The following is a 144,179-nucleotide window of genomic DNA, read 5'->3' on the forward strand; positions in this document are numbered from 1 at the left end:
TCTACACCCAGGTTCTCCTGCCAAACTCCTGGATCAACTTAGTCAGATCTGACAAACAAACAGCAAATCTCGTGAATGTCAGCACTGTGAGATTTATAACCTCTTAGCTTGAATAGGTGCAAAGATATGGAAAAACACATGTATGTTGACAAGTACAGCATTGACTGTCACGCAGGAAAGGTGTGTGTTTCGTCCTGCCTAATTGACTTACATAGCAGTCAGAGTAAAATTCACATCATCATGACAGGCACCTTGTGTTGTTGTAGTATTAACATGTTTTTTCTGTGTTCTTTTTAGGGGCAATTCTTACAGATGGACATGGCTGTGGGATGTTTATTATAGATATATGAATGGATGGAAACACAGAGGTGGGAGGAAAGTATGGATGGGGAGAGAGGCGGCAGAACAGGTTGGATTAAGTGTGACAGAAAGGGATGGACAGAGTGAAGGAGAGGAAAGGATGAACAGAGAGGGTGGGTAGATGTTGATATGGACAGAGATATAGCGGAGAACAAGGTGGACTGGATGAGAGGCGGAGATGATCTCGGGCACATAGAGAGGGGAGTAGAGGTTGGACAGATAGAGTGGAGGAAAGAGGAAATGAGCTTAGAGGGGAGGGGGAGGAGATGGAAAGTGAGACAGGGGGATGCAGAGATTGGCAAAGAGGAGAGTAAGGGGGAAAGTGGTTAGAGAGAGGGGATAAGGGATTAAGATGGACTAGGTGAGGAGGTGCCTGCAATATGTGTATTGTATATGTGTGCATGTGAAGAAATGGGGAAACATCTAGTATATATATCCTTGGTGTCAGGATATTCATCAGAATCATTGACACAGGCAACGTCCTTGATCTCTGAGACTTAAGAGACACATACCATAAATATGATGGATGGAACTTAGATTACTTCAAGTGTGAAGTTGACAGCACTGAGCTATGCCAGAATGTGCAATTTTTACATGTCTGTGTGTATGTTAAATTCTTAGAGTGACCATACTATTAGGAAAAGAATGAACCACTGTCAGTGGTTAAAGACAGTTTACAAACTTCAGTTTTAAACACTGTGTACAGAAACAAAATTTGTTGGAAAATCAGTTTTACTCTATATACTTATGGAAAGTAAGCCAAAAAAGAACATTTACAACAGTACACAGAAATAATGTGAAGTTTCATCGAATAATGTGTGCCACATCAAGCGCTGCAAGAGATAGACTGATCTGAAATTGCATCTTGATGATCAATGACAGAGTGGTAAGGCGGCTGATGGGGTTAGCTACAGTCGAGCTATAAAAATCATGCTATTAGGAGGCTACTAGTTTGTATGCACTGAAGCACTGTAGTCTGTGTTTTAGATGGAAGAGGTCAATGCTTCCAGAAATAAATCACGCCTGAGATAGGTGCAGTTTTGTGCAATTGTTCCATGATAGGTGATGAGTGCTGCTGTGCTACGAACAATGATGCCTACATACACCATTGCGACGAAAATAATTTGTCTGAGATCTACTACTCTCCACAGATGTACACCACCTATAATCTCCTGGCACTTCCCTATTGTTTAGAGCATAGGCAGTGTTCCAATACTGTCCTTGTCGGCTGCAGGCACATTGTCACAGAAAATACGTACTATTCTTTGAACGGTGGAACAGCTGTGCGCTCTCAAAAATCGTGTCAGCACCGAACCGCTACGAACTGTGACAGTATTTTCTTAGATCACTATTGAAAATGGAGTAATATAGTGTAGCCTAGAACCGAGAAACTGAGAAAAAACCGTTCTTGTTTCCTACTCAATCAGTTCCAGCAAATAATCCGCTTGAAACCAGTTTTCGCCTGTAAATAAGGGGCGTTTCAGCGTGGAGGTCAGTTCAGTTTGAGACATGTTAGCTGCAGCATGAGCAGCGCCGATAGCAGCAGTCGATATGCAGAGCCACACTTATGAATCTGCTGCGACAGCCAAAGATATTCGAACTGGAAGTACTGCAGATTCCCAGGTAAAACATTTTTTAAGTTTTTGTATAAGGCTACAAACTGATGATTCATTTATCACTGTAGAGGCACTGTACACTTATCAGTCTTGTTTTTCTTCGTTTCAAGGAGTGAGGGACGCAAACAGAGGCGGATCTGGGCCAAAATCATCAGGTTAGTGGTACATATACCGTACCCATTTGCGTGACATGCTCAGTAGTTTGCAGCTGTGTTAACAGCACCAACTCTTGGGTAATGTTTCCATCCCCCAACTGATGTAAGCACACACGCATATATATATATATATATATATATATATATATATATATATATATATATATATATATATATATATATATACGACTGACGTTTCAGATAAATATTATTTTCTCGTAATTGACACAGCAATTTTTGTTTTAATTTTACAATAAAAACATGTTTATCGCCTGTTTGAGGCTATGGTTGAGAACAAGTCTTAGAGCTAAAGAACAATGTTTCATATACGGTGATTTTTTTCCATATGTACAAACTCTTGGGATTGATCGATCAGAGAATACGAATCAAAAAAGGTCTAATCAAATTATGTCGGGAAATGCACGGTTTCCATATATAGTGTATATATATTGTATATATAGTGTATATATATATATATATATATAGTGTATTATTCAATTATACATTTTTATAGAGATTACGGTCAAATATCCGCTGTGCCACGCAGCCCCAGCTGCAGTGCGTGTTGAAGATGGTTTTATTGTGCCTCAGTGCATGTGTATATGCCCTGTTGTACATTCTGTCTCACATTTTCACATCAGCAAGGCTGTACCCAAACAGTGTTAAAGGCAGCATAAATAAGCTGGTTTAGTGTGTCCACATCTGGAATGGGCTCTGCATACATGATACTCGTGAGATGACCGCAGAACTAGAAACTGCACAGTTTGAGATTTGATGAACGAGCAGGCCCTGCAACTGCATCCCCTTGTCTGATCCATCGACCAGGGAAGACGGAATTGAAATGAGTCGTGACGTTAATGGAGAAGTGGACTGGAACACCATCCTGTAGTAGCCACATAATGCTTCAAATCATCAATGGCACTTCTACCAGCAGGGGAGCTAAAGACACCCGCAAGAAACGCTGATAGTTTCGGCCTGTGAGGCGACGTGGAAGGAAGACTGGTCCCAAAATATGGCTGCAAATATCCCGGCCCAAAGATTCTGCCTGCACCAATGCTGGTAATTCGCTGCCACTGTACCATGGAGGTTCTGCATACTATCCCATAGGTAACTGTAATTCGACAGAAGTTACCACTCTGCACAAAGGTGACCTCATCTGTGAATAGGATGGATGACAGAAATCCCAGAATAGTGTTGGCCTGGTGAAGAAACCAGTGACCAAACTGCTCCTGATGTGGAAAGTCTGTCGCTAGTAAGCCCTGCACACGCTGTAAGTGATAAGTGTAGTAACAATTGTCATGGAGAATGTTCCTCACGGTCGTTCGGCTTACCCTGTACTGGCAGGTACTGACACAGTAGTCGCCTTCCACAGTGTTATTCCAATGTTCCTCCAAGTCTGGTGTCCGAAGATTTAGGGTACGTCCTTCATGATTTCTTTCTTCCTTAAACTACCATGTCTCGGACAAACGGTGACACACTGTTGCAAACATTAATGCAATGATCGTTGTCGTCGAAGACTGGTCTCCTGATACAATCATACTGTCCACAGCCAGCTACCATTTGCGTTTCCGTTAATAAAAGCCATGTCAGCAAGATCCCGACTCGAATACGGAACCGTTTTGTACAACGCTGTGTCACATCCAAGAGAAGCGAATCGGGCACAACATTACGAATTACCACGGCAGGAAAGGGCGATATGGCATGGCGTATGAGGAACAGTACCATACTTAACGAGGAAACCATGCACACTGTAATTGTGGCAGCATGATACAGCGCGTATTAGGCCACAGTCTCTGGCACAAAGTATGATTCAATAAATGGTCTCTATCACGGAAAACATGCTTTTCCGGACATCAGCTTGTAACTCTTATATCGATTAGTCGCAGGTTTATATTAGGTAACTGTGTTTCTACGATTATTGAGTGTGTGTTCTTTGTTAGTTAAGGTCATTGAATTGTGACAAGAAATTTAAAATATTGTGAGGTATATAGGTAAAAAGCTAAATTATGTTTAAAATAATTAAATTTTGTAATATGTGTATATTTATAAGAAAAATGTTGTATATTGGAAGCTGGTTCATGCTAATGGCGTTTGTGTTTGTAATATGTAAAATACGTAGGGAAGTCCCTCCGCAATGGAAGTGGCTCGGCGCGACGTAAGTGGTGGTTTTCGCGGTCGAACTGGGCGATTACTTGGTGTGAACGATACGCAGTCAGTGGTTAGCCGTCGCACGGAACACATCGACGGTGCTAAGGGAGGCAATAGGAAGCCGCTTTGCAAGAAATTTTGCCTCGGATGTGGCTTTGGCTGTTGCGTGGTAGTCTCGGCAATAATGAATGGCTCTAACACATTACAAATCAGTCCCCAAGAAGAAATTGTATAGAGCACTCACACATCAAGAGCCGTGAGTACAGCTAAGCGCCACGTCGCTTGCCGCCACTGCTCCAAAAACTGTATGCCTACAGATGGACAAGTTGATTTGTGTGAGTGACTTTAATAATAATCCCAGTACTACAAACCTGTGTTTAGAAACCTAATTTTTATCCTTATCATGAACCTATGCAGGATGCCCTCCTAAGTGTTCAGAAAACCAAGTATTCTGTTTCAAATGAACTACTGATTTACTTATGTTTGTCAAATGTACAAGGATTAGTAAGAGTCGAAGTTAGTTAGAATGTTGGTAAAGTAATCTCCGTTTATTGCTAAAGTATCGTTTTGCAAAAATTCAGTGCCAAACTGTGTAAATGTTACTATCTAAAACAGCTGCTTCACAGGTGATAAAAAAAGGCAAATAAGTTACGCTCAGTTGAAACTTAATTTAGCTTTGATTACTGTCTTGAACGAATTTTTGAAGCTAATTGAGTTCAGCGTTGAATGATTTGCATTTAAAAGTAAAAAAAAAAAACCTATTACAGGTGAAGTTAAGAATTAACTTTAGTTGAATTAAATTTTGCTACTGAAATAATCATAGATCTTGAATAGTAATAGTATACCAGTTTATGGGCCCCCACTATATTCTTCTCTAATTAGAAAGATAATTGGAATATTATTGCTGCTAAGGAAATCTGATATATTTCTTTAAATGGGAGTATAAACAGTGTAATTGTGTTATTATTTGTTTACCTTTTCTATTTTTATTTTTATTATCGGATGTCACATGTCAGTTAGGTTAGGAGCCTGTCCTTGTCCAACTTTAGTTCGGAGCTTCCTGCAGTAACATAACTCAGTACTGATTCACGTAATGATCGTGATTGTAGCTGTTATTATTATGAGCTGGATACAATTTTGGTTTCTATGATTACCGGTTTGTGCATTATTGGTAACTACTGCTACCCACAGCTTAGATTGCTCTGTGTCCGTTTGTATCCTGTGCGGTATTCAAAGGGAATCATAATGAATGTCACTTCAACAACCAGTATTCAATTTTCTTAAAAATATACTTTCAAATTAACGTGCCTAATTGGGCTGGTGACCGTTCGATTTTTCATTCGTATATGAATTTTACTACTTTCACTAACCATAAAGTGAAAGTTTGTTTGGTTTTTCTATTAATTGCGCCATATTCAAAATTACTGTCTGATACCTTTAACCCTTAGACGTACACGTAGTGTCAAAATTATAAATCCTCCCAGAGGGTAACATTAGTTTGTGACAGAGCAGGTTAGTGCTATACGTGGCTTTTCCCGTGACGGGACTTGAGGTTATGTTGTTAGGGAAGAGTGTCATACAACGAAGCTAGTGTTATAAATTCATTAGACCGTTTTTGTTCCGTATTCTCTCATCGATCATCGATCAATCCCCACAGTATGTACAGTGTGGAAAAATTGGTACTCTCTCTCTCTCTCTCTCTCTCTCTCTCTATATATATATATATATATATATATATATATAGGCAGGGGTGTTGGGTATTCTAATACAGAGATGTGTGAACAGGCAGAATATGGCGCTGCGGTCGGCAACGTCAGTATAAAAGAAGTGTCTGACGCAGTTGTTAGATGGATTGCTCCTGTTACAATGACAGGTTATCAACATTTACGTTAGTTTGAACGTGGTGTTACATTCGACGCACGAGCGAATGAACATAGCATCTCCGGGGTAGCGAAGAAATGAAGATTTTCCCGTGCGAGTGTACCGTGAATGTCAGGAATCCAGTAAAACATCAAATCCCCAACATCGCTGCGGAAGGAAAAAGATCCTGCAAGAACAGGGCCAAAGAAGACTGAAGATAATCGTTGAAAGTGACAGAAGTGCAACCCTTCCACGGATTCGCTGCAAATATCAATGCTGGGTCATCAACAAGTGTCAGCGTGCAAACCATTCAGCAATACGTTATCGATACCATTTGGAGCCGAAGATCCACTCGTGTACCCTTGATGACTGTACGACACAAAGGTTTAGGCCTCACCTGGGCCCGTCGACACCAATTTTGGACAGTTAATGACTGGAAAGATGTTGCCTCGTCGGACGAGTCCCACTTTAAATTGTACCGAGCGAATGGACGTGTAGTGATATTGAGAAAATCTCATGAATCCGTGGACTCTGCAAGCTAGTGGAGGCTCTGTAATGGTGTGAGGTGTGTGCAGTTTGAGTCATATGGGACCCCTGATACATCTCAATACGACTCTGATAAATGACACATATGTAAGCACCCTGTCTGATCACCTGAATCCATTTATGTCCACTGTGCATTTCGACAGACTTGGGTAATTCCAGCAGGTAAATACGACATCTCACACGTCCATAATTGTTACAGTGTGGCTCAAAGAACACTCTTCTGAGTTTAAACACTTTCGCTGGTCACCAGTCTCCCAAGACATGAACATTATTGAGCATACCTGGGATGCCTTGCAACGTGCTGTTCAGAAGAGATCTTCAACCCCTCGTACTCTAACGGATTTATGGACCATAGTGTGAAGATGTTATGAGGAATGTTGGATGTTTTATAATCATTATTATTATTTATTTGTGTTGCATTTTTTTTACCAAACCCCACTTCGTTTTATCTAAGTAATTCTTCAATGTATGGAATGTATTGCATAACAGGTACTTTTCAGCTGCCTTTTTAAAGAAGTGTATTTTTGTAATTTCTTTAATCTCTTTTGGTAATTTATTGTACAGTTTTATTCCTTGGTAGAAAGTGCTGTTTTGAGTTTTATGTTTATTTTTTCTTGGTAAATGTAAGTTGAGTCTAGCTCTTGTTCCATGGTCATGGACAGAGCTGTTTGTGCAGTAATTACCTATGGTATTTTGATATGTATAACTGACTGGGAAATTTTTGAATGCTGGGTCCCAAAACGTTCCCTTTCTGTGCAGCGACCGTGGAAAATAAAATTATAAGGAATCTAGGAACCAGTCGTGGAAACATAACTTATTTATCTTCTTGCAAATCGATATAGACTGTTATCAGTTATCATCGGTGCTAAAACAAATACAAGAGATAAGACATAAACAACAGCTGCTTTAACAAACGAAAAAACCGACAATAAAACGTAGTTACTTCTATCACAACATATATACAGATGTCTGAAATTAAAATCCAAAGTCGTAACATGCCATTTTTCTCACTGATACATGTCATAAGTAAAAGTACTGCCCTTGGCAGGTTTCTGTCATTAAATGACACATCATAGGTCGACATTACAACAAGACAACATGGGGTGGCGCCATGTTCCAATAAGCGCTCTATGTAAAACACAAAAGTAATGTAAAATACAAGCAATACTAATATATCACATTACAAAAAATTTATACAGAGATGGTAACTGATAGTAACAAATTCGATGATTACAACAAGTGAAAATGTCTGAATATTGCTTGTCAGATGATAATAACAAATTAAATATAGACATCAAAACTACGATCGTTAAAATTTTAAGAAGGGAGAGACTCGTTAAAAATATGATTCCATTTACACAAATTTAAGAAATGAAACTATTTGTCATAATGATCTGTGATCAGAAGATTGTTCATATTTGTTCAAATTAGAACGATATAATACAGTATGTTGTGTTATTCTCTTCCTGATGGTTATTATGTTGCCTTACATAGAGTGACGTCTGTTTATTCAACAATTTTAAGTTTCGGTTTTATAAATGGTTTTGTATCTCCTTAATCATATTAACGTTTAAAGAAAATACGTTTTTTGTGAAATCTGATGTAACTGCCAATTTTTGCACCTAAACTGAGCCAATCTTATTCAAAAAGTAGTTGTTAGATGGTAAATGGTTTTTGGGGTTCAGAGTTGGTTTTACATATTTTGAGGGTGCTGCTCTTGTAGTTTTGTGATTGTTTTCTGAACACCTATTTTATCGCCGGTGGTTGGTAGTGATATGGCACTCCTTGTATCGGTTACCACCATACTCATGAGAAATATAAGAGTGCATGGTAAATTTGTTCATGAGGCTACAGTATGCAAAGCAGATCCAAAGTCGTTACCCACATATATGGTTCCTTATATGTGCAACACTTTGTTAATCGCATTATTTAAGTAATACAATTGTTTCTCTCATACTGTAAGTTTTACTTGAACTCTGTCAACTTTTAATTTGTGCATTCAATAACATAGCGTCATCTACTGGAAATAACATAATGTTCTTTTGATGCACTTGTAGTCCATATGTAGAATGTCAGATGATCATTGAGACCACTATTCGGTTTCGTCATTATCACAAATAGTTTCACTACCTAAATTTTGAGCATGGATTCATAATTTTAGCGAGTTTCTCTCTTCTTACAATTTTGATGATCTTAGTTTTGATGTCTATATTTAATTTGATATTATCATCTGACAAGTAATGTTCAGACATTTTCACTTGTTGTAATTATTTAAATTGGTATTATCAGTTACCATCATTGTATAAATTTTTGTGGATCATTTATTACCTCATCTCCCTCCCTTAGCAGTATGTTATTCTGCATTTTTTTGCCTCTCCCCGTTTCCTTTCTTATAACATCCAGACTGCACTACTTTTAATCCCTGCATTATATATTATTTTGTCATTAAATGACTTTTTTGCAGAATCAGCACCTTCCTATGGATTTTTTTGTATCTATGATAGAAACTTAAGAATTCTGGATCATTGCGACTCTTTTCCGTGGAACTGCGGTATTTAAGTGTTTGGGAGGACTTCTTAATACCTGCTGTTACCCATCTGTTTTTGACAGATGTTAATACAGACATGCATACTTTTGGAAATGCATTTACAAAGTTCAATTTAAATAATGTGGAGAATTTGGAGAATTTCATATTCACATTAATTGCCTTATACACTTCAACCCAACTTTGTATTGCTAGTTCTTTTGAAAAATTTTTCACTTTGGTTTCTGATAGATGTCGTTTGTAGACTTGTAATTTATGGAAAAATATGGTGCCTGACTTTACTGGTGATACTTGACAATGATGATCTCATAGTCCGAGATCTCTTACAGTTACATCACATTTTTCCCTGGCCATATTTATGGCCACAAAGTCAATTACTGATGCAGTCATTGTAGTAACCCTAGTTGCACGATTGCCCAATAGGGGCATGCCCTAACTTTGAAGGATATTTATGAGGTTGCTGCTGAATTCATTTATGATATTTGTGTTGATGTTAATGTCCCCACACAGAATTATGTAGGCCTTTTTTTACTTGGGACTTATCTAGAACTTCTGTTAATTTATTGAAAAAAGTGCCCGCACTACCACTGGGACAACTATTTAAGCGTAGCGTCGTATAACGATCCTGCCTTGAAGGCGCTTAAAAGGGAGATGTGTCTCAGAGCTCGATAGTGACAGATGGTGATGCGAAACTGGACGCGCACGTAGTTTATCTATCAGCCGATAGAGGACAATATTGGATAGGGGGACTGTGATTTTAGTTTCCATTATGCACACTAGAGTGGACTAAAGTAATGGTATGTTTTTCATCAACTGTTCTAGTATTTTCATAAAGTGTTATGTCTTTTTGTGTATATAAAATGTTATAAATGTGTTTTAGCAGTATGAATGATGCGTGAGTGTGGTTTAAGGTTAATATGAAGGTAATTGTTTAACGAGTTATGCAGTGGGATTTAGTGTGGGAACATTTCGAAGAAGTATGGATATGGACAAAGGGGATTTTATTAGAACAGATTTCTAAAGTAAGCTTATGGTAAAGGGAAAGTTAATTCAGGTATAAGTAACAATAGTAAATATCTTTATGCATAATCAAAACTTTAGCATATTAGATAATTATGTCGGTAAATAGTACAGTCGTTAGGTTTACTATTTTTCGATTGGTTATTGATGAAAAGCGCGGATTGAGGCGGGAGAAGGTTGTTTTGCTATTGGCTGTTGATTAAACTGACCAATGGTAAAGCAGTATTCTTCGCGCACCTTTCTCTGCTGGTAGAGAAGACTTAGAGTATTCTAGAGAAGAGTCGAAGCCTAGCCATGAAACCGTTCGGACGTGTGTAGCAGTAGTTCCGATGGAAATGTTAATTTGCCGGATGAAGCAGTGTTTCATACATCAAAAGTGTGTTAAAGTGAAGGGATAGTTACTCTGATGGGTGTGTAGAAATTTCAGAAATTTTAAGTGAATATTGTGACGAGAAAAGACCTCTATTCCATGTGGCGTATTGAGCAGGTGGGTGACTAAAATCTGTGACTGCGTTTGGTACCGACAGACTTAATAATTATCGAGAATTATCAATCAAAAAGAATCTGTGTTTTTGTAGCTGTTACGTTTTCGGGAAACGCAACACCATAAACTTGCTAACGTGAGTGAAAGGCATTATGAGTGACTGTGTTAATACTAGCACTGGCTTGGTAGTGATACTTGTTCAGCTAAGTTTCAGAAAATATTAATTGAGGACAAAATTGCCAACCTTTCATTTGTGTGAAAACTTTCTCCCGTAAAGTAGATTAGTGACTTCAATTGCAGCCTGTTCACGTCGAAGTACATTAGGTTTCAGTCGGCTTTCCTACTGTTGATCTGCTGAGACAATGTTCACAGGTAGGTGCAGGTTCGTCGTAAAGGGACGGAAAGGACAGCGCCGGCGCACGTGGTGCATCAGTGCCGGGAAACACTAAAGCCGTAGTATTTTGTATCTGCGGTCGAGAGAAAGATTTTGATGGACTGAAGTTAGTGAAAGAATTTAGTGAACCGGTACTAGCAGAAGTTTGAACGGAACCCGTTTCCAGTTGCTGGAGTTGCAAGAAAGAAGATGATACGCAACGGCTGCAGTAGCAACGGGAGCGCAGGGAAGCAGCAGATGGCATCTTAGCGATGGCGGCAAGCAGTATAACGGGGCAGTGCGGCGAGCCTACACGACGAGCGGGGGCCCGGAAACTGTTACGGCAGCCGCAGGGGATCGGACTCGCAGTTTCAACACGCCGAGGCGGCAGCATTCGACAAAACATAAGTCAACTTTGTTACGTCTGTTGTGTGTGTGTGTGCTGAAAGACTGAGAAACATGGCAAGTGATAAAGATTTTGTGAATACGGTGAAGGAGGAAGAACTTTCATTCAGTGTGAGTGCTTCACACACTAGCACACCTGAACAGGGAGAAGGAGTAGATGTTAAAATAAAAGGGGATGTTTTTGATGATATTTCTATGTTATTTACGGACAGTGGAACTTAGTCTGCTTCAAGTATGTCTGTTAATGTAACTAGTGGGGATAATACTAATCCCAAAAGTTACATTAAGCATGAGCTCAGTAACGATCAGTTGTGTGTTGATAGTGTTAGTAATGTTACTGAATCAAATGTGTCAAATGAGTCAAATGAGTCTGTATGTGAAACTGATCACAAAGTGTTAGCCAGCAAAATCAGTTCTGAATCTGTCAAATGTATGAATGAAGTAAAAACTGTGTCAGAACGAGTGGATGAGTCTGATAAAAGTGTTCTTCAGCTAACGAACCAAGTAGAAGAGGTGGAAAGTAGGTTGGATGAGCATGACAGTAGACTATGCCAAGTTGAAACTAACCTCAAACATGGAATTAACAGTAGTGGGTGCAGTTTTGTGGTAGAATCATCTGAAATTTCATATGTCACTAACAGACAGTTTTTACCTTTGGTTCCAACAGGAAATGCGCATCCAAAATAATTTTGGAATGATTTTGAAGGTGTGTTACCTAGTTTGTGCTCAGACAAACAAAAAATATGTTTTATTACGTCAAAATTCTTAGGAGAGGACAGAACTTGTGGGGTTATTGCTACTGAACAGTACGATACTTTGGACAATTTTAAAGCGTCATTTTTGAAAGAATATAGGGGTAAGCAAAAACAGATGGATTTATTAAGTAGTTTCTGGGCTGGGGAAAAGTTTAATCCCAGAAGGGAAAGTGTAAAAAAGTTCGCGTTAAAGTGGATGACAAATTTGTCATACTTAAACAACAAAATCGAGCCAGAGCAAACTTTTATGGGTTTGGAAGGTAAACTGCCTATGCACTGGAGGAACAAACTTGTTTCAGCGCCGAGGGATGATGTATATAAATTCATTAGTCATTTGGAGAGGGTTGAGAAGTTACTGCATGAAGAGGAACATGCAAATTGTAATGTCAGACCACCAAATGATGCAGGACCGCGACATAATGTAAACATTAACAGAATTGACGTGTTCCGTGGAAAGCAGTGGCAGAGGTGCCGGGAGGTGGCGCTATCCTGCAAATCATAGGCGAAGTAATGGGGACCAGGTGCATGATTATCGATCGTATTCTCCAGTGCGAGAGAACGATGTTGCGCAAAGGCAGCAGCAGAGGGGGTAAACGTAAGAAGGGATACTGAACTACAGAATCCTTCAAACTAAATGCCGTCTGTGAAAGGGCTAGCATTTACCAGACGGCAAGTAGTAGTTTGAGACCACTAGCTAAACCTTTTGTATGTGTTAATAGTAACCACATTGGGGCTGTAAGGGAGGTACAGGAGAAGTTAGTAACAACAGACGAAACGAGCTACGTGAAAATCTGTACGTATAATGGAGGTTTAGAGTATTTTTTGGATAGTCGTAAACAAGATAAGCACTGTATTGCAGACGAGAGGGATGGTGTATTAGTTGAAGATGTGACAGAATCCGATTGCAAGAAAGTGGTTAGCAACCAAGTTGAAGTCGAGTCATGTTCTGAGGAAGGAGAAAGTACAGAGGCTGCTGAATTACAGGAAATTAGTGATGCCAGTGTAGAGGAAATATTAGCGTCTATAAATGACGATATTTGTGAGGCTATTAGGGAGAAGCAGGAGGATGGTGACCAAAATGGGGGTCGAACAGTTAATAGTGGAGAAAGGGAAGAGAGAGAGACTATAATGGAGAATAGCGAAGCGCCAGAAGAGAGTTTTGAGTTGTCACTAGTGAATAGAATACTTAGTATGGGGGAGAAAGTGGTGAAGGTGATTCTGCAAAAGTCTGTGTAATTTCCGGAAACAGGAAAGGTTTCGATAGAAGAGAGGTTGTGAACGACTTGTTGGAAGAGGGTGCTGATACTAGCAAGGAAAGGAAAGTATTGAGTCAACCAATAATTAGTCTGTAGGTGTGTGATGAAGAGGTACAGTGTTTAGCGGATACAGGTAGTGATTTATGTGCTGTGAAGAAAAGGTTGGTTATAATCATTGCAAAAAGGGAATGATCTTGTAATTATGCCAATAATGGGGGTACAGATTATTGTAGCTACTGGATAAGTGAAAAAACCTGTTAGACATGAAGTTCTGTTGCCAGTCAAAATAAATGGAGTGGAAGTATTCCACAACTTCCTTATAATTCCTGATCTGTGTCTAAAAATATTGATTGGTAAAGATTTCTTTAACCATTACAAGGGAAGATTAAATTTAAAAAGAAAGTGTGATAATTTTTGAAATAAATGGGAAAGATGTGGTTGTGCCATTTTTCCGAAAAGGCTATGTGATCAATGAAGAAGTAGCCAGTATACCAGTTAGGTATTGTAGAAGGACAGAGGATTTGCGGGACTACAATGAGTATGGAGATGATGTGGGGGGTGGACCCTGACGCAGATGTGACTTAAGCTTGGAGGCCTCAGAGGGCATTGCAACCTATGCAATGCTAGGTGTTTGACGAACACCTGGTGCTCAAGTTACTGGCAGTGATATTTCATTTTCTTTTCGTATTGCCAGTCTTCCTCTTCTAATCATTCTGAGCTGAATCTATCTTCTGTAATATTCTTCTCTATCAGGGTAGGTGGCTTTGTAGGTGTAAGATGGAGTCATGGGATTAAGATGAAGTAAGTTTTATGGTGAGAAAGATGGGGATCAGTTTGTATTTGAAGGCTGAGTGACATGTACAAATATGAGAGTAACCGGACGTGGCAAGGGCAGTTAGTAAAGGAGATCTAGGTAAAGAATATTTTTTATGAGTGGAATATGTATGAATGTGGAGAATATATGTATATTTTGTAAATACAATTCTAGATTTCTGTTACATAGTGGTGAAACTGTGAGGAAGAAGTGATGAAAAGAGACACTAAACAAAAAGTGGTAAATATGTACTATAAAATTGCTTGTAAATAATTGCTTTATAGGAAATGTGATTTTTACCATTAAATATTTTCAAGGTTAGTGAAAGTTAAACAGAAAAAATTAATATATCCTTTGCTTGCAATAGCAACTAGTTCTTTATTTTTTGGAAAAAGAAGAAAATTTTAGAAAAGATTTTAGAATAAATTTGATCTTGCTGATTTGAGTAAACAATACTCTATTAATTTACTTTCATTTGAATTCAAGTTAAACTAAATAGCATACAACATAAATAATCTCCTATACCATAAGTAATAATATATTAGGATGTATATAAATGACGTAGGCTTAGACGGAAGTATGGTTTCAGGGACAGCAATGCATGTAAAGCATGGAGGGACCAATAAGTGGAGAATGGAGGTGTGTTATTGACGGTACAATGCAAGGTGCCATACTCAACACTCACTGAAAAGTGTGTGATAAACGAGGCCATAGTTATGTGCAATTTATTTAAGGTGGGACAAAATACTATTAGGCCTATTAAATAGTAGGACATCAACCAAAGTGCGCGAAGAAAGACATTTAAAAAGTAAATGTAAATAAAATGTTATTAAGAAAATTAGGAATGTTTTTGAGAGATTTGCAAACATGTAATCAAGTAAAAGAGGATTATTATAAAAGAAATTAAAGATTTTGGACTAGGTTAGTCATAGACTGCCAAGTCCGAAGAAAGAGATTTGTGACTTTAGTTTATAAAAATGAGAATATTTTGTGAAATATTTTATAATTTTAAGTCAGGATCGACATTATTATGATTTTAATTTTTTTTGGAATCAAATTTTTTAATCATAGGGGGTGTGTTGTAGGGAAGCAGCCTACTCACGCTATAGTAAATTCACATCAGTTTCCATTATGTGCAAGTCAGTCTGCTGTAACTAGCTCTGACGTCATAAATGTTGCGCAATAGCTTAAAAATCAAGCAAATGACCTAAAACTTTTATTGCATGTCAGAAATAATACTAAATTAATGTGTGTTAAATATCAGTTCGATAACTTCAGCCATTTCCGAGATTTGGACGTTTTTGTGAAAAAATCATTGGCGCAACAGAACAGAGCTAGAGACTTCAAAATTTATATTTAGATTCATCTTTCATAATGATTTAATAAAAATAGTACTTTGGATTTCACATATTAAGATTTTAGTGGAAATTCATGATTTTCTGGTTTTCGTCTCAAAACTGAAGGAAGTAAGATAGATTAAGTAGGCTAGTAAATAAGGCTAGGATGTTTAGATTTAAATAGGTTGGAGGTCCGCTATGATTATGAAGATGTGTAAAGTTTCTTTTTAATACCTATAAAATTATAGCGATAGCGTATCTCAAAAGGGACAGTTCAGAGCTCATCTGCTGCGTGCAGGGTAATTAGATTAATTCTCTCGCCCAAAGTATTTAACTTAGCTACGTCAAAATTTTATTATCAATACTTACCTGCGTGCTGAATGCACGTTTAAATTAAGAGCTTCTTCGGCCATCAGCCAAAGAAGCTATAAATCATTATGTATCTTGAAGTGGTGCGTTACTAGCCCAGCGGCTAGTCGGGAGAGCGGATTTAATCAGGCGTTCCCTCAGCCGTCCGCACCGCGGCTTTATATATAAGAACACTGCGCGAGGAAGCAAGGCCCCAGTTCTCTCCAGACGCCGAATGACACGCCATCTGTGTCGGTAGTCGCGTCGCATCAGTGTATCTGCTACAAACAGCCTCGGGTGCCGTATTAAGTTACTAGAGATATGCGGAACCATGAAAACATTTTATGTGAAGTGTTAATTCTGGGATGATTTTCATTATCTAGCTTCAGTTTGCGTTTTGTCGTATTTTCACGTGCCGTCGCGGGACAGACATTCTACCAAAAATTTAGCGTGGCGTTTGATGAAATATTTTCATCAAATTATGGCGAGCATTCTTTTTAACATTTAATTCGGACATTTATAGTTGCATCAGCGCATTAGACTCTGAACTGCTCTGTTAGTTAGGTTGTAGGGATACTTGTGGTTTTTATTAGTGAATTTCAGAATATACTCAACTATTTTGGAAAACCGTTTTTGATTAGAAATCCCGGACAATCTCCTAATTCCTCAGAGCTATAAGCTGCAGCTATAAGAACATTCTCAGGTAAAGTGGGCACTAGGATATCTATTTACTGGCTCCAAGTTTTATTAAATCACTTTCTGGGGGTCACGGAGTAAATAGAGAGCCAGTGTTGAGAACGGCAAAAGACAGCAATAACAAAATTCTAAAAGCTAGAAACTGATTCAACACGCAAGCGTATATCCAACAATTAATTAGATTTTTACAAACTCTTATCCGCCGCCCCACATATGGTGCATCGGCCGGGAAATCAACTAAGTGAAAGTGACTTTTAACTATTCGGATTCGCGAGTGAAATGCGACACGCAACTGAGAATAGAACAGTGAATGTGTTACGTGTGTATGTGGACGACGCAATTTGATTAACAACGCATCTGGATTGACGGAGCTGGCACTGAGTCTAGCGGTGCTGCCGGCATCGCGAGAAACCAGTTTTCGCCGTACCGCAGTCGTCCGCTGGAGCAGCCGGCGTAGAGCCTGCAATTGCGGGCCACGCAAACACACAACAGCCGTCGGAGAGCCGTCTGCAGTTCAACGTGCCACGTCGCATCAGGAATCCTGGTACGCCGCGCCGGCAACGCCATACGTCGTGCAGAAGGAACTAAGTTAAGTGAAAAACTGTTAAAAATTTTACTAACCTGCACTAAAAGACTGTCGGCGATGGAACCGCCAAAAGAAACTGAGTTTAAACTTAAATTAGAACCTATGTCTGTTGAGGGAACTGTAAATACAGACAACGGTTCGAGTGTAAATATGCATGAAAGTAGTAATGTTAAAGTGAAATATGAAGTATTGTCTCCTGACAGTAGTGTGGGAAGGGGCAATGATTCAATAATAGAGACCCCTGTAGTAAAGCGGAAAGTAGAAATTGTAAATTTATTGGATGATAGTTTCTCTGATGAATTAAAAATGAAACAGTCATCAGACATGGTAGAATTTGAGAAGGAGCAGTTAGATATGACTAATCAATCAGAAGTTTCATTTGGTTTTGATGATTCTGGTATTGGAGCTAGTTTTTCGTCACCTGAGTGTGATAAAAAGCCAGCTCGTGAGCAACCCAAAGATGCTGGGGCTGTTGATCTAAATGTTATATTACAAGCAATAGCTGCCAGTCAAACAAATTTTAATATGCGGTTTGAGGCAATGGACAATAAATTAGAATCCAATAATGCTGAATTAAAGTCTGAAATAAGTGAACAGGTCAAAAGCAGTAATGCTGAATTAAAAGCTGAAATTGTGGCCAGCCAAACCAATTTTAATAAACGATTTGTGGCGATGGACAATAAATTAGAATCCAATAAAGCTGAATTAGAAAATTCTTTCCAGGCTAGTTGCAATAAGTTGAAAGAGGATCTGGACAGTTTGAATTATAAAATTGATTGCAATCATGAGGATATTAAGAAAAAGGTTGCTCAACAGTTTTCTGAAATGTATAAAACAGTTAAATCCGAAGTTGCTGAGGTTCGCAAAGACTTCCAAATGGAAGATGCGAAGCTGGAGCACAAGTTAACAGAAAAGATCGAGGCGGAATCTGAACTGTGCACAGATAGATTTAAAGATGTTAATATAAAAGTAAACATATGTCAAGCAGAAGTAGAAGCAATCAAAACTGACACTACTCATATTGTACAAAGAGTAGATAATGTCGAAATGAAAGTAGAAAATATAAGTAATAACATTGCTAACACTGAGAGTAAAGTAGCTTCAGTAACTTCTGGTAATGGTAATGTACAACAAGTTGTAGCTGCAAACGCCGCTTTTATCGGGTGTCGGCAGTTCTTGCGGTTCGATCCAGATAAAAATATCCACCCGCTAGATTTCTGGAACGATTTTGAAGATGTGATTCCACCAACTTGGTCTGAGCGAGAGAAAATCTCATTTATTAGAGGCCATTTAGCAGGTGACGCCATGCGTTGGTCAGCTGATGTTATGTTGAAATGTAAAACATTAGCGGAATTTAAAACAGCTTTTATTAATGAATATTGGTCTAGCAATAAGCAAAATGAAGTGTTGAGAGAATTTTGGAGTGGAAAACGCTTCAATGCAGGCAAGGAATCAATTAAAGAGTTTGCTAGGTCATGGATTTCACGTTTGTCACATTTGGCGGAAAAGCTAAAACCAGAAATGATTATACTAGGTCTGGAAGCTAAACTGCCATGGTACTGGCAAACTAGAATTATATCAGCCCCTAGAGACAACCTGGATCGTTTCATTGAGTATTTGGAACGTGTAGAACGTGTTGCTGCCAATGAGGAGCAAGCACGTAATAACAGAAATGCCAATAACAATAATAGTAGTAATTTTAGGAACGAGCAAAATGGCAATGTAAACATCAGAACAGTAGGTGTTCGTCATCCTAAGAGAGGTAGGAATTGGGGAAATAATTATCAGAACCAACAATGGCGTCCAAGGGATAAGAATTTTGTTCCAAACAGAAATATGCATGTAAACAACAGTACGGAAAGTAAGGCTATGCCAGCTAACTATAATGAAACTAAAGGAAACAGTAGTATGCCGAGGCAGGAAAACTAGTTCCCGTCTATGAGGACACTGGCGCTCACCAGGCGGTTACTTTTCCTAAGCCAGTAGTTAAGGGAATTGGTAAGACAGATCAGAATACTCAAACTGAACATGTGGATGAAGAGTCGGTAGCACCTAAGGATACAACAGAAATATTAGATCACTCACAGTATTTGATAGATACCGTGTTAGAGACGCTTTCTAAGTGGGAAGAGAAAGAGAAGGCGCAGCAGTGTAACAGTAGGGATGAGCTACAAAATACTGAATTGACAGGTGAAGAAGCAGAAGAAATTCATGCTTATATTTACGATGAGGATGATGTGCTCTTATCTAAAGTGCCTGTGCAGGATGATGATAATGTACTAATAGATTTAGGACAGGAGATAAGTGGGAATGTAGAGGGTAGGCTGTTTGGGGTCGATGAGCCCAGTAGCTGTGACCAGTTGTCACTTGAGAAGGAAACCGACGATAATGGTGAAAGTGGTTTAGCTGTAACTAATGTTATGCCCGGTCTGGAGGCGCAGAATCGCTCAGACTACAGTAATTTGGGTCATGTTCAGCAAACTAAATGTAATGAAGTCGTGCGGTGTTTCGATTTAAAATTAATAGACCGACTGGAAAAGGCAGCTGAAAATGTAATTCAGGAAACCCCTACACACTGTGACCTAAATGTAATGAAGACAGATGTTGATCACTTTAGTTGGAGACAAATCCAAAAGGAACTACTAGATGAATCTGAGGAACCACCTGTACAACCTAGAATAAGCCACCCTATAATAATAGTGAATATGTTGGGTATCAATGTACGTTGTCTCTTAGACAGTGGAAGTGAGGTGAGTGCAATATCTCAGTCCTTCTTTGATGCATTACCTGGTAAAGACAAACTTACTGTAATGAGGGTATCAGGACTAAGAATAATTGGTGCTACTGGCAAGGTGTCAAAAACGCTAAAGCAAGAAGCTTTACTACCCTTTAACATTAATGGTAATTTAATTGATCATCCATGTTTAATTGTAAATAATCTCAGTATTGAGGTTTTAATGGGCATCGATTTCTTGTCAAAATATCAGAGTGTTGTTGACTTTTAAAGAAGCCAGTTAAAAATGGTCTTGCCAATAACCGGAGTAATTATAGTACCTTTTAGTGATAAACATGTAGTAACTGATCATGAAACTTGGGAGCTGCCTATACGAGTCCTGAAAAATAGGAGGTATTGGGACGAGGATGTTAATCTTGGTACAAGTAAGCTAAACACAGAAGAAGAAGAAAAAGCAATTATTTTAGATAAAATAGAAGCTAAATTGCAGGAAATCGATAATATTTCAGACAATCAGAAGGAAGAACTGAGACAGGTTCTAAAAAGGCATCATAAAGTATTTTCAGATCGACGTGGCGTGGTCAAAGGTTATGAATGAATGCTGTAGGGAGGAGGTTGCTCTATAACCTCCACACAGTGTGGCAGCTGTGCGGTCCCAGCTGTGTGAGATCTTCTTTCCCTTTCAGGTCTCACTCAATCTTTATCTTTCCTATCCCCAAAAAAAATTTTTCGACCTCTACTTTCCAACACAAAATTTTCCGGTATGATAATCAAGCCAGCATTAAACTAATGAATGCTGTAGGGAGGAGGTTGTTCTTTAATCTCTACACAGTGTGGCAGCTGTGCAGTCCCAGCTGTGTGAGATCTTCTTTCCCTTTCAGGTCTCACTCATTCTTCCTCTTTCCTGTCCACAAAAATTTCGACCTCTTCTTTCCAGACATGAAAATTTTCTGTCATGACTATCAAGCCTTGAGTTATGTAACCATTCTATCTACCGATTAGTGACAAAAAAATACCTAATGTGACAAACCTAATAGTGACAAACAATAGAGAAGTATGACGTAATTAAGATATAAAATGTATTTGAGTAACAAGTATGTATAGTACCCTGGTAATATAATAAGTACAAAGTGTTGTTTTATTGGAAATGGTCCACCAACAGTAATTTAAAAAGATATATGAATTCATGTACAAGCAGGATCTGAAGTGGTAGTGAAACCTAGTGTATGCATTAGAGCTAACTAAGAAATAGTAAAAGAGATTGCTTAGTGTTAGGAAAAATATGCAGATAAGCTGTAATATTAAACTCACCTGGTGTAGCAAGGAAAGGCAGTGTAATAGAATTGAGCAGTGTTTGTGGTTGAGGCATGAAGGACACGTCCCTGAAGTATTTATAAGGTTGGAGCTGGCCATTATTTTAGTGTAGTGTGTGACAGGATACACATACACGTATTGAGGCTATGAGTTGGAGGCGTGAATGCGACCATAGGTACCCTTATGTTAGATGAGACAGAGCAGCTCATGGAGTCCTATAGGTTTAAGGAATTTAGCATTACGCTCGTCCATAATTACTTGATGCACTTTAGTGGTAGGTCTGAGAGAGACTACCTGAGGTTTCAGCGTCCGATCGAGTGGAAATGGATTGCCACGTGAGCAAACTAATCAGCTGCAATACACTATGAATATGAAATAAATGTGCTTTCCTATGCTTTAAATATTAATAGAGTGAGTATTAAATAAGTACATACACTAGCAAAATGAATAAATAACATACTGGCAGACGTAAAACATTATTTTAGCTCCGCATAAATACACTTCAAAGTACGTAAGTACCTAATTGCAGATGTGGAACTGACAACACTAGAGGACCAATAAGTGGATTTTGTAGTCAACTAAACGTAGTGTGTTTTGAACACTTACAACTGTACTATTACCAAAAGTTACTCACATGTACATGGAAGCTGAGAAAACGACCACTAATCATACTCATACTATCTCTAAGAATAAAGTAATCAAAGATGAGTCAGTTAAGTAAATAAAATGCAGATTTGTCAGGAATGTACCGAGCATTGGTTCAGTGTTCCGGCCCAGAACTAATAAATTCAGATTAAATAGGATTTATGATTATATGCCTTGAGCATAAAATTTTCTCTTGTATGTGACTAATGGCGTTTTGAACCATTTGTTTACCGATTTTATGACAATTAAGTAACCACAAGAGTAGAATTGAAAAAAAAATTCTGTTAACTTTGTTCCAGCAAAATATTGGAAGATAAAATGTATATATCCCCATTTCATTGTGACCCTCCCTTAGATATTAAGTGAACAGAGTCTGAGGCACTCTTTTTGTTTGTTCTACAGGACAAACCAGATAATGGCAGCCTGGTAGCTGCGTGAAAGCGTGGAGTGACTTGGACACAACTCACAGTGACCCCTCCCCTTTCCCCCATGTAATTTAGAGAGAAGTGAAGGACGCACACCATAGCAACTTCCCCTCCTCTACCCTTGTAAATGGAAGTGTAGGACGCCAGCCAAAGCGGCTACAACCACGTGTGTAAAAATCATTTGTGAACTTTTCTTTCAGGTTTAAAAAAGACTGCTAAGAGATAATCATCTGTTTATGTATCTTGTTATTTTCTTTGAATTTGTATGTAAAAATGTATTTAATGTATTTAATGGATCTAAGATTTTTATAATTTTTCATTTTGTATGTGTTTGTTTGTCTAAGGCAATATGTGTGCCAAAATATTTCGTTGACTCTGCTTTAAAAATTTGAGTAATGACATTGTTTAAAAAGGCAGTGAACATGCCTACAATTTAAATAATTAATGTAGGTAATCAGTTTTCTTTAATGTTTATACAGGTTTATATTTCAATTTTGATGTTTCATAGGAAGTTAAACTGTACTCTTGCTTCCCTTTTTGTAATTAAATTTTTTTTCATTCATTAACATTCATAAACAAAAAAAATTTAAGTAGAGGGTGATGTAGGGAAGCAGCCTACTCACGCTATAGTAAATTCACATCAGTTTCCATTATGTGCAAGTCAGTCTGCTGTAACTAGCTCTGACGCCATAAATGTTGCGCAATACCTTAAAAATCAAGCAAATGACCTAAAACTTTTATTGCATGTCAGAAATAATACTAAATTAATGTGTGTTAAATATCAGTTCGATAACTTCAGCCATTTCCGAGATTTGGACGTTTTTGTGAAAAAATCATTGGCGCAACAGAACAGAGCTAGAGACTTCAAAATTTATATTTAGATTCATCTTTCATAATGATTTAATAAAAATAGTACTTTGGATTTCACATATTAAGATTTTAGTGGAAATTCATGATTTTCTGGTTTTCGTCTCAAAACTGAAGGAAGCAAGATAGATTAAGTAGGCTAGTAAATAAGGCTAGGATGTTTAGATTTAAATAGGTTGGAGGTCCGCTATGATTATGAAGATGTGTAAAGTTTCTTTTTAATACCTATAAAATTATAGCGATAGCGGATCTCAAAAGGGACAGTTCGGATCTCATCTGCTGCGTGCAGGGTAATTAGATTAATTCTCTCGCCCAAAGTATTTAACTTAGCCACGTCAAAATTTTATTATCAATACTTACCTGCGTGCTGAATGCACGTTTAAATTAAGAGCTTCTTCGGCCATCAGCCAAAGAAGCTATAAATTATTATGTATCTTGAAGTGGTGCGTTACTAGCCCAGCGGCTAGTCGGGAGAGCGGATTTAATCAGGCGTTCCCTCAGCCGTCCGCACCGCGGCTTTATATATAAGAACACTGCGCGAGGAAGCAAGGCCCCAGTTCTCTCCAGACGCCGAATGACACGCCATCTGTGTCGGTAGTCGCGTCGCATCAGTGTATCTGCTACAAACAGCCTCGGGTGCCGTATTAAGTTACTAGAGATATGCGGAACCATGAAAACATTTTATGTGAAGTGTTAATTCTGGGATGATTTTCATTATCTAGCTTCAGTTTGCGTTTTGTCGTATTTTCACGTGCCGTCGCGGGACAGACATTCTACCAAAAATTTAGCGTGGCGTTTGATGAAATATTTTCATCAAATTATGGCGAGCATTCTTTTTAACATTTAATTCGGACATTTATAGTTGCATCAGCGCATTAGACTCTGAACTGCTCTGTTAGTTAGGTTGTAGGGATACTTGTGGTTTTTATTAGTGAATTTCAGAATATACTCAACTATTTTGGAAAACCGTTTTTGATTAGAAATCCCGGACAATCTCCTAATTCCTCAGAGCTATAAGCTGCAGCTATAAGAACATTCTCAGGTAAAGTGGGCACTAGGATATCTATTTACTGGCTCCAAGTTTTATTAAATCACTTTCTGGGGGTCACGGAGTAAATAGAGAGCCAGTGTTGAGAACGGCAAAAGACAGCAATAACAACATTCTAAAAGCTAGAAACTGATTCAACACGCAAGCGTATATACAGCAATCAGATTTTTTATTATTTTTACAAACTCATCCGCCGCCCCACAGTGTGTGTGGCGTACCGCCATATAACGATCCTGTCTTGGAGGCGGTTAAGTGCGAGATATGTCTCAGAGCTGGATAGTGACAGATGGTGACACGAGACTGGATGCGCACGTAGTTTATGTATCAGCCGATAGAGGGCAATATTGGATAGGGGGACTGTGATTTTAGTTTCGATTGTGCCCACTAGAGTGGACTAAAGTAATGGTATGTTTTTCATCAACTGTTCTAGTATTTTCATAAAGTGTTATGTCTTTTTGTGTATGTAAAATGTTATAAATGTGTTTTAGCAATATGAATGATGCGTGAGTGCGGTTTAAGGTTAATATGAAGGTAATTGTTTAACGAGTTATGTAGTGGGATTTAGTGTGGGAACATTTCGAAGAAGTATGGATATGGACAAAGGGGATTTTAGTAGAATACACTTGTAAAGTAAGTTTGTGGTAAAGGAAAAGTTAATTCAGTTATAAATAACAATAGTAAATAACTTTATGCATAATCAGACCTTCAGCTTATTAGATAATTATGTCGGTAAAAAGTGCAGTCGTTAGGTTTACTATTTTTCGATTGGTTATTGATGGAAAGCGAGGATTGACGCGGGAGAGTGTTGTTTTGCTATTGGCTGTTCATTAAACTGACCAATGGTAAAGCAGTATGCTTCGCGCCTTTCTCTGCTGGTAGAGAAGACTTAGAGTATTCTAGAGAAGAGTCGAAGCCTAGCCATGAAACAGTAGCAGTAGTTCCAATGGAAATGATAATTTGCTGGATCTAGCAGTGTGTCATACATCAAAAGTGTGGTAAGGTGACGCACAATTATTCTGATGGGTGTGTAGAAATCTCGGAATTTTTAAACGGATTTTGTGACGAGGAAAGGCATATATTCCGCGTGGTGTATTGAGCAGGTCGGTGGATAAAATCCGTGACTGCATTTGGTACCGACAGACTTAATAATTATCGAGCATTATCAATCAAAAAGAATCTGTGTTTTAGTAGCTATTACGTTTTCGGGAAATGCAACACCATAAACTTGCTAACGTGAGTGAAAGGCATTATGAGTGACTGTGTTGATACTAGCACTGGCTTGGCAGTGATACTTGTTCAGCTAAGTTTCAGAAAATGTTAATTGAGGACAAAATTTCCAACCTTTCATTTGTGTGAAAACTTTCTCCCGAGAAGTAGATTAGTGACATCAATTGCACCCTGGTTCACGTCGCAGTACTGTAGGTTTCACTCGGCTTTCCTACTGATGATCTGCTGAGACAATGTTCACAGGTAAATGCAGGTTCGTTGTAAAGGGACGGAAAGGACAGCGCCGCCACACATGGTGCATCAGTGCCGGGAAACACTAAAGCCGTAGTATTTTGTATCTGCGGTCTAGAGAAAGATTGCGGTGGACTGAACAGTGAACTTTTGTGAAAGAATTTAGTGAACCGGTACTAGCAGAAGTTAGAACGGGACCCGTTTCGAGTTGCTATACACGCACTAAAGATTAATTTCTTGGTGATATCACTCCAGTTTGTTGAACAGCTGATATTTCCAAGTGTTTGTCTTCACTTGCTGTACTGAAGTCATGTCTTGATTAGAACTGGTTCCTTTCCTGATATAAGTGCATGATCCTCCACCACTTGAAGTAGTTCTGCAGTACGAGTTTGGCCTTTCATGGAATGATAACACTACATGTTCGATTTATATGTCTCTACACCAGTGCTCAGTAACTCAAACTAATGTGCAGTTCAAAGAATGGAGCTCAACTTCTAGTAGTTGTATTTTATTTTTTATTGATTGCATGTTTTGATGGAGGATTGTTAAGTCTGTGAAATGCCCCATTTACTCTTTCCAATTGTTTGTTTTCCTTTGTGGCATCTGGCACGTGTGATATTCGAAGTGTTACAAACTGTCTTGTGAATGATTTTTTCAGTATTTCTTAAACTGCTGGAGATACTCTTTAGCCAGGAGAACCTGTAATCAGGATTTATCATAAAAGAGACCTACTTTTCCTACCCATGACATTTGACCATATGTGGTCCGAGATCCACTCCCTATACTATCATGAATCAGCTGTACCAAGTTCCCTTACCAGTCCCGTTTAGGTGTAGCCTATGCCTAGTGAAACTGCATCTGTTGATAGTCCCGACGGGCACCAGAGAGACATGAGCGAAGTTGACTGTCCTCAGAGCCATCCCAAACCCCATATTGATTCGCCTCACACCTCCATTAAGGTATGGTCGATTATGACTTCGGAACAGCTCAACAAAGTGTACGTTGGTGCCGTGAGTCAGGGAGCTATCTAGTCGAGGTCACCACCTATGCCATATGTCCCATCCCTGTCCAAACTGTTTCCTACCCCACCCACTATCACTACATAGTCCTCTTGTAAAGTTTTTACATAAAGACTAACTCCTCTATCACACGACTTAGCCGTGCATTTGGCTTGAAGGTACCGGTGATCTGGTACGCTGCCCCTAAACTTTCCTGTAACTGAGGGCCTACATCTCGCCCATGGCTACTACCTAGCAGCTGCACTTTCTTCGTCCTTTCCCTTGTACATTCCTAGGCTTCTTGGCCACGGTCGAAGTGTGCTGCACATTTCATGCTCCTCGTTCTATCTGAGGCTATTCTACACTTAACTCTGACAGTGGTAGGTTCCTGTTTCTGGTGTTGATGATAAAACTGTCAGATCGCGCTTTCTTTTTTCCTATTCTCCCACCAGCTGCCAGTTCCCGACCACCCTCTTCGCACTAACTCTTTGATCCCTATCAGTTCCTTCCTTGCTTCCTCCAACTGTGCCTGAAGGGCACATATTTTCCTTTCCTGTTTCCCGATCAAAATATTCCTACTGCATACTCTGCAGTTCCAGGAAAGAGCTTCTTCTGTTCTCCCAACATTCTCGTCACTGCATCGCCCCCCCCCCCTCCTCCACAGTGAAAACATTTCCTACAAGACTGGCAACAAATCCCTCTACTCACTACCCTGTAACAGCTCCCACATTTCTCACGAATGGTCAGTTTCCAAAGAATTATTAAGTTTATAGAATGTTTCAAATTTGTCAAGGACGCGATGTTAGCTGTGTGTAAACAAAAAACGACACAAAGGTCTTATTTGCGGTTGCAGTTTTTGTGCTGATTTAGAGACAGAATGAGAGAAGAATGAATTAGTAATTACTTTGCTTTTAGGGAATTTACGTTCTCAAGCGTGTTTGGTCAGGTTTTTAAACGTTTGTAACTCGGAAAAATTTAGGTCTAGATCGCGTCTATCTAACTAGTAAACAACACGAAATGTGTTGGTTAAATACGATATAGAAACGTTTAATTACACGTTTATTGCAACAATAGACACTGATGAAAGTTGTAACGGTCTTTTTTAAGCGAATTTTGATCTATCAAGAAAAGTACAATAGAATTATTGGTGTTTACGACACGCAAAGTTTCGGCTTATGTCCCGAGTGTCGGGACTTCAGTTAACACCAAGTTTTTTCAACAACAAGCTCTGGTGGGAAGCTAATATTCAGTTATGTGACAAGAACGGACACAGAAGAACGGATACAGGAGGTATAAAAAACAAAGAAAATGTGGATTTGACACTATTTCCTCTTAAATAAGTTCTTTTAGCGGGCGAAAAAACTACCTGTGATCTCACTCTGCCGGAATCCTGGAATCTGAAGTTTGTTAATGTAGAGGCGCAGTACCTCTGTACTGTACTTAAAATAAATAAATAAACATACAAAATTCATAGATGTACAAACATAGTACTACATTGCTCTGTTAGCTATTCATTGTAAGAAAACTACATTTCAGAAATCCATATGGTGTATATTTGTTATAGATGATTCTACATTTTTTGTAATGCAACATTGCTTAATAATAAGAGGTTTTACTACATCAAGCAGTACTGTAGTGGCTATCACCAAAATAAGCAACTCAAGGTCATGCCCACTGCGTGACGTCATCAGGGGTGAAGCGCTGTGACTTGACAGCTTCACAGCTTTGTTAGGGAGTACACATTGCAGCAACGATGCAGTGTAGCGCCAGCGCTCTTTGTAAGATCGGGTATTCAGGTGTCGTTTCAGTATTCCATTGAAATTCGTAGTGACTTGTACTTTTAGGAAGGGTAATGGAGGAGCTTTGTTCTGAAATGATCAGTGTGCCTAAAGGGCGATAAGACATTCGAAAATAAACTGAGATTTTCGTATCGAAAGTATTGATCGTGTGAAGAGTGAAGAAGCTAGGAATAACATGAGTTTAATGTAAATTCATAAACTGACAGGAAAACATCTTGGTATTTGCGAATCGACTGTATTTCGTATTAACAACGAAGTAACATCGGCAGAATCTACAGATGTGAATACATCCTTTCATCCTCCACGAAAGGGATACAAAGAAAACGGGCATCTGCGGAATTTGTTGATTTCTAACAAATGTTGGTGCATAGATTGACCTGTCCTGGTTACTGCGATGGAAGAGAGCACCCGACGTACAGAAGGATGTGGGGATCTTTGTGAAAAACTTCATTTTTGCCTCAGAAAGTGTAATGATGAACGAAACTTTTTAATTGAATGGGGAGACACTGTTGCAGCAAAAGCGAAAGTTTTGTGTGCATTGCACTTATTTCCTGCTGGGGGCAATAGTCTTGTAGTATACTTGGAGAAAACCTGGGTTTCACCACAGCATACGAGCATAATATATTTTGCTCCACTTCGACGGCTATAGTGGCCTGAAGATACGTGTAATTACTTTTGTATTGCGTACATCGGCTATTTCAGTGATGGGTGTAGTAACGAAATGTCTGTAACGGCTGAAAATAAAAGAAATTTACACAGTAATGATGTCTCATATGCTACCAAAATTAGTTTTATAGTTACAGTAACAACGTTCGCGCTTGAAGTTTGTACATTGGAAGTACTGAGTGACATACTCTGCTTCTTCATCTTTGTAGCCTTCATAGAAACAGACAAACGTGATGCCACAGCAGTTGGAGAGAATTATATCAACGCTCTGGTATACATACCGTGTTTTTGAAGCTACTTTACTCACTTACCTCAAACTCCCCGACGTATTTTCCGGTCCACGTGCAACAAAATCTTCCCTGTCAAAGAAGATGTTTACTTGAGGGAAACAGAAAGAGGGGCATACAGCGCAGAATGTTTTCATGCGACTATAAACACTAGCGGAGCTTCTGTAATGATCTGACGATCATGTTTCACTTATCTGTTGGTCATATGGACTCAGTGAAATGAATGGTATCACAGTAAAGTCTGCAAAAACATTTTAGATGACGATGCTTATTAGTAGGTGCCACCGTTATCGAAGGAAATCAAGAACTGTTGGACCTCTGCTCAGAGTGACTGAAATGTCTGAATTCGGTTTCATGATCATCTAAATTATAGAATGTGCCTCTCTGACCCCTTTACAGCCATCTAACTTGAGTATTACGTGGTCACTGCGGTCTGTGTTGGCAAAAATTTAAGGGCCCACTTCATGGAACTGGATACAGACCGTTTGCAAGGAGTGGTATGTGTGTCATTGACCAACATTCTGCATTCACTTTCCACCATTTCAAAACGAACTGGATTGCTCAGGCTTATTATGCCACTCTTCAAGCATGGTAGGTGGGTATTTGTAACATTTTGGTAGCCACATATCCGTGTCGTCCACGTTACTGAATGCACACCCAGTAGAGCAGATTCTTATCAGGATATGAATAAATGAGTTGATTCTTTCGCCACACAGCCTCAATAGATAGAGGACGCACGTGGGAGTACATTAACATGCACATCCTTCCACTACAGTCTGTTACGAAACTGTTTCGAATCCTTTTATAATGTTTATTTTCCCTTAGGCTGCTATTGTTTCATATGCACCAAAGGTAAGTTTTTACATTACACTATTGTGTCGCCTGCCGTGTGTCTGTACAAATCTCAAACCAATGCTTAACGTAATGAACCCCATGAACAGACTTTAACGTTATTCTTACGTAGGCGAGGGTAACGGCTGCCTGGAAGTGGTAGACGGTAAGTTGGAAGGGTTGTACAGCTGATCGCTAGTGGGCCCAAGGCTCAGGGTGCGCTGTGGACAGCCAGGCTAAGTGACTAGTTCGGCTAGCCAGGTGCCAAACGATCGGTTCCACTGGAAATAAGTAAATCTCGAAGCTGGGATTTTGGACTGCTGTTGCTCACATAGTCTTTGTGAAAGGCAAAATGCTCCAACAAATGATGGAGTCTCAACCAAGCTGAAAGGTGGCTTCTTACAACTCTTGGAGACATTATAATAATTCACAGTCAAGTATTAAAGCAAATGTGAATACATTAGCGATCGCAGAAGAAAGAGGTGTGTCCAATGAAAGAACAATTACTTTTATCACAGAATAACATATTTCTTGGGACGTATGAGCCTCAACTTTATCTACTACAAGACTAGGAATTAAAAGTCGTGCAACAGCCAGAACTTCAATCCAGGTCTCCTGTTCAGTACTGAGACGTACTTGTCATTACACATTGTAGCTGCACATACTATCTACGTCCTGCGTGCGCCCTAACACAAACATCAGTTCTAACCTTCAGCCCGTTTTCCTCTTCTCACATCGTCACTATAAGGGAGGCCATTGGACTTGAGTAGCCTACGCTGCTGTGGTAACTACAACGCTATCGTGATGTAATGGTTTCCAGAGCTACCTAGAGAGCCGCAGAACAGTATTCAAGTTTTGTAATTACTAAAATGTTTGTTGTTTTCGTCAGCTTCTATTCTTATCGAAGACAAAGCTGAGACGGACGTCTCCAGAAAATGCTATTGAATCAGATCAATACATCACTTAAGCCTGTGGTACAGGCAAGATTCCCCCATTTCGCACACAGCAGGTATGCTGCTCCAGTGCTAGAGAGCCTCAGCAATAGTGACGATATGAGAAGGGAAAAGGTTCCAAAGGTTTGAGCTGAAATTTGTATGAGGGAGGGCGATAGGTAGTCCGTGCATCTGTAGTAACTACAACCATATGTTTGTTAATGGCTAGCTCATTTGCCTAGTAAGCAGAAGACCTGCGTTTAATTCCCAGCTGTAGCTCAAATTTTAATTCTTTTCTTCATCTCCTATACTTATAGAACAATATTTTCATCTTAAAAACTACGACAAATAATATTTCACAGGAATTAAACATTTTCGCAATGAACCCCTAAATTAATTACTTTTAAATGTTTAATGTGACTTCAACAAGTTATACCTCAGGTAAAAGTATTGTACGACGCTCTCAGCCCTTAAGGCCGCTGCCCGGGTTCCCGGGTTCGATTCCCGGCGGGGTCGGGGATTTTCTCTGCCTCGTGATGGCTGGGTGTTGTGTGCTGTCCTTAGGTTAGTTAGGTTTAAGTAGTTCTAAGTTCTAGGGGACTGATGACCATAGATGTTAAGTCCCATAGTGCTCAGAGCCAATTGAACCATTTGAACCTTAAGGCCGCTGATCTGTTTCTGTTGTATTTATTGATTTCTGGTGTCTTTCATACCTTTCTACTACGCAAATATTTGTCAGAACTTTGTCTCCTCCACAGTTACATAGCAGATGACGTTTTGCCATTCCTATGTATGTATTTAAATGAAGAGTTTACTAACGTTACAGTAACTCTATATAAATATTAATTATAACTGATTATACAATATCCTGGTAATTTAAGAAGTGGTCAGTCGCTTGAGTTAGCTTTCACCATCTTTTGTAAAAGAGTGCCAAGAGGTTCTTCTGACATGCAAGCCTAAGTAATTGTTTAAAAATATTTAACGACAATCTCTTGCCATTCATTCAGAGTGCACTGGCACAAGAATAATGGCTTATTTATTCATGTACAAACCGTTATTTACTTTCATTGTATATGGCCCAACTGTGACTGAATGTTTATAACATTCCTTTTATTTAAATATTGTTGTAGTGTATTAGTTTAGTGTGGAAAAGTGGGCAAGTTGCGACTAATAATGTCTGTAGAACGTAAGTACGACAAATTTTTGGTGGGGATGGCCTTCAGTCAATGAAAAAGCAGACAGAAGCGGAACACTATGTGAGTCAAGTGGAGACTGGGACTTTCTCGAGTGTAGAGCTCAAGGGAGCGTTTCTGGGCTCTTTTTGTGTGTTCTGAAATGAAGCAGACCTGCCTCTGTTAACGAGTGCTAATCTGTCGTGGTGGTTTTTGATTGTAGATGGTGAATGGTTCCTATAAAAATTAGCTTGTGAAGGGACTGTACATTTCAAGCAATCCGAACATGCTGCAGAGTATGAATGTTAATTTTTTGCTCTTGTATTACGGAGCTAAGGATAGACAGGCTATGAGTCTCTGTTCTTAGTATCGTGTGGAATAATTCGTAAACTGTCATGTAAGACTCTGAACTGTTTTGAGCTGATGAACATTCAGTGTATTGTGATTACGGAGTGGACATAGTTTTAGCGTATCTTTGATTACAATTTAGTTTCTGGTTTAACTACCATTTTCATAACACTCTCAACATAATTTTATTGCATTTGGTAATGGTACCTTCTGTTTGTATTTTAACTGAGCATTGTAGGAAAACATCCCTTCAGAATAATTATTTTAATGGAATACGATAGTACCACTTCCCATTCCTCAGTAAACATTATTCAACATAATTCTCTGTCATCTACATCAGCTACAGACGTTAGAATGAACCCTGAGTAATTGGACAACTGATACTACTTCTATTTTGAATTTCTGTGTATTTTATGAACTCCTAATTCTAGACAATGCGTAGACTATTTGACCACAGGATCACACCTACAGGTTATTATTTGCAGAGAATTAGCGGAGGACCACGCAAGGAGATGTACGTGGCTGAACACTATGACTACAATGAGATATTCCTTTAAACACTGCCATGCATATCGCAAGTACTTAAGTATGAGTAACTGCAGGTACAGATCCAGTTGGTTTTCTCGTAGGGGATGCCGTTTGGAGGAGAACCTACACTAAGTGTAGCCGTTAGGTATGATAACGATAGGTGATTACCCATCCCGTATATGAGTCTGATCCCTTCAGAATTGCGATCATAGTTTTAACACTTTACAATATTCTGTGAACTAGGCCCCAAAACTTCTGCATGATAGGAGTTTTTTGGTGGCTCAGAGCCTAAGATTTTGCAGCAGTCGCATACACGGAGATAGGTAGCAAAATTTAAGTATGTCTAAGTTCGAACTTCAAGAAAGAAGAAGGAGGCTACGCAGAGGCGGGCTGAGTTCGAGTCTGTAGTGGCTAACGGCAGCGGAGATTTCAATGGCGCACTAGTTGCAACGGCGACAGTGGCAGCGTGATCCACCTGCGATAAATTTGTGCTCACCAGCATCGATACTTAAGCTGCATCAGTGTAGCATAAGCAGCCAAGACGACCGATATCTCGTGTACTTCTGACGATAGTGTTATATATGTGAAACTGCAGCTTCATCACCAGTGATAGAGCTCCCAGTGATTAAGCAATCACCCAGTGTGTGTGGTTCAGATAATGTGAGCGGACCAGTTATGGTAAAATCTGAACGTGGTAGTATCGATAGAGACGTATTAGTGCGACAGAGATTCCGAAGTCAGGGAAGGGAGATGTATCTGCATATGATTCAGTGGCATGGTTAAGGGAAATTCTGACAAATATGAACTCTAAGGTGGGGTACTGGGTACAGAGGTAGGCTGAATAACAACAGACATAGTTTCAGTAGACACAAGTGTAGCAGAACCACTACACGCTGAGGTGAAGAAAATTAATTTTGGTATGGAAGGGATGAGTAACTCCAAATAAGAAGCTGTAAGGGAAGATATATGCAAAATTTCTGAGGAGGTTGGACTGGTCAACACCAGAGTCGACACTATAGAAACAGATTTCGGGGACAAGTTGAAAAAGACACAGGACGAGTTGGGCGCTCCGATGTTAAGAATTGTGTTTGAGGCAAAATGCACTTGAGGAAGTGACCACTATGTTTATGTTAATAAACAGTACAGTAGTAGAATGTGAAAAAGATTTGGTTAAAAAGAAAAACAAGTGTTGGAAGCAGAGATTGATAACGAAGGCTTACAGAGGGAACAGCAGATTGAAGATGTATGTGCAGAATTACATTCATTAGCAGCGAATTAGATTACTGCTGTGGTAGGTGGTCTGTGGGTTATTTCAGGAACGTCAAAGTGTTTTGCAGATGATGAAAAATACCATCTAGATGATTTTGTTGCTGCATGTAGAGATGGTTTTGTGCGAAGAATCTTGGAAGAGGCTAAAAATAAATTTGAGGAAGGACATCTTGTGGGCAACCCACAGTCACGGGAAAATTTTGTGAATCCTTCATTTACTACCTATTAAATATCTGACAGCGCTTTCCTGAACAAATGCTGGAGTAAATCGAAGCAACCACGACATCAGAATGATATCCTAAACGGACCAAACTTCAGACAAGGATATAGGTCGACACAAAATTTGTATGTGTGTTAAATGGTTAATTTGGTACATATAAACCGTTCAGTGGATGTGCTGACGATTACACCGCTTAAGAGATGCTTACCAGAACATTTTCAATGTGATCTTGTTTGTAGCCTGATAAATTTCATTGACCAAGTCATAGATATCATTGAGAAGCTTCAACAGACGTTGAAATTGAAGGCACGTAATATGAACAGTAGACAGGGAAATGGCTACAAAAAAGGGAACAGTAATAATATGCAAAGGGAGTATCTAATAATAATCGTCATCATATCAGGAATAATTATTACTACAATAACAATTTTCAAAGAGGAAATGAAAATGGAAATTTTCACAACAGAAATTAAAACCGAGAACGAAGTTTTGAGGGCACGAGCCTCACGAAATGCAATGTCTTAATAAAAGGTCGGAAAATTAATGATCTCCACATTTCTGCCCAGGAAGCAGTGAAATAAAACGGCGTTAAATAGGACACGTTCCTTACAAAATTCTGAGGGTGTCGGAAATTCGGCAAAGAGAGCACAAATATTGGAGATGGCGGTTATAAAAGCAAGAAATAAATGGGGAATAATTTTAAGCAGCAGAACTGTAAGGAGGGCGCAAGAAAGGTTGTAAGACACGTAGAAAAATTTGATAATGAGGATATGGAGCTGAAAAATTTATTTTGTGAAATTGAACTGAGTGCGGAATGAACATATGTTTGGTGAAAGATTCTATGATCAGAGGAGAGGCAAAGGTGGGTCCGAATTTGAAGGAGGTCGAATTTATGACGATTTATGTTGAGGCACTAGTATGTACCAACAATTACAGTAATTAGGTGGAAGTAATGTAGATGAGTTTGTATTGAAGGAAGTAGATGAAGCTCTCTTTGAATGAAGAGAAGCTCTAGTCTCGCCAGTATGAGTTGATTCGTTTCATGTATCGACGGAAGTATTTGAAGGTATTATTGAAGGCGGTGTAGAAATTGTCCTGTCAACTTGTGATGAAATTTATTATGTATCGGCGGATAGGAGTGATTTATGGTTAAAAGGAGGTAAAGGTAATGTTTTAGGTGCTGAATTTACGAAGGTGAAGTTACTGGTCTAGATATCTCGGAGGACGGAAATAAATCGATTGATCTTGATAAGAACATCAATAATGATTGGATGCGGAAGAATGAATGTAAAAGTAATGTTAGGTAGTAGAGCAAAATGCAAGGTGTCAAACAATCTTGAGAGGAGAGAAAATCTTATGGAGACATGTAGTTCCCAATTTGGTGGAATTCCGGTGTATTGTGAATTCTCACGTTCTGCGCTGTAGTAGCGGCAGTTTACCTGGTGTATCAGAGGAGGTTGCCAATGTCATTGGCGTTTATTTCTATAACGTATTGACGAATGTAAGTGATTTTTTAATTAATGAGTATTGCGAGTTATCAATGGATGTTAATGGACTTTATTCTGGCAAAATTTGTACTGATTCGGCTGAAATTATTGAGGTTCTGTGTAAGAAAGATGAATTTTTCAATTGTGTGGTTAGCTGTGAGATTGCTGCAGGTACTGATATCGTTAATTCAGAAGATGGTGGCGACGTATTTGATTCTGAATAGGATGATGAAATGACGGATTCTGCTAAAGATTTACCTTCTACAGACATAGATCAGGAAAACATAGAAGTGGATATTGTGCAAAGTATTTGTTTAGAAGATGATGTTAGTATTCAATGGCATAGCACACACTGATTAGGATTTCACAACACACTTTCATCTTCATCTTCATTTGAGTATAAGGATGGAGTGTAAGTTTTTTTTGTGAAGTTTAGGAAGTGAAGATTGGATGAACAGCTGATTGAGGTCGGTCATGCTGGCTTTGCAAGTCCATCTTTGGTCCCTCAGCTCATTGTTGAAACCCTCAGGTTACAGGTCTCTCGCAGAGTTGGTGATGTGGAAGGATACTAGGAATGTACAGAAAGTGTGTGTATGTCTTAAAACAGCCAATTTTTCGTCGACTTTGCACAGAGTATGAGGGAGGAAGGATCTTTATAGGTCACCTAAAATTCTTCTGTGCTGCCTAAGAGGACTGTAATGGTATCTTGTCTTCAGTTCTTCATGTTTCTTCTTTTTACTATGTTTGTGTTCCTACTCTTCTTTAATTCATGTCACTTCTTTCTCTTGATATAAATATTGTATTTTCGGTAAGGATATCGGTAATTGTGGACAGGTGGGTTATCTGTTTGGTGACATTATATATGGAACTTTAGTCGATGTGTGACTCAGATTCCTCAGAAGTCAGTGCCAGGTGACTGACTGCTACAGATTATGATGTTTATCAGTCTCTGTCTGTCAGAGAGTATCAGAAGGAAAAGCAAATAGAGTTTACAGTTCCATACAGATATTAGCAGTTGCTGTAGGATTAACTGAGTGTATCATGTGTGCAATTAGCTTATCTTGTCTCAATCGTGTAATACAAGTCATTAGTAGCCGTTTAAACACCCATCTGTACCCGACCCAGCAGGGCTGCTGCAGATGGCTGTTTGCTACCTGCTCTGTCGTGCCAGCCGCCCAAGGTCTCCAGGCAGCCACATTTGAATACACCAACTGTTTGGCTTTGGCTTACCGATGGCGTCCCTTGCTTCTGCTTTTATGTGCAGCTGTGGTGTAAACCCCCCTTTCCATCCACACATCACGTTATTTCTTCCAGTGTGTCTCGCAAAGCTTTTTTAAAATCCTGTTCCCAATAATACATAAAATCAGTTTCTGATTTACGGAAATACTATACAATGTGTAACACAAAATCATTGACATGTTTCTGCTATGAAATATAACGTTTTTTGTTTTGAAGGTGCACTCACCAGTGAGGTCATTCATCTTCACATTTTTTATTGTTTGAGATGTACAACCTGCCAAGATGCTAACTTATTTACTATTATTATTTTTATCAAAATTTCATGTACAAATTTAATTTTAATTATAAAAGGACATATTCCTTAACCTATGTAATTTAATTATTAAATATCTTCTTACCTATGAAAAATGCACGTAACAGTAGATATATGATCGTCGCCAGATCATAGTGTTAATAATTAGAAATACTACATGATAAATTACTTGTTAAGCTACTGTCCAGATTGATGTTTACGCTAGTCTAACTACAACCCTATTCATAGTACTAAATTATCGTTGGGTATCGCAAGATCGCCCGAACTCATGGCGCTTGGTTTCGTCGTGGATATCGTCGTGAATATCTGCGAACGAGAAAGTGCACGTGCGCACAAACATACACAGACGAATGATTAGGCAGGTCTATTATTCATTTAATTCTTTGGCTTGCTTCCTGTTGACAGTCATAAGCTACATAGCAAGTTTAGTACATAGCTACTGATAGCGTCCTTAATCACAGTGTCACATACTTACTTTCATGTTTTTACTGAGTAATACCGTCTATGTCCCTGTCCTTCCTCTGGAGTTGCTGTTACCTTTATCTGTCGTTAACTCTTACCTTTATCTTACTAAAGTTACATTTTATTATATTAGTAGTACCATAAAGATTTTAGTGTATTATATAATATCACATCTCATGAACACGACTGCCATGCCCTTATGTATTACACATGACGTCATGTGCTGTGAACGTACAGCATTTCATACTTTCCTTTATTAATTTTTACGTGTCGATATCCCCTTATTACACGTCCATATCATGATGCTATAACAGCCAAACATTTCGGTCGCTCATATGATATTCCGCAGAATTGGCCACTATGTACACAATTCTTCCTTCTCTCTAAACAGCATAAATACAACACTTCCATATACAAATAACAGTGCGCTCTCGCGTAGCCACGTGGAGCAGGCCACCTAGTGAACTCTCGTTTCTCTGAATGGAGTCAAATCATACTTGGACGACACGGCTGCGTGTCACTGCAAACCACTACTAGCAAGTCACTCATTTGTGATCCCATTGCTAAACATATAAACTAGACACTCATATCATTAAGTAGTTCTAAATTTTTTTCAAAATTCAGACATTCTCTGCTAAACATCCCACATCAGTTGGGTGATAAATATTCTATTCACACATCTTTACAACATTTTTGCAGTACCATGCGTTCCTCATTTTTACTTTATTCCATCATGGACAGATAGCCCTTCTTAAACTCCAAACACCTTTTAAACAGTATGCTCAGCTTTCTGTGTACATAGTTTTAGCATGCACAAAGAAACATATCCTAATTCTCTCACTCTCGACATCCTGCCCTTTTATGCACAGTAATACCTCTTTCAACATGATAATAACACAAAAAATATTGATAAATCTACATATCCCTTCAGTGCACTAACTTAAATTAATTGCTAACTATATACAATATAATTCACTTTCGCCATAAGGGCTACTTTAATTCTTCCTACTTATCCTATGTAATTCTGCCGTACTCTTCCAGGGTTATGTGGTCTAATTTAAATTGACTGCTCCCCATACCTGTTGTTATTCATTCCATCCCATCCTTGGTCAGACTGTTGACGAGGTTCTCTATTGTCACTCCATGATGCGCCATTACTTTGTGGCACCCATCAGTGTTGATTTTGTTCCTATAATCTCTGCCATAGTTCTTCCTCTGTACATTGTCGCCACTACGATATCTATGGTCCACGTTTTGGTGAGGCGGCCGATTTACAATATTTTGCCAATTACGGTCTCTATTATTCCCTCCGTTTTTCTCCCTACTTTCACTTTGCATGTCTCTGTCCCCACGTTTTTCTCGCGCCTGACGCTTGTTGAAAGTGAACTCCCAACTCTCTTAAGATACCCTTTAATCCTTCCACATCACTTCCACATCGGGTGACGAGAGTTTGTTTGTAGGAAATTGGCCAATTCATGTAACACAATCTTATGATCTCAGCCGGCGTGCATGGGTCGTCCAAATACTGATATTCCTAGGCCAAGTTTTCGAAATACTTCACCGGAATAAGGAACCCTGAACTCTTCAAGTCTCTGCTCACCATTATTTCCTCTTTCATCCTGTCCTGTGTCTCCCTGGACCAGTATTTGTTTAAAAATGCGTCAGGACGTATGACGTGCACGTTTTTACAGTCTTCCGTATCCATTTCACCGATGTTTACTCGATATGTGAACATACAAAGTCCAGTTTGTAAATCAGAGGCAAGTGAGGAGGTAATGATAAATCAAATTGTCCAGTAAAAGTTTCTGTGTGTAAAACATTACCCTCGTCTTTATAATGCTGGAATTTTCTTACAGAGATAAAATGCTTAAAATCGAAAATTTCATTAGAATTTCTTCCCGCTCCGCCTACCACATTCTCACTTGGCCCTACCGTTTCCTGTCTATCGTTACCTTGGGCGGCCTGTCTTCTACTCCTTGTCACGTTTTCATCACTGGAAAAATGTTCCGTGGTGCACAATATCGGGTAACAAGTATGCGTATGAAATATCACATTGTCGTTTTCCATATTCGCAATTTCCGACAGAGTTGTGCCCTATGTAGACGTGGGGGCCATATGAAGGGCTTATTTCAAAAGTGGTACAAGTCCATTACCTCCACTATTCTGCCTATAATGTTTCTGAAATTAATTATCCAAACAAACAGAAGTAAAGGTTCATCTCTAGCAAGAAGCCTTATGCTTGAATATTTCTGGTATCTCAACTTCAAATATTTCAGCGCTCATTTAATTTAGGACTCTGTATCTCAAAATGAACAAATATGGACTTTTACCACTATTGAAATAAGCCCCTCATGTGTCTACCGATATTTCGTTGCTCTGCTGATACGCTTTCAGTTTGTAGTTGACGAACAACTCTTACATTCGAGCACATTCTAATATCGTCTGTGCTTAGACATGATCGTGCTGAGTTTGAACTGGCTCTTTCGGTTTCTGTTATTTCCAAATCGCCTATTATTTCTTTTCTGAGATGGATTTTTTGACTAGGTTGCGACCTGACTTCCCGAGACAATTGTTTCAGTTTGCTTTCTATGTGTTGTTTAAATTAGGAGAGCTCCGCGGTTAATGCGTTATTTGTCGCAGTTTCTGTCTTTTGTAGCTGCGTTATTTGTACTTGTCTCACAGGCCTCTGCAAATTCGTTAGTACACCTCTACCTATCTTTGTCGTGATTTCTGTCTTCTCTAATGTTTCAAGAGCAATCCGCTTTACCCTCCTCGCTAGTAACAGCGCTTCATTCGCGGTTCTTCTGACGTCCGCAATCTCTCGTAGTAATTTTATTTGGAGCATCACTACCTCATTTTTATGTGTAATTGACTGAATCTCGACAGTAAGGTTTTAAAGTTTACTTCCCATTTCAGCACTAACGTTTTGAATTTTAATACCCATTTCAGAGCGTACGTCTTCATTCCCCATTTTGATTTGATCTCCAAGTATAGCGTGTACTTCATCATTCTCCTTTTTATTTGGCTTCCAGTTTCAGATCTAACCTTTTGAATCTTATTTCTCATTTCACTTCCCATTGTTTTTAGGTATGCAAAGATATCCAACACATCTATGTTATCTAGATCTTCTCTCCTATGGTGACTTTCTCTTCCTCTACCCTTAGGTGATCTGTCCTTTTCCGTTTCTTGGTATTCAAGAAAGTCTTCACCACGCGTCTCTGACATGCTGCCTCGAGACGATATCACTGATGGCGATCTACCATGATTCTTAGTTGTTCTGCGATCACTTTGACTCACTACATTATAGTCCCATATTTTTACGATTGCCTCAGTGTGTCTCTGTCCCTCATCTTCCCCGTCAGATTGCCCACAAAGGGCTTGACTGTGTCTAACATCCTCAAAGAGTTCCCTTGGTTTGGTATTCTCCTCACCTGTGCTTTGTGCTGCTAACAAAGCTAACTCTTTCTCATCACATAGGCTTTCTTGACTACCCCGTGTATCTGTCATTTATATATGTTATAACTAGTGAACTGTTGTGCTGCTAAGCGCGCTTTCGCCCTAGTTATCATGGACTGACCCCTGATAACATTTCTCTCTTAAAAGTACACGTAATTAACACCACCCACATTTATTATGTAATGGGAACATAACATATAATATCTACAACAACGAAGCTAAACTAATGAGAACGTCGTGAACGAACAGTGTTGTTACAATACAAACAAAATACAGCAACAAAGGACATAACATAAATATCAATAAACAGCAGCCAGCTTGCTGAAGTGCAACGCTTCTGAAAAAGAAATACATTAAAATATACAAATACTATTTTTAATGTTGCCGCGTGACTTTGAAACTTTCCCGTCGATTACATAAAAGAAATAATGATTGAACTAGATGTGTTTAGACGATAACCTTCCCGTCTAGAATAAAATAATTTAACTTCCTTTCCCTCTAGTGAAAGATAGAAAGAGAATTGAACATTTTGTGCCTTGTAGCTTTTCTGTCTGGACTTGCTTGTGACAACGTGTCTGATATGATAGTCTCTAGCGTACACCATGTTGAATGCCCAGTGCCTTTATTGGTAACAACATTAATGTGACTGATCAAAAGAAGATTACTTCAATAACGTCATCTGACTGCATGTCTGAATATACTCACTCTGATCTATTGTTGATAATTACTTGGGTTGGCGTTCATTTACTGGGATTGCAAATTTGTCAGCTAAAACTGTACTTATTATTCATTTGCTTTTTTTGATTGAAGTTACTGGTCAAAAATTCAACGTCATTATTGGATAAAATATGAAAAAAACTCAACATAAGTTAAATATTGTGGTTACTGGGTTCAATGAAAGATAATACGATATTGACTGAGATAAACTGATCTATTCTGAAAAATGATTGAAGATAAATTCTAAGCTCTTTATAATGATTCAATTTATAAACTTTAGTTTAGGGATCGTTTACATAAAATAGATTAAAAATGTAACAGAGAACTTACAATATGGAGTCAGCGCTTAAATACCTTTGATATCTTCACGATGTGGAATTTTAATACTTCATAAATAATTAACAATTATTTAATTATAGTACTCTTCAAGTAATATGTAGCTGGTGAGGAACAGGCACACCGCTCTGTGTCTACACACAACTTCACTGCACAAAGGTTGACTCAAGATTGTTCTATCGACAATGCTACACACTTCTCGCCGTGCTTCCTATATGCCAATGCGCGGCCTCTCCCACCAACAAAGAGATTGATGTAGATACGTCACTGTCACCATCGATATGAAAAGAACTTGAATAAATTTTAGAAAACGGTTTTCTTAAAATTTTTCTTACATACTATAATTGTTATCTACATATTTCTTAGCACAGGCTCTCCAACCAACAAAGAACTTGGTTGATTTTCTATTGACATATTTTTCTGTTGACATATTTCATAACCCCACCACTGGGCTTTTTTTAAAATTTGGTACGTCGTTAAGTCAATGGGACTTGACGTGAGATGAAAAATTTAACTATTGAAAATATACTGAAAAAGAGTATCAAGTGAAGTAGTAATAAAGAAATTTTAAGCATTTTTGTGTACAGTAATATTTGAAAGTATCTCTTATAACTACACAGAGATGAATATTTATGAAATGTAGTGATCAATTTCAAAGCCTCTCTTATATCGAAGTAAAGATGATAATTTATGAAATGTAGTCATCAATAATACAAATTTGAGGGTTGTTGTTGTTGTGGTCTTCAGTCTTGACACTGGTTTGATTCAGCACTCCATGCTACTCTATCCTGTGCAAGCTTTTTCATCTCCCAGTACCTACTGCAACCTACATCCTTCTGAATCTGCTTAGTGTACTCATCTCTTGGTCTCCCTCTACGATTTTCACCCTCCACGCTGCCCTCCAATACTAAATTGGTGATCCCTTGATGCCTCAGAACATGTCCTACCAACCGATCCCTTCTTCTGGTCAAGTTTTCCCACAAACTTCTCTTCTCCCCAATCCTATTCAATACTTCTCATTAGTTATGTGATCTACCCATCTAATCTTCAGCATTCTTCTGTAGCACCACATTTCGAAAGCTTCTATTCTCTTCTTGTCTAAACTATTTATAGTCCATGTTTCACTTTCATACATGGCTACACTCCATACAAATACTTTCAGAAATGACTTCCTGACACTTAAATCTATACTCGACGTTAACAAATTTCTCTTCTTCAGAAATGCTTTCCTTGCCACTGCCAATCTACGGTTAATATCCTCTCTACTTCGACCATCATCAGATATTTTGCTCCCCGAATAGCAAAACTCCTTTACTACTTTAAGTGTCTCATATTCTAATCTAATTCCCTCAGCATCACCTGACGTAATTAGACTACATTCCATAATCCTTGTTTTGCTTTTGTTGATGTTCGTCTTATATCCTCCTTTCAAGACACTGTCCATTCCATTCAACTGCTCTTCCAAGTCCTCAAGTCCTTTGCTGTCTCTGACAGAATTACAATGTCATCGGCGAACCTCAAAGTTTTTATTTCTTCTCCATGAATTTTAATACCTACTCCGAATTTTTCTTTTGTTTCCTTTACTGCTTGCTCAATATACAGATTGAACAACATCGGGGAGAGGCTAAAACCGTGTCTTACTCCCTTCCCAACCACTGCTTCCCTTTCATGTCCCTCGACTCTTATAACTGCCATCTGGTTTCTGTACAAATTGTAGATAGCCTTTCGCTCCCTGTATTTTACCGCTGCCACCTTTAGAATTTGAAAGACAGTATTCCAGTCAACATTGTCAAAAGCTTTCTCTAAGTCTACAAATGCTAGAAACGTAGGTTTGCCTTTCCTTAATCTTTCTTCTAAGATAAGTCGTAAGGTCAGTATTGCCTCACGTGTTCCAGTGTTTCTACGGAATCCAAACTGATCTTCCCCGAGGTTGGCTTCTACTAGTTTTTCCATTCGTCTGTAAAGAATTCGTGTTAGTATTTTGCAGCTGTGACTTATTAAACTGATAGTTCGGTAATTTTCACATCTGTCAACACCTGCTTTCTTTGGGATTGGAATTATTATATTCTTCTTGAAGTCTGAGGGTATTTCGCCTGTTTCATACATCTTGCTCACCAGATGGTAGAGTTTTGTCAGAACTGGCACTCCCAAGGCCGTCAGTAGCTCCAATGGAATGTTGTCTGCTCGCGGGGCCTCGTTTCGACTTAGGTCTTTAAGTGCTCTGTCAAACTTTTCACGCAGTATCATATCTCCCATTTCATCTTCATCTACATCCTCTTCCATTTCCATAATATTGTCGTCAAGTACATCGCACTTGTATAGACCCTCTATATACTCCTTCCACCTTTCTGCTTTCCCTTCTTTGCTTAGAACTGGGTTTCCATCTGAGCTCTTGATATTCATACAAGTCTTTCTTTTACCTCCAAAGGTCTCTTTATTTTCTCCTGTAGGCAGTATCTATCTTATCCCTAGTGAGATAGGCCTCTACATCCTTACATTTGTCCTCTAGCCATCCCTGCTTAGCCATTTTGCACTTCCTGTCGATCTCACTTTTGAGACATTTGTATTCCTTTTCGCCTGCTTCATTTACTGCATATTTATATTTTCTCCTTTCATCAATTAAATTCAATATTTCTTCTGTTACCCATGGATTTCTACTAGCCCTCGTCTTTTTACCTATTTGATCCTCTAAAAAATGGCTCTGAGCACTATGGGACTCAACTGCTGAGGTCATTAGTCCCCTAGAACTTAGAACTAGTTAAACCTAACTAACCTAAGGACATCACACACATCCATGCCCGAGGCAGGATTCGAACCTGCGACACTAGCGGTCTCGCGGTTCCAGACTGCAGCGCCAGAACCGCGCGGCCACGTCGGCCGGCCCACTTGATCCTCTGCTGCCTTCGCTACTTCATCCCTCAAAGCTACCCATTCTTCTTCTACTGTATTTCTTTCCCCCATTCCTGTCAATAGTTCCCTTAGGCTCTCCCTGAAACTCTGTACAACCTCTGGTTCTTTCAGTTTATCCAGGTCCCATCTCCTTAAATTCCCACCTTTTTGCAGTTTCTTCAGTTTTAATCTACAGGTCATAACCAATAGATTGTGGTCAGAGTCCACATCTGCCCCTGGAAATGTCTTACAATTTAAAACCTGGTTCCTAAATCTCTGTTTTATCGTTATATAATCTATCTGATACCTTTTAGTATCTCCAGGGTTCTTCCATGTTTACAACCTTCTTTCATGATTCTTAAACCAAGTGTTAGCTATGATTATGTTGCGCTCTGTGCAAAATTCTGCCAGGCGGCTTCCTCTTTCATTTCTTAGCCCCAATCCATATTCACCTACTATGTTTCCTTCTCTCCCTTTTCCTACACTCGAATTCCAGTCACCCATGACTATTAAATTTTCGTCTCCCTTTACAATCTGAATAATTTCTTTTATTTCATCATACATTTCTTCAATTTCTTCGTCATCTGCAGAGCTAGTTGTCATATAAACTTGTACTATGGTAGTAGGTGTGGGCTTCGTATCTATCTTGGCCACAATAATGCGTTCACTATGCTGTTTGTAGTAGCTTACCCGCATTCCTATTTTCCTATTCATTATTTGAGGGTACATTTATAATAACAGGTGGAAGTAAAATTTGAGTATTAATAATATTGTGAAAAAATTGTCAACTTAGCTAGTAATAATATCAGAATTGGAGATGCATTATGCAAAAATCTTTGACTTTTTCAAAATTGGCGTTTTTAAATTGACAATTGAAAAAACTATTTCTTATATACATACAAATTGATCGTGAAAATATCTTTAATGTCCAAATTGGCGTCAGTTATTACCATCATAAAGGAGGGTAGTAAAAGGATTGGATAACATGGTCATAGCACTGATGATTGTCTGTGACTGCACTCGAAAGTGCATCTCTTTCACTCGCATAGCATGACACCAGGTGTAGCGATATAGTTCAGTCGTCTCGTTAAAATAATTTTAGTGTCACAGACACTAAGTATAACGTTGAATAACCTGAGTAGCTGTCGTGTCACCAGGTATTGGTTCCATTTTGATAGGTCTATTAATACTTATGTTGTGCATCTTGGTATGCACATACCCCTTGTATGGAAGCAGTAATTGCGGGCTGCATCGTGGTATGCACACACACCCACTGAAAAAAAATTGTAGGTAGAAGTAGCCTGGTCCATAATTGAATTTGTCGCAGTTTGGTTGTGCTCCATAACCATGGGGATGCACAGGATTCAAGGTATGGGTAAAATTATTTAGGCTAAGGGTACAGGAACATGGCTGGTACCGTAATTTGAGTACGAAAAAATTAATTTTTAATTATATTCACACTGTGTGAATTTGACATAAAATTCAAAGTCATTATGTGGTTACAAATTACGTGTTTTCATCGTAATAAAATTACATGTTCTCCATTTAAGATTACTGTCCAAAATTTTTCTCACATCTTACATATTTTATATAGAAGACTCAAAGTCCATATTTGTTACATTATTACTTAGATATAATCGTTATTTGACATTGTTCAAATAAAATTGATTCTCATCTCAGAAAATTATTTCTGCAATATTGTTTCTCAGTATGCGATTGTCTTATACAGGTATATTGTTACATGTCCTCATTGAACATAAGTGATTACATTACTTTTTTTTAAAGAAAAGAATGTTCTATAGGTTAACATATTCGTATCCATGTTTACATGTATATAAAAAAAGTTTTATCTGTAGTTTGACCATTATATCCCTTTTTATTCCATTGCAATGCTTTTCTTGTTTTACTTTCATAAAATTTCCCAATTCCCTTTCTTTTCCATTCAGTGATGTAGACGTCAGTTACGAGTTGTCTATTGTCAATCATAATATAAATTTTGTTTAAAATTGTGTATGAAACATCGTCATGTAGATGGCAAAAAAATTGTATATTGTACAAAATGGGAAACGTTGTAATGGTATATGTTTAATTTGTTTCCATGTATGTATCTGTCGTGAAAGATGCCATGTTCTTGCAAAAAAAATATATAGCTGAAACGCAAGGGAAACATTGACTAAAGTAAATATTGTAAACATTTTAATGCGATTTTTTAATCCATAGTGCTGCGATGTGTCACACGCTAGAAAAATTATTCATTAACATTGTATATTTCTTATTCAATAACATATACATTCTCCTCCAGCACCTGTAACTCGGGTCAGCTCTCTGCGTGACCTATTATAAAACATTCAGCATTAAAATATCGTCAGAAAACGGCATGATCCCGTCAGCTCCCGTCATGCCCTATAAAACAATCTCGAACATCAACTTACGTCAGCTCTGTGCGTGACCTAAATATTCTTCATTCTTATTCTAACTAAAACTACGTTAATTTTCGTGGCTTGTGACTACAGTGCTGCATTCGGGAATAAAGAAGACACGTTACCGTTAGTAATGCACAAAACTTTTTGTATACAATCTGCATTATCAGTTTATTTATTGCTGGAAAAACCAACAATTTATTAAATTATTAAGACACTTTATATAACAAAGGTAATTTTATTTATATGCTATCAGTTCACAAATTCAAAAGTCGTTTCATTATCTGTTTCTTGTCTTTAAGTTAAGAAATGTTTCACATGTTTCTCTTGCCTTGGCGTAATATAATTAAGCACAGCGCTTTTATATAGAATGTGGGGCGAAATATACTTGGAGTCCGCTTTCATCAACTGTTATTTTCTCTCTGCGATACAGTGTAATTAGCCACAGCTGTATCGTTTGCCCGGGGCAGCCCCTTGTGAATATATTTTATACTTGGAAAATACCATTATTGGTTGGCTGTGTTATGCGGCTTTGTTTGTTGCTGAAGCGCGCTGAAACTACCATGGTTGCGTATTTGCGTTTCATTCTGTCCGTGTGTATAGTTTGGAATGAAGTTTTCTAAGTTAATAAATGTTTCACATTGGAGACATGGTGGTTTCCTTTGGATTTCTTGTTACGTATCGTTTGAGCATGCACTACATTGGCGTATGGAATATTGCGATTTCTGTATGTGCCTGCATACAGAAGTTCGAATTTACTGCATCTGTGCTTACCTTTGTTCCAAAGATAATGACTGCAAACTAATACTCTTTCACCAATCTCATAATTTGGGAGTTTACTTGCCTGCCTCCGTTGTTTCTTTCCACGCCCTGCAGCTCGTTTGATGTTGTCAAGCGCAATATCTATTATTTCGTGGTGACGAAATCAGCGCTTCTTCGGAGAACTAATCATCTCACAGATTTTATTCGGTGATTCTTTGTTTTTCAGAATAACTGTCGGTGAAAGCACTGTAGATTCATTTGGGATTGCGTTTATTACCTCTTGAAGTTGTGAAGTGTATTTGCCTCAGGTGGTATGCTTCCTGTGGCAATAGATTCTGCATGGATTGGCTATTTCTTTCATTATTCTTTCGGAGGGAGTGGATGAACTGTGGTATCTAGATATATATATTGGTGATATGTTTTTAATTTCTAACTTTCGTATCTATGTTTGTGATCAGAATTGCGGTGCATTATCTGAAATGACCGTCCATACATAGCCTACTGCTGAAAAAAAGTCTCATACGAATGCTTTTGCTACTGTTTTGGCAGTGGCTTTACGTAGTGGTGAAAATGTAACAAATTTTGAATTTAATTCTACGGTTACAAAAATATAACTGAACCCCTTGTTTGTCCTGGGGATCTCACCAAAAAGATCCACTGCTGCCATATGTCTTAGCATAGCAGGTATTATGGGGTACAGTGGTGGAATGTGAGATATTGTCGAGGATTTTGCTTTTTGGCATATCTTACAGGATGCTACAACCCTGCGAATGTTTGTCCATGTTGTTAAAGTGAAAATTTTGTCTGAGAATCAGAAACCATTTCCTGCTCCGTAGTGTGCATAACTTAAGTAGGTATACCATATCAATTTATTTATTAGTTTTTACCGAATGCACAGAAAAGAATTGTTGCTGTTTGGGTACGGGCGGCAAAATACAATATTGCTATGTATGGTATAGTTGTTTCTAATTTTTGTGTTACCATTGTCCTGCCGAACCGTTATGATTTGTTTCAGAGTTTCATCTTTCTTCTGCAGTCTCGCTATTTCCTGTAGTGATGATGAAATAAAATTTTCAAAGGTGACTTGGTGTATATACGTTAAACTCTGGTTTGTTTGGCAGAAAGTATAATCCTTCTGCTGTCGTTTGCAGTTTAGCGATCTTGACAGTACGATGGCAACAATGTTCCATGTGTCGGGAATGTGAATTATTGTAAAGTCGGATTCATGTAAATACAGTTTCCTACGGCTCATTCTGTCATGGGTGAATTTGGCTGATAGTAAAAATTGTATCGCTCTGTGGTCAGTATAGACTGTTGTATGCCTTCCGTACAGATAATGCCCAAACCTTTGGCCCAAACTACACATAGTGTCTCTAATTCCGTTACGGAATAATTACGTTCGGCTGATGAAAGTATTCTACTAGCAAATGCAATATGTTTGATGACTATTTTACCGTTTTCTTCTATTTCCTGGTTAATATGGACTCCGAATGTGGTTGTTGAGCTGTCAGTTGCAATTGAAAAGTTTTTTTGTTATGTCTCGATGTGATAGTAAAGGTGTATTTAGTTATGCGTTTTTTCAAATTTTCGAATTCAGATTCAACTTGTTCATTCCAGGGCCAAATTGTGTTTTTGCTTGTTAACTGGTATAACAAGGGAGCGTCTAGAGCTTTGTAATGTATGAACTTACGAAAATAGGTAATTAGGCCTAGAAAGCTCCAGAGTTTCCTTTTGTTTGTTGGGACAGTGATGTGATGTAACGCTTGCAATTTATCGGGATCTACTGCAATGCCTTTTTCTGAAATTATGTGACCCAGAGATTTTATTGTGGCTTTTCCAAACTCTGATTTACTGAGGTTTACTGTTACACCTTCTTACTGGAATGTTCTGAGCAACTGTTCAACGGTATGGTTATGCTGTTCCGAATTAGCTTCTGCGATGAGAATATCATCTACGTATGTTGTGATTTTGTTTTTGAGTTCCTGTGGGAGTGTTGAGTTCAGTCCTCTTATAAATGCGCCTGAAGAAATCGTTAATCGAAATGGAAGTTTACAGAACTGATAACATTCCAAAAAAGCAAAGGAATGTCTTGTATTTTCTACAGTTTGGATGTAGCTGGATTTTCCAAAATCCGGATTTTAAGTGTAGGGTCGTGTAATTGGAAGTGCCATCGAATTTCTGTAATAACTCTTCAAATGTCTGTGGGTAGTCGGTTCTGTAATTTTTATGTTGTTCACTTAACGTGAATTAGGAACCAAATGATGTGACCCATCCTTCTTTTTACACTATGAAAAGGATTTATATACTGGCTGGCTACCGGTTCAATTATTCCTTGTTTAAGCATTGCTTGTAATTCCTTCTTTACCTCATCTGTGTGTATGTGTGGAATGGGATAATGTTTTGCTTTAAAAGTTTCATGTGGTTTTACCTGGAATTCATACATGAAACCTATTATAGTTCCTAGAATGTTACTGAAGACTGTTTTATGCTCCACAAGAAAATTCTCTAATTCACTTTCGGTATTCGCCAGATTTCCCCTACTTTACGTGCATTGTTTCCATTACATTATATTCATAGTCCTCTGGGATATCGCCATTAGTTACATCCGTGTATAATGTTAAATAACAATCATTTTCGGAAGAATCTGGAATAATTTCAATCCTATTAATGCTTTGTTCTTCCGTTGATAATGTATTTTGGAGTAACAGCACAATTTCTTGGTCTCCATTATGTAGTGTTAGATAAGATAGTTTCTTTCTTAATTACTGACAATGGTGATCCTGAATCATTTGTTGCTGGGATAGCCTGATTGAATTCTTATGTGGACTATAGGGTGGCATATGGTTTTCCGTACTACTTGCTTCTCATTTAGTAGTGTATCACGTACATCATTAAATGTAATGGCATGTTCAGTCATGATACATTCTGTTTCCTTTTTATTTGTGTCGTTTTTCAGAAACGCGTCAGGGGCTGTTCCTAGTCATAGTCTAGTATCAGGTTCGTTCATACGATAATTATTCTATTGTGAACTGTTGTGATACTGATTAAAATTACTTTTGTGGAATGTGCGTTGCGATCCCTGTTCGTTTCCTCTACGCCTGTCATTATAACTGCTGTTAAGTGGCGTGTGACGCGCATTATTCTGGAATTGCAATTTTTGTATGTATTGGGTACTTTGTTGTGGCGCCGTAGAATGAGTCACGGCTGGCGTGTTTGTTGAACGCTGAGTCATGCGAAAATTAGCCCTATTAAGGAGGTTGTGTTGTATCTCAGCCGAGCCATGCGGCTGGCTTGGTTGCTGCTGTGTGTTCAGTCTCGCATTGTTGCTATACTGCGTTTCGTAAAGCCCTGTGTGTAATCTGAAACAAAATTTTTCCCTTCACTGCGGAAGTGTTTCCTGCGATTGTTATTCACATACCGTGACTGTTCAAAATTACCTTTGTTTGGCTGATTTGAGTTTTGTCTTGAAAAAATTTTATTGACAAACGCATAATCAGACCGGTGAACTTCTAGTAATGTAATAGTTCCCTAAATGCGGAAATGTTGTCTTTCTGTTGGCCTGTTAGTAATGAAACCTTCAACGTTCTTTGAAGTTTTGAAATGCATAATTGCATTAGTGCGAGCTGGCTGTACGGTTCATTTAAATACTGATTTTGCTCTTCCATGTATTCAAAGAATTGTGTTATGGCGTGGAAGTTGGAATTCTTGAAGTTTGGCAGACTAATTAACTGATTTTTGATACTGCTTTGGGTTGTGTTTGACCAATATTCTGACAAAAATGCTTCTTGAAATGCTTGTAGTGAGTAACATTGCCTCGCAATTGGTCTCATTCTCCTTGCCGGTTCACCTTCAGGGAAACTGCTAATGAATTCAAATTTGTGTTATACTAGCCATGACGGTGAGAATGCAGCGTTAAATTGTTGTATACAGTCAAATTGATGTATTTGTGTCCTGTCATTCTTGAACGTTTTAAATTTCCTTACTGATAGAAAATGTTTGTGGTCGAAACCGTCGCTTCTGTATGTGATACTGTTATCACAATGGTGTGAGCATGTGTTTGTGTGTCTTTGTTCGTGATCAAGATCCCTTACTCTCTGTAGTCTACCTACGCTGTATGAGTTGTGCACCTATGACATATCATGATAATGACCGTTCTGTTGGTATGGATTGTTTGGAACCGTTTCATGTGTTTCAGGTATTACTTGCTGCAATGAATCATTTTTTGGTGTAACAAGTTATTACGCGATTCCAAAATAGGAAATTGTGTGTTGCACGGTCTGACTTTGCATTCTCTGACTTTCAAAAATGTGTTGAAGTGGGACTGGTGTAGTGTCATCTGCTTTGGTATCATTGTTAGTGTCTAATATATACATTCTCGTAGTGAGCTCATTGATTTTCTCTGTGAGTTGTTTTTGTAACTTACGATTTCTTTTAGTCACTTTCTTTAAATCTACTTTAAAAGTTTCTGGATCTTGTACAGTTTCTATCTGCTCTATTCTGTCAGTAGGTGTTTTAATGCCACCTGAAAGTTTTTCCTTGACATCCTGTATTTCGGTGTCTGTGTTTGTGTTCGCCTCTTTTGTATTCGTTTGTATCTCAGTGAGAGGTATTTGTATTTGAGTAGCGTTCCCTTTAACAGTTTCAGTTTCTTCCGAAATTGATGCAGTGTTACTATCTCCTTGGGCAAATAGTTTTCCCTTGTCTTCCTGTCGCTATTTATTGATTGTCTGTAATAGTCCTTTCCTTTCTTTGGCTTCTGGTCGCACCAATTTGCGGTGAAGTATCAAGCAATTTTCTATGTGATTATTAAAACGTTCGTCAATCTAAGCGTTTTCTTTGGCAAAGTTTTCTACCATTGTCTCACGTAGACTAAGTGCGAGTTCGTCCTGTTTTCTGGATAGTTCCTCAGATTTGTCATGTAATTCTTCTTTTGTCTGTGAGCATTTTTCAGCCTCTGCTTTAATTTCTTTTTTTGTGTCTTTTGATTCTTGTGACATTTGGTCTCGTTTTTGATTCGTGACTTGTGACTGTCTTTCTTGTTTGTCCATTTGTAGTTTGAGTTGTAGCAAAATTGCCATCATTGGATCCGTTTTGGATTGATCTGTGTTTTTTTCCTATGTTGGTTGTTGAAAGTTGTGCATCTATGTTCATTTGAACATTTTCAGATGAATGTAACTGTGTATTTGTTGTTGAAATGCCGTCTGTTGCTACATTGGTATCCGATTCATTCGTCACGTCTTCCATGATTTCGGAATGTTCATCATAATAACTATCGTGTCTGCTACGCAGATTCAGCAGCTGTGTTCCGTCTGTTGTATTTCAAAGTACATCGTTTTGCATTGTCGTCGCATTGTCAGATGGCATAGCTAAATTCATATGTTCGTCACTGGATTGCCAATTATTTACACTCCCGGACATCTGATTCTCTAATATTTCACTACTGAGGCCATTACGTGTAGGATTATTAACTACTGCTGAAAAAAATTTTTGGTCTGTACTTTCTACGCTCTTGTCGCGCAAGGTACGAGTAATGGTTCTGCGCGGCATGGTCGGCAATTAACGCTATGCACCACAATAAATCACTTTACAAAGGGGAGTCAACGAAAAGGCAAACAGAATTGTCGATGAGCTGTAAATAAATGTATACACACTGGTAGATGCGTTGCGCAACGTAATATTAGCTTTAAAAGAAGATATTTCAGAGTCAGTACATCCAAACTTTCACAGTAGATTCTCTAAGTATTCGTACCGTTCGGATATCGCTAAGTGAAACCTTCCAGTCGAATAAATAAAATAAATAATGATTGAACTTAAGGTGTTTAGACGATAACCTTCCCGTCTAGAACAAAATAATCTAACTTACTTTGCGTCTAATGAAAGAAAGAAACAGAACTGAACTTTTTGTGCCTTGCAGCTTACCTGTCTGGACTTGCTTTTGACAACGTGTCTGATCTCATGGTCTTTAGCTTACACAATGCTGTACGCCTTGTGCCTTTGCTGGTAACAATATTAATGTGACTAATCAAAAGAATATGATTTAGACGCCAACATAAGCATACACCGAGGCCCTTAGTACTGGTTGCCTACGCAGTGAACCTGAAAACATACATATATATTTTCCTTACCTTTTATTTTACTGAGTTGCCTCTGGATAACGTCATCTGACTGCATGTCTGAATATACTCAGTTTGATCTATTGTTGATAAATACTTGGGTTGGCGTTTATTTACTAGTACTGCAAATATGTCAGCTAAAATTGTGCTTATTATTCATTTGCTTTTTTTATTGGAGTTACTGGTGAAAACTTCAATGTCATTATTAAATAAAAAAATTGAGAAAACTCAACAAAACCTAAATCTTGTGGTTACTGGGTTCAATGAAAGATAATACTATATTGACAGAGATAAACTGATCTATTCTGAAAATGATTGAAGATAAATTTTTAGCTCTTTATAATGATTCAATTTATAAAACTTTAGTTTGGGGATCGTTTACATAAAATAGATTAAAAATGTGACAACGAACTTACAATATGCAGTTAGCGCTTAAATAGCTTTGATGACTTCATGACGTCGATATTTAATAATTCGTAAATAATTACCAATTACATAATTATAGTACACTTAAAGTAATATGTAGCTGGTGGAGAACAGGAACACCGCTCTGTCTCCACACACAATTTCACTGCACAATGGTTGACTCAAGAGTGTTCTGTCGAGAATGCTGCACGCTTCTCGCCGTGCTTCCTATATATCAATGCGTGGGCTCTCCCCCCAACAAAGGGCATGTTGCGGATACTTCACTGTCACCATCGATATGCTAAGAACTTAAATAAATTTACAAAACATTTTTCTTAACATTTTTCTTACACACTATAACTGTTATATACATATGTCTTTGCGTGGGCTCTCCCGCCAACAAAGAGCTCGGTTGATTTTCTATTGACATATTTTTCTATTGACATATTTCAACTTTACCACTACAAACTATACACGTGAGCTGGTGATCACTATCAATGACACCTAAACATTACAAAAGGGAAATTTTTTTTTTGAATTCTGAGGTTTCAAACCACTTTATGACTACCGTCAGAAGACTCTAAGTAGGATTCTAGCAGGGTAAGCCATATCCAAGATGCTACTCCACTTGGGTGTAAAATGAATGTGCGCAACAGGAAATACTGAACGCGAAAATGAAGATTTGTCCATGTCTGACTACCGCCTGAAACAGATCTTAAGATCTGTTAATGGTAATGTTATCTCCTCCTTCTTCCTCTTTAACGTATAAATTACAACATAGAGATAAATGAATGATTAACGAACTAGTAACTGCAAAGGATAAATGTTGATTCTGTTTATACATTTAATGTGGATTAAAATTCCTTCATATAGTACAAATGTTTATATATCAATGTAGAATGGACGTAAAAGAGATACAAATGGATTTCATAACTAGTATGATTGATCAATTGCCCAAAGCTGCCCCTTTTTATGGCTAAGTGATCCAATACAAATAACGAGAGATGACTGATATCACCTACATACCAAACACTAGAGGACACAGCATTCAAAGATGATCTACAGTGGAGTGCACCCTCAGTGGAAATAAAATTTATATGATCACAGCTGTTTAGCTTTATAACCCTAATAAGCCGAAGCAATTAGCAATATCACTTTGTGTACTGTGCCCAGTGCGTCGGAGTGATGGTTCTCGCACACGTCTGCGACGACGGAAGATCTCCAGCCACAAAATATAAAAAAAACTTCATTCAAACACAAGGACGGCAGAAGACGGTCCTCTGACTAGTATAATCTAACACTGTCTTCTCCACTCTAGACGAGGAACCCGAACTCCCAGCCACAAGGATGGAGTTCAGATAGCGTCTCAGCGTGAGTATAGGCAGAAGAAGTGCTCTCAATCACTGAACACTGCATACTCAACGACGACTCCCTACCCGGAGGTGAAGTCATGAATTGTATAAGTTAGAAACAGTACAAAAAATGGTTCAAATGGCTCTGAGCACTATGGGACTTAACATCTGAGATCATCAGTCCCCCAGAACTTAGAACTACTTAAACCTAACTAACCTAAGGACATCTCATCCATGCCTGAGGCAGGATTTGAACCTGCGACCGTAGCGGTCGCATGGTTCCAGACTGAAGCGCCTAGAACCGCTCGGCCACTCCGGCCAGCCCAACAGTACAGTGCCTAACCATTCTAAGTAAAAGATCTCCTGAGAACAAAGACAGCAAGTCCGTGTGTACCAACAAAAGCTGATACTGAGAGACCATCAAACACGGGCGCTCAAAACAGAAGGCACTTTCTCTCCACCGCTGGCTTCCCAGTAAAGCTTTGTTCCTCTCCCTCGTAACTGCAGAAAGCGAATCATGTTCTAGATACCACGGAATATTCTCTCTCTCTACAGGTTCTTCCGAACACCGACCAACCACATTTTAGTCTTTTATCGTCCAGCGTGGAAAGTTTACGAGGAAATACATATCCTCGTTAATTAGGAATACATACAATGGTACGCTTCTCAGAGTAAAAGTCGTGGGAAATAACACAGCCTGCGTGATTTACGAGGTAACGCTGCCTCGTTCCTCTCTGCTGCGTCCAAGATTTTCAGAGTTTCGATGTATTATAGGGTTATCCTTCCAGCCCTGGTACAACATTGGACGGCGACGCTGTATTGTGCTTCAGCGCTCAGATGCCCCGACCGTCCGTCTTGTCTTCTTTTTGTGTTAACCAGTACCACCACACATGTTCCAATCTCTACTAGTAAAGGCAATCATTCAATACGCTGTTTTGATAATAAAGACACTCCATCACCTTTCATGCAATAAGTGTTAACAACTATTTACAAGATGTACGTGACAACGCCAGTCTTCTTTAGATATTCATATGTACGATGTACAACCTATCAAATGATACCTAATTCCGGTTGTAAATCACGGCTAAGTATGTAGATGAGTGCTTGTAAGGTGCGAAATTATAGCCACATTACAACTTTAACAATGAACCGCTGAACTGACAACTTTTAAACAATTCGTGCTATTTCAACAACGTTATCTCAGATGATAGCACTGAATAACACCTATCCTGCCAGAAAGCACTCATCTCTATCTGTTTTATTCACTAATATATGACGTCTTTTATAATTTTTTATTGGGCAAATGTTTGTCAGAACAACTTATCCTCCACAGTTACACAGCAAATGAGTACTGTATGATTACATAATTTTGGTCATTCTTGTGTATATGTTGAATGAATAGTGTACTATTATTACAGTGACACTGTTCCAAAATTAATTACAGTTGGTAATACAGTATCATGGAGATTTAAGAAGTGGTCAGTTGTATGTGTTATCTGACACCACCATTGCGAAAGATTGTCAAAGGATGACTCTGACAGATAGGTTGAAATAATCGTTTAAATAATATTCAACGACAATCCGTTGTCATTCATTCTGAGCGCACTTGCACAAGAATAGTGGCTTATTTATTTATGGACAAATCATGATTTACACTCATTGTGCATGGTACAAGTGTTGCTGTACGTTTATAACATTTCTTTTATTTAATTACTGCTGCAATATATTATTTTAGAGAGGGAAAGTGGTAAAGTTAATTCAAACGAATTCTTTAGAACGTAAGTCAAATGGTTTCTGTGAAATGTAAGTACGTTGTGTTTTTGGTGGGTACGGCCTTGAGCCGATGGAAAAGCAGACAGTAGGAGAACACTATGGACATCAAGTGGTGACTGCGACTTCCTCTAGTGTAGAACCCAAGAGAGCGATTCTGGGCACTTTTTGAATGTTCTGGAATGAGGTAGACCGATTGTGGTAACGAGTGGTAATCTATCACGGAAATATTTGATTCTGGGAGGCGAATGGCTGCTACCATAATCAATTTCTGAAGGGACATTATATTTCGAGATGTCTAAACGTGCTCCAGAGTCGGATTCTTAACTCTTTATTCTTCTATTAGAGAACTGAGGATAGACATAGTATGAGTCACTATTGTCTATATCATGTGGGATAATAGTAAACTGTCATATTAAACATGAGATGGTGAACTTTAAGTGTATTTTGATTATGAAATGTAATTAGTTTTCGCGTAACTTTTATTATAGTTTAATTTGAGGATTTTGCCATCATTCTGATAATGCTCCGAACGTAACATTACTGCATTAGATAAGTATATTTTCTGTCTTTATTTTAACAGAGTATCGTGGTACCACTTGCTTGTCATCTACATCAATTAGAGACGTTAGACCGAACCGTTGTTATTAAATTAATCATGTAACTTTTATTTTGTATTTCTCTGTATTTGACGGCAGGATCATAGCTACAGATTATTATATACAGTGAAATAGGTGCGTGGGATGAAAGCAGACATGCGAGGCTCGACCCTACGACTACATTGAGCTATTCTTTTAAACAGAGCCTTGCACAGTCCAAATACCTAAAGTAGGAATAATTGCAGGTAAAGACGCAGTTCGTTTGCTCGTATGGGATGCTGTTAGGAAGAGCATCTACACAAACAGTATCCTTTAGGTACCAGGTAGTGTGTTGCTAAGCACAGCCCTGTCACCTAGTAAGTTTGCGCAGAAAGATGGGCAAGACCATTTGAAAGTCGCATACATAACAGGTAGCACATAAATAACATTTTCTCTCTTTTAGTATTATATACTGCGAATTAAAAAAATCCGTTCTGGAACTTTTATAACATAGGGTAATAAGGCTGTTGAAGCTCATTCGAAGTGCGAATAGTAATGCTGATTGATGTCATCAAAATTTAAGTACCACATCAAATATTCAGTAACCTTACATGAGGGAAGAGTAATGGTGCAGTCAATTTCGAACAGTCTTGTGCACAATATCAATTGTAATAAAAAAGACAACAGGAATCCTGTTGTTACACGGTAATGCACTAGTAGGACGGAGAGTGGCCTGTAAACTGTTTAATATTGGACTGTGAATGATTCAGGTTCATGACAGTTAGTAAATGTTACAGTTTATTGTTGTACGATACGTATTTTGCGATATAACGCGCAGTTTCAAGGCTATTTCGCTCGATTTACGTGGAATTGCTTTAATATTTACATCAAGAAATTTGAAACAAAATTGAGAGTGGAAGTGCGTCTCCTTGGGGCAAACTGTTTACACAGCTATAGTTATAGTAATATTTTGATAGAAAATTCTAAGTAACAGATAATACTTTCTATGAAAGCATGCTTAGTAAGGTACTGAAAGTTTATCGTTTGTAGCGAAAGAGTAGTAGAGAGAGCAGTAGTAAGACATATTGTCTAATTTGTGACGAAGTAAATCTTCAACAAGCAGCAGACTGAAGAGAGAAATCACTTCAGTGTAGTTCTTCATGCCTTACACCTAACAAAAATGGATTCAAATGCTCCAACACAACTACACCCTGGATGACGTTGCTACATCAGCAAATGACGAGCAAACAAATCTAATGATGTATTAATATATTGATGAGACCCAGTGCTCTTCTGTTTCGTAGGGATACATTCATTACAACAGTTACGAAAAAGTTGCTAGCGAACTAAATTCAGGCAGCTGACGAGGCCGCAACAACTACCGATCAACACGGCACTCCCACCACAAAGGAAACTGTTGCTCGTGTATAAATTTACAGTTTTCATTTGCCAATACATTGCTATAATGTTTGGCATGTGAATTATGTTGCCTGTCACGTTGGACTTCAGACCACACAGCCAGGACTTCAGACCACACAGGCCTGTCTAGCTGGGATTTGCTGACAAAAGTAAAATGATGTTCTCCAAGTCTAAACCTACTGTTATGAACAAGAGGTCATCAGGGGCGGTACAGTCACAACAACAGGATAGTCCACATTGTTCCACTTACCAACATGCGTTGGAGTGATGGAGTAACGAAGACCTTAAGCTTTGCTCGACTCCGAACTGTCCACACAGCTTTACTTCCACCAGCATCTAATCTTCTAACTGCCACACTTCATAGACATTCTTCTGCAAAACTGTCGAAACTAGAATTCACTGAAGAAAGGATACTGGGGAGATATAGCCTAGCTACAGCCAGGGGGATTGTTTCCATAATGAATTTTCACTCTGTAGCGGAGTATGTGCTGGTACGACACTTCCTGTCGGCTTCAAACTGTGAATCGGACCAGGACTGGAACCCGGTACCTTTGTTGTTTGTAGGCTTGTTCTCTATCAAATTAGCTACCAAAGCACGACTCACGACTCGCTGTCACAGTTCTACTTCCACCTGTAAGTCCACCCCAGCCTTGGTTTGCTCATCTGGTACAGAAACTGCTCGCGAAAGGAACCCGATTAGGCACATAGTTTTAATCGTTGAGGAAGTTTCAAATCAGTGCACAGTCCGGTGCCGATGCAGCATGAAAATTCATTCTAGAAGCAATCTCCCAGCCTACGGCTAAGTCGTGTGACCGCAGTATTGTCTCTTCAGTGGTGCTAGTCCGGCAGGTCCGGCAGCAAAACTTTTGTTAAGTTCTGAAAGTAGGAGATGAGATATCGGCAGAAGTAAAGCCGTGAGGGAGAGTCGGGAGTCGTGCTTGTGTAGCTCAGTTGCTAGAGGATTTGCCAGCGAAATACAATGCTCCTCGGCCTGCATACAGTTTCGATCTGCTACAAAGTATCTGCCGAAATCACTGTCCACGTGTCTGAACTTGTTCAGGCTTTTTAAGTTAGACATGAGCATGAACAAAGTTGATTATCTAGACCGTGGTGATGACGCTGCAGTTCGGCTCAGTTCCGACCTGATCTTTCGCCCGGCGCATTCTCTCTCCTTGTCAAATCTTTCATACGACGCCCAGTGTCAAGAGATAGCGTCGGTTTGTCTCACATTGGACACAAAATGATGTTTAAATCAGAATTTTACGTGCTCATGCGATACAGCGCTCCAGAATTAGCCTAATCCGATATCCGTTTTATTGATTTGTGTTACGAAGGACAGTAAAACACAAAGAATGAACAACAATCCAGCAGCGGGTCTGCTTCGTTGCATGCTTGACGGCACCCCTCAGCGAGGGCCAATGTAGTGCTGCCGTTCCTCGAGTACTGGTTATTCTTCGACATTTACGGTCTTTGTTAATAAAAAACGATAAAACTAATACCGCATTAGATGATTCTGGGACCTCTCTATCGAATGGGCACGTAAAATTCCTCTTTAAAAGCCACTTTATTTGTAACGGAAAACAAATGGACGCTTTCCTTGGACACTGGATGTCGTATGGAAGACGTAATGACCACTATTTGTTTGGGCTAAAAACAGTTGCACAATGCAAATACAGAAGTAGAAATATCTCCTGACGATATTAAGAGAGAGACACTGTATAGTGTTTCACTAGCCACATCTGTATGGAGGACACTGTATATTCAGAACATCCGAACTGCACTTTTTGTATATTGTTTTGCTTCCACATGAATCGCATGCAGACATTTTGGATGAGGAACTATTATAACTAATTCTATTTTGTTTGCACAATCTAACTTGGGAAGTTGAGCACCTTTACAAGTTGCTTCTGCCTTTTTGGCTGACAAAATGGATGGAGACCTGAACTGCTGAAGGCCAGAACTCATGATTGGTACCATTAGTATTTATACATCTTTCATTATAAAACATCACAGAGGGATGGAAGAGCCAATAATAAACTAGAACAAGGTTTGAGCATTGATCATATCCAGTTTTAGACTGCTGAAGGTAACATGTACGTGCAGGCGCCTCGTCGTAGCTCTTACTCTTTATTTGTATGACAGTTTATATACCACCTCTACGCCGAATTTTGTATTATTACAGAAATTGACTGATTCTGGAGCTTTCTTTTGTGCAGCCTCCTCAGCTTTTACACTGGAGTACACAGAACTATCAATGATCACATTTTTCGTATTTTTCCCATGGCAGGATGTTAGAGTAACGGTCCAAAATAGTACCTGAATGAAGTTCATCTTGTCTTTTCCTCGTATGGTGGCATTTCCAATCTACTCCTGCTCAAATTACAAACAATGCTTTCATCCTTCTTCATCACCTCTTTTGCCAGCTTGAGAGAAGTGAAAAGTATGTCTCATGTAATATTTCTCCACCCTCATAAACCAGGTTCCATTAAATGTAGGATAATATTTTTCTCCCAGGCTCTTTCATTTTTTCCAAGTAAGGAAAACTATTCATAACGTATTTAACTTTAGTATCTGTGAGCAGTCAGTATTCCAACAGACGCGTAAAAACTATTACACGCAGAACTGTATGAAGTTCATCTCTGTTGGTTACAAAAATGTCCCATATTTGTGTGAGAAGTGGTCAGCCGACCGTCACCGGGAAACAATGGCTGGACGTTTCTGGTTGGTTGGTTGGTTTCTGTGATTGAAGGGACCGGATTACTAGAGCCATCAGTCCCATTATCCACGAACTTTAAACACCCACAAAGAATAAAAACAAACAATGGAGATGACAATAGACGACACAGGGCAGGAAACACACAGACAGAGATCAGACAAACGGAATTAAAATCACACAGAGTGTGACAGTGGTTGGCCGACCATAGAAACAAAAAAGGAAAAGCCAACCACTAAGAAACGCACTAAAAACCCAAGTCTAAAATCGTATGCCAAAGGCCAGACGCAACACAACAAAAGGACAAACACTTAGATCAAGCGATAAAAACCCCCTGCACGAATAAAACTCAAAACTAAATCTGCCATTGCCACGTCATCTGATAAAAGTGCATGAAGCGTATCAGGCAGCGAAAACGTCTGCCTGAGTGGAGTTAAAAGCGGGCAGTCCAACAAGATGTTGAGCACCATCAGAGCTGACCTGCAGAGACATGGAAAGGTGGGTCCTCGTGGCACAATAAGTAACTGTGCGGCATCCAAGTGTTGCCCATGGTAACCGGCAGAGGGGAACAGAGTGCTTGCCGGAGGCTTGCAAGGAGGTGCGCCACACACCTTGACGGCCCGAAGTTTGTTGGGTGAAGGCCGGGTGCGCCATTCTTCACCCCAGGTGCCAAGTACCTTCTGTCACAATACTGACCTGAGGTCACTCTTTGAAAGGCCACTCTCCAAGACTGGTGCACCGACAGCCTGTTTGCCCAGGGTGTCAACACCTTCATTTCCGGGGATGCCGACCTGACCCAGGTTCCACACAAAGACCACGGAGCGGCTGCAACGGGCAAGAGTATGGATGGACTCCTGGATAACTATCACCAGACGAGAGAGTGGAAAACACTGGTCGATAGCTCGTAAACCGCTCAGGGAGTCATTACAGATGACGAAGGACTCACCTGAGCAAGAGTGGATAGGCTCTTGGGTGCAAGAGATGGCGACCAGCTTGGCAGTGAAAACACCGCAGCCAGCTGGCAATGAGCGTTGTTCATTATGGTCCCTCAGAGTAAGAGCATAACCGACGTGACCAGCAACCATCGAACCATCGGTATAGACCATGTCAGATTTCGAAATGGACCAAGTATTGAAAGAAAGTAGCGGCGGAGGGACTCAGGAATGACAGAGTCCTTCGGGCCCTGTGCCAGATCGAGCCGAAGGCATGGGCAGGGCACACACCATGGGGGCAGACGAAGAGGGGCCCGGAAAAGAGGCAGAAGAGGGAAAATCTCAAACCCAGAGAAAAGAGGCATAATGCGAACTGCGATCGTACACTCTGATCGGGGCCCCCGTTCCAGAAGATGGACGACCGAGTTGGGGAACAGCAATGGCAACTGGGATGTCAGGGCAAGCTACAAACATGAGCAGCATAAGTTGCAAGTAGCTGGTGGCGCCGGATCCGCAATGGAGGGACACCAGCCTCCACAAGTATGCTGTTGACAGGGCTTGTCCGGAAAGTTCCAATGTCGAGCTGAATCCCACTGTGAAGGGTGAGGTTAAGCAACCGCAAAATGGAAGGTGATACTGAACCAAAACCCAGGCTCCCATATTCTAAAAGGGACTGAATTAACGCTTGATACAGTCGTAGAAGGGCAGACCGATCGGCCGCTTGAGCTGCCGAATATGGGGCAGCCAAGTCAACCAGGTATCGAAAACCAATCCCAAAAACCGATGCGTCTGCACCACAGCAAGAGATTCGTCGTCAAGATAAAGCCATGGCTCAAGGTGAACAGTAAGACGCTGGCAGAAATGCATAACACAGGTCTTGGAAACCGAAAACTGGGAGCCATGCGCTACAGCCCATGACTGCGCCTTGCGGATATCGCCCTGCAGCTGCCTTTCAGCAGCTACAATGCCAGTGGAGCTATAGTATAGACAGAAGCATACAAGGAAGCTGAGACAGACTTTCCCACCACCGCAGCGAGATCATTATTTACAATTAAAAAGAGGCGGACACTTAAGACAGATCCTTGCAGTACCCCATTCTCCTGGACTCGGATGGAACTATGGGGGCCGCAACTTGCACTCGAAAGGAACGAAGCGAAAGAAAATTTTATATGAAAATCGGGAGCAGACCCCGAAGACCCCAACCATGAAGCATGGAGAGGATGTGATGTCGCCATGTCGTATCGTACCCCTTCCGCATGTCAAAAAAGACAGCGACCAGATGCTGACGGCAGCCAAAGGCCATACAAACGGCAGGCTCCAGGCACACCAGATTATTGGCGGCAGAGCGGCCCTTATGGAACCCAGCCTGTGACGGAGCCGGAAGGCCTCGAGACTCATGTAGCCAACTCAGCCTCCAGCTCACCATGCGTTCCAGCATCTTGCAAAGAACGTTGTTGAGGGTAATGGGGCGGTAGCTGTCCACCTTCAATGGGTTCTTGCCAGGTTTCAACATGGGGACTACAATGCTTTCCCGCCATTGTGATGGGAACTCACCCTCAACTCAGATATGTTGAAATGGTATAGGAGGCGTCACTGGCAGTCCACCGAGAGATGTTTGAGCATCTGACAGTGGATGCGATCTGGCCAAGGAGCCATATCAGGACAAGTAGCTAGAGCACTATGGAATTCCCACTCACTGAATGGAGCATTGTACGATTCAGGGTGGCGCATGTGAAATGAAAGGCTTCAACGTTCCAACCACACTTTCAGGGAGCGGAAGGCTAGTGGGTAATTCGCAGAAGTAGAACTCTGAGCAAAGTCGCGCAGTAACAGAAAAGGTGGCGGCAATTGGGCTATCAGCGCAGCCAGGACATGCTGCGGGACATCACCACCTGGTAGAAGACAAACTGCAGACAGTAACAGCCTGAGGCGTCCACACCCCAACAGCAACAGCCTCTAAAGGTGTTTGTAGAGGGATACACTCGCTGTAAAGAGAGTGAAGGATGTAGATGCACACACCACCAGATACCCTCTCATAAGCTGCCCGGTCGATAGCCACAGAGGGCGAGGATTCGCATCGCCGGAAACGAAGTTTCCTGAAGAGCAATGCAGAGGAAAGGGTGAAGCTTGAGAAGTTGTCAGAGCTCAGCAAGATGGTGGAAAAAACCGCTGCAGTTCCACTGGATGATGACATTGTCCATGGCTGAGAAAGGCGTGTATGGACCTAAGAGGTTACGCAACTGGGTCACCAGCTCCCACCTATTGAGTATCTACGGGAGCGACATCCATCATGTCTGAGGGACTGGCGAGATATAGGTCCTCAGCGGACGCCAGAATCTCCACCTCATCTTCAGATGCAGAGCTGGTAGGTAACAATGATGGTCGGGGTGCCACCGAAATTTCCTTCATCTTAGGGGTCTTTGGTTTTGAATTCTCGCGCTGTTCCTTGGGTTGCTCTAGCTAGGAGGGCTTCTTTGATCTAGTCTCTTTGACTGAAGAGGACCGCAAAGCCCTACGACCAGCTTCCTGGGGCTTCTTCAGCCAATGGCGGGTTCCTGGTTTGCCACTGGTAGGAACCGGGGAAGGTTGAAAAATGGTTCAAATGGCTCTGAGCACTATGGGACTTAACTTCTGAGGTCATCAGTCCCCTAGAACTTAGAACTACTTAAACCTAACTAACCTAAGGACATTACACACATCCATTCCCGTGGCACGATTCGAACCTGCGACCGTAGCAGTCGTGCGGTTCCAGACTGTAGCGCCTAGAACCGCTTGGCCACTGCAATGCGACGACAAGAATGCTGGCTAAAGGTCTGGCTGTACGATGGACAAAACACGCCACGTAAGGTGCCCTTCCCTAATTGGCTCGCTCTTCGGAAGAATTTTGAAATATGGAGGTCAAACGCTACAGGAGACCATCACATAAAGGCCGACATGTGTGAGACTCCCTTTAGTGGCCTCTTACGGCAGGCAGGAATACCGTGGGCCTATTCTTACCCCCGAACCTTCCGGAGGAGGGCGTTTCTGTTATTAATCTTCTTCATAAAGTAATGACCTCACTCGATTGCTCTAGTGGAGGCCCTCTTAGAGTGTTGCGTGATATAATTTCTCCTACCTCCAAGTCTAAAATTAGATAATTTAGTGATAGACTATTATCCCCTTCTGTGGTGCACGCATTAGAAGTTTTCCAGGGGTTCGCCAGGGGTTGTGTCGACCACTGCAAACTACACCATGTTCTAATTTTGCCCGTAAAGATATTTTTACACTGCTCTCTAAACTTCCAAATTTCTTAGAACCCCACCATGATGACTCGTACAGGGCTATTACAAATGATTGAAGCGATTTCATAAATTCACTGTAGCTCCATTCATTGACATATGGTCACGACACACTACAGATACGTAGAAAAACTCATCAAGTTTTGTTCGGCTGAATCCGCACTTCAGGTTTCTGCCGTCAGAGCGCTCGAGAGCGCAGTGAGACAAAACGGCGACAGGAGCCGAGAAAGCGTATGTCGTGCTTGAAATGCACTCACATCAGTCAGTCATAACAGTGCAACGACACCTCAGGACGAAGTTCAACAAAGATTCACCGACTGCTAACTCCATTCGGCGATGGTATGTGCAGTTTAAAGCTTCTGGATGCCTCTGTAAGGGGAAATCAACGGGTCGGCCTGCAGTGAGCGAAGAAACGGTTGAACGCGTGCGGGCAAGTTTCACGCGTAGCCCGCGGAAAATTGGCTCATGCCAAAACTGGAGACCGACAGCACCGACTTCATCTTTCAACAGGATGGTGCTCCACCGCACTTCCATCATGATGTTCGGCATTTCTGAAACAGGAGATTGGAAAACCGATGGATCGGTCGTGGTGGAGATCATGATCAGCAATTCATGTCATGGCCTCCAGGCTCTCCCGACTTAACCCCATGCGATTTCTTTCTGTGGGGTTATGTGAAAGATTCAGTGTTTAAACCTCCTCTACCAAGAAACGTGCCAGAAATGCGAGCTCGCATCAACGATGCTTTCGAACTCATTGATGGGGACATGCTGCGCCGAGTGTGGGAGGAACTTGATTATCGGCTTGATGTCTGCCGAATCACTAAAGGGGCACATAGCGAACATTTGTGAATGCCTAAAAGAACTTTTTGAGTTTTTGTATGTGTGTGCAAAGCATTGTGAAAATATCTCAAATAATATAGTTATTGTAGAGCTGTGAAATCGCTTCAATCATTTGTAATAACCCTGTATTTCTTGTGCGCACTTTTTCCCTACTGTGCGGCAACGGCTCCACGTGACCACTGCCAGCTACCATCAATTCTGATTATTACATTCGTTCAACGTTCAGACATCCGATTATCCCCAGCTTCGATCACAATGCTTTTTACAACTGCTTAACAAAGTAGGTGGCTTTTACTGCCCCCCACATTCTGTTAATAGAACAAATTTTCTGTACCAGATGGCCTTAGGTTCTGGATGGGTCATTACCTTTTTACGAGTTTTCAGTACTTTCTAACTTACATCAACACTTAATACAACTGACAGCAAGAAAAACGGAGACCAATTGTTGAGACAGTGAGTATATACACCTCGACGTCAAGCAGGACTGATGGTACAGAGGCTGGCAGTGCTGTATTCTCTCTTGCTGTGATGATATCGTCACCTACTCGTAGCCCTAGCTGTCCACTCCAGTCCCTACCCTGTATCTGCCTTTCCTAACAGTGGACTTTGTCCACAAACCTCAGAAATTTAGCCTCTAAATGGTGCCTGAAGTCCATGCTTAGTTACAAAGTTAGTTTGCGATCTAGCACAGGTTCCATTCTGAGATTACTTTCCCGAGATAGGTCATAATTTTTTTTTCTCCTCCCTGGGAGAGGTTGGAAGCTTGTAGCTATTTTTTATCGCGTTTTACATATGCAAAATCGTTAAACTGACCTGTTTCCTGCAGTTTCTGTACTACCCTATTAAGATCGGGTGAATAACACTCTTCTTGATTTCGTTCGCTTATTTTTCTTTATTACCAGACATCTAAACGATGTTCAAAAATTCCGCTTAGAAACTGCTAGGACTTGAACAATATTTTGAATTGGAATTCAAGTCCGGAAACGTACCGTTCCCGTGCCATAGTTCTTTGAAAACATATGTGGCTCTGTGCACTATGGGACATCTGAGGTCATGAGTCCCCTAGACTTGGAACTACTTGAACCAAACTAACCTAACGACAGTACACACATCCATGCACGAGGCAGGATTCGAACCTGCGACCGTAGCAGCAGCTCGGTTCCGGACTGAAGCGCCTAGAACCACTCGGTCACAACGGCCGGCGAAATCATATATGATAGGTATGTATGCAACAGGATAGTCATGCTGCAAGATGCTTATGTCGGATTGGCCAATGTCATTTGACGTCATTCCTACTTCTCTCACCTGGTTCGAGATGCTTATGTCGGATTGGCCAATGTCATTTGACGTCATTCCTACTTCTCTCACCTGGTTCGAGACTCATTCAAGCATCTGTGTGCACTAGAGCAACATAGTTGAGTACACGTTTGCTCAGTACATCGACATGATCCATCAGTTTAGCGAAGCTCAGGGTAATGGAAGAGTTGTTCGTGGTCTTTTAACATCGTTACCCACAACGGCCGACTCCATCACATACACTTTTCGACACAATTACGCAACGGCTTCGAGAAAGTGGTACCTTCACCGTCAGCAAGCTTGACAGTGGTGCTCCAAGGAGCAAGGACAATTATTACATTGAAGTCACAACGATTCTTGATGGTTCCCTGGACGTTAAAAAAGACGGGATCCGGTTCTTAATAGGCTGTATGATCACCAGGGACGGCAATGCGTTCCGATTCTGACAGCAAAGTTGGGAAGATTTTGCTATGGTAGGGAGTACAATTCCTTTACGAGCGCTATAGAAAACTGCTGAATGGTTGTTGGTGTAAGTGGACCTGCTGCAGTACGCCTCCTTAATGCATACCACACGTGCACGGTGGGATTTATGTCCGGGTAATGGACAGATCGGTCCACTCACCGAATATCGTCTCGCTGCAACTAACGCACCACCTGCGCTGTTACACGTGGTTACCCATTGACCCCCACACAAATTTTCTCAGTGTCGAATGTGCCCCTGAGTAAACACACATGGGAAGGAGCACAGTGTCACCCTGAGAAGTGAGCTCCGGGTTTCTTTGGCTACCGTAAGGTGATATGCAAATGAACTATGAGCTGAACTCGGAATTCTATTATAAATTCCCCCAATGTGATTCTTGTGCACTTAATGACACCTGACTGTGCAGTAGAGGCTTCTGTTGAAGAATCCGATTGGGTGAGGTCTCTTGCCACATAGAAAAGTGTGTGTGTGTGAAATCTTATGGGACTTACCTGCTAACGTTATCAGTCCCTAAGCTTACACACTACTTAACTTAAATTATCCTAAGGACAAACACACACACCCATGCCCAACGGAGGACTCGAACCTCTGCCGGGACCAGCCGCACAGTCCATGTATGCAGCGCCCTAGACCGCTCGGCTAATCCCGCACGGCCCTCATAGAAAGCAGTGATGAAAATAAATTGTTAATATCAAGTTAACTCCAACAAAATTTTTGACTAGGTAATAGGAGAAGGTTAGTATGTCAATGATGGTAGTCTAAAACACTGAGAAAGGTAATCAGATGTATTCAATTTGAGAATTTACATACACTCATAAATCGCATTAACGACGTGATGCCTATTGAATGCGGACAGATTAATAACTTAATAAGCAGAAAGGAGTATAACATGAATCTACAATCATAAATCTTACAGACGCTGATTGAAACTTTCCCTTAACTGAGTATAGCACAAGTTCTAGGCCACGTACTTTCCATCTGTATGTAATCTCAGAAATAATGCTAGAATGTGCTGTGATGCTCAATAGGTAAATGTCCACCCATTTACTTCTATGACTGCAAGATTGATGGTGCTACGGCCGAAGCAGCGTATATTACCTATTCTGCTCACCTGCTCCATGACAGGGTCCCCAGCCAATGGTGCTCGTCGTGTTGTTATGCCGATTAGGTGTGATGTCTGTGCAGCCACAGTGGCATGCGTACGTGACACAATTCCGCGAAATTACCTGGAGTTCCGCATAAGGTACACAGCTACTACCTAATTACTCTGTATCGCCCGATACAGAGAACTGCGTCCTTACTGAATGGGCGCTGAAACGCAACTGTCCTTTCTACCAAAAACTTTGTGAGGCGTGCCGCTCCGCTAGTGTGGTTGTCCAATGGCAACATTTTAATACATTTTTCACCAATGAGTGCTACTTCCGCTTGATGAATGCGCGGGAAACACCGCTTACGTTGCTTCGATCTGGCCAATCGTGGTCGCCTGCGGGAGTCGCCGCTCGTTCGAAGAACTTTGCAGACGCTTCCTTGGCGCCAACATCTGAACTGACACTTTCCGCTCCTCTGTCCCACGCTCAAAATGTACGGAGTGGGGATTCGAGGAGGTACATTCCTTGCTGGCAATGTCGCCGGCGACGCTTTTGTGAGCTCAGGGCGACATGGCTGAGAGGGACTCAGCGTTTCACGGCGTTATTCACTTTGGGGAGATATTCTGCTTGTGTCGCAGTGTTATTCAGTAAATGCCGCCTGCCTATCACGCGGCATCAAATTCCTGCCGCTGGTGACTGCACTGCTGAAGGTTCTAAAATTCTACCTTTGGGTAACACGCTGTTGCTTTCTCGCCACCGACATCCTGCGTACAATCCCACATGAATCTCTATCAGCAAAAATTATTTTCACTTAACGTAGCGCAGCGCAGTCTCATTGCTCGACCCTTAGCCATCTCTGTTAGTATAGCCCGATGAACCACAAATTTATTCACATCCACGTTGCTACTTGTCATTACTGCCCAAATTAATTGTTTCAAAATGTAAAGTGGCATTCCTAGTGCATAGCCCATATACGTTGCCACCTTGCGTTGGCTCCTCCGAAACAATAGAGTTTTGTGCCATTCTGTACGAAGCTTAGAGTTAAATAGATGTGGTACAGGCCAAATAAAGTTCAGCATGAGTAGATTACATCCTTCATAATTGGTACAAATGTCAATAATAAAGCAAAGAGAAAAGATTTGGTGCCGGTCCGCATAGTGCAGCATGTGTATACAAATCTAGATCAAATGCAAACAGAAAATGTACTAAAGTAAATATAATAACGGATAATAATGACGTTTGTATATGAATAAAGGGCTGCCCTAGGGCTCATCTCTCTCGACATTAAGGGCGACGTAACGCGGCACAATGTCTGGGAAGACGAGTAAATATACTGACATAGTGGTCACACAGTAAAGAGTGTAACATCATCCAGCACTGTAGCTTTAACGAGGGAGCCTTAAGAATTAATATCTGAGATAAATGACTTATCCTACGATTAAAGAAAACAAACACAAAATAATGTCAATGAACACTAAAGATTCATGACATGTAACATGTAAAGATTTAATAATCCATAAATGGAACTGATTGTGCTAGAACATGTGGGTGCACACCCCAAATTTATGATACAGATATAGGTACAAATTGAGGTACGCTAGACATGAGCAACCAAACAAATGTGTGTAATGTCTAATCATCAAGTTGAGACATGGATACAAGGAAACCGATGACATGTAAGTCAATCTTTGGTGATTCAATAATAATAAAAATTTGACATTGGTTAATTAGAAAGATATTATAACACAGAGAGACATTTGTTACGCCTCCTTTAGGATTGTGTCGAACACGAGTATATCCTAACAATTCAATTAAGACAAAGACTGAACACAAAAAAGCTCAACACTCACATGCAGTGTACACGCGTTAAGTGGCGTGCGGCGCTTCGTGCTCTTGACAGGGCGGGTGCAGAGCGTGGTGGGAGGGAGCGCATGGCGTGAAGATGTGTAGTGGATACCTCTGTTGCTGCGTTGATCGCCGTTGTACTGTTCTGCTGAGCGGCGCGTGCCGTCTGTCAGCGAGTCTGGGAGGCCCTCGGCCCAAGTGTAAATCGTCCGTGGTGTCCTGTGACGCAGTGGAAGGTTTCCCCAAGGCGCGGCCGGGAAGTGGGTCACTGGCCGACTGTAAGCCTGGTAGGGCGTGCCGAGCGGTGGCAGGAGCTGCAAGGCAGTTCTGCGACACTGGCTGGCCGCCCGCGTCGGCCGCATTCCCGATGAAATGGACAGCTGTCCAGGTGGAAGCTGGGTCCGACTTCACTAGGCTTCCCGTCCTAAGAAGCGGCCTGGGGCCGCGTGGCGTATTGTCTGCCTCCTCTCTCCTGGCTTGTGACAGGAACCTGTTGGTCCCTCCTCCGCATGTCCTGCACCATCGCCTCTGGCTGCGTCTGTGCTGGGAGCAGCGCTGGCGGCTTGTGGTTTGCTAGGCATGAAATACACCAGACGAAAGTCCCACACCTGAGTGCCTAACACCTCTCCAGCAAAAATTGCGTTTTCCCACAAAGTGCACGAACGACACCGCCTTCATCGGGTCTTCAGCCAATCACAGGGCTCTAGAGGTGCTAAATCTCCCTTCCCACACAACTGCACAAACTCATGTCGAAACAAGGCAAGAGATAAGAAACCTGCATCTCTGGAAAAAGAAAAACCACCAGTTACCTGCTTTTTAAAGTTTTCACAGAGGGTGAAGGTTATTTTCTCTGAAGTCGTGCTGCTTCCCACAGTAACATGTGAACAGATACAATCTTAAAGTTCTTTATCTAAATCGCTGGTGTCTTGGAGCTTGTTAGTCCTATCTATGAGATGTAATAAAGATTCTATCCCTAAACGTTTCTCAGACGCCAGAGTACTTATACAAACAAGGTGGCCGATGGAAGTGGTTCACAGTATTGGCGAGAACTAAAGCTTGTGAATTTTTGTTGCACATGTCTCTGCACACAATGCCTGGTTTATGACACCACTGTGTAGACGCATTCCTTCAGACCATCATCCCCAGCCCAGGCTTCGGCTGGCGGCACGGCAGGTATCACGGCATTGTTCTGCTGGAGACCTGTCTCCACGAGGGGCCACTCTGTCTGCCCTGTATGGCTGTGGGCCTGTCCGACAAGATTTACTGATGGATGGGCTCGCCACCAATTGCTTTCAACTCTCAACATGCCGTTTCTGTGAGTTATGAATAATAAATTTACCTCATGCTTTTAGCGCCCTACCAGGATCCATCAACGTCTGCTCAGGCTATTATCTTTCTAGAGTCTCGATCAAGGTGTGTCATGTTGTAAGAAAATCTTTAGTAATTTTCCGAGTACGAAAAATAGATTAGAGGGTGACTTCTCCTTTTTCAATCTCACTGACACTTTTACTACCACTTTTTCCGTTTTGACGTTCCACTATGTGTAATTATAAATAAAAGCCCTCTTGCGTTCATAAGATTTGTTACGATGTTATCCATGATGTCAATGCAGATATGAATTGCTTGTGACCAACCAATGCAGAGTTTTCAGGTATTTGACGTGTGACATGAAATGCTATTTTAACTCTGACCCCTATTCGTATATCTTGGATTTGCGACGTTCAGTTTATTTGTCATATGAAATATACTAACATTCAGTCAATACTTCGCATGAGTTTACTCAGTCATGATACAGAGATACTATGGCGACACATTCCACACATACACAAAATGCTCTTTTCCTTTCGTCATTGAACTGTGTGCCGCTCGTTAGAAACATGGATCTAGAAAGTACTCCTTCAGCTGAGCAAACTACACGGCTAGGACCCTGTGCATTATTTGGAATTCGCTCGCTCAGCAGCTGAGCTTGTTCCCGCTACGCATACAACCGAAGTCTCGCCTCATTCTGAAGCCTTTAATGGACCAGTGGTCTCGTGCAAAATTAGTACCTTTTGTTTCATAGATTTTAAAGTATACTGTTTACATTATTTCAACACCTTTTTGAATTGAAACCTTCTATCACAGCCTGTACCTTGAGACAAGGAGTATGATTATTGCTACTAGGCACTCCAAAAGCCGTCGTACTCATGATAGGATACCTACGAAATAGATCTATATCGGCTGAACATAAAATAAGCACCAAAATATGAACATTTATACTTACAAATACACACTTACGCATAATCAACACCAAATCATATGAAAACATAGCTAATTACTACAAAACGTGGTATCCTTTGGTACCATGTTGACATACACTACCAGTGTGCTTATCACTTAGCCACTGAAACAATGCTAAATGAAGCCCATATGAAGGAATATCCAGAGGATCAGGGGGCGATTTCACCGGAACACTGAATGTTCAGTATTAGGACGAAAAAATCTGTGCTCATAAATTGTGCTTACGTGTTGGTCCATCACCGACTTACTAACCACTATTTTCACAGACAGTTTTATGACTGTAGTGCTTGTCCCTGTGGATGTGCGTTGAACACACTACATCTTCCTCTGTGCACCACTTGCCGCTTGCCTCCGAGTAGGAGTGATTAAGTCTCATGAACAAGGTGATTGCGACAACAATTATTTGAAGTTTTCCTTCTGTCACCTGTCTTCGGTTTGCGTTATCAATCTCTATCATTACTATTCAATAAAAAGACACTCTCCCATAAAGGTTCAAATTACAGTCTAAGGTGAAAGAAACGACACACCACGAAGGAGTTATGCAAATCGGTCATAAATTGATGTTCATACAGATAAAGACGGAAAATGCAAAGTTGTAAACTTTGGGGGCCTATGGATGAATGTGTGATGTTGCAACGTGATTGCACCACGCAACTAGAAAGATGGTGAAGAGAGGACATATCGATACAAGAGCATACAGTCCGTGGGAATTTCATTCCGCGTACTTATTTTGACAGTAACCATGCCTCGTAGAAAGGTCCGTGAACAACATATGGAGATATCAGCATTTGAAAGAGGACGTGTAGCTCAACTAAAAGAAGCCGGTCGGAGTAATCGGCGAATCGCTTGACATTCAGGTAGGTACGATATTGGGTAGGAACGATATTGGGTAGGAACGTCATTGGCAGAATTGGGCGAACAATGGCCGAACACAGCGTCAAGAAGGTAGCGGTAAACCTAGAGAGAAGACAGAAAGTTAGGACCAATAGTCAGAGAGAGACTCATCGATCGGACGTGCAACCGGCACTTCAGTTACCGCAATGACCAGTCAGTAATAGGCGGCTCACAGGAAAGTGGCTAAGCTCACGGCGAACCTTGAACCGATTACCATTGACTTCTGTCCACCAACAAGCTCGTTTGCAGTGGCGTCGGGCACATTCGGCCTTCAATATCATTGATAGGAGTAGAATTCCCTTCTGTGATTAGTCCCGCTTCGAACTGAGTCCCGATGACCAGCAAAGACGTGTCTGGAGACACTCTGGAGAGCGGTAGGGTACCAACCTTTATGTCACCCGTCATACGGCCCGACAACTAGGGGTGATGGTCTGTGGTGCCATTTCATTTCATAGCAGGACCACTTTGGTTGTCATCCGCGCTACCTTCACAACACAGCGGGACCTCGACGATATTGTGCACCCCATTATGTTACACTCCGTGACAAGTCTTCCTGGGCTTATTTTCAGCACCCGCACACGGTTAGTGCTTTATACTTCTTATCTTCGTGTTTTTCAAGCAGTACCTTGGTAATCAAGGTCTGGGAATGTCTCCACAACTGAGAACTTTTGGAGTACTACGTACAGAGCCCTCTAACCAGCTAGGTATTTAGACGATCTAGCGCGCCTGTTGGACATAATGTGGCACGATATCCCTCGGGAGGTAATCTAACAACTGTACGATTTAAAGCCAAGCTGACTAACAGCTTCAATAAGGGCCAGAGATGGACTAACGCATTATTGACTAGCTCGATTTGTGGTGCTCTTTCTCTTCAATAAATCACCCAACATTTCTGAAGCTGTGTTCATTGGTCTTTCTGTACATGTACATCGCATCTATCGATTTCTACCCCATTCGGATAATTCCACTGTGCTGCGTCGATTTCTTTGTCTTAGAGCATATTTAGTGCACCGATATTTCAGCGGCATAGCAGGATATCGAGATCCCTACTTCTTTGAATCTTGTTTCAAGATTTATTGGTCACTCGCCCCTTAGCTACACTCCGTAAATCGTTCCGGGCACTTCTCTAACCTTTTTTCAGCACTACATGCGAAGCTGATCCACTCGGTACTACCAAGTGAAAAAGCCGTTAACATTCATATTTGTAAAGGGGGCTCTCCTCACATTCTCTTCGAACCATCCGTAATGGAAATTCTGATTCGCCTATTTTGTGTCTATCTTTGTACTGTTTTATAATGTGTTTATGTGTTGCTGTTTTATTACAATTTGGATGTTAATATGTTTTACTAGCTCCGCTGTTTTATATATACGACGTTACAGCAATGCTACATAGCTGCTCCTGTCCTGGGCACTATCCTGTCGGGGTCACTATGATGCTAACAACCTATTCTTATACAGGGTGGTCCCGAATTCATGGTACAAACTTTAATGGTAGGTGCAGGACATTGTAACAAGGATATATTGTATAGGAATGTATAGTCCCAGGTGACGCGGTGAGGCGTAAACAGGGGAAATAACGGCCGAAAGGAAAACGAAAGATTTTATTGAAATCGTTGTTGACAAGTGTCATGTTTACAGTAAGTGTTCAAAATTGCGTCCACCATGAGCGATACATGCTTGACAGCGTCGGTGCAGCGATTGGCGTACACGTTCAAAGATGCCTGGTATTTCACGCACACCTGCAGCAGCTACAGATATGCGAGCAACGAGATCCTCATCTGAGTCAACTGGAGTCTCATAAACAAGACTCTTAAGATGTCCCCATAAAAAGTAATCGAGGCAAGAGAAATCAGGAGATCGGGGTGGCCAAGGGACTGGTCCACCACGCCCAATCCATCTAGCACCAAACGTGGCATTCAGGTAATTCCGTACAGCAGTGCTGAAGTGTGCTGGCGCTCCATCGTGCTGAAACCACATGCAGTTACGAATGGCGAGCGGAACATCTTGCAGCAGTTCTGGTAACACTTCTTGCAGAAAAATAAGATAGCTTTCGCCACAGAGTCGCGTGGGTAGTAAGTATGGCCCAATCAAAAAGTCGTTCACAATACCAGCCCACACATTAATACCGAAACGTTGTTGATACGCATGTGGACGCGTTGCATGTGGATTATCTGTTGCCCACACATGGGAATTGTGCGCATTAAAGACACCCTCGCGTGAAAATGTCGCTTCATCTGTAAATAGCACATGACCTACGAAATCCGGCTGCAACGCACATTGCTGCAACAACCACTGGCAGAAGTTCACGCGAAGAGGATAATCTGCCGGATTCAATGCTTGTACTTTTTGAAAATGGAAGGGGAGTAAGCGATTTTCATTTAACACTCTGCGTACAGTCTGATGACTCACATGTACGTCACGCGCAACAGTTCTTGTGCTTGACTCGGGTCTATCAGCCACTATGTTCAAGATGCGTTCTTCCAGTCTTGGAGTGCGTACAGCTCTTAATCGACCAGCGTCATGTCTGTTGACGTCGAACGTACCTGTTTCACAAAGTTGACGATGTAACCGTTGAAAAATTCTATGATCCGGCATTCGTCGATTAGGATACTCCGCGCGATACATTCGTAACGCAGCTCTGGCGTTACCATTTGCACGGCCGTACATGTAATGCATGTCTGCTTTTTCTGCATACGTAAAGTCACCCATCGTCTACGGCAGCACAATTGTGAATGGCGCTTGTCCCTACTGCGATACATCATGTTCATCTACTGCCCTCTACCGGCAGTGACACCAACCGATCACTCCATTTCTCTTTCCCCTGTTTACGCCTCACCGCGTCACCTGCGACTATACATTCCTATACAATAAATCCTTGTTACAATGTCCTGTACCTACCATTAAAGTTTGTACCATGAATTCGGGACCACCCTGTATATGGGCCACTATGCCGGAAGCTGCCGATCTCGTCATCATCTACGACGAGCTGAACGCCACTGTTCACCTCAAAAATGGTTCAAATGGCTCTGAGCACTATGCGACTTAACTTCTGAGGTCATCAGTCGCCTAGAACTTAGAACTAATTAAACCTAACTAACCTAAGGACATCACACACATCCATGCCCGAGGCAGGATTCGAACCTGCGACCGCAGCGGTCACGCGGTTCCAGACTGAAGCACCTTTAACCGCACGGCCACACCGGCCGGCTCTGTTCACCTCGTTAGTGTATTCAACTGGTGATTCTACAGTGGGATCAGACTTTACAGAGGGAAACTGGACACACAGTTACTATTCTAGGTTGACTAATCTACGTTTTCAACCATGAATCTGTGGAGCTTTCATCCAGTTTTCGGTAATTTTTCATTTACCTAGCTGTTTGGCACTACAGTCCACAGCCGTCTGCGGCTTCCACGTTTTTATGTGAGTCGGGTACATGTACTAAACAAAGTCAGGTCCTAACGAGGCCCATGAGCATTTTATGGGATCCAAGAGTTGAAAATGGCCCCAGATGTCTTCGGTAGTGATAGCTTCTGACGTCTTGTGGTCAAGATCACAATTAGATCAGCAACCGCTCTTGTGTCGGTCTATTTTATTTTCGGTTATGTTACCTCGTTGAAGGAAGGAGAGCTGCTTCTTATTTGCAAGGTACGTTACCTCTAATGCAGACGTTATTTGTATGAAGCGGTTTTACTGGTAAATACGTATTTATGACCAGAGAAGTGTACTTTATTAAGGTAGTGGTATCAATTTCCCAACATGCAGTGTCTCTCAAAATGATAAACGCCCAAGTGTTTTGAACCGGTATCTCCCAGTAAACTCCATCCACGGCGCTTTAACCATGGCTCAGGTGGGCCTTATTAAGCACTGTCATACTTGTATCAAAATTTGACTGTTATTGGAAGCTTTACATTGATATGCGTAACGCTAATACATATTTAATTGTTAACATTTTCCTGCAAATCCCATGCGACAAGTGTTTGTAATCGCTAAATTAAACCTAAACTATTTTTCTGAATTTTTACAGTGCTGTTAGTTAGTCGTTGCAAGAAATGTCAAAATAAAACATTTTAATTTTATATCCCCTGCTTGAAAACTCTCTGCGGTGTTTCCATTACAGATAAATAAATGTTTAGTTTTTAATAATTTTAATTGAAGTACTCTAAAGAATTATATTCATGAACTGACAACTGTCACTCAGAAGGTTAGTTAGTTAGCTAGCTAGTTAGTAACGTGTTCCATTGATCAATAGCAGGGGACACCGTTATGATGTGGAACGTGTCAAATGCACAATAAATGCGCACAGGAAACAAGTTCTTCTTTTCTTTTTTCTTTTTTTTGCTTACATTGTAGTGTTGTACCTAAATATTTCTATTATCTATCCCATTCCCTTAAATGGCACAAAAAGCATATATCTCTAGATTTATTTACTCATATTCCAGAATTCATCTCTGGTATAGAAGGAGTTGTCAAGGAGGTATGATTTCAATTTGTTTATGAAACTATTACTGCTGTCTGTCAGATATTTTATTTCATATGGTAATTTATCAAAAAGTTTTATAGTAGCATATTTTACCCCCTTCTGTGCCAAAGATAGGTTAAGTAAAGGATAGTGTGGGTCTTTCTTTTTTCTGGTATTGTAAGCATGAATGTTGCTGTTGACTTTATACTGGTCCATGTTGTTGAGAAAAAATTTCATTACTGGGTAAATGTACTGTGAGGCAGTTGTAATAATTCCTAACCTTCTAAACAGATGCCTACAGAATGTGCGACTATGAATCTCACATATTATTCTAACTACTTTGTTTTGAGCAGTGAATATCTTTTGCCTAAGTGTTGTTGCCCCAGCATCTTATTCCATATGACATCAGAGAGTTGAATTATGCAAAGTATGCTAGCTTACTAATTTCTACATCTTCAAAATTGGAAATTATTCTGATTGCAAAAGTTGCTGAACCTAGTCGTTTTAGGAGATCCAAAATATGAATTTTCCAATTCAGTTTCTCATCCACATGTACACCCAAAAACTTAGTATGTTCTACCCTGGCTACTGACTTCTTTTGATGTGTTACGTTTATTGAAGGAATTATACTTTTTGCAGCAGAAAATTGGATGTACTGAGTTTTCTTCAAAGTTCAGAGCAAGCCCATTCGCAGAAAACCAATTAATAACTTTTCCAAAGGCCTTATTTATATCATTTGCTATCGGAAATTCTTTTACTGGATTAATAATTATGCTAGTATCATCAACAAACACTGTCAGTTCAGCATCTTGTTTCACATGAGAAGGGAGGTGATTCACACATATCAAGAACAGAAGGGGACTCATGATCGAACCTTGTGGAACACATAATGTAATTTCACTCCAGTTAGATGAAGTGGCAACCTCCTTTGAATCACTTGAAGCATATAAAGAGACTTTTTGCTTCCTTCTCTGTTGATATAATTTAACCACTCATATGCTGTTCCATTTATGCCATAGAATTGTAATTTCTCTAACATAATGTCATGATTCACACAATCAAATGCTTTGGATAAGTCACAGAATATTCCTACTGGTGACATTTTACTATTTAATGACTCTATTATGTGGACAGTGTAATTGTATATTGCTGTCTCAGTGGAACAGCATTTCTGAAATCCGAACTGTGATTTACTAAGTATCCCATTACTGTCGAGATGGCTAACTACTCTTGAGTACATTACTTTCTCAAAGACTTTTGAAAATGCTCTAAACAAGGATACTGACCAGTAATTATTGACATCTGTGTTTTCCCCCTTTTTGTAGAGAGGCCTCACAATGGGATATTTTAACCTGTCTGGAAAAATACCCTGAGTCAGTGATGCATTAAATATGTGACTCAAAACATCAGCTGTAATTGCTCCACATTGTTTTAATAACTTGTTAGAGATGTCATCTACTCCAACAGAAAATGCATTTTTCAAAGATATATTAATTTTCCTTATTTCACAAGAGGTTGTTAAATGAAACTTAATCTGTCTAAAAATTTTTCAAAACTGACTCTTCCATATACTGCTTGGCTTTTTCTTTTGAAATATTCTCACCAATTTTTTCTCCTACACTTAAGAAGTGATTGTTAAATACATTGGCTACCTGTCTACTGTTGGTAAAGATGGTCTCATACTCTTTACCAGTAATACTACCTACCGTAGTGGTTATTTTTCCTCTCTCCCTTCTAACAGCATTCCATATTGATTTGATTTTATTGCTGGAGTTGTTAATTTCTTCTCTAGCATACATATTTCTTCATTTCCTTACAGCTTTTCTCAGTATGTTACAATAATTTTTATAGTGTAAAACTACTTCTGCATCTTTACTTGTTCTTGCTGTCTTATACAATTTTCTTTTTCTTTCTGCAGACATTTTAATACGTATAGTAATCCACGGTTTCATTCTAAAGTTTGTGGTGTTACATTTAGTAATTTTCTTTGGATAACCATGTTCAAACAGAGATATAAATTTATCAAGATATATTCTGCGTTTATCATTGGCACTTGGCTCATTATATACATCTTCCCAGTTTACATTTCCTAAACTTTCTCTGAAGTGATCTATAGATACTGGGTTGAGCACCCTCACACTTTTACTTAATGGTTTCTGAAGTGTACACCCTGTTGGGTTTTGTGGGTTAATCAGTTGTGCATCATGATTAGATAATCCATTTACCACAGGGAAAGCATGTGTTTGTTCTATATCCTCTTGCTGTACAAATACGTTATCTATTAGAGCACTACCGTCCTGCTCTATACGTGTAGGGAAATTGATTACTGATTCTAAATTGTATGTTGTTAACAACACTTCTAGTTCACTTTTCCTATCAGAATTGCTTAGGAAGTTAACATTGAAATCACCACAGATTAATAACTTCTTCTTTTTGTCTGACAGACAGCATAATATGGAGTCAAACTATTTTATGCATAGCTCCCAATCTTCTAGTGGATACCTGTACAATGTTGCTAATATCAACACAACATTATGTAGCTGAAGTTCACATGTTCAAACCTCAAACTGCTGATCAACACAAAATTTGCTTACTTCAACAGTTCTGTATTTATACCCTTGTTTTATGCAAATGGTAACTCCTCGTTTATCCATAATGTGTGACTTAAGTAAAAATTCTTATTTGTGGATAGAGCAACAGAAACAACCAGCAACGTGGTGCACGGATGATTTAAATAGAGTGGTGGGAGGTGTTCTGAAGAGATGTCTGTTAGAAGCGCATCAAAAACATACAGGATACCCATACGGACGTTACGCAGCCACGTAATTTATCGATCTTTCTTGGATGATGTTCAGGAAAGAGAGCTCCGACGATGTGAATTTGTATTCTGTGAAAAGCATAGTTCGCAGAACCTATTTAATGGGAAGAAGGGAGTGGGTGAAAACAAGTGAGTCAAGCTCTTCCTACAAATGCATCCAGACTTTGCAAGAAGGAAGACACAACACACGACTCCAGGAAGAACTCTAAACTAAACAGGATGATCGTAAATGATCATTCCTGAAAATGGAAAGTGGTCTTGTCCGTATAGGAGTTATCTGACAAAATCTACATCATCTACAGTATCTTTGAAACAGGACGTTACTCTGATTATATAAGTCTCCCAAAGTTTTGGCGATGAAAGTAAGAAGCGCTTGCACCTCATGTCTCCAAAACGTGAGGAAAATGTAACCGTTGTATCATGTGGCAATGCAGTAGGACAGGCTACTCCTCTAATGGTGCTTCTGAAAGGAAAGCGACGCAACGCACACTGGGAAGACCATTTTCCACCTGGAACAGCGGTAGAAGTAACAAATGACCTCTCAATGAACGCTGCTACATTCATCTAATGGGTACATCATTTTGCAAAACACAAGACCACAAAATATGTTGTTTTGATATCTGATAGAGCATCGTCGCATTTGGACCCTGAAACTTGTGAAATTTCTGAAGACCACAATATCAGACTTTTCTGCTTTCCCAGCAACACCATCCAGGAGCTCTAACCCGTGGATAAATCAGTATTTAAATCGTCTGTGTCTTACTGGAATGATGAAGTTCAACTGTAGCTCTCTACACACAGAGAATGAAAAGAGAGCAATTAATACATGTGTCCTTGCAAACATCTTCAACGAGTGGCTGTCAAAAGCAGCATCCCCTGGCCAGAAGTTAAACTAGACTCTGTATTCCTTCCCTCCCGTCCATCACAGCATCCTGATCCACAAGAGGACATGTCATCTGCCTCTGAAACAGTTAAACGACCAGAAACACCATTAATCCCAAGTGTTCCCAAAGAAAGAGACGCCAGTCCGGTGATTTCAGCTCATCTGAAACTGAGGCATATCTAGTAAAGGACAGTTCAAGTGACTTCAGGGTTGAAGACACTGGCATAGCTGAAGATCTCAAGTGTTCCTTCCATATAATTGCGCAAACCTCAGAGATGAAGAAGAAAAACCGAAACCGGCGGAAGGAGGCATTAAATAAAGAGGTGCAAGTCGTATGGAAGGCACTATTCACTATAAGACAAAAGCAACGTGGTGCCAACAAAAACAATGGGTGTAAAGCAGATCCACCTCGCAAAAAGAAATCCAGTGCTAGTGAAGAACAATCGCAAGAAAAAAATCAACAATAAATACTCCGCTGAAGTAATCAGCAGCTGGGCAACTAAGGAACTGTTCCAGCATGTTTCCTAGTTTTCTCACGTGTGCTGTGAAGATAGAACAGCTCACATGAGACTCTGCAAAAACTGTGGGAAGCATGTGAATGAAGATTGTGTACGGATAACACCCGAAAAGAAAATGCGGAACATCCTGTGTCCCTCGTGTGAGAAATGAATTAAAAGGAACAAACTGGTTTCGTGAGTGATTATTCATGTTTTTGTTTAAAATGGAATGTTTAACGTTATTAATCCTATGATAAAGAAACTTACTGGTGTCAAAACAATTTTGGAAGCTGACTAATAACCTGTAGAGTTAAAAGCTGTAAGACATCAGTCTGCACCAATAGTTAACTAAGAAGTGCTTGTCTAAAAACAGAATCACACAGATCTATGTGTTATATCATTCCACTTATTATTAACATGAAAGTACATTAAATTTCATCCACTGTGTTGAATTCGTTTTATTTTCGTTTACACGATCCAAAATTTTTATATGAAACGGATGTTACTGTGGACCACATTTGGACAAGGGTTCCTTACCCAGCCCAATCCAAAGAGTTAAACATTTACTTTGATATGACGATATTAATTCCATCATTTTTCTATTTACATTTATTTTTAGCTGAATATATCTTGAGGCTGCTATGTATACATTTTCGGAATCCTACCTCTAACATGTACCGAATAAGAAATTGCTAATCGTCAATTGAGCCTTCTTTGACACATGTACCTTACAAGAGGTTTACACATGAAGCGCTAAAACTGAATAGTTGATAAATTTCATCTTTTGTTCATCCCTGCAATGAGGAGCATATTCTCAATTAAGTGTTGTACATGCCTCCGGAATGGTTCTATCGGGATTTTCCGCAAGCTGTTTCACATGCTTAGCCGTCTCCTCTGAGCGAAGTATTTTGTTGTTTGAAACTACCACTCGTCTTTCTTTATTCTGCAGACACGACCTATGCATACTTTCACTACCTGACACACACCCGGAGAGAGCAGTAGGATAATTTTATGTCACACATTCAAATTTGCAATTGCCGACTTATCATTGCCTATTTAACGTCAGGTTTTCCACACTTTCATTCTACACCACAGTGCATCCTACAACCCTCCGACACTGTCGAAGCTACACTGCTACGAGCATGAGCTTCACCTGCCTAATCTGCCTTAAACAAGAGAATTCCCTCTTCCTTGATCTACCACCACGTTGGGGACAGTGTCCAGCTTTACTGAGGTCCTGCTGTTCCCTTGTCTGGATCGGTTGATAGACACGTTGTACATTTTGAGTATTGCCCATGACACGTTATGAATTATGACACGTTACACATGTACCCAATACATCAGGAATCATCCAGCACATCCTGTGAAGTTAGTATATTAAGCGAATCACACATTGTAACACAGTATCATTTGTGCTACCTTGTTCATCCCTACAATGAGGAGCATATTCTACAGCCGTTCACATTGGATTTACCATTCAGTCACTTGTTGATGGACCCTGTGATCCCCCTAAAACACATTTCAATGCAAAAGTCGCGAAAATTTTCTTTGAATTTGGTATTATCTGCCTAACAAGTGGATGAACAAGGAGGCAATACCTCAGTCACAACAGACGGAGACCGATTTCGACATATTTTGAAGAGCTTAGTTTCTTCTGCAACAGTGAGGCTAGACCGCAGTCGTCAATTCTGCTGAATATCGGTAGGCGACTGCCGCCGGATGTTACTTTGTTAATTAGAGTCCACCAATGTCTAATAATTACTCTACTGCTGAGCTACTCACGCTATCCCTAATTTCTTCTCTTGCTGAATGGGGGTAGTCCGTGGCTAAATCCTCCCCGCAGTACCGATACACTATCGCACCTGTTTCACCAACGTCACTGAGACGTCGCGTCTCCCTTTTTCACGCTACAGTTAGCTTCTCTCTACCTTTCCCAATGGCCCTATCCAGTAAGCAGTGATTGCCTTATCAGCGTTCACCTGTCTGAAATACCTGCCCAACACAGTTGAATGACTCCCTTGTCTTCCTTAATGGCTGTACACCTCATCAGTGTTCGCAATGATAGCTTTGTGGTTTTTCCGTTTCCACTATCACCTGGAAATATTCATTCCTCTGTGTTGGTACGATCCAACACCTTAGGAAGCTACGGTCTATCCCTCTCACATCATGCTCTTTCTGGAGCCTTGCCAATCCAGTGCAGATACCACAACAGATGAAGTGTGCAGCACGAACTTTGCTTGTGAAGCTACGGTTTCAATTAATAATCCCCAAACCCACGCCTACCGAGAGAATCCCCCTCCAGTTACCTGCACGAATCTCCAAATGATGCATTCCGCAAGCTACGGCTGAGTCTTAAAAGACTGTAGGGTGTGGAGCTGCACTACCTAGTACAACACCCCGTCTGGAGCCTTGGTCGTTCCTCAACAATTCCAAGCCCTGTCATCAAAATTTGGATAACCATGGTCGACCACTTCTAGTAAGGTGACGTACTTTCGAGTCTTTCGACCCTGGGACTTCATAGCGATATCGTTGCTGCAATGAGTAGGCGGGATTTGGCCTATCCGCAAGCAAGCTCCTGACCGTGTTCTAAGCTAGATGTCGACTCGATTGGCCATATAAATAACACTATGGAATTTGTCAGTTTGTAAGAATCAAGCAACTAATCAATGATAGACAAAATGTCATTGTGTCCTTCCCCCTTTGCGCTTTTTCCTTCAGAGTCACCTTCGGTATCTTCAGCCACAAATGCTGAGTCTGATTCCCGGTGAGAAAGAGAATTTGTCACCGATGCCTTATTCACCCATTCTGATAAAAGTGTCCTCTTACAACCCCACATCACCGTAAAAAATGCGTTATCTGACAGTCATAAGCAATACCTGAGTTAGCCGGCCGTGGTGGCCGAGCGGTTCTAGGCGCTACAGTCTGGAACCACGCGACCGCTACGGTCGCAGGTTCGAATCCTGCCTCGGGCATGGGTCTGTGTGATGTCCTTAGGTTAGTTAGATTTAATTAGTTCTAAGTTCTAGGGGACTGATGACCTCAGAAGTTAAGTCCCATAGTGCTCAGAGCCATTTGAACCATTTGAATACCTGAGTTATCAGACCCCGTATACTGACGATCCCTTCTTCAATCGCTTGTGAACCAGTGTTAGTAATCGTTGAGTGGTTATGCCACAGTGTCATTATTGTACGTCGAATCATGCCTAACAACACCCTTGCCATCGTATTTACGTAATTATCTACCTCGTTTCTGTCATCCAGTTAGATGATAGATTTTTCCGACACGATCTTAGAGTTGTGATTTTGGGTACTAGGTAGTTGTGTCTTCCTTCACTGTTGTGATCTCCCGACATGTCTGTGAACTCATGTATCGCATTGGCTGCACATCCACTATTGTCTACTGAATTGATTTCTCTCTTCTACCCTACTGTGAAGCACAACTGTACCATGTTACTGAATCACAGGACAACGCACAGATGTTATGATCAAATTACATATTCATATTTCAATAACTTGCATTTATGGTCTCTTCATCACCTTCTAACTATCAGTTCATCACCTCGTAATAGTCAGTCAATTATCATAGTTATGCAGTCCCAATTACATCGTATGTAGACTGAAACTATGTTTTGTGCACACGCACATATGTCGGATGATGAAAGAGACAGTACGTCGATGTGTGAGCCTAAAACCAAAAACTGAACGCTAATCTAGCATTAAAACTAACTCCAATAAAGGAGAGGATCGGTTGATAGGACTACCTTGAAGAATCATAATCTTAATGGTGGAGAGTGAGGGGGCATTCATGAATTGAGGCACCTTATCTTCAGTTGTATGGTCACTTCATACTTTAGTTACGAACATAATACATTGCAAAAAGACGCTTAATGAAGCTCCGCTCGGCCACAGTTAAACTCACTTCTTCTAGAAACGCTATGACTCTAGACCAAAATCAAAGAATGCGAGAAGTTGTATTATACCGAATTCAGTCAAGATTAGTTCAGTATCCGAAATATTTCTCTCTTGGACTGAAAAATATGTTCATGGGCAGTCTTGTTTCATACAAATTTCTCGCCGGAATATAGGCCAAATTTAAAGCACCAGGACCAATATGTGCTGAAACGTGTACTGCATCAAAAATAATTATTATTAACAGCGTTTATCTTTTTTATGCCGTATGGAAAGTGGTTTATGTGTTACTGCAAATTTTAAAATGCTAAATATATCCTATGGCATGTCTAACTTACGTCCAGATTTGCTCCGTACTATTTCTAGCTATTTTAGTATTTCAGTGACTCTCGTGGGATACGTGTTGGTGTTAGTTACCGAGACTTTCCCTTCCACGTAATGTTTACCTGTAACTGATTAGGACAGGCTAAACATTTATACGAACAGTCGTAGTGGAATCTTACAGTACTCGAATATAGAAGAAGTTACGAGAAATTATACGGAGGCCGTAATTATAAATCTAAGCAAATAATTTAGAAGATGTGCAACAGAAATTAGTAGGCCTTTACACATAAACAGCTGTCTGAATGCTTACACGTTGTATTTTGGAATTGTTACCACCAGAACAGAAATAGCTGAGTGCGCCCGAAGCGCCGCAAGAACTTTCTGCTTTCTAAATTAAGGTCTATAGCCGCTCCTCGGGTAACTGCTTTAGCCGCCGGCAGAAGTTATTACAGTGGAGGGCGCCAAAATGAGCAATGCTATTTGCGTCTGAACTTGTTAGTATAGGCTGTATCACAGCACTGCTCATAATCGCGAGCAAGTGTATAAATGGCAGTTTGCAATACCTTACAGCTTGTTTCTCAACGTCTATTGTTTTTGAAGATTATTTGATTGTTCTGTGCTATTATAACTTGTTGTGTTCCGTCACACCTCTTCAACTACAGACGTTTCTAGAAAGTATACTGTCATTCATTCCGAAGGTAGTCACTGTCTTCTTCTTTACGAGAACATGGCTGCTTGGCTGTTTACTGTATATATTATATTGTGAATAAGGTTAAGTCATTCCATTACTGTTTACTTTAACTTGCGAGTTCATAAGAGACAAAGACTGCGTTTATTATAACCTTACACATGACTAAACATTCCAACTAAATTTATATTTGGTAGTGTAAGAACTTCCGCTAATGAATAAATAAACGGGGGTTTAGCAAGTGTTAACCAAGACAAAAATGAAAAGATGCACCTTACAACAGATCACTCGTAGGTACGCTGCAGGGCAGGTCGTACTGTGCCATTTAAGAGTTATTTAGCATTGAAATCAGCCAATCGGAGCGTCGTGCACTCTCATTCAAGCGGCCTGCCAGGGCCGGTGTTGCTCAACGAGTACTTTGTTTGGTTCGTTGAAACTTGAATTTGCTCGCATGACGACCTATTTGGCTAACTTCAATACTAATTAAATCTAAAATGGCGCCACATGTCGAATTTTTTTCTTAACGTTCGTGTGTCAGTACCAGCTGCCCTGCAACATCCCTACAAGCGTTTCAAACATTTTCCAGCCACCCTGTATATGTGACAATTGCATCTAATGGATAAAGTTAGAGACACAAGAGTTATTCTACACTCTGTTTCGTACAGACTGCTATGATCAGATCGACCCTCAACTAATGTGGCAGAAATGAGGTCGATGACTACGTCTTCACCTGCCTGTGATTTTAAGTTCAATTAATTGGTAAACTTAGCATCTAACTTAAAGATTCATTTAGTAAACCTGTAACCTCTGTTTAAGCAAGTTATTTCCTCGCAACTTTAAATGCAGTGCCAAGTGATTGTGTACTTTTCGAGAATGTAGACTTTGAGTGAAATCATGCAGAGATATGGAAGATGTTGAAGTTTAATCTGGATACAGGTCAGGAGGAATGAAAATTATCTCACAGAGGTCGGAAACTGCGCTCACAGATAATTTCGGTATATGAAGACAAGATCTCGTGTTTCATATAAAATCCGATTCACACACTATGTGCATTTTGATTAACATCTAAATAAAATTGACAGAAGAAAATCACCAGACATTTTTTTTATATGCGAGTGCAGGCTTTCTCGGCGAATTTCATATGATGATGGAGACGCATTCCGTCGAAACATTGCTACGAAACGACGATGCTACTCGGCTGACAACCCGTGAAGACTTCATATATCACCAGATATTTTCTTTAATTACAGAAATGTTGCTCGATGTGTCGACGAGCAGAAAGATTGCTGTTTAAGACAGTGTACGACTGAAAAAAAAATTGTATATCACATGAAAAATACGTCCATACATTAAGGCTGAACCTGTACAATGACATCACTGTAGCAATCAGAAGGCAAGAGATGACGAGAAGAAATTTTCTACGGAGGTAGGAAAGGACCAACAGATACCGTTTCTAGAAGTGCTGGTAGCGAGGGATGCCGAAAACCTGCACAAACAGTCACATCGCCACCTGTGCCATAAAAGAGCCATTATTAATACGTTCGTAATGAGCGCAAGTCGAGCATGTGAGCCGCAGCACCTAAAGACGTGAGATGCAACACCTGAAAAGCGTTCTCAGGAGCAATTGGTACTCCGCTAATTACGTAAGTGTAGTAACCAAATGAAACACACTGCGAAATAACACAATGGAAGAAGAAATGCCAGGTTCAGATATCTGTCATATATTCCCAAGGTGAAGGACAGAAAAATGGTTCAAATGGCTCTGAGCAATATGGGACTCAACTGCTAAGGTCATTAGTCCCCTAGAGCTTAGAACTAGTTAAACCCAACTAACCTAAGGACATCACAAACATCCATGCCCGAGGCAGGATTCGAACCTGCGACCGTAGCGGTCTTGCGGTTCCAGACTGCAGCGCTTTTAACCGCACGGCCACTTCGGCCGGCGAAGGACAGAATCGCCCGTATATTTCGTAAGCACGGCATTAAACTGTTTATAAACCGACAACCAAGAAGAAAGAATGTCCCATGTAACTAAGTTATCGACAGTAAGTAGGCCATGCTATATAATTATGTGTATGTAACTTTGAAGTGATTGTTCTGTACTACTTAAGATCTTGGAATTGTCAGAGGGAAGTGGAAATTAGTGAAGTATATAGCATAAAAATTTAATGACGTTTAAAAATAATGAAACTTTATAAAATATGTATGCTCATAAAAGAGAATTTGTAATCTTAACACTGGTTCATACTCAGGGAAATTGTATGATGTAACTTAAAAGACGTAGGGAATCCTCTCCGCTACGGAAGAAGCTTGGCGCGTGGGGAAAGGTGGATCTGGCGGTCAATCTGGCGGCTAGAAAGAGAGTACATTACGGAGTCAGTGGCTAGACGTTGCACCGTTAAACACGCGAGTGCCAAGTGAGGCATTTGGAAGTCAGTTTATGTTGAATTTGCCTCGGGTGTTGTTTTTGCTGTCGTATGGTGCTCTTGTTATCATGGAATGTCTCTGAAATGAAGGAAATACGTCGCCAAGAAGAATTTATAAAGAGCATTCAACTACAGGAGCATGGGACCACTTAGTCGCCACGTACTTGCCACCACTATTGCGCCACTGTCCCACCAACTGCAGGAGTTTAGGGATGTATCACAGTATGGGCCAGTATTTTGATGTGAGTGTTTTTCAATAATAATTTCAATAATAAAATTTCGTGTTTGTACTCTGAAACTGTCCTGTTCATGAAACCAAGCAGGGTCCTATCCTAAACGTGCTAAAGACCGAGTATCCTGTTTATGAAGAACCACTAACTAGTTTCTATTTGAATGTGCCTAAGCGTCAGTGTCAAAGCATATAAATGTTGCTAGTTAAATTACTTATTTCACAGGTAGAGAGAGATGCATATAAGCTGGAACTTACAAAAAGCCTTTATTTTGCTTTGAATTGTTTCTGCTTTGAATGTGGCAAAATTTGAGTGCTAAACGGCAAAAATTTTGTTTGTTACATTTACTTGCTTCAAAGGTAATGAAAAAGGCACATATTTTTGAACCTACTTGAAACTTAACTTGACCTTGAACTTATTTCTGAAGTTAATTAAGAATATTGTTAGTTTAAATTGCTATAAAGCATTGAAAGGTAAATAATTTTCAAGTGGGGCTGGAAATCAGTATTAGTGTGATGCAAATTGTTTATGAAATGTGTGCATAGTTTGCTTATAAAGGAAGTGACTGTTTGTGGGTCCCCACTATATTCTTTTCTGAGAAAGTTAAACTAAAGATTGCTTTGCTAAAGACATCTGAAGTATTTCCATAAATGAGAGAGGGAACGAAGTGTTTGTACAGTGTTGTTTATCTGCATTTGTGGTATGTGTGTTAGTTAAACCAGGACTCTTGTCATACTTCATTTAGTCTCGTGAGGTCTCTGATAAGTTTATGGTGCTGAATAGGTTAATAGTTGAGGTGGTGATTATTATTAATAGGAGTAAAGTGCTAATTATATTCCTGTGATTGCCGATTTATGCAAAGGATAACTACTGCTTACCACTTGTCAGTTCGTTTGGTATTTGTGTGTGTTTCTTGCACATTACCAAGAGAGGAAGAATGAAACACACTTTTGCTAAATTATACTTAAATTCTTTGAGATTACGTTCTTTATCTTCAAAGTCTTTCAGCTTTCTATTAATTGCCATAGTAACGAAATTCGTGTTCGATACCCTCTATCCATTAGGTAAACACAGGGTCAAATACAAAAGTCCTCCCAGGGTAACACTTATTGTGTATTAGTGTCATATTTAGATACTGACGTACAGTATAGGCGTTATACTCAGATCGGCAAAGGACGAAGGGACCCTCATGCAATGTCGGGAATATACTGCGTACCATGTACACGTGGAAAGACTGGACTGAAAATGAACATCAGGATCACTGAACATAGGCTGCACTGCAGGTGGGACAGGAGGAGATACCAATCGTGGCGGAGCCGGTGCCGACGCGGATGATCTAGCTGCGGAGAAGAGCAGTCTTTGCTTTACCCAAAACATTGTTCATGTTATGCTTCCAATTTAAGTTATTCATAATTGTAGTCCCTAAGTATATAGTTGAATTTACAACGTTCAGATTTGTGTGATTTATCGTGTAATCGAAATTTAACGGATTTTTAGTACTCAGGAGGATGACTTCACGCTATTCATTATGTAGAGAAAAGTGCCACTTTTCTGACCAAACTCATATTTGGTCTACATCATCTTGCAACTGGTTTTGAACATCTTATGACCTTAAATGACAGCATCATGTACAAATAATCTTAAAGGTCAGCTCAGATTGTCTCCCACATCGTTTATGTAAATCAGGAAGAGCGTTGGGTCCATAACACTTCCTGATTAACGTAAGATATTACTTCTGCTTTACTCGAGGACTTTCCGTCAGCTACTTCCATACCTTTTCGACAGGAAATGACGAATCCAGTCGTACAATTAATTCGAAATTCCACAAGCACAAATTTTGATGTGAAGTAACTTGTGAGGAACGGTGTCAAAAGCCTTCTGGAAATATGAAAATACGGTGTCAGTTTAACATCCCCTTCCAAGAGTGCTCATTAGATCGTGAGATTAAAGAGCTAGTTGTATTTCACAAGAATGATACTTTCTGCTCCCTTGTTGGCTGTTTAGCAATAAATCGTTTCTTGGAGGTAATTCATGATGTTCGAACACAGTATATGTTCCAAAATCGTACTGCAAATCGACATTAGTGATGCTATTCTGTAATTCACAGAATTACCCTTGTTTCCTTCCTAGGGTACTGATGGGACATGCAGGGCCGTTTCTACCATTCAGCGAGAATAGGCGTGCGCCTAGGGCGCTAAAATTTTAGGGCAGCAAAGGGCAGAAAAAAATAAATTTCAAATCATAAGTCTTTCATTACTTTGGCGAAAGTGAGCTTAGACATTGCGCCATCGGAGCAGCCAATAAAAGTTGTAGAATCGTCACTAGAAAATGCAAACAAGGCATCATTTATTTAGATTGGTGCTTTGGTATGTTCCCTATCAACATAGAATAATTTCTACAGGGTGTTTCAAAAATGACCGGTATATTTGAAACGGCAATAAAAACTAAACGAGCAGCGATAGAAATACACCGTTTGTTGCAATATGTTTGGGACAACAGCACATTTTCAGGCGGACAAACTTTCGAAATTACAGTAGTTACAATTTTAAACAACAGATTGCGCTGCAAGTGATGTGAAAGATATAGAAGACCACGCAGTCTGTGGGTGCGCCATTCTGTACGTCGTCTTTCTGCTGTAAGCGTGTGCTGTTCACAACGTGCAAGTGTGCTGTAGACAACATGGTTTATTCCTTAGAACAGACGATTTTTCTGGTGTTGGAATTCCACCGCCTAGAACACAGTGTTGTTTGCAACAAGACGAAGTTTTCAACGGAGGTTTAATGTAACCAAAGGACCGAAAAGCGATACAATAAAGGATCTGTTTGAAAAATTTCAACGGACTGGGAAAGTGACGGATGAACGTGCTGGAAAGGTAGGGCGACCGCGTACGGCAACCACAGAGGGCAACGCGCAGCTAGTGCAGCAGGTGATCCAACAGCAGCCTCGGGTTTCCGTTCGCCGTGTTGCAGCTGCGGTCCAAATGACGCCAACGTCCACGTATCGTCTCATGCGCCAGAGTTTACACCTCTATCCATACAAAATTCAAACGCGGCAACCCCTCAGCGCCGCTACCATTGCTGCACGAGAGACATTCGCTAACGATATAGTGCACAGGATTGATAACGGCGATATGCATGTGGGCAGCATTTGGTTTACTGACGAAGCTTATTTTTACCTGGACGGCTTCGTCAATAAACAGAACTGGCGCCTATGGGGAACCGAAAAGCCCCATGTTGCAGTCCCATCCTCCCTGCATCCTCAAAAAGTACTGGTCTGGGCCGCCATTTCTTCCAAAGGAATCATTGGCCCATTTTTCAGATCCGAAACGATTACTGCATCACGCTATCTGGACATTCTTCGTGAATTTGTGGCGGTACAAACTGCCTTAGACGACACTGCGAACACCTCGTGGTTTATGCAAGATGGTGCCCGGCCACATCGCACGGCCGACGTCTTTAATTTCCTGAATGAATATTTCGATGATCGTGTGATTGCTTTGGGCTATCCGAAACATACAGGAGGCGGCGTGGATTGGCCTCCCTATTCGCCAGACATGAACCCCTGTGACTTCTTTCTGTGGGGACACTTGAAAGACCAGGTGTACCGCCAGAATCCAGAAACAATTGAACAGCTAAAGCAGTACATCTCATCTGCATGTGAAGCCATTCCGCCAGACACGTTGTCAAAGGTTTCGGGTAATTTCATTCAGAGACTACGCCATATTATTGCTACGCATGATGGATATATGGAAAATATCGTACTATAGAGTTTCCCAGACTGCAGCGCCAACTGTTGTTGAAAATTGTAACTACTGTAATTTCGAAAGTTTGCCTGAAAATGTACTGTTGTCCCAAGCATATTGCAACAAACGGTGTATTTCTATCGCTGCTCGCTTAGTTTTTATTGCCGTTTCAAATATACCGGTCATTTTTGAAACACCCTGTACATTGAAGGAAAAATTCATTCGCAACAGAAAATGGTTCCACACCTTTATTATTCTACTTCCTTGTAATTAAATAAAAAAAGAAACTAATGCCAAATATGATTGCACTGGTATATTTAGTCGAGTTCTAGTTTAAAACGTTTAGCACATTCTCCCGGTCACGAAAACTGACAACGACAGGGAGAGTGGTGTGCTGACCACATGCTCTCCATATTTGCATCAGAAGACAGCTAAGGGCTGAGAATGACACCGCGGGCGGTCGGTACATTGGGCCTTCAGCGCCTCTTTCACCGGTGTTTGTTTGTTTTAGCATATTCTTCTTGTTTCAATTACTTTGGAAAATTTCTGAAGTTGGGGAGAAAAAATAAGAAGCTCAGTACGTTTGTTGTTCTCAATCAGTTTAAAGGAATTGAAGATAAAGCATAAAAATTGAGGGCTGTACCCAGAAAAAGGGGCGTCTGCTTAAATTAATGATTGAAGGTCTAATAGGAGAATTTCATTGTTGTGCCGTCCGGTTTTTGTGTTGCTGGAGGGGAGGGGCGATATCGGGGAGACTGATGACGGTAGTAATAAAGATCGTTGAGCTATTGTGTCGAGCATACGCTGAAAGAAATCTTGACTAGTATACAATCTGGAACGGCGGCGTTGTTTTTACTAAGTTACATTGTAAGTGACACATGCCGACAGTTGTTCTCGATTCTAAATCCGGTATACTTACTTAATCTTCTTTGTTGAATCAATGTCTGAAAACCAAGTCTGCTTTAGTGGTACTGCCGTCGGCTACATTACCGTTGTTATCGCACAGTGAAGGTACTGATTGCGTCTTGCCGTTAGTTTACTTTACATATCACCAGAATCTCTTTGAGTTTTCTGCCAGATTTCGAGGCACGGTTTCGTTGTGCTGACTATGAAAAACATCTCGCAATCACATTCTCGTAAATTTTCGAGCTTGTGTAAATCGTCGCCAATCTTGAAGGTTTTGCGTTGTTTTAAATTTGGATGCTTTTTTCATTGCTTCTGGAACAGTGTTCTGACCTGTTTTGTGTACCATGAGGCATCAGTACGAGTCGCGTTTTTTGCTTCAGTGTGCCGTGAAACTCGTTTCGTGTTGCTGGCTCTCTTAAGTCGAGAGTTGGTTCCACTGAAATGGGAATGGCATATTCCGACATGACGACGCAGGCCCTGAAATTATTTATACAGGTAGAACACACCGAAAGAAAGATCCTATCAAAATATAGCACTACAAATATTTTTAAAAAAGATGTTGATACCTGCCAAATATGTAGCTCGCCAGGTGACTGGACATTTGTACACCTCTACCAGATCTGTAACGGCCTGCGCATGCGCAACGTGAAGGATGCATATCCTTAGTTAACGGAGCGCTGGTAAACAGATAACACGACTCGGGGCGAACGTATTTTCTAAACCGAATTTCAGTTTTCATTGATAGTTTCTCTAAAAAAGTTGTCCACAGTTACTGTACACTACAATTTGCAACTTATTTAATATCTACAACAACTATTGCCACTCGGTTTTATGGTATCATAAGCTATAACAATCGAAATGAAACTGAAACAATATTAATTGTGTGTAATACTTAATGTGAAGCAGTGTCTAAACCCGTTTGGCTTTGTGAAATCTGACTGTGAAGTGTATAGGTGACAGAATGATTTACTCGAAGTAATAAATATGAGCCAAAATGACACTCTCAAAACTGAGAAGGAAAACTCTCAGAAAGGATCACTGTACAGGGTTGTCCCAGAGAACCCTTACTTCAGTTAATAACGAACATAAATGCTTAAAAGTAAATAAAGAATATGACCAACAGTTGAGGAGTTTTTTGAGATACGTATCATGTAGAGCTGCTAGTGAGAGGCAGTGCACTGTTACAAATGAGGATCTACAACTCTGAATCTTCAGAATAACAAGTTAGAAGAACAGTGCTTATTTCAAGTCCTCTTCGATTCGTTTAGGTAGATTCAAGCACTGAAACAGTAAACGAAACAGCAAATGCCACTAATTTGTAGCTGATGTTTAGATGAATCTAGTGATTATCTCCATATTTACTGTGTATTATACTGATCCGTCAGGTTCTGTGAAAGAAATGTGAGCAAACTGCACTTTTCGACTAGGAGGCGAGAAAGGGCAGTCTCTTGTGCAGTCGATTAATGCTGTAACACATTCACATACAAGAATGAGCATATTATTGCTTCCACAGTTTTATATCTGTCTTCTGGGACCTAAAGGCATATTAGGATAACAAAAATCTTATAATCGACGTATCAAAATGTGGAAAAACAGGAAAGAATAATTTTTAACATTTCATTGAAAACTGTTTCTAACCAGTTACAGAAATTGATTCTTTGATATTCTTGGACTCTTGTCCTGGACATAACGTCAGCCCTCTCTTTTAGAAGGATGATGGAAAGACTGTTGATATAACTCAAATTCTAGCCAGAAAAACCAATGTGATTCAGGATGAAGAACTTTTTCGTCTGTGGAAAATATTTTTATGGCAACTGTCAAATAACGTAGTTTTCGATGGCTCCGTGTTATTTGCGGTTTATCAGGAAATCGGTAATCTCCAATTGCAGTAATTTGTGCATTATCAGTTTACACCTGCAAGTTTTACAAATACTTGAAGTATGCCAAGTATGCAGCCCAATAACGAGAGCAACGGCCTAGACCATTTCCTACTCCACCGCAATTCTGACAAAATAGCACTAGTAATTACTGTGAAGTACCTCAAAGCATTAAGTTTTCTTTCATCGGGTTCGCCTGGCACAAGGAAAATGTTTGTGTTTGTCATTCAAATTAAACTTCGATTTACTGTGACGACTATGCTGAATAAACAAGGAATTCATTATTACTAAATTATACATTATTAAAAAATTATCATACAAACTGTAGTACATTAATTTTTGTAAACTGATACATTTGTAAAAAGTACATATGACATAGTTTAGCTATCGATATGAGCTTACTGTTAGTCATAACATTAATGATACGTGATACACTTTGCATAGTCCAGGGGCTTCTAACTAGCCTGTGTCACCCTGGATATTCGGACTATGAGGTGCTACACTCTCTTGTGATGGCCGATCGCACGCTAGGGAGGAAGGGGTGTAAAGACCACTGTCATGTAACAAAAACGAGTGACTTCAAAACATTTTAAAAATTACTTTCAGTGCATCTTAGCAGCTAAAATCTTTACAGTGCAATACTTCCGTAGCATTCTTTCTGCATAAAAAAATTTCAGGGTGGTTCTTGACATGTTGGATTAGGCCATTCCCTTGTTAGTAGTAGAGGTGTTGTAGGTGGGTTTCTTTTTATTGGGAATGTGGACTTCACAAAAATTAGATATATTAATCTTTGGGTTTATTTATCATCTCAAAAATTCACTATTATGACAAAACTGCTTAGTTCTCAATAATATTCCATAAAGCCATCCTGTGGTAACGACTCCATAAACAGTTACTTTAGACTACCTGTGCGACTGCCAGTTCTGTTAATCTGAAGTGGTGGTCGGGGGAAAAACTTAAAATAAATGACGTAAATCCTGAGTAATTGTCGCGAAATGAGTTATTTAAGGACACAACTACTGAGGGCACGTATGTACTATGGAAGGTGGTCCCTACAACTTGTTGTGGAATCTGGATGCAACGTTTCTTTACTTCCTAGGTAAATCGTTAGAGTGATGCTCCAACATGTTGAAACTATAAACTGATTTGACTTCCCCTAGATCTCACATAGAAGTGACTCGGTGCTACAATATTGTAGCTGGCATGCATTTCCTTCTTCATGACAATTCTAGGCCGCACACTTCAGGGCCAATGAGGACACCCCTGCAGCGTTTTAGGTGGGAACTGTTTGAACACCATCCACAGACGGCGCAATTGGCTGCCTCCGATGTTCATCTCTGCTCACATGACCCGCTCGCTATGAAGACAACAGTTTGCACAGACAACGAACTGCAGACCAGGGTAGAGAACTGAAGGAAAGCATAAGTGGCTGCCTTGTTTGACGAGGATATTGGAAATTTGGTCCATTTCCATACCGAGCGGAAATTACTTTCTGAAGAGGCCTTCTGTCACTCCACTCCTTTTCACAATCGTTGGACATCATCGAAGACACGCTGTGAGTGCGATAGCGACATTTGAACAAATTAACAAATTACTGGGGTTAGGAGTAGACCCACTATTTTATGACAGAGCACATCGGTGTTTAGCTGTACAAAATTTGTATAATTTCTGTATCGTTGTGAAAGAAGCACATGGGTTTACATAGATTGTGACATGACAATTTCTGGATAGTTGTCAAGATAACGTATTACGTCCTTATTAGCAGAAATAACACAACAATATCAAATTTAAATAGAATGTGCTCCACAAGATATTTCTTACATCTAGACAGCATTGTCTGAGTTGGTCAGTATTACGACAAATCGTCCGATTCCAGTTCTAAGTTCAGTACTATTTAGGATGACCATCAAGTCTACAGAGGATGGTTAGTTTTTGTGACAAGATGAGAAAAAGATTAGTCAAGGTTGCTTATGTTCACAGTGGATGCAAGCTGGTGATCCAACAGTTTTATGCCTCTGATTGCAGCACTTACCTTTTAGCTGCGACATGCTGTCAGCTTCATGACTGCTCTCGCCCTCTGAAAATCCTGTAAAAAGCTAATCAAAATCTTTACTGTTTTTATCAGCTGGAACTGTTCTATGTTTTTCGTTATGCGAGAAAACATGCACTCATCCCTAGTGTGGCAACTATGGCGATATACACGTGCACAGATGGAGCAGCGGGTATACTTCAACACCTTCTCAGTTCTCGCAAGAACAATTAAGTGCGTGGCTGTTTCGTTTCTCCACTATCAGAACTCAACGACTCTTCAGCTAATTTCTAGCTGAATTTCATCCAAAGTGAACGCAGTTGTCTCAGAGGAGGGTCGTCAAAGTTTTTGGTATTGTGTCTTCCATAGCAAACTGTCCCCCACCAGTGTCCTTTCGTGCTTCACATCACGGCTTTTTCAGACCAATGGGAGTGTTCCTTTTTTCTTTTGGAAACTACCCTGCCAATCGTAAAGGGCCCACCTTTAAACTGCATCGAAATATCGCCACTTTTACTCCTTCCAAGCTTATTTCAGCCAATAGGACATTTTGTGCCCAACCCTGACGCCTAAAAGTTACACGCATACATCATGAGAGCACCACGGGTGTTTCACGTGATCAGCTGCGTCTCTGGCCTGTTTGTATCCATCTAGAAATTCCCCAACAACAGTTTTTAAAGGAATATCTCCATAGCAGGCAGCAATGGGCCGCTACCTGCGCCCTTCGATGTATTGCTCAGCGCATTTGTTGTCTCTCTTGCTGCAGGTCACCAACCCCTGTTAGAAGACTTTCGTTGTATGTGGGATGTGACGGCACAACCCGCGTCTGCCTCCAAACTAATCCATTTCATCCAGCAGCTTTTTTCACCTTTTGCTTATGAACATGCAGGATTTGGGTTCGGTGTGATAATACTGTCGAATAGGGTGTCATCGCTTTGCGTTACACACCGTACAGTTTGATAGGCACATTTGCTCACTATCGCTGAAGTATGCCAGGTGTCAAATCCATCTACGTGTTACGATGTATAAATCTCATGCAAGGTGCGAAATTGACATTCATTCAAGGTGCCACCTTACATCCTTGTAGAAATCCAAAACAAATCTCCTTTTACGATGCAGCTTAGAAGGAAGGACGCTTGTGCCACGGCAGAGTGAGATCGTTATATAGTGTTAGATGAAATCAGGCACATTCTCACATCGGGCACCCATACATAGCACCAGATACTACTTTTCTAGGCATCTTTACGTACTCAATGTGTGTTCAGGACTGAAAAGAGCTACGTGCCGCGATCTAGAGGTATACTACAGACACTTCCCAACACATCTGTGCAAAGGTTCATTCGATTTTCACTGTCATCTCCATTTCGAGAAATATCGGAATTTATTTTCCCAATAGCTCTCGTAAGTAAAAGTCCTGTAGGTGTGGTTTTCCTGTAGGTCAGCATCCGTCAAAGAAGTCTCGCTTCACTGCATTTTCGTTACAAGTTAGACCTGAATGGCTGGATTCTATTTCTTGCGAACTCCTACAGTTAAAAGTACACACCTCAAAAAAAGTTTTGCATCACCTCGGTTCCGAGAGTTCCGGAACCTGTAAAGAAACTTGGAATACAGATCAACAGAAACATCATTTCCGCTCTTTTTATTGCTCATGAAAACCACACATTGCATGTTGTACCAGCATACAGTGGGACCTTCAGAGGTGCTGGTCCAGATCGCTGTACACACTGGTACCTCTAATACCAAGTAGCACGTCTTTTGCCTTGCCTCATGGCATGATATCCTCAAGTTCATCAAGGCAAAGTCGGTTCAGATTCTCCTACTCCTAAACGGTGATTCGGCGTAGATCCCTCAGAGTGGTTGGTGGGTCACGTCGTCCATAAACAGCCCTTTTCATTCTATACCAGGCATGTCTGATAGGGTTCATGTCTGGAGAACATGCTGGCCACTCAAGTCAAGCGATGTCGTTATCCTGAAGGAAGTCATTCACCAAATGTACACGATGGGGACGCGAAATGTCGTCCGTGAAGTCTAATGCCTGGCCAATATGCTGCCAATACGGTTGCACTATCAGTCCGAGGATGGTATTCGCGTATCTTACAGCCATTATGGCGCCTTCCATGACACCAGCGGCGTACGTCGGCACCCCATAATGCCACCCCAAAAACAGCAGGGAACCTCCACCTTGCTGCACTCGCTGAACAGTGTGTCTAAAGCGTTCAGCCTGACTGCGTTGCCTCAAAACAGGTCTCCAACGATTGTCTGGTTCAAGGCATATGCGACACTCATCGGTGAAGACAACGTGATGTCAGTCCTGAGCGGTATATTCGGCATGTTGTTGGGCCCATCTGTACTGCGCTGCATGTTGTCGTGGTTGCAAAGATGGACCTCGCCATGGACGTCGGGAGTAAAGCTGCGCATCATGAAGCCTATTGCGCACAGTTGGAGTCATGCACGAAAAGCGTTTTTCAACATAGTGGCGCTGCTGTCAGGTTCCTCCGAGACATAATACGTAGGTAGCGGTCATCCAGTGCAGTAGGAGCCCTTGGGCTGCCTGGGCGAGGTAAGTCGTCGACAGTTCCTGTCTCTCTGCATCTCCTCCATGTCCGAACAACATTGTTTTGGCTCACTCTGAGACGCTGGCCACTTCACTTGCTCAGGGTCCTTCCTGGAACAAAGTAACAATGTGGACGCCATCGAAATGCGGTACTGACCTTCTACACATCGTTGAAATACAGACAACACGAGCTGTGTACCTCCTACCTGGTGGAATGACTGGAACTGATCGGCTGTCGAAACCTCTCAGTCTAAAAGGCGCTGCTCATGCATGGTTGCTTACACCTTTGGGCGGGTTTAGTGACATCTCTGAACAGTCAAAGGGACTGGGTCTGTGATACAATATCCGCAGTCAACGTCTATCTACAGGAGTTCTCCGACTGTGGTGATACACAACGTTTTTCCGTGTGTGTACGTTCTGAGAGTGCTCTTACTCAAATTTGACGAATGTTTAACTTGGTTAACCAGTGAAATTATTCTCAACTGTTTCCATTGAAATATACCACTCCTTTCTCTTTCTGGCTCTTTCTCCAGCCAGTAATGGAACTTATTTTGATCACTGGTGAATTCTGAGTCACTCTGAAAAGGGCCACATGTAACAACTTCAGCCTTTCTTGTTGTTGTTGTGGCCTTCAGTCCAGAGACTGGTTTGATGCAGCTCTCCATCCTACTCTATACCGTGCAAGCTTCTTCATCTCCCAGTACCTACTGCAACCTACATCCTTCTGAATCTGTTTAATGTATTCATCTCTTGGTCTCCCTCTACGATTTGTACCCTCCAAGCCGCCCTCCAATACTAAATTGGTGATCTCTTCATGCCTCAGAATATGCCCTACCAACCGAATCCTTCTTCTAGTCAAGTTGTGCCACAAATTTCTCTTCTCTCCAATTCTATTCAATACCTCCTCATTAGTTATGTGATCTACCCATCTAATCTTCAGCATTCTTCTGTAGCACCACATTTAGAAAGCTTCTATTCTCTTCTTTTCTAAATTATTTATCGTCCACGTTTCACTTCCATACATGGCTACACTCCATACAAATACATTCACAAACGACTATTTGACCCTTAAATCTATACTCGATGTTAACAAATTTCTCTTCTTCAGAAACGCTTTCTTTCCCATTACCAGTCAACATTTTATATCCTCTCTACTTCGACCATCATCAGTTATCTTGCTCCCCAAACAGCAAAACTCCTTTACTACTTTAAGCGTCTCATTTCCTAATCTAATTCTCGCAGCATCACCCTTTTTTATTAAACTACATTCCATTATCCTCGTTTTGCTTTTGTTGATGTTCGTATTATATCCTCCGTTCCGTTCAGCTGCTCTTCCAGGTCCTTTGCTGTCTCTGACAGAATTACAATGTCATCGGCGAACCTCAAAGTTTTTATTTCTTCCTCATGGGTTTTAATTCCTACTCCTAATTTTTCTTTTGTTTCCGTTACTGCTTGCTCAATATACAGATTGAATAACATTGTGCATAGGCTACAAACCTGTCTCACTCCCGTCCCAACCACTGCTTCCCTTTTTTGTCCCTCAGCTCTTATAACTGCCATCTGGTTTCTGTAAAAATTGTAAATAGCCGCCGGCCGAAGTGGCCGTGCGGTTAAAGGCGCTGCAGTCTGGAACCGCAAGCCCGCTACGGTCGCAGGTTCGAATCCTGCCTCGGGCATGGATGTTTTTGATGTCCTTAGGTTAGTTAGGTTTAATTAGTTCTAAGTTGTAGGGGACTAATGACCTCAGCAGTTGAGTCCCATAGTGCTCAGAGCCATTTGAACCATTTTGTAAATAGCCTTTCGCTCGCTGTATTTTACCCCTGCCACCTTCAGAACTTGAAAGAGAGTATTTCAGTCAACATTCTCAAAAGCTTTCTCTAAGTCTACAATCGCTATAAATGTTGGTTTGCATTTCCTTAGGGTCAGTATTACCTCACTTGTTCCAACATTTCTACGGAATCCAAACTGATCTTCCCCGAGGTCGGCTTCTACCTGTTTTTTCATTCGTCGGTAAAGAATTCGTGTTAGTATTTTGCAGTCATGGCTTATTAAATTGATAGCTCGGTATTTTTCACATCTGTCATCACCTGCTTTCTTTGGGATTGAAATTATTATATTCCTCTTGAAGTCTGAGGGTATTTCGCCTGTCTCATACATCTTGCTCCCAAGGATGTCAGTAGTTCTCATGGAATGTTGTCTACTGCCGGGGCCTCGTTTCGACTTAGGTCTTTAAGTGCTCTATCTTCTGGTAAACCTTGCGGGATGTAAGGTCGTGATCCATGAAACTCTTCAGCTCCTAACGTTTCGTCCAGTGCTTCGCTGGACATCTTCAGAGGGGTGTTTCTCCTCCGGAGTCGGCAAGACTCACCGGAGGAGAAACACCCCTCTGAAGATGTCCAGCGAAGCACTGGACGAAACGTTAGGAGCTGAAGAGTTTCATGGATCACGACCTTACATCCCGCAAGGTTTACCAGAAGATATGTCATCCGGTCGTGAAAGCCTTCATACTTTAAGTGCTCTGTCAAACTTTTCACGCAGTATCATATATCCTATTTCATCTTCATCTACATTCTCTTCCATTTCTATAATATTGTCCTCAGGAACATCGCCGTTGCATTGGCCCTCTATATACTCCTTCCACCTTTCTGCTTTTCCTTCTTTGCTTAGAACTGGGTTTCCATCTGAGCTATTGATATTCATGCAAGTGGTTTTCTTTTCCCCAAAGGTCTTTTTAATTTTCCTGTAGGCAGTATCTATCTTACCCCTAGTGATATGCGCCTCTACATCCTTACATTTGTCCCAAGGATTCCCATTAGCCCTCGTCTCGTTAACTACTTGATCCTCTGCTACCTTCACTATTTCGTGTCTCAAAGCTACCCATTCTTCTTTTATCGTATTTCTTTCCCCCATTCTTGTCAATCGTTCCCTAATACTCTCTCTGAAGCTCTTTACAACCTCTGGTTCTTTCAGTTTATCCAGGTCCCATCTCCTCAAATTCCTACAATTTTGCAGTTTCTCCAGTTTTAATCTGCAGTTCATAACCAATAGATTGTGGTCAGATACCACATCTGCCCCTGGAAATGTCTTACAATTTATAACCTGGTTCCTGAATCTCTGTCTTACCATTTTATAATCTATCTGAGACCTTCAATATCTCCAGGCTTCTTCCATGTATACAACCTTCTTTTATGGTTCTTGAACCAAGCGTTAGTTATGAGTAAGTTAATCTCTGTGCAAAATTCTACCAGGCGGCTTCCCGTTTCATTCCTTACTTCCATTCCATATTCACCTACTACGTTTCCTTCTCTTCCTTTTCCTACTATCGAGTTCCAGTCACTCATGACCATTAAATTTTCGTCTCCCTTCACTACCTGAATAATTTCTTTTATCTCATCATACATTTTATCAATCTCTTCGTCATCTACGGAGCAAGATGGCATATAAACTTGTACTACTGTGATAGGCGTGAGCTTCGTATCTATCTTGGCCACAATAATGCGTTCATTATGCTGTTTGCATTACCCCTATTTGATTTTGTATTTATAACCCTCTATTTATCTGACAGAAGTCTTGTTCCTCCTGCCACCGAACTTAAATAATTCCCACTATATCTAACTTTAACCTATCGATTTCCCTTTTCAAACTTTCTAACCTACATACCCGATTAAGGGATCTGACTTTCCACGCTCCGATCCGTAGAACGCCAGTTTTCTTTCTCCTGATAGCAACGTCCTCCTGATTAGTCCCCGCCCTTAGATCCGAATGGGGGACTATTTTACCTCCGGAATATTTTACCCAAGAGGACGCCATCATCATTTTACCATACAGTAAAGTTGCAGGCCCTCGGAAAATATTACGGCTGTAGTTTCCCCTTGCTTTCAGCCGTTAGCAGTACCTGCACAGGAAGGCCGTTTTGGTTAGTATTACAAGGACAGATCAGTCAATCATCCAAACTGTTACCCCTGAAACTACTGAAAAGGTTGCTGCCCGTCTTCAGCAACCACACGTTTGTCTGGCCTCTCAACAGATACCCTTCCGTTGTGGCTGCACCTACGGTACGGTACGGCTATCTGTATCGCTAAGGCACGCAAGCCTCCCCACCAACGGCAAGGTCCATGGTTCATTGGGGGTTGCCTTTCTTATAATCTCAAAATAAGCTTCTTTTTTGGGGGAGGAGGGGAGGGAGATGACGCATTCCGCAGCTCCTCCGGGTTTTCAAAGACTGAGGGCTTTTTTTTAACATGCCCGATAGTGATCTCCTGTGTCCGTTTTAAAAGTCGTTTCTGTATTTGGTAGACAGTAGTGCTTTCTGTTAAGGTTTGCCCTCACGGAATCTTATAAAACGCTTTCGCAAGTGTTCGCTGTAGGGAGCTATCCATTTTGCGTTATTCACTCGTTGACACCGCAGGGTATCAGAGAAATCCCTACCTGTCCTCAGCCATTGTATGACCGTCACTCCTAGTGGTTCTTTCTCAGAAGAAGTACAATGGGGTGCCTGTCTATATCGTAATTCGTTTCCTCTGCCCGTGAAATATTTCCTTACTTCCCAACAGCATGCAAATCCGTTTTTATACTACTGCTAGCCCCAAGATCAGTCAATCACTGAGGTCGAGTGTGGAGGGTCTAATTTGAATTTTCTGTATTTGTATGTACTACAGGTCCGTTCTGAAAAGCGGAACCATAACAGTGTCGGCTATAATAACCTAAGGGGCGGTATGAGCTTAAAATTAACATCATCAAAACTTTTTTCTGTAGCAGCTTCAAACATCGCTCGCTACATTTTGTCACAGTAACTAGTTTATGCTCTTTTACCTTAAAGGTATTTTGGTCCCTGAGTGAACACAGTAATTGCTTTTATTTCCCTGTATCAGTGATGCTGTACACATTTATACTTATATAAATCATTAAGTCTTCCGTTACGCCTGCTGTTAAGATAAGTTATAAGAATATTAAAACCAGACAGGACAAGAAAATTGGATCGATCAGGTTCAGATGTGGAGAACAGGAGGGCCAGCACATCCAGTGGGATTCAAAAATGCCACTGCCGTCTGGAAACATGATCGTCATGAAGGGGTTTTTGTGGTCTGCAACCAGTGTAAGATTCTCCTCGGCCATCATGGTGCACTGCACGAGCTCCATTGCACCCATGGATGCCCACGCAAATGTTGCACAGAGCACTACTAAACTGCCGCCAGCTTGTCCCTCTCCAGCAGTACAAATGGCAAGGAGCTGTTCCCCTGCAAGAAGACGGATTCGCGCCCTCCCATCTGCATGAGGAAGGAGGTATCATGATTCATCAGACCATGTAACGCTTTGCAACTGCGCCAACACCCAGTCCCGATGCTCACGAGCCCATTTCCGAGGATGACTAAACAAAGGGATGTCCTGCTATAAAATAAAATGCCACTCATGGTTGTGAGGCCGTATGGCGAGCAACACTCACGTTGGTATCTCACTGCTCTCCGCGGCGTATCCAGACACGTCGTCAGCCTGGAACCTCATTGACTGCACTATATTTGTACTCATTGATCATTCCCGCTTCGAACTGAGCCACGATGGTCTACGAAAACGTGTCAGGAGACGTGAGATACCAAATGGAATTTCGCCCTTCATACGGTCGGGCAGCCGGGAGTCATGTTGTGGGGTGCAATTTTATTTTATAGCAGGACCCCTCTCGTTGTCATTCACGGCACGCTAACAGCACAGCGGTACGACGACGATATTCTACACCCTTCATGGCAATTAATCCTGGGATTTCATTTCAGCAAGGTGGGGCACGCCCGAACATGTCGTGGGTTCCTATTGCTTGTCTCAGCGCTTATCAAACATTACTTTGACTAGCAAGCATGCCGGATCTCACCCCAACTGATAACATCTGGAGCACTGGGCACGGCTCTCCATACAGCTCGGGATGTTGACGATATTATGTACCAGTTGGACAGAACTCCTCTCGATTGCCACGATATCACTCAAGATGAAACCCAACAAGTCTATCAATCATTGCCAATCCACACTACTGCTTGTGCGTAAGCGCCGGAGGTGGATCGTCATGTAATTGACTTGCTCCATTATTGTGAAGCTGTATTGAGAACTTCACTCATTTATGGCTTAAGCAGTGTTTCACTCGACGAAATTACTTATTACGTTCTAATCTTACAATGAGACCGCACCTACTCTCCATCACTCTTTCTTTCCGAAACTGTAACCATTCGTAATTCTGTATACGTACATTATTGCTACCGATTTCCATCCCATTCGGGTAACTCCTTCATGGATCGTCTTTTTTTATTTGAAGTGTATTATTAAATGCTGATCCGGCGTAAAAAGACGCCAAGGACAAATAAATAGTTAAAAGTCCGTGTAACGCTGTTAATGAGATATGGCAGGGAATTACGTGATCTGAAAGACAGTTACTTGAAATGAGTTATTCCCTGATAAATAGACAATGACAGGTCGTTGACCACTAAATATAGAATTCAGGTTGGCGTCCACACACCACGTTGCCACACAACACGGCGTAACGAGAACGTCACTCATTTATGGCTTAAGCAGCGTTTCACTCGACTAAATTACTTATGACGTTCTAATCTTACAATGAGACCACACCTACTCTCCATCACCGAATTTAACCAGATTTATGGTATATACAGTGCTTGGCAGTAAATGAAAGTGACAGAAGTGAGAGCTACAGATGGCAAAGTGTTGAGAAGAAACAGCTTTTTTGGCTCAGGACGGGGAATGCATGACCAGTTTATGTTAGGGTGGTTTCCAGGCAGTGATTGGAATAGTCAAAAGAACGGTAATTAGAGATTCATGCAGTCGAATCACTGTAGGGGAACTTATTTTATATTCGATATTCGAGTTACTTACACTGCACGTATACGTAAATAAAGCTCAAAATACTGTATTTATTAATACCTCCAGAAAAGCCATGAAAAGAAGAATCCGAGCAACATTTGGGATTCCAAATAAATTTCCAGGAAGGGATCTGAAGGCGTAAACGAGAACTTCGAATGTAATATTTCATACTTCTATTATTTTAAAGTCGGTGATTTACATATGTTAAAATGATATTCATCGTAATATCTGGATATCTTTCACACCTTATAAACCTCACATTATTACAATTATTTGGTTTGCATTCATTCATTGACAGTTTGACAATAAACAGCGGATAACTCATCATTCCGCCAAATACTGGCGAGAATAGGTAGTGACACAATTAAACAGAAGTGCAAGACGTTTTAAAGTAATTTTTAGGTAGAAATTTTGGTGCAGTCATCCCGGAATGTGATTTGTTTATCTCTCTCGATGAGATAAGAGAAGTTTTGAAGCTTTTTGGTTACATTCGTTGCCTACGATAAAGACGGACATCGTTGTGCTGAATTCGTGTAATGCATTTGGGGAAGAGGAGGGGGGGGGGCGTAATGACTTCACAACTGCACGGTGACAACCTTCCTTCTTCTTGAAATACAATATGTTGAACACTATTTCGATTTATTTGCAACGTAAGTAATGTAAAAATTGAAAATAAAAACCTTTAGTAGTATTCCACGAGCAGACTTGATCCCACGACATTCTAATTAACATTCTCTATTCTCTCCGCTGCCTCAACCGCTACATGGAACTTGGCTGACATAAATAACTATTTCCTCTCCAGATCCGCACGGAAACTGTTGGTCATCTGGAACTCCCGTTTCTGCCACTTTCATTTCTGACCAAGCCCTCCATACACCATAAATTTGGACGATATCAGTCATGACGAGTAGGCTCGTTCCCCTTCTTACATGTCAAGCTGTTTGCTCGAGATGTTAGGTAGGAACAGACAACAGCCCATTGCATTAATCACGATTCCTCTCCGGTAACTCATAAATTTCGTTTCCTTCGCGACAGATGGTTGCTTTGGAATCAGGCATTTTGTATCAGAATTATGATATCCTGGTAGGGTGGGCCACTCAGTGCGCTGCAGATGTAATCAACTGATAACCCGGCCTTTTGAGCTATTTTATCAGAATATGGCATTGTGTGGGATCCGTAATTGTGTGATAAAGTGTTTACAACAGACATCGATTACTTAGCAAATAACATAGTTTTAAAATTTTTGTTGATAGCATTGTACTAAAATGACAAATTGTTGACCAGTTGCTGAGTTTTTACAGTGTAATTACGCCCAATAGCGATAAACAATTTTGAATGCAGAAACATTCCAAACATAAATGATAATCAAAAATAAATTAGAGCTAAGGTTAACAGACTAGATATATCACCCATGTACCTAGAATAAATGTGTGTAACTTATCTCTAACACCGTTTATTTTGCATGTAGCGCGAAATATGCTGCTAATTCACTCACAGCAGGTGCTATCCATACTTTTATGCGCACCGTCAAATATTTTTTTTTTTGTGTGGCTGACCATTATCACATGGACGCTTGTGCTTATGGAACTGCCCTACTACCGTCTGTCCCGTGACTCACTCCTTCATCTGACTGTTGGCAAATAAAATGTCAAAAACATCTCTGATATCTCTGGTCTTCCAATCGTTACCTTAAGAAGATTTATCGTAGTCAGATTGCACCTGTATTTCTTCTCATAGCCATTACTAACAATATAGCTCATTTGACACGGAATTCTAAGCGTTTCTTCTTCGTGGTGTTGTGCAGCAAGAGAGAGGCAGCACTCGGATCGCAGGCCGCTCCAGCGCCCGCAGCCCCAATATATGGCGACTTTTCTTTCTCAGCTCCCACTACGAGCGCCGAGCCCTTGCAGTCCGAGAAGTGCTCGCTTGCGTTTTTACAAAGTGGTAGCAGCACTTATTGTTGCCGGATATGAAAGTAGCTAGGATGATTGCAGGTACCAGTAGATGGAAGCAATGGCAGGAGGGTGTCCACAATGAGGAAATCAAAGAAAAACTGGGAATGAACTCTATAGATGTAGTAGTCAGGGCGAACAGGCTTAGATGGTGGGGTCATGTTTCACGCATGGGAGAAGCAAGATTACCCAAGAGACTCATGGGTTCAGCAGTAGAGGGTAGGAGGAGTCGGGGCAGACCAAGGAGAAGGTACCTGGGTTCGGTTAAGAATCATTTTGAAGTAATAGGTTTAACATCAGAAGAGGCACCAATGTTAGCACTGAATAGGGGATGATGGAGGAATTTTATAAGGGGGCCTATGCTCCAGACTGAACGCTGAAAGGCATAATCAGTCTTAAATGATGATGATGATGGTAGCAGCACTGGAGTACCGCAAGCCACATAGAATTCTGCTACTTACACTGCGTCTGCCTGTCGAGTTGCTCCAAGGAGCAACTGATGCGTTCTCGTGATTAATTCCGCATGGCACGTTTCGCCAAAGATGTAGAGATGGAGAAAAAACGCCTGGTTCCTAAGACAAGGACGAAGCAGTCGTTCAGCCGTTTGATTCTATTTGTTGTACATGATGTTGGTATCAAATGGTATAATTGTATTTATGGAGGTCGTTAAGGATATTTTTACCATTTCTTTTTGTTTTTTAGTGTGAAATACCGTTGTACTGCCTTAGATAAACTGCGTAATTCCATCTCACGTTTTGTAACTTTAGTAAACCCACTTAAAACAGTGTATAGCATTATTCAGCGGAATACTATAGTAAATATATAAGTTTGGTCACATTTGCTTTAATAAATAATAAAGAAATTTTGAATGTTTGGTGCCATTGGTAACATTATTCGCAATATTTCTCGCAATATTGCATGCGTGATCATATCTAATAGAGCTTGCTTGTTCTCTGTCGCAACATCGAGTGGTCGTGTGTGGAATACATTTCCTCAGTCTAGCTACTACATTTATATCCATTCAGTCAGTGGAGTACAAAAAATGCTCATTTCCACTATCTTTTCAAATGAATGTAAGTTACTTCGATTTGTTTCATTCACTTGAATAAATGCACGCCAACTTAGGTTAGTGTCAAGGACAGGGGTTGAGACAAGGGGAAAGTTGTTACAGTTGCGTGGGACAAGTTGTTACAGTTGAGAAGTAAATTGTTACATCAGTGGTGCATGTTGGAACATTTTCAAGGGGGTCAAGGTCGTATAAAATTTTTACACACACACAAACGCACTCAAACACACCCACTCAAAGTTCCAGCTCTCCAAATACTATACCGTTTCATCGTCAAATTTCATCTCATATGTGTGCACAAAACACTAAAAATTACGTACACTCTTTCCGTATCTTCTTCGTCGTCTCTTTGATTAATACACCACAGTAAATTTCCTCTCTTCGTCTCTGAAGTGCTTACTTTAATGAGACAACCACATTGCAATGTATTACAGAAGATATGAAATACTGTAATGCTTATTTTAAAAAGACTACCAAATTATAATATATTACAGAGGAAGTGAAAGGAATATAGTTTCTCCAAAGTTTCCATTGTGTAACAGCTGATGATGAAAACGTTTTGTACTGCAAAATGAACTTAATACCCTACTGTGGGGCCACTACAATGTTTGACATACCCTTACATAAGACAAGATTTTGAAAAGTATCGACGTGCAAATAATAGTGATTACTTTGGCAACTCCCACTGGTAAGCGCACTTTTAACGGTAAGTTAGATGAGCAGTACTGCCGTTGTGTGTCTTATAATGTAGTGGAACGCATTTTTCGTAGTTTATAAATTTAACGCACGGTAAAAAGATCGAACCATAGTTCTTCTAACGTGCAATGTATTTCAGCAGTCCCATTAAATGAGCTATGTGTACTTTAATAAGTTATACACAAAATTTTGTTAAATACAGGGTCCATTATGCCTCCAAAGTGTGGTAGAACAGTTGAGCTACAATCAATCACAAGTGCTGCTTAACGTATGAGATTTTATCAGTGGTACCAATTTGCAAGCCATGAACATTTTTTTAATCCTATCGAATTATTATGACAGTTGTGTTGTGTGTTCTTTTTCCTGGAAGTCTTCCATATTTTGATAAATAATCTGAGTCATCAGTCTCCGACGGGTTTGACGTGGTTCACCACGGATACCTCTCCTGTGCCAACCTCTTCATCTCAGAGTAGCACTTGTAGCCCACGTCCTTAACACTGTGCTCGATGTTTTCCAGTCTTAGTCTTGTAAATTTGGAAATTTGTAATAAGTCCTATATGACCAAACTGCTAAGGTCAACGGTCCCTAGGCTTACACACTGCTTAATCTAACTCAACTAACTTACGCTAACAACAACACACACACCCATGCCCGAGGGAGAACTCGAACCTCTGACGGGGGTGGCCGCGCGAGGCGTGGCAAGGCGCCTAGACACCGCGGCTACCCCGCGCGGCCAGTCTTTGTCTTCTTCTACAGTTTTTACCCTCTACAGCTCCCTCTAGTACCGTGGAAGTTATTCTGTGATACTGTCCTACTATCCGGTCCATTCTTCTTGTCGACGTCTCATCCTCGCTTATTCTCCAGATAACCTCCTCATTCTATACCCTATCAGCCCACTTAATTTTCAACATCCTTCTATAGCACATTTCAAATGCTTCGATTCTCTACTTCTCCGGTTTTCTCACAGTTTATGTCGCTCTACCACACAATTCTGTGCTCTAAACGTACATTCTCAGAAATTTATTCGTCAGATTAAGACCTATGTTTGATAGTTATAGATTTTTAGAATTTTCTTGGCCAGAAATGCCTTTTCCAGTGGATAATCTGTTTCTTATGTCCTCCTTGCTCGGTCTGTAATGGATAATTTTTGTCCTTAGATAGCAGAATTCCATAATTTCATCTAACTCGTGATCAACAATCCTGACGTTAAATTTCTTGCTGTTCTCATTTCTGCTACTTCTCACTTCTTTCGTCTCTCTTCTGTTTACTCTCAGTCCATATTCTGCACTCATTGGACTGTTCGTTCCACTCAGCTGATCCTGTAATTCCTCCTCACTTCTCTTGAGGATAGGAATGTCACCAGTGCATCTTAACATTGATAACCTTTCACCCTGAATTGTAATCCCACTCGTGAATGTTTCTTTTATTTCTGGCATTGCTTCTTCGATGTATCGATTGAACAGTAGGGGCGAAAGGCTACATTTTTCATTTTTAACATTTTGTTGATAATGAATCAGCCACTTTATTAAATTTCTTAAAGCATGTATTAGCGGTTCTATCAACGATTGTCAACAGTTGCAGTATTTATGTTAGGCGACTACTTTTATCTTCAAGCCTGGCCTACTGAGATTGCACTGACAGTGCCTCATCTTAATAATATACCTCGAAGTAGCAACACATGTTACAAATACTTGTAGAATGAATGACACAATCCACATGCGTCTCTTTCCAAGTCAGGTGTCAAAAAGACACATACCGGTACTGCGATGACGAGGAGTTGCCTGAAAAAGAGGACAATCGGTGTCCAGTCGCTGAGGTAACCGTGGAAGGAATTCAGACCACAGCACGTCTGCACTCCGAATTGGAAGTGACACCAGCTGCGACGTCTTTCTGTGCAAAAGAGCTGGGAAGTGGTGGTAAATTAACTGAGAGTATCGTAAAATTAATCCCACAAACGGCACGTTTTAGAGCGAACAGGAAGACGGTAGGAAAGCAAATCTTGGTGTCACTAAGCAAAGGAAGACGTGGTTTCCAGGTGAATGCAGTTTTCATTGGTGGGTTGTCACTAGATTTTAAAATCGGTAATGACTTATTCTCAATTAGAGCGCTGATCATGGACTATAAGATGAAAACAGTGCTTAACTAGATCAAAGACCCGGTCGCGTTGGGGCAGAGACCATTAAGGGACAATTAGATTAGTAACGTTTAATGCGACATAGAAAATCTTCATAGATGTACCATGGGAGCAAAAAGATGATTTATTAGAGGGAACACGGTTTCAGACGAAGTCAGTCTGCCGTCGGCAAGTGTTGCGCACACCCAGCCGACGAAAGACAATCTGAGCGACATGCGGCGATTGGTCGTGGGTCAGAGACACTCGAACTGTACTTCTACGGTTTAGGAGGCCACAGGGCTATAATTAATACGCTCGCGTTACACCCCACGCCACCCCTGGGTGTACACATGACGCTCCTAAAGCAACATAATAATATGCAGAGAGAGCTAACAGTGAAATCCTGTGAAGACAAGCGTGCCGAGACAATGTCGAAGGTTTAAAGTGAAGCCTTCACAACAACAGAGAAGATCTTGTGCAGCAGGAATGCGAAACAGTTTGCAGAATAGCTGGGAATTACTGTGGGGTGCACCACGGAAGTATTGCATTCGCCCCCCGCCAGAAGTAGAAGTTAATGCTGTGGTTCCGTCTGCAGTCTAAAAATTAGCAAATGTCGAGGGCTCTCGGAGAATCACTGGTCAAAGTAGTCAGAAAAATTGACCTCCCACTCGGAATCAGAGGACAATACAGACAACACCGAGTAATTATGCTATTTTTGAATACGAACACGTGGTTGGGATCTTTAACACCCCCCGCAGCCACAGGGTATATGTGGCTCAATAGGATTGTGTACAGCAGTAGTGTTATGGACAACTGTAGAAAATAGTTAACAACACCTTGTATTTTGTGAAGAAATTACTTGTCATAGTAATTACTACGTACACCTGTGAGAGAGAAATAAAAAAAAGAAAAGACGACTTACCATAACGGAATTCTCCGAATGGGACGAAAATCTGTAGATGTAATTCACATGTATGGACAATGAAATGATCACTGTTTCAGAAATAACAGATTATTTACTCAAGAGGAGAGCTTCATAAATAGAGCAAATCAATAACGCGTGGGTCAACCACTAGCCTTTATTCGATTTGACACTGATTGATGGTGTTATTGAATATCCTATGAGGGATATAATCCTTAATACTGCCCATCTGGAGGTCAGATCGTCTAATTCCTGAGCTGTTTCGAGGATCCTGCCCATAATGCTCCAAACGTTTCCAATTGGGGACAGATCCGCCGACCGTTCTGGCCAAAGTGTGGTTTGATAACCACGAACACAAGCAATAGAAACACTCGCCATCTGCGATTGGCCAATATATTGCTGAAATGTAAGCCCAGAATAGCGTGCCATCAAGGGCAACAAAACGGACCCTAGAATGTTATCGAGGTACCGCTGTGATGTAAGGGTGCCGTGGATGATGTTAACCAAATGGATGTCTTGCTGTGTAAAAAATGGCATCCTAGACCATTGCTCCTGATTGTCAGGCTGCATGGCTGGCAACAGTCTCGTTGAAATCCCACTGCCCTCTGTGATGTCTCCAGACACACCTTCGTTCTGGAATCTCATTGACTGCACTATATTTGTCTTCCGTGGTGGGTCTCACTTGACGATGAGCCACGACGACCAATAAAGATGTGTCAGGTGACACACTGGACAGCAGTGAAATACCAGTCTGACTTTCACCCTTCATACAGCCCGGCGGACAGGACTGATGGTTGTAACAACACAAGATACGTCACACAGGGTAGGAAGTATTCCATTTCATTTCGTAGAAGCTATTTCATTATCCTACCTCTACATCTACATAGATACTCTGAAAATCACATTTAAGTGTGTGGCAGAGGGTTCATCGAACAACCTTCACAATTCTCTATTATTCCAATCTCGTATAGCGTGCGGAAATAACTGACACCTATATCTTTCCGTAAGAGCTTTGATTTCCCTTATTTTATCGTGGTGATAATTTCTTCCCATGTAGGTCGGAGGAGAAAGTTGGTGATTGGAATTTCGTGAGAAGATTCCGCACAACGAAATCCGCCTTTCTTTTAATGATGTCCAGTCCAAATTCTGTATCATTTCTGTGACACTCTCTCCCATATTTCGCGATAATACAAGACGTGCTGCCCTTCTTTGAACGTTTTCGATCTACTCCGTCAGTCCTATCTGATAAGGATACCATGTAGCAGTATTCTAAAAGAGGACGGAAAAGCTTAGTGTAGGCAGTCTCTTTAATAGAACTGTTACATTTTCTGAGTATCCTCTCAATAAAACGCAGTCTTTGGTTAGCCTTCCCACAACATTTTCTATGTGTTCCTTCCAATTTAAGTTGTTCATAATTGAAATACCTAGATATTTAAATGAATTTACCGCTTTTAGATTAGACTGATTTATCGTGTAACCGATGTTTAACGAATTCCTTTTAGCACTCATGTGGATGACCTCACACTTTTCGTTATTTAGGGTCAACGGCCAATTTTTGCACCATTCAGATATCTTTTCTAAATCATTTTGCAAATTGTTTTGATCTTCTGATAACTTTATTAGTCGATAAACGGCAGCGTCATCTGCAAAAATCCTAAGACGGCTGCTCAGATTGTCTCCCAAATCGTTTACATAGGTAAGGAACAGCAAAGGGCCTATGACACTACCTTGGGGAACGCCAGAAATCACTTCTGTTTTAGTCGATGACTTTGCGCCAGTTACTGCGACCTGTGACCTCTCTGACAGGAAATCACAAATCCAGTCACATAACCGAGACGACATTCCATAAGCACGCAATTTCTCTACATGCTGCTTGTGTGGTACAGTGTCAAAAGCCTTCCGGAAATCCAGAAATACGGAATTGATCTGAAATCTTGTCAGTAGCACTCAACACTTCATGTGAGTAAAGAGCTAATTGTGTTTCACAGGAATGATGTTTTCTAAACTCATCCTGACTGTGTGTCAATAGAAGGTTTTCTTCGAGGTAATTCATAATGTTCAAACACAATATATGTTCTAAAATCCTGTTGCATATCGACGTTAACGGTATGGGACTGTAATTTAGAGGATTACTCATACTATCTTTCTTGAGTATTGGTGTGACGTGTGCAATTTTCCAGTCTTTGGCAACGGATCTTTCGTCGAGCGAATGGAAGTATGTGATTGCTAAGTTTGGAGCTAATGCATCATCATACTGCGAAAGGAACCTAATTGGTATACAGTCTGGACCGGAAGACTTGCTTTCATTAAGTGATTTAATTTGCTTCACTACTCCGAGGATATTTACTTCTACGTTACTCGTGTTGGCAACTGTTGTCGATTCGAATTCTGGAATATTTACTTCGTCTTCTTTTGTGAAAGCATTTCGTAAGGCTGTGTTTAGTAACTCTGCTTTGGCAGAACTGTCTTCGATAGTATCTCCATTGCTATCGCGCAGAGAACGCGTTGACTATTTCTTGCCGCTAACATACTTCACATACGACCAGAATGTCTTTGGATTTTCTGCTAGGTTTCGAGACAAAGTTTCGTCGTGGAAACTGTTATAGTCATCTCGTATTGAAGTCCGCGCTAAATTTCGAAGTTCTGTAAAAGATCGCCAATCCTTGGGATCTTGTGTCTGTTTAAATTTGTGGCACGTTTGCTTTGTTACTTCCGCAATAGTGTTCTAACGGAGGATCAGCTCCGTCATTTGTTAATCTATTTGGTAGAAATCTCTCAACTGCTGCCGATACTATTTTTTTGAATTCGAGCCACATCTGGTCTACACTTATATTATTAATTTGGAATGAGTGGAGATTGTCTCTCAGGAAGGCGTCAAGTGAACTTTTATCTGCTTTTTTGAACAGGTATGTTTCTCGCTTATTTTTGGAGGAATTAGGGACTACAATATTCAGTCTCTATACGACAACCCTGTGTTCACATATCCCTGTATCGGTTCTGAACCTCATTATTAACTCAGGATTATTTGTTACTAAGAGGTCAAGTGTGTTTTCACAAACGTTTACCATTCGCATGGGCTCATGAACTATTTGCTCGAAATAATTTTCTGAGAATGCGTTTAGTACAATTTCCGATGATATTTTATGCGTGCCTCCGGAATTAACTGTGTTAAAAAAATGGTTCAAATGGCTCTGAGCACTATGGGACTTAACATCTATGGTCATCAGTCCCCTAGAACTACTTAAACCTAACTAACCTAAGGATATCCCACACATTCATGCACGAGGCAGGATTCGAACCTGCGACCGTAGCGGTCACGCAGTTCCAGACTGAAGCGCCTAGAACCGCACGGCCACACCGGCCGGCCAGTTAACTGTGTATTTTCGCCAACATATTGAGGGTAAATTATAGTCACCACCAACTATTATCGTATGAGTCGGGTACGTGTTTGAAATCAAACTCACGTTTTCTCTGAACCTTTCAGCAACTGTATCATCTGAATTGGGAAATCGGTAAAAGTATCCAGTTATTATTTTATTTTGGTTGCCAAGAATGACCTCTACCCATACTAACTCACGGGAAGTATCTACTTCAATTCTGCGACAATTTAAACTACTTCTGACAGCAACAAACATGCCACCGCCAACTGTGATTAGCCTATCCTTTCGGAACACAGTAAGGTTCTTCGCAAAACATTCGGCTGATCTTATATCCAGCTTTACCCATCTTTCAGTGCCTATAACGATTTGTGAATCAGTGCTTCCTACTAGAGCTTGGAGCTCTTGTACTTTCCCATCACAGCTACGACAATTTACAACAGTTGTGCCAATGCTTTCTCTCGTTCCACGTTCTTCCTGTGTTCAGCCTGCACCCTTTGTGATTGAAGCCCTTCTTGTGTTTTCCCGAGACCCTCTAACCTAAAACACCACTCATTCCACATCACACAGCCCCTGCTACCCGTGTAGCCGCCTCCTGCGTATAGTGGACAACTGACCGATTCAGCAGAATCCGAAACCCAACCACCCTTTGGCGCAAGTCGAGGAATCTGCAGCCTACACAGCCGCACAACCCTCTGCACCTCTGATTCGGACTCTCCACTCGGCTCTGTACCAGAGCTCCGCAATCAGTCCTGTCGACTATGCTGCAAATGGTCTGCTTTGCTTTCATCTTGCAAGCAAGACTGGCATCCTTCACTACTTGTCTTAGCCGTTCGAAATCAGAGAGAATCTCTTGTGATCCAAAGTAACACACATCATTGGTACCGTGGTGAGCAACCACCTGCAGTTGGCTGCACCCTGTGCTCCTCATGGCATCCAGGAGGACCCTTTTCACATCTCGAATGACTCTACCCGGTATGCACACGGAGTGCACATTCGTTTTCTTTCCCTTCTTGTCAACCAAGTCCCTAAGTGGCCCCATAACGCGCCTAACGTTGGAGCTCCCAACTATCAATAATCCCACGCTCTGTGATTGCCCGGATCTTGCAGGCTGAGTGGTTTCCTCTGAAACAGGACAGGCGACAGCATCTGGCTCAGCGACAGTGTCAGCTACAGACAACACCTAGGATCTGTTTGTCAGAAAAACGGGGGAGGCCTTACGTACGGTCGCCTGGGAAGTCTTTCGCCATCTGCTTCGCCCGAGGACGACCTCCCACTCGACCACATGTGAGGGGTCAACCTCAGTACGAGCAGTAACTGGGTGAGGACCGATTGGAGGACTCAGACGTGCTGGGCGTCCGTTGGATTCCTACTGCCCCACAACATGGTGCCCATCCAATGATGCCTCAAGCTGTATAACAGAAGCCATCACAGCCTGAAGCTGAGGGCGAAGTGTCACCAACTGGGCTCGCATCAGCACACAACAATCGCAGCCCCTGTCGATACTAATGACCCTGGAAAACTAAACATTGATTCTCTGTCATTACTTAAAAAAATACGATCAGTAGCCAGGCAGTTGTACAAACCTGTATAAAGCAAGGAGTGAGCTGATAGAGGGGTGAGGGCGCATATGCTTTCTAACGGGTGCATGTTAAAGTAAGCCAGATCGCTGCTGTAAAATGCTGCCAACAGCCTGCGAAGTACGCAACCAACATTCTGTAACTGTGTTTTAAATGTATAGCTGTAAATAAATTTGTTTTGTATTAATCTCTCATTAGATCTTAGTTTTAAAATTACTATGAACCTTTGTAGTTAAAGCTATAACGACTCACGGCATTAGGCTTGAGTTAAAATCTAAAGGGACTTCTCCACGGAAGGGAAAGGCGGGAGAAACGTTGTGACGGAAAGTTCAAGAGCAATTCTCTTTGTGAGTCAGAAGGTTTGTGAAGTAAAGTGTGGTGCGATGCCCACGTACTGTATTGTGTGGTGCTTAAAATGAGCACAATCATTGTTAAGCCTACACATATTTCTACCGTATAAAGCAGCTACATGTCAACCAAGCAGAAGTGGCAAAGTTATTACGAGGATCCGTGGGAAGTCGTTGTTTGCTGTGAAGGAGGCAGACATTAGGATGCCGCATTACCCATTGTACTCTCCTAATATTACGATGGGAATTACGACTGGGAAGCCACAGTGTAAAAGCTGCTAAACCATCCATCGGTAGCAAAATCTCGTCGGAGGCTGCAATACGTTGTTCAACGAGAGAAAATGGCTGAAGAATTTATTTGTATGGTGAAGCTCAGTAATTTCTATTTTTCATAGTGACGACCATATTGTCCTCTGGTACAAGTTAAGTAATACAAGTTAATAGTTTAAAAGCTACAAGCTTTATCGCAGTGTTGTTATTTCAGTATACGTTCAGTGTGTCCTTTTGAGATACTTCGATATTTCGTCAGCAACATTACCAGATGATCAGCAGGTTATACGTAGGCCTATATAAAGTGCTTAAAATTATTATTACCGTATTGAGCAAGCACTAGATTGTGTACAAAGTACCAGCTATTTTATAACACTGACAGACATAATAACAGAAGTTGTAAAAGAAGACAATTAAACGTATTGCGCGGATTTTCATTACTACAAAAAAGAGTATTACTGTGGTGTTCGTAACATACAACTTAACTGACTCATGGCTTGTGACAGACTAAGTTTATGTTTCAACAAGAGTGCAGGAAAGTGTTCTTGTTAGATTGCATTGAAGTACTGTCAGTTCAAAAATTTTTCATGTTGAAAATTATTAGGAAACATCAGTGTAAAAGCTGATTTTCAGTCAGTGGTCAATTCTGTTTAAAGACAGCGTTAAAGAAAGATGTTTATTAATTACAAAAATTGCAGATAACACCACCATAGTAGCTATGTATCGTCAGTGCTTAGTAGGATATTTTCCCTCAACATTTCAGTCTTATTCTACATAAAAGATTCTTAAGTAAAACGAGGATAATGGAATGTAGCCGAATTAAGTCGGGTGATGCTGAGGGAATTAGATTAGGAAATGAGATACCTAAAGTAGTAAAGGAGTTTCGCTATTTGGGGAGCAAAATAACTGATGATGGTCGAAGTAGAGAGGATATAAAATGTAGACTGACAATGGCAAGGAAAGCGTTTCTGAAGAAGAGAAATTTGTTAACATCGAGTATAGATTTAAGTGACAGGAAGTCGTTTCTGAAAGTATTTGTATGGAGTGTAGCCATGTATGGAAGTGAAACATGGACGATAAATAGTTTGGACAAGAAGAGGATAGAAGCTTTCGAAATGTGGTGCTACAGAAGAATGCTGAAGATTAGATGGGTAGATCACATAACTAATGAGGAGGTATTGAAAAGAATTGGGGAGAAGAGGAGTTGGTGGCACAAGTTGACTAGAAGAAGGGATCGCTTGGTAGGACACGTTCTGAGACATCAAAGGGTCACCAATTTAGTACTGTAGGGCAGCGTGGAGGGTAAAAATTGTAGAGGGAGACCTAGAGATGAATACACTAAGCAGATTCAGAAGGATGTAGGCTGCAGTAGGTACTGGGAGATGAAGAAGCTTGCACAGGATAGAGTAGCATGGAGAGCTGCATCAAACCAGTCTCAGGACTGGAGACCACAACAACAACAACAACAACAACAAAGAAAGTAATACATATGTAGGACCCATATTATTCATTTGCAGTGTATGTCGCAATTTCAATGTGGTTTTGACTTATATTGTGTGCTCTCCTCCTCTTGTTTATTTGTCAAGTTACTATATCGGTTTCCATTATTCAAAATGAAAGATTATGTGGTATGAGCTTAGCTCTGCAGTGCTTAGAGAGACAAGTGAAATCAAACCGTGAGTAGCCGCCTATTACTATTACGGGTCCGGCCGCCTACAACGGTCATCTATAGGCGAAAACTGACCCATATAAGGCTAGAACTGGGTGGAGCATCGCACGGAGTGGGGTGCCATTACATTTCGTAGCAGGAACCCTCTGGTGGTCATCCGCACGGCACAGCGCTACGTCGACAACAATATTCCGTGGCCCGTTTTGTTGCCGTCCATAGCAAGCCATTCAGGGCGTCCATTTCAGGAAGATAATACCTCCGCCCCACGGCCAGTGATTCAACTTTTTACATTAGTGCTCGTCAAACCATTCCTTGCCCAGCTTGATTTCTAGATCTTTCCGCAACTGAGAATGTTTCGCCCATTTCGAACAGCGCCGTACAGCCAGCCCTGGTTTTTGACGATCTAATTAGCCATTGATACAAATTATGGGCGATATCCCTCAAGAGGACATCCAACAACTCTATCAATCAACACCGAGTCCTACAACAGTTTGTGCGAAAAGGGCACAGGTGGTTCAACACGTTACTGACTTTCTCAATTTGTGAAGCTCCTTCTCATGACTAAATCATTCAATTTCTCTGAATTTGTAATCACTTGTTTGTCTGGGCATTTGCATCACATCAACCGATTTTCGTCCCATTCGAATAATTCCTTCGTGGTACGTGTATTTATCGTGCAGTGTTAGTAATTTATGTGTGGGGCGTTTGGTGTGATTGGGGAGAGGTGATATGAAGGTCGCATGTTTGTGGCAATGGGTTCCGTGCACTGAGGCATCGCGCAGCGCGAGGCTGGTAGGAGCCACTCGCGTTCCATAGCACGACAGATCTCGTCGCTCCGGATTGTTATACAGCTCACGGTAGCGCACTACCATTTCCTTTTACATTATCTTTCTAGTTCGTTGTGTATACGTAAGTGTAATATGTTGTGTACATGTTTCATCACATTTTTTTTATTATATCGTGTTCACAAAATGGGAATGACACGCACCAATATTCCTACTGTAGTGGACACAGGCGCCAGAAGTATCTTGCAGGTAGCAGAGAAAGCCTTTTATCCTTGCAAAGTAGTGCATTACACGTACATTGATGGATGGTGCCATTATTTTGCATGTTAGAAGTTTGGGGTTGGCTAAGATCACTCGAGTGTGTTTATGTTTATAATTGACAATAGAGTCTGTCCATGCGTCTCGCACAGCTGGCACTATTAAACTTAGTGAACAAAATTATGTAGTGTGTTGGAAGTTAAGGGTCCACTAAGGTCGATCGTGTGTAGAAAGTCCCATACATTCTCGATCTTTTTCTTGACATTGTAGTCTATTCACGCGGATCACATAGCTTCCTAGTAAATAAGAAGAAGGCCTTACACACATCGCTGAGCCATACATTATGCATAATAATTGTAGGTTCTAAGTAAGAAAAGAAGGTATCAATCTCAAAACTCTTATGATTGTTCGATAGGAATCAAATTCACTGAGCGAGAACATAGTGCACTGCTGGGAAAAACGTTATGGTGGTACCCATCCAATCGTATCCGGCTTGGCCCGATGCAGTCCTGTAACATATAGCATCAACAAGTTATTGTTTTACATGATGATGTGTTTGAACTGACACCCACTTTGTAATCATTTTAGAGAGCTCATCGGTGAACATTACTGTTGAGTAAGGTCAGCATGAGTGTCACTTGTCTTAATTATAAGTGTTTTGTGTGCTTTCGTGTTTGCATTAGTGATATATAATTCTTTGATAAATATTATTGAGGTGTCAGGTTAATTTTTGTGTCACATTCGTAGTTATAAATGTCTTGTATGTGTACAGTATTTTCCATTTTGGGTTACAAGTTCGTTTTGCATATGTCTTACGTGCATCTGTGACGTTATCACGACTTTGAATGTGATTTGTGTGGCAAATGTAACGTTCACTTGTTTTGACCTATTTCTATTTGGGCATGTTTTGTGTCCATTTATGAAGGGCGACCATTTGTGTAAATAGCCGACTAGGTTTGACACGCTAGAGCACAATTTAAAATATAATACACTCCTGGAAATTGAAATAAGAACACCGTGAATTCATTGTCCCAGGAAGGGGAAACTTTATTGACACATTCCTGCGGTCAGATACATCACATGATCACACTGACAGAACCACAGGCACATAGACACAGGCAACAGAGCATGCACAATGTCGGCACTAGTACAGTGTATATCCACCTTTCGCAGCAATGCAGGCTGCTATTCTCCCATGGAGACGATCGTAGAGATGCTGGATGTAGTCCTGTGGAACGGCTTGCCATGCCATTTCCACCTGGCGCCTCAGTTGGACCAGCGTTCGTGCTGGACGTGCAGACCGCGTGAGACGACGCTTCATCCAGTCCCAAACATGCTCAATGGGGGACAGATCCGGAGATCTTGCTGGCCAGGGTAGTTGACTTACACCTTCTAGAGCACGTTGGGTGGCACGGGATACATGCGGACGTGCATTGTCCTGTTGGAGCAGCAAGTTCCCTTGCCGGTCTAGGAATGGTAGAACGATGGGTTCGATGACGGTTTGGATGTACCGTGCACTATTCAGTGTCCCCTCGACGATCACCAGTGGTGTACGGCCAGTGTAGGAGATCGCTCCCCACACCATGATGCCGGGTGTTGGCCCTGTGTGCCTCGGTCGTATGCAGTCCTGATTGTGGCGCTCACCTGCACGGCGCCAAACACGCATACGACCATCATTGGCACCAAGGCAGAAGCGACTCTCATCGCTGAAGACGACACGTCTCCATTCGTCCCTCCATTCACGCCTGTCGCGACACCACTGGAGGCGGGCTGCACGATGTTGGGGCGTGAGCAGAACACGGCCTAACGGTTTGCGGGACCGTAGCCCAGCTTCATGGAGACGGTTGCGAATGGTCCTCGCCGATACCCCAGGAGCAACAGTGTCCCTAATTTGCTGGGAAGTGGCGGTGCGGTCCCCTACGGCACTGCGTAGGATCCTACGGTCTTGGCGTGCATCCGTGCGTCGCTGCAGCCCGGTCCCAGGTCGACGGGCACGTGCACCTTCCGCCGACCACTGGCGACAACATCGATGCACTGTGGAGACCTCACGCCCCACGTGTTGAGCAATTCGGCGGTACGTCCACCCGGCCTCCCGCATGCCCACTATACGCCCTCGCTCAAAGTCCGTCAACTGCACATACGGTTCACGTCCACGCTGTCGCGGCATGCTACCAGTGTTAAAGACTGCGATGGAGCTCCGTATGCCACGGCAAACTGGCTGACACTGACGGCGGCGGTGCACAAATGCTGCGCAGCTAGCGCCATTCGACGGCCAACACCGCGGTTCCTGGTGTGTCCGCTGTGCCGTGCGTGTGATCATTGCTTGTACAGCCCTCTCGCAGTGTCCGGAGCAAGTATGGTGGGTGTGACACACCGGTGTCAATGTGTTCTTTTTTCCATTTCCAGGAGTGTATTCCCACAGAACACCACAGTATTGAGTGAAGTGTTTGTGTTACTATAAAGGAGCGAAGGTTTTTTTTTTTTTTTTTTTTTTTTAATAAGTGTTTGTGCAGCGAGCCAAGTGAACATGGACAGATCACTTCGCCATGACACGAAATCTTCCGTACCAAGAGCTTGAAAGTGAAGACAACAGTTGCCTGATGCCTCTGCCAGTCGCCATATTCGCTGGTGCAAAGCGCCGTTGGGGCAGGATAAAGGGAAAATCGGACGCCACACGGCGAACGCGCGAAACGCGAACATTGGAGGCATTCTGCAGCCACGGGAGATAGGTCGTATGAGGGGGCCCTTGCCTCGCTTAAGAATGGACACCTTACGAAGACACTGGCAAACAACGAGAAGCGTGCGGATAACTATGGGTCCCTGCATCCACTAAGATAGAGCGTAGACAGAAAAGCGAAGGAAATGCACACATGGAGCTACTAGAAACTACTCGCTGTTTTCATCTGCCTTAACCAGCGAACATATGTCTAGAATTTGTGCACCCCCACATGTTCAAATGGTTCAAATGGCTCTGAGCACTATGGGACTCAACTGCTGAGGTCATTAGTCCCCTAGAACTTAGAACTAGTTAAACCTAACTAACCTATGGTCATCACAAACATCCATGCCCGAGGCAGGATTCGAACCTGCGACCGTAGCGGTCTTGAGGTTCCAGACTGCAGCGCCTTTAACCGCACGGCCACTTCGGCCAGCACCCCCACAGGCTCTGGGATGGTGTGTAGAAGCGTAGCGCCACGATTTGGCCCAGGGAGACCGGGAAGACTAAAGAACTGAATAAAATTTTTTTTCGGCAGTAAGATGATTGCTTATAAATAACTTACGATGAAGATATTACAGTTTCCAGGGCTCACGCAGAGATAGCTGTTACAAAGAAGTGTTGGGTGGCTGGTTTCACAGCAACTACGGAGTACGCAAAAACTTTGGAACAATATGCCACCAAAATGCAAACAGCCTCGGTAGCGAACATGTGCGAAAGAAGCGTATCACCCAGTGGCACACTAGCTCACGGAAGACAGAAAATCTACATCCAGCAGTGGAAGGCGTGATCATGAAATGGCGATGAGTCATTGGGTGACATTGCAAATGTTGTGCGCCACTGACAACGGCAAGTGGAGGAAAAATTCGAGAACCCTGTGCACTAAGCTGAATGATAGGAAGTGAACCGACAGCCGGTGAGGCATCAAGAAAACAAGAGGACAAGGAGGCTCTGCCATCTATCTCCCACATAGTCTGCTGACTTTGAATCTGATTACTGCTCACATCATAATACACATCAGCACTTTGTGGCTCTTTTCCTGATGCACGTAAAATGGATGAATTAGTACAGTGCCGTGGTTGGGAATGAATTGTTTAACTGGGAATTGATATCCATTGCCTAACATCTACCTTTCGACAGCGTGATATTTTTGCTTCGACTATGAAACCCAAGGCGAGCAGTCAACGCAGAGACCATATGAGGGGCTCGCCGTAAAGCTACAGGACACCAAGTAGGGAGGTCGACTCGCCATCGCACATCTCCGTGGCGACGCGCTGTCCGGACAAAGCTTCTGCGACCGCTATCACAACACAAAAAACTACTACGAAGAATGGTGAGATAATTCACTCAACCCTCCTTTCCCTTAATAACTGAGTCGTGTCCACGTCCAGTGAAATACGTCTTGAGATCTCTAATATTACGAGTAGAAAGAAACGGTACTGCACTAAGAGCAAATATTTCATGTTTTAATCCTCTAATCAATCTGTTCTACTCACTTATCAATCCCTTAACCCTATAACCTTTTGCAACTTGATTTCATGACAGCAGTAGTCACTCAATTATTGATTCCGAGGGTGGGGCGATTTTATTAGTAATTTGCATGTCACATCGTGCCAGAGATGGTTTGTCATTCAACTCGGGATCATCATATTGATAGTTTGTATGCTATGTCATATCACAGAGTTGCCAAGGATTCACTACATTTTTGGCGCCCAACGTGGGGCCATCTAATTGGAGCTTTGTTGAATTTCAGCGATGTGTCGAAAAAGAAAGTGATGAAGAAAACTAGTTTCTACGAGGAAATACCAGCGTTATGGAATGTACAGTTACCAGACCACAGGAACCGAGGTAAAAAACAAATTTGTTGGCTGAAATGGCTACAGATTTCATTAGCTCTACAGAATATCCACAATTTATAGAATCAGGAATATTAGTTTCGTGACGTTGATCTACTAACTAAGAGAGACAAGCGAAGTTATGTTTGAAAGCAATTATTTTGGAACTCAGGAAGTTGGATTTAACAACAAGTAATACACCTGTATCTATGTTTATATGACGTAGTATTTATTGATTAGATAAATTTTTATACTGGGTGTTGAAGAACAGGCCTCCAGAAATTTTAGAGTGGTTACTGACTAGTGAAAACGTTAAGTACCGCACGTTTGGAAATGTTTCATTAACATATATCTGCCTTGTTTGTTTTTTTCCACGAGTATGACTTTCAAGATGAAACTTGGTGTGACGTTCTTTCATCGTAATTGTTACTTTATCAAATATTAAAATGAATAAACCTGCCTGTTAGTAGAAATCTTAGTGTCACAAGCAGTCTCTCTTTAACACTAATGGATTCACGCATAATAGTGTCTTGCTTGGCAATTTTGGGTCCAATTATGAGGAATATTTCTTTCATTACAATTACTATCGCCCTAGTAAAATTTCCATAATGTTGTGGCTCTTCCATCACAAGCTCGACAGTGAAGTTATTGTATGCTCCAAAATCATTCCGCTTCCTAATCCACTCTTTCCAACACGAATGCTGTCGTTTATGTTTTTTTCTTTTTTTTTTCAATATAACTGTCAACCTTGCAGCTGTTACCCGGCGTTCCTCCGTCGCAACATCTTCCTTCCCACACAGAACTAAGACTGAAAAACATGTCAATTCTCACTGACTCTCTCGTCCTTTTGTGTGTTAACTCTTTCGACATCTGTTATCCCAAGACTCTGACACTTACACGAAGTACTCGCAAGTATCTATCAGACAGTTATTATCAGTAAAAATTCGGTGCTAGTGTAAACAATTCTGCAGATACTACATGAGAATACCACACTGTCTCAGAGCAAAAAACTCTCACTTGTTTCCCAGACCTTACAGCCTTAACGGCTGCTAATAAAGAGGCCCTCTCTGATCATCATAAACACTATAGGCTTGCCTTTGCTGAATTCAATGTAGACTGCGACAGGCAACACGACCTCTTTGCAGACGAGTCAATGTTCAGCTTAGTAAATGATGATTTGGTGATGGTCTACAGGCGACGGGGAGTACATTACGACCAACGGTAAGTTGCACAACATTTGCATGCTAGCCGCACCACACTCTCACGCTGGGAATGGATGCCATCAGACGGAGCGAATTGATGGCCATCTCGCACGGATAAGCACGTGCACATCATGAAACGAGCTATGGTGACGAGTGTGAGGCTGTGCTGTCCCAATCGAATGGAACAGTTCTAGCAGGAACACTCACCGGTTCACTTGAGTCCAATCGTTCAGCGATAGTTTTCGTAACAGGCTAACATCGATCTGATCAACTGGCCTGTTCGAGTCCCGGATTTGAACTGAACTGAAAATTTGTGGGCCAAAATGAAGCGTCATATGAACTTTCACTGTCTGACACCGGCCCTACACACACCTGACCAAATGTGGGACGCGCTGTTGGATACATGGGAGAGTCTCGAGGAAGATAGCATACTTACAGACACTGAATGCCTTCATGTCAGTGGCGTGTGGATCTCGTACGAGTCCTGTCCCTGACGTGAAACTTTCCTCTTTTTACATTACTCCAATTTATATTACAACATTTGATACAACTGAGTGTTTGTCAATTTCACATACTGGAAATCATCGTACTTTAAATGTCATTTATTTATTTTATGTTATTTAACGCGTAATACAAATAAATTTAAAAAAAGCAGAAACATGTCAATTTGTATCGGAATAGAAATGGTGTCCTAATATGAGAGAATGCGAGAAAACAACATGACCAATACAAAAACTGGTAAAATAGTACTATGTTCCTTACGACCTGCCTTTACTGTGCAAAATAAGCGCAATCAAGGTAAACATAAGCTCTTTTCTAGTCCACATTCATCAGTTTCCCCCGGATAATATCCCATTCACTGCCATCATTTTTATAGCCAGTTTTCACAGAGACGACACTGCAGAATATGCATTCAGTGTCTTCCTCTTCTCCAGATTACCAGTCTGGAGTACGGTCCTCAGTTAATTTTGTACCAGACTCGGAATGAATGTGAGATTATATTTCGTGAGTTCCTCTCTTCTCTGTCAATTGTTTCAACGTTTCCCTATATTGGGACGCTGTCAGTTACTTAATGGAATCAGAAGTAGCCGATGTACTAGATCAGGTAGCCCTTGATGTGGCATGCTGGTTTGGGAGCTGGCTAATTACCTACTGGACTCACACATACCGCGCTGTTTGCTTCTTGAATGTCAAACTATTGCTGTTTTCCTGAGTTACTGCCTCTAAGTACGTATCAGTTACATGCGAAGATTCCCGTTTTCCAGAGGACATTTCTAACATTTTCCACTGTTCCTGTTCTCAACTAGGCCGTTCCAATCACCCTCAGAATCAAAAAGAAGGTTACTACTTGTCTTTGGTTATTTGCCCCACGTGTTTCTATTACTTGGACACAAGGCATTTTAAATGGTCACGTGAATTCCTCACAAGAGGCTGCATTTTGTGGGTGGAGTGGGAATAGTGAACTATTTTGTACTAGGGTAGGGTAACTCTTATCGGATTATCTCACTCAGTACACAATTATATAACCATCAATTGTCTGTACTAATAAACTAATAAGAATACGAGGGCAGAGGAACAACTAACTCATGATATGTTCTTCTACAGTCACTCTGCCTTCATTCATGGGCTTACTGTTATAAATTTATTTACTACGTGTTTATTTTAATCGGTCTGCTCCTTTTGTATGGAACATTTTTCGAGACATTGTAGGGTGGCGGGTGGAAATTAAAGTTATTATTTCTATACAGTATATTATATTTTCTATTATTTTTTGCTGTTCTCAACACAGGCTCTCTAATTACATTGTTGGCAACCAGAAAGTGATTAGCGAAAATGTGATGCCGGTAAGTAGGGTTCACTGTGCCCACTCTGATGGAAAATTTGAGTTATTGATTATTGAAGCTCATTACTCTGTGGATTGAGGATGATGTCTGGGATTCATAGAAAACGCAGTTTCCTATCACAGTTTTCACTATATTCTGAAAACGATAAAGCGTAAAATTCCAGCTGTTGTACTATCAGAACTGTTCAGAGTCTATTGCGCGAATCCTATTATCCCGAGATAACGAAACTGTTCAATAACCATTATCGGTGTAAATGTTCAAAGTGAATGCTCGCCAAAATTTGATGTTAATATTCATCAAACTCCACGCTAGTAACGGTAGAGGGTCTATCTTGCGGTGACACGTGAAAATACGACATACGCAAACTGAGAATAAATCACTGGAGTCGCTGCGCTATTAGCTCCTTACCCCAATGCGAACTCATTGTTAAGAACATATCGAGTTACGTAATACGCCATCCAAGGCTGTTCCTTGCAACGGCACAAATGCGACACGACTTCCGACACGGAGCGCGCGCGGATACGAATCTAGAAGAGAACTGGGGCCTTACTCTATCTCGCACGCTCTTATTTATATAGCCGCGGTGTGGACCGCTGAACGCGAGGCCGACAACATTTGCCTTACTGGCTAGCCGCTGGGCTAGCAAAACACCACTTCAAGTTACTAAATAATTTATTGTTTCATTCGCTGAAGGCCAATGAAGCTCTTAATGTAATTGTGAAATCAGCACACAGCTAAGTATCTATAATAAAATTATGAAGTAGCTAGGTTAAATACTTTTGGCGACAGAATTATTTAAGTTGTACTGCACTAAATAGATGAGCTCTGAACCTGCCCTTTGGGAAGACACTACAGCTATAGTTTTATAGCTACCTCTTTGAAACTTCTGACATCTCTGTTAGCGTATCTCTATTCTACCTAAATCTAAACACCCTAGCTTTATCTAATCACTTACTTAATCTATCTTGCTTACATACTTTTAGGACACAAAAACAGAAAATCATGAATTTCAACCAAAATATTACTTTGTGAGATCCAGCAAGCTGTTTCCATTAAATAACAATGAAAAAGGAATCCGAACATAAATTTTGAAGTTTCCAGCTCCTTCCTGTTGCCCCGATTACTTTATGTAAAATGTCCAAATTTCGAAAAACTGTTGAAGTCTTTAAACTGAAACTTAAAACATTATTTTAGCATCATTCCTGACATGCTATCAACTTTTCAGATTATTTACTTTATTTTTAATGTATTGCACAACATTCGTGATGGCATAGCTAGTTTCAGCGGACTAGGCTGGCACACAATGGAAAACATATAAATTCTATATGGCGTGAGTACGCTGCTTCCCTGCATCACCCTCTACTTAATATTTTCGAATGCAAATAAAAAAAAAATTAATTACAAAAGAGGAAGCAAGTGTACAGCTTAACTCCCTATGAAAATGGAAAAATTGAAATTTAAACATTTAGAAATATTAAAAGAAGACTTATTATGTACTTCAATTATTTAGATTAAAATTGCAAAACTGATAAGAATATCTATGAAATACGTAAACTGCAAGTCTGCAATATTCATGGCACAAATGGCTTGCATATTAAATTATTCATAAAACATGTATTTAATAGACGCCCTGATACTGCCTAGAAAATCAACCCAAAATTTTAAGTAGTTTCGAAATCAGTGAAACAATTGGCATACATATTGTCTCAGATACATAAACACATAGACATGTAAAATTATTAAATCGCCTGGCTCAAGTTTCACCTAATAAGGTGAAAATCTTAAACCTATTAAATTGTCTGTAGATATTTTTACATACATAGCTACAAAGAAAATGACATGGTTATTCTTGTTACTTAAATAACTAATGAAATTTTAGCAGTCTTTTCTACACCTGAAAGAGAACTACACTAATGATAACAATTCCACTTTTACATACGTTGATGAACCGCTTTGGCTAATGTTCTGCATTTCAATTCACAAAAATAGAGAGGGGGGGGGGAGGAGGGAAGTTGCTATGGTGTGCGTCCTTCACGTCCACTCTATACTACAATGGGGAAAGCGGAGGGGTCACTGTGAGTTGTGTCCAAGTCACTCCACGCTTTCACGCAGCTACCAGGCTGCCATTATGTGGTTTGTCCTGTAGAACAAAAAAAAAAAAAAAAAAAAAAAAAAAAAAACGAGTGCCTCAGGCCCGTTCACTTAATAACTAAGGGAGGGTCACAATGAAATGGGGATGTATACAGTTCACCTCTCACTCGTTACTGAAACAAAGTTAACAGAATTGTTTTATAATTCTATCTCATGGTTACTTTCCTGTAATTTAATCGCTAAACAAAGGATCAATATGCCTTTAATCACGTACCAAAGAAAAATTAATGCCCAAGGCATACAATCATGAAACCTTTAAATCTTAAATTATTATTTCTGGGCCGGAACACTGAACCAATGTTTGGTACATTCCCGACACATCTGTATTTATTTACAGGCTGATTCATCGTCAAAAGGTTCAAAATGGCTCTGAGCACTATGGGACTCAACTGCTGAGGTCATTAGTCCCCTAGAACTTAGGACTAGTTAAACCTAACTAACCTAAGGACATCACAAACATCCATGCCCGAGGCAGGATTCGAACCTGCGACCGTAGCGGTCTTGCGGTTCCAGACTACAGCGCCTTTAACCGCACGGCCACTTCGGCCGGCGATTCATCGTCAACTACACTCCTGGAAATGGAAAAAAGAACACATTGACACCGGTGTGTCACACCCACCATACTTGCTCCGGACACTGCGAGAGGGCTGTACAAGCAATGATCACACGCACGGCACAGCGGACACACCAGGAACCGCGGTGTTGGCCGTCGAATGGCGCTAGCTGCGCAGCATTTGTGCACCGCCGCCGTCAGTGTCAGCCAGTTTGCCGTGGAATACGGAGCTCCATCGCAGTCTTTAACACTGGTAGCATGCCGCGACAGCGTGGACGTGAACCGTATGTGCAGTTGACGGACTTTGAGCGAGGGCATATAGTGGGCATGCGGGAGGCCGGGTGGACGTACCGCCGAATTGCTCAACACGTGGGGCGTGAGGTCTCCACAGTACATCGATGTTGTCGCCAGTGGTCGCCGGAAGGTGCACGTGCCCGTCGACCTGGGACCGGACTGCAGCGACGCACGGATGCACGCCAAGACCGTAGGATCCTACGCAGTGCCGTAGGGGACCGCACCGCCACTTCCCAGCAAATTAGGGACACTGTTGCTCCTGGGGTATCGGCGAGGACCATTCGCAACCGTCTCCATGAAGCTGGGCTGCGGTCCCGCACACCGTTAGGCCGTCTTCCGCTCACGCCCCAACATCGTGCAGCCCGCCTCCAGTGGTGTCGCGACAGGCGTGAATGGAGGGACGAATGGAGACTTGTCGTCTTCAGCGATGAGAGTCGCTTCTGCCTTGGTGCCAATGATGGTCGTATGCGTGTTTGGCGCCATGCAGGTGAGCGCCACAATCAGGACTGCATACGACCGAGGCACACAGGGCCAACACCCGGCATCATGGTGTGGGGAGCGATCTCCTACACTGGCCGTACACCACTGGTGATCGTCGAGGGGACACTGAATAGTGCACGGTACATCCAAACCGTCATCGAACCCATCGTTCTACCATTCCTAGACCGGCAAGGGAACTTGCTGTTCCAACAGGACAATGCACGTCCGCATGTATCCCGTGCCACCCAACGTGCTCTAGAAGGTGTAAGTCAACTACCCTGGCCAGCAAGATCTCCGGATCTGTCCCCCATTGAGCATGTTTGGGACTGGATGAAGCGTCGTCTCACGCGGTCTGCACGTCCAGCACGAACGCTGGTCCAACTGAGGCGCCAGGTGGAAATGGCATGGCAAGCCGTTCCACAGGACTACATCCAGCATCTCTACGATCGTCTCCATGGGAGAATAGTAGCCTGCACTGCTGCGAAAGGTGGATATACACTGTACTAGTGCCGACATTGTGCATGCTCTGTTGCCTGTGTCTATGTGCCTGTGGTTCTGTCAGTGTGATCATGTGATGTATCTGACCGCAGGAATGTGTCAATAAAGTTTCCCCTTCCTGGGACAATGAATTCACGGTGTTCTTATTTCAATTTCCAGGAGTGTATCTCATTTTAGAGTCGATATGAGTATACTTAATTATTAGTTCTCATTTTTAGCTTCTCTTTACATTTGAGTAACTTGTGGTAATAGGAGTACAATTGCTGAGTGTTCAAAACACACTATGATTAGTCGAATACTAAATTAAGTTATTGGCCGTTCGCTGCTGTGTCAGTTCCACATTTCATTGAAGTTTAATGATGCTGAGCTACTAATAATATTTCACGTCTACAGTTATGTTATTCAATTACGTTGCTAGTGCATGTACTTATGTAATACTCACTCCATTAACAATTTAAAGCACAGGATAGCACATTGGTTTCATTTCTGTGGTGGATTGCAGCTGATCAGTTTGCTCACGTGGCAATCCATTTCCACTCGATCGGATGTTGAAACCACAGGTATTCTCTCTCGACATACCACTTAACTGCATTAAATAATCATGGATATGCGTTATGCTAAAGTCCTTAAACCTATAGGACACCATGAGCTGCTTGGTCTCATCTAACATAAGGGTACCTATGGTCGCATTCACGCCTCCAACTCATAACCTCAATATGTGTAGGTGTGCCCTAGCACACACTAAACCAAAATAATGGCCAGCTCCAATCTCATAAAAACTTCAAGGACGTGTCCTTCAAGTCCCAACCACAAACACTATTCAGGTTCATTATAGTTGCCATTCCTTGCTATACCAGGTGAGTTCATCATTACAACTTATCTGCATATATTCCATAACACTAAGCAATCTCTTCTACTATTTACTGTTAGCTCTAATGCAGAAAATAGGTCTCATCGTCACATCAGCTTCTGCTTACAAACGAATATGCTTATCTTTTTAGTTTACTGTGGAACCATTTCCAACAAAACAACACTTTGTACTTATAATATTACCAAGGTTCTTCCTAAAACGTATATATACATACTTCTTACTCAGATACATTTACGTCTCTATTGTTTATTTGTCACTATTATGTTTTTAACATAAAGTAGTTTCTTCACTAATCGGTGCATAGAAGATACCGAAATCTTGGGGATAGGAAAGGTGGAGAATGAATGAGACCCGAAACTGGGAAAGAAGAACTCACACAGTTGGGACTGCACAGCTGCCACACTGCGTAGAGGTTACAGAACAACCTCCTCCCTACAGAATTCATTTGCTTACTATGAATCTCCTTAGGTCGATCACGTTTCTGAGACCTAATACTTTTTTACTCCTCGGGTACTCCAGCCTACACGCATTTGCATGCGGTTTTCCTATAATCTTGAAACGTCCTTGGCATACGAACATGAATTCTTTTGTTTCTGCTTCTGCTGTGTTCAACCTACCTTTACTCAAATCAACATCTTCGTCCCAATACCTTGTATTTTTCAGAACTCGTATATACAGCTCCCAAGTCTCATCAGTAGTTACTATGTGTTAGTTAATAAATGGTATCGTAATTACTCCAGTTATTGTCAAGACTATTTTTAACTGGCTTCTTTCAAAGTCAACAACACCCTGACACTTTGACAAGAAATCTATGCCAGTTAGAACCTCGATACTGAGATTATTTACTATTAAGCATGGATGATCAATCACATTACCATTAACATTAACGGGCAGCAAAGCTTCTTGCTTTACCGTTTTTGACACCTAGCCAGTAGCACCAATTATTCTCAGTCCTGACACCCTCATTACTGTAAGCTTGTCTTTACAAGCAAATGCATCAAATGGGGACTGAGACAACGCACTCACCTCACTGCCACTGTCTAAGAGACAACGTACATTGATACCTAATGTATTTACTTATATTATAGGGTGGCTTATTGTAGGTTGTACAGGTTGTTCCTCAAATTCATCCAACAGTTCCTTTTGGATTTGTCTCCCGCTAAAGTGATCAACATCTGTCTTCATTACATTTAGGTCAAGGTGTGTAGGATTTTTCCTGAATCACATTTTCAGGTGCCTTTTCCAGTCGGTCTACTAATTTCAAATCAAAACACCGCACCTCACTACATTTAGTTTGCTGAAAGTGACCCAAATTATTGTGGTCGGAACGACTCTGCGCCTCCAAACCGGGCATAACACAAGTTACAGCTAAACTACTTTCATTATTATCGTGGAGTTCCTTCTCAAGTGACAAGTGGTCACATCCACGGGGTTCATCGACCCACAACAGGCTACCCTCTACATTTTCACTTACTTCTTGCCCTAAATCCATCAGCACAGTATCAACATCCTGCACAGGCACTTTAGATAAAATCACGTCATTCTCATCGTAAATATAAGCATGAATTTCTTCTGCTTCTTCTCCTGACAATTCAGTACTTTGTAGCTCTTCCCTAACATTACGTTGCTGCACCTACTCTTGCTCTTCCCACTTAGAAAGCGTCTCTAACACGGTATCAACTAAATACTGTCAGTGGTTTAATATTTTTGCTGTATCATTGGAGGCTACCGACTCATCTTCCAAATGCTCTGTCTTAATATTTTGATCTGTCTCACCAATAGCTGTAATTACTGGCTTAGGAAAAGCAACCGCCTGGTAAGCGCCAGTGTCGACGTAGACGGGAACTAGTTTTCCTGCCTCTGCCAACTACTGTTTCCCTTATTGCCATTATTGTTAACTGGAACAGCATTGCTTTCCACACTTTTCTTTACTTGCACATTTTCGTTACGAACAAAATTACTATCATCAAGTTGCCCATGTTGGTTCCGGTTATTATTTCTCCATTTCCTATCTTCCTTAGGATGGCGAACACCTTATGTTCGGATGTTTACATTGCCATTCTGTTCATTCTTAAAATTACTATTACTGCTATTGCTATTTCTATCATTATGTGCCTGCTCCTCATAGGCAGCAACACGCTCTACACGTTCCAAATGGTCAATGAAACGGTCAAGACTGTTTCTATGGGCGGATTTGATTCTAGTTTGCCAGTACCATGGCAATTAACTTCAAGACCTAGTAATATGATTTCAGGTTTCAGCTATTCCGTAAAATGTGACAGATGTGGCCGGCCACCGTGGCCGAGCGGTTCTAGGCGCTTTAGTGTGGAACCGCGCGACCACTACGGTGGCAGGTTCGAATCCTGCCTCGGGCATGGATGTGTGTGATGTCCTTAGGTTAGTTAGGTTCAAGTAGTTCAAAGTTCTAGGGGACTGATGACCTCAGATATTAAGTCCCATAGCGCTCAGAGCCATTCGAACCATTTTGACAGACGTGAAATCCAAGATCTGGTAAACTCTTTGATAGCTTCCCTGCCTGCATTGAAGCGTTTCCCACTCCAAAATTCTCTCAACACCTCGTTCTGCTTAAGACTAGACCAGCATTCATTAATGAAAGCTGTCTTAAATTCCGCAAAGGTGCTACACTTACACATGACATCAGCTGACCAACGCATTGCATCACCTGCCATATGACATCTAACAAATGAAATTTTCTCGCGTTCAGACAAAACTGATGGAAACCCATGTTTCTAATGGTTCCAGAAATCTAGTGGATGGATATTTTTGTCTGGATCGAACCGCAAGAATTGCCGACACCCGATAAAAGCGGCGTTTGCAGCTGCAACTTTTTGTACACTACCATTACCAGAAGCTACTGAAGCTACTTTACTTTCAGTTTTAGCAATGTTACTGGTAATCGTTTCTACTTTCATTTCAACATTACCCACTCTTTATACAACATGAGTAGTATCAGTATTAATTGCTTCAGTCCCTGCCTGACTTCTACATTAACATCTTTAAATCTATCTGAGCACAGTTCAGGCTCCGCCTCTATCTTTTCTGTTAACATCTGCTCCAGTTTCGCATCTTCCTTTTGAAAGTCTTTGCCATCCTCGGCAACTTCGGACTTTACCTTTGTATGCAACTGAGATAATTGCTGAGCAACCGTTTCCTTAATGTCAGCATAGTTGGAATCAATCTGAGCCGGCCAGAGTGGCCGTGCGGTTCTAGGCGCTATAGTCAGGAACCGAGCGACCGCTACGGTCGCAGGTTCGAATCCTGCCTCGGGCATGAATGTGTGTGATGTCCTTAGGTTAGTTAGGTTTAATTAGTTCTAAGTTCCAGGCGACTGATGACCTCAGAAGTTAAGTCGCATAGTGCTCAGAGCCAATCAATCTTATAATTTAAACTGTCCAGATCTGCTTCGAGTTCTACTTGTAACTCCACTTTCAACTTATTGCAGCCAGGCTTGAAGGAAGTTTCTAGTTCTGCTTTAGTGGATTCTAATTCATTGTCCATTACCTCAAACCTTTTATTCAAATTAGTTTGGCTTTCCAAAATTCTGTTATCTAAATCGTCTTTCAACTTATTGCACCTAGCCTTGAAGGAAGTTTCTAATGCAGCTGTCATGTTAGCATTACTCGCTGTCATTTTAGCATTACTAGCTCATATTGTCTGCAATATTACATTTAAATCAATTGCCCCAGTATCTTTGGGTTGCTCATTAGCTGTTTTCTTATCCACCTCAGGTGATGTGAAACTAGACCCAATACCAGAATCATCAAAACTAAATGAAACATCTGATTGATCTGTTATATCCAACTTCTCCTTTTTAAACGTTACCACCTCTGATGACTGTTTCATTTTTAAATCATCAGAGAAACTATCATCCAGTAAATTAACAATATCTGATTTCTGCTTTACTACAGGCGTTCCTGTTATTGAATCATTGCCTCTTTTCACATTATTGTCAAGAGACAATAGTTTAGGGTTCACTTTAACATTACTATTTTCAAGCAGATTTACGTTTGAACCGTTGTCTGGATTTGTACTCCCTTCATCAGACATAGGTTCTGATTTAATTTTAACCTCAGATTCTTTTGGCGGTTCCATCGCCGACAGTCTTTTAGGGAAGGTTAGTAAAAGGTTGAACAGCTTTTCACTTAACTTCGTTCCTTCGGCACGACGTATGGCGATGCAGGCGTGGCGTACCAGGATTAGTTATGCGGCGCTGCGCGTTGAACTGTAGACGGCACCTCGACAGCTGCTGTGTGTGTGTGTGTGTGTGTGTGTGTGTGTGTGTGGTCCGCAACAGCAGGCGCGGTTACAGCCACAACGGACGACTGCAGTGGGGTGAGACTGCCTTCTTGCTATGCCGGCGGCACAGCTACATTCAGTGCCAGCTTCGTCAATCAAGATGTGTTGTAATCCAAGGCGTTGTTAATCCAACTGTATCGTCAATGTGCACACGTAACACTGTTCATCACTGTCCTATTATTCAGTTGCGTGTCGCATTTCACTCCCTAATTAGAATAATTAAAACAACATTCACTCAGTTTAACCTTGTTTTTCACAGCCGATTAGCACCATATGTGGGGCGGCGGGTGGAAAATAAAATTATTATTTCTATATATTATATTTTCTGTTATTTGTTGCCGTTCTCAACACAGGCTCTCCAACTACAATGTTGGCAACCAGAAAGTGATTATCATAAACATGATGCCTGTAATTTGAGTTCACTGTGCCCACTCTGATGGAGAATTTGAGTTATTGATTATTGAAGTTCTTTACTCTGAAGATTTAGGATGCTGTCTGGGATTAATAGAAAACGCAGTTTACTATCACAATTTTCACTATATTCCGAAAACGATAAAGCGTAAAATTCCAGTCAAATGATTATCCATACCAGCTATTGTACTATCAGAACTGTTCAGAGTCTATTGCGCGAATCCTATCATCCCGAGATAACGAAACTGTTCAGTAACCGTTATCGATGTAAATGTTCAAAGTGAATTCTCCCCAAAATATGATGTTTATACTCATCAAACACCACACTAGTAATGGTAGAACGTCTGTCCTGCGGCGACACGTGAAAATACAACATACGCAAACTGAGAATAAATCACTGGAGTCGCTCCACTATTAACTCTTTACCCCAATGCGAACTCATCGTTAAGTACATACCGAGTTACGTAATACGGCATCCAAGGCTGTTCCTTGGAACTGCACAAATGCGACGCGGCTTACGATACGGAGTGCACGCTGATACGAATCTAGAAGAGAACTGGGGCCTTACTCTAGCTCGCACGCTCTTATTTGTATCACCGTTGTGCGGACCGCCGAAGGCTCAGCTAACAACATTTGCCTGACTGACTAGCCGCTGGGCTAGCAAACCACCACTTCAAGTTACTAAATAATTAATTGCTTTATGGGCTTAAGGCCAATGAAGCTCTCAATTTAATTGTGAAATCAGCGCACAGGTAAGTATCTATAACAAAATTCTGAAGTGGCTACGTTAAATACTTTCGGCGAGAGAATTATTTTAGTTGTACTGCACTAAATAGACGAGCTCTGAACTTGCCCTTTGGAGAAACACTACAGCTATAGTTTTATAGCTACTTTTCTGAAACATCTCACATCTTTGTAATTATAGCGTACCTCCATTCTACCTAAATATAAACATCCTAGCTTTATCTAATCACTTACTTAATCTATCTTGCTTCTGTACTTTTAGGACACAAAAACAGAAAATCATGAATTTCAACCAAAATATTACTTTGTGAGATCCAGCAAGCTGTTTATTTTAAATTACAATGAAAAAGGAATCCGAACATAAATTTTGAAGTTTCCAGTTGCTTCCTGTTGCGCTGATGATTTTTATGCAAAATGTCCAAATTTCGAAAGCTGTTGAAGTTACTAAACTGAAACTTAACACATTATTATTTTAGCATCATTCCTGACATGCTATCAACTTTCCAGATTACTTACTTTATTTTTAAGGTATTGAACAACATTCTTGACGTCATAGCTAGTTACAGCGTACTAGGCTGGCACACAATGGGAAGCATATGGATTCTGTATGGCGTGAGTGGGCTGCTTCTCTACAACATGTCAATTGGAATATAGAATGACACACAAAATAACCCACGTTATCAAAGGAAATTTAGCTAACCTTACATATTTTTATGCTCTTTCAATAACGTCAGTTCCATTTTTCTTTAGACGTAAGCCCCATGCTCTGTGTCACTCATCCATCCCTATGACATAGGTTCAGGCAAGAAATATTAAAGTAT

Source organism: Schistocerca piceifrons, chromosome X (genome assembly GCF_021461385.2).
Source record: "Schistocerca piceifrons isolate TAMUIC-IGC-003096 chromosome X, iqSchPice1.1, whole genome shotgun sequence".
In the NCBI taxonomy this organism is placed as follows: Eukaryota; Metazoa; Arthropoda; class Insecta; order Orthoptera; family Acrididae; genus Schistocerca; species Schistocerca piceifrons.